General features: G+C 32.7%; 5 protein-coding genes across 7 annotated transcripts in view; 1 reads left to right on the plus strand and 4 right to left on the minus strand.

Moving 5' to 3' along the window:
- Positions 1-200: 200 nt before the first annotated feature.
- Positions 201-48,429, minus strand: LOC120782731 (elongation of very long chain fatty acids protein). 2 transcript variants are annotated; one of them, XM_040115161.1, is made up of 8 exons: positions 48,065-48,429; positions 9,263-9,404; positions 5,503-5,693; positions 5,345-5,425; positions 4,252-4,414; positions 3,974-4,110; positions 3,616-3,909; positions 201-504 (listed from the first exon to the last, which is right to left on the minus strand). In XM_040115161.1, exons 2-8 carry the CDS (start codon positions 9,321-9,323, stop codon positions 325-327), a joined length of 1,107 nt encoding a protein of 368 aa, XP_039971095.1. In that variant the 5' UTR covers positions 9,324-9,404; positions 48,065-48,429; the 3' UTR covers positions 201-324. The 2 variants fall into 2 exon arrangements, with proteins under 2 accessions (XP_039971095.1, XP_039971097.1); XM_040115163.1 differs by lacking the exon at positions 48,065-48,429 and adding an exon at positions 24,859-24,950.
- A 5,790-nt stretch (positions 48,430-54,219) lies between these two features.
- On the minus strand, positions 54,220-114,128 carry LOC120782554 (elongation of very long chain fatty acids protein). 2 transcript variants are annotated; one of them, XM_040114886.1, is made up of 6 exons: positions 113,818-114,128; positions 65,141-65,281; positions 59,574-59,681; positions 59,416-59,496; positions 55,659-56,120; positions 54,220-55,569 (listed from the first exon to the last, which is right to left on the minus strand). In XM_040114886.1, exons 1-6 carry the CDS (start codon positions 113,818-113,820, stop codon positions 55,351-55,353), a joined length of 1,014 nt encoding a protein of 337 aa, XP_039970820.1. In that variant the 5' UTR covers positions 113,821-114,128; the 3' UTR covers positions 54,220-55,350. The 2 variants fall into 2 exon arrangements, with proteins under 2 accessions (XP_039970820.1, XP_039970819.1); XM_040114885.1 differs by lacking the exon at positions 113,818-114,128 and adding an exon at positions 105,818-106,397.
- Positions 114,129-135,739: 21,611 nt separating this feature from the next.
- LOC120766535 (beta-1,4-galactosyltransferase 7) lies at positions 135,740-137,118 on the plus strand. The gene is made up of 3 exons (XM_040092106.1): positions 135,740-136,010; positions 136,084-136,675; positions 136,734-137,118. Exons 1-3 carry the CDS (start codon positions 135,896-135,898, stop codon positions 136,981-136,983), a joined length of 957 nt encoding a protein of 318 aa, XP_039948040.1. The 5' UTR covers positions 135,740-135,895; the 3' UTR covers positions 136,984-137,118.
- A 378-nt stretch (positions 137,119-137,496) lies between these two features.
- LOC120781482 (ER membrane protein complex subunit 6) lies at positions 137,497-138,084 on the minus strand. Its single transcript, XM_040113705.1, has 2 exons — positions 137,876-138,084; positions 137,497-137,810 (listed from the first exon to the last, which is right to left on the minus strand). Exons 1-2 carry the CDS (start codon positions 138,000-138,002, stop codon positions 137,602-137,604), a joined length of 336 nt encoding a protein of 111 aa, XP_039969639.1. The 5' UTR covers positions 138,003-138,084; the 3' UTR covers positions 137,497-137,601.
- Positions 138,085-141,016: 2,932 nt separating this feature from the next.
- Positions 141,017-144,179, minus strand: part of LOC120774841 (microtubule-associated protein futsch) — a 119,214-nt gene continuing 116,051 nt past the window's right edge. The window contains exons 6-7 of the mRNA XM_040104661.1: positions 142,268-144,179; positions 141,017-142,155 (exon numbers count right to left, since the gene is read on the minus strand). The exon at positions 142,268-144,179 is cut by the window's right edge and continues 8,397 nt beyond it. Of these exons, the coding sequence (XP_039960595.1) occupies positions 142,053-142,155; positions 142,268-144,179 (2,015 nt within the window). The 3' untranslated portion in view covers positions 141,017-142,052. The remainder of the gene's footprint in view (positions 142,156-142,267) is intronic.

Below are 144,179 nucleotides of genomic sequence, written 5' to 3' on the forward strand. Positions count from 1 at the left end.
ATAAATGTATGTATGTATGTACAAATGTACTTGACCTTAGAACATATTCTTCTTTGTTGCTGCTATAATGTATAGTATTTATAATTATAATTAATTCTTGTGTTTCCTTTTCCAACTTTTAAATACATATATATATACAGATACATATATAAAAGCTCCATATTTACTCGATTTAAATTATTAAATATATAATTTATGTATATATAAAAAATAATCAATTTTGTTTTGTGTGTATCTGTTTTTTTTTGTTATTAATATATATATACTTAAGTTCTAACTATTCTTTGCTGGTTATTTCTGCTTGCTTTTGTTACACTTTATGCTTTATTTGACTTTTCGCTGGTGTAGACTAGAGCTACTGCTGTCCGGATTGAGTATAGCATCGTTTGTGGATAGCACACCATCGCCCTCTTTGAAGGCGTGGCCGTTAGCGTAGCCATTCTTATAGCCATTGGTAAAGTGATGATTGGGCTTGATGCTCTCGGTTTCCTCGTCCATAACGGGCTGTAGAAGTAGAAAGAAATTAGACATCAATTTAGAATTTTATAGCACATTAAAAAATTATGGTACATAATAAAAATAAGTAATAATAATAAAAATAATAATAAAAAAATAAAAATAAATAATAATAAAAAAATAAAAATAAAAATAATAATAAAAATAAAAATAAATAATAATAAAAATAAAAATAAAAAAATAAATAATTATAAATAAAAATTTAAGTCCTTGATAGCACAATTTTTACAACACTATATAGCAAAGCGCTGTCACTGATCGATCAATAGCAAGTCCTTGTATCAAAACCTTAATTATTTGGCAAAATATCTACACAAAATTTGGCATAGGTTATTGTCTAAAGCTACACTACATCCTCTGTACAGTTTATTCAAATCTGATAGTTCTAACATATGTATATGTAGCTGCCATACTGTACTACGATCAATATCAAGTCCTTGTATGGAAAACTTTTTTATTTGATAAAATATCTTTACAAATTTCGGTATGTATTATTGTCGGAAGTTGCGCTACAATCTACAAAGAATTTGTTCAAATCGGATCGATCTAGCATATAGCTGCCATACAAACTGACCGATCAAAATGAAGTCCTTCTATGGAAAACTTTTTAATTAAATAAAATATCTTATCGAAATTTGGCATAAATTATTGTCCAGAACTACGTTACAATTTCCGCAGAAATTGTTCAAATCGGATCGTTTTAACATATAGCTGCCATACAAACTGATCGATCAAAATGAAGTCCTTGCAGAGGAAACCCGTTTTTGACAAATTATCTTGACGAAATTTGGCATAGATTATTGTCCAAGGCAAAAACCCCATCTCCGAGGATATTGTTCAGATCGGACTACTATAACACATAGCTGCCATACAAGCTTTCCAACCAAAATCAATATAAATAACTTTTTGTACCTTTTACGCTCTGAGAAAAACACCCGTGAAGGGCCTTGTAGCGTCAGTGCAGCTGTAAATAACGTGTTTTTGCTTTTTTCTTGCCTGAGTAATGCTTAAAGTTCGGCTATAAACTCGTAACCGGTGAGTACGTCAATAAAGAATGCTTAAAGTTTTGAAAATTAAAGTTTCTTATACTTTCTTCAATTATAAAATAATGCTAATGTACGATGCTATATGTAAGTATGCATATAGATTACTGCAAATACGTCACTGCAACACCTCAACATGCGTCATATTAGCCTATAAAAGTGTTTATTTCCAAATAATGAAGACATTAGTGGCTCAAAAAACATATTGCCAACACCCTAGAATGTCAACCACGTGCCGCGGTCAATACATTAAACACTTACACTTTAGACATTGAATTATATAATTGCACAAACATTTACTTGAATTAAAGTTTAAAACTTCTACACTGGAGAAGTACTGGACAGCAGTAGCTCCACATGCAAAACAATAACAATAACAACAACGGCAACGTAAATGATAATAACTCAACAAATTGGCACCTGTGCGTTAGTTTACTGCTCGATGTTTAGTTCTGTAATTAGGCGCGTTTGCCTAAGCACTTGGCTCAAATTTATTTGAAGCGCTTTTAGAAAATGCTGAAAGCACATTCATACATGGTAATTGACTTAGGGTAGGCCATTATTATAAATTTGTTTTGATTACTAATTGACATAAGCATATGCAGTGGCTTAAGTGTATATTAAATAGAACTTAGAAAAGAAACACTTGTGTGTAAACGTTTCTTCATAAATGAAAATGGACAACAAAGTACAATCTATGGCGTGTGCTGAGGATGTATGCGTATGTGCTACGCGAAGGCATTGACATTATTCACGATTTTTGCTTTGCTTTTATTATGCAAACTATTTTTGTTGAAAGTTCATATGATTTATAAACGAGTTTGAACTGCACTGGAGGTTAAGGTCTTATTTGAGAAGACAATTTTCTTGAAGATAGTAGATAATGCATAAAATGTGGCCTTGGAGCCGCATTCTCTTGACATTAAGGGACCGCATGAGAAATTTGCTCGTACAAGCTCGCTCAACCTAACCTAAAATTTTTCAAAGCTAGCTTTTAGTTCTAAAATTGTAACATGTGTTTGTTTGTATTACAAAAGATTGCATAATAAAAGGCAATTGATTCCCACTATAACCGGTTCTACGCCACCAGAACTGACTCGTATTTTATGAAGGTGCAATTTCTGCGATCCAACCTTGTCTGGATACGTAAGTAGTGTCAGTCAGCAAAATTTCATATTAAATCTGGAATATGAGTTTACGAATTCCCGTCAGTTAAGAGGAAAATGCTATATTTTTTTTTATGTTGAACTGACAACAACCCTTTCCAGTCAGTTAAACCCTACATACTTAAAAAGAGGTTTATGATCAAGTATATACCGCTGAGAGCTAACGCAACTTAAGCATAAGCTTATGATCAAGTATACAGCACTGAGAGCTAACGCAACCTAAGCATAAGCTTATGGAAACCGACCGACAATTAATCACCAGATTTGAACTCTTTAGTAGATTATCTCACTTATCTACTATTTTTAGCAAATTTTCGCCATACGAAAATGACACTTGTTAATCTCATCTTAGATTTCAAGCTAACCGACTAGAAAAATTTCAGTATGATTCTGATTTAAAGTCATCTGTTTGTCTATAAGAAAATGTATTATTATCACAGCTGATTTAGACACTACAAAGCGAAATATGTAAACAAACAATGACTTAAAAGCAATGCTGAGTGCACTTGTCAATGAACTCCCAAGGCCAAAAAATTCGTAAATTATTTCCATTAAATGGAAAATATTTAAAACAAAACGTCTTTTATAAGAAAATACTTGTAGGACAATCAAATATTGTTTTTCGATAAATATTACACGATGTGAAATTTTTAATGTCAAAAAAGCTGTTTTATAAATCTCCAATGGCAATGAGAGCACTCTAGATTAGCGAATAAATTACATGTAAATTAATCACTTCAAATTTTTAGTCGGAATATGATATAACACGATTTTATATTACTACAACAACAACAACAACAACAAAAGTTTAATAAAACTTATTTCAAATCTTCTTAGTGTAAAATGCAAAAAAATAACCACAAAAAGAAATAATAAGTACAAGTACTTACCATGCAAGCACCCTTATTGTTGTTGGACGCCACCAAATGATTGGACAAATCACCATTACTGACAGGTATGCATTTGCCATTCGACGCAGGTAATTTGGTATAACCATTTGTGTTGTTGGCTTTCACCGCCGCGCTGCGAGCCCGTGCATTTGTGTACTTGGCTTTATAAAAGTCAGAGAATAGAAACAGGAACATAATGCCATGCAGACCAATCCAAACCATAAAGCCTTTAGGATAATCGCACTCTCTGAACAGCAACTGGAACTGATGGGTGAAAATGGCGACAAATTGTACCTAAAAGCAAACAATAATTAAAAATACAACAATATAGTATTTTTGTGACAACTATTGTGCTTACCATTTGGAAGGTGGTTAGGTATTTCTTCCACCAGATGAACTTCTGGTATTTGGGACCCATTGCGGCGATCATATAGTAGAAGTACATAACAATGTGTACGAAGGTGTTGAGCAGCGCGAAGAATGTGCTGTGACCGCCTAGAGTGTTGGAAGAGAGTTCAAAGTTTCAAATTAGTAATTTTTGTTGTTGTTGTTAAAATTATTAAATTTCGAAATACGTAAATAAAAGCGTTTCGTTTAAGACGCGCGCACAGCTAGCAATTAAAAGCCGATTTTTACCTGGCGTGAATTTCATGCCCATCCATACGGAGAAGGGCATGCAGCCATGATGGATGACATGCAACGTTGATACATGTTCATTTTTCTTGCGCAATATGAAGAATAGCGTATCAAAGAACTCTGTGAATTTTGAAATGTAATACCACCAACAAGTACGTGCCATCTGCGAGTGAAAATGCAAAAATTAAAAAATCAAAATAAATTCGATCAATTATATGTATGTATGTATATGTATGTTCTACATGCAGCGGTAAATATGTGAATGTATGAAGCGTATTTATGAATAGCATCAAAGTTTACAATAATAATAAAATTATATATGTACTATATAGAAAATAATGGAAATTTTATGCGAATACTTTCACCTTTATCTAACTGCCATATGTGTGAACATGTGTTTGTGTGTACGTGTTTATATACTCTAGAACATAATATTTTAAGTTTGCTACGAAGTTTGTAAAATATACATATAAAGGTTCAGCGCGACGAACTGAGTCTGCCTGTATATACGCGAACTAGTACCGCAGCTTTTGAGATCTCGATCTGAAATTTTACACACATCCTTTTCTCCCCAAGCGGCTACTCATTTGCCGAAATCACCGATAACGGACCACAATAGCATATAGCTGCCATACAAACTGAGCGATCAAAAACAAGTTTTTGTATGGAAAACTCTTTTATTTGGCAATATATCTTCACGTAATTCGACGTATATTATTATCTAAGGCAACGCTACAATCTCCAAATAAATTGTTCAGATTGGACTACTACATCATATAGCAGCCATACAAAGTGCACAATCAAAATGACGTTTTTGTATTGAAAACTTTTTAATTTGGCAAGATATCCTCACGAAATTTGACATAGAATATTGTCCGAGGGAGCGCTACATTTTTCGATAAAATTATTCAGATCGAAAGACTATAGCACATAGCTGCCATGCAAACTTGCCGATCAAACTCAAGCTCTTGTAAGGAATAATTTTTATTTGTAAAGGGTATTAGTTGCCAATTTTTTATTGTTTTTTAAGCACACATACACACACATTACTACTTAATTTGTTCATATTATGTAATCAAAGAAGCACACTTACGCGCAATGCCAATGGATTATTGGAGTAATCGACGGGCTGACATTTGAAACTGTAATTACCCCACCAGCCGCTTCTTAAGTACTGCAAAGCAAGCATTTAAATTTTTTTTATTTGCTGATTCGAGTATGTGTTTTGGAAGAAAAGAATCGAAAACTCACCTCATAGAAAATCCACGCGCTGAATACTGTCTGAAATAGATTGTAGTAGACGAGTATTTTACGCAGATCCAATGCTTTTCGCTTCGCCATCAGGCGCGGCGCAAGCGATTTGCTGAAGTAGGCATAGAATACGCAGACTACTAAGGTGGGGAATGGCGATGACATCATGGGCCAGTCTTTGACACGTGGATCTGTAAAAACGTTAAAAATATGAAAAACCGGCATTGAGTCATTTAAATAATCATTGCTAATAAATTGTTATAAAATTTAAATGTGAAAAACATTGTAAACGACCGGATTTACTACTTATATAATACGAAACAAAAGCGATTCTGTCACGTGGCAATATGGCGAAAAAACAATGGAACTGTATTCGATTTAACAAAAAAAAAAAATAAGAAGCGTGAAGAATGGCGAAACGAACAAACAACTGGCATAAATTAAATGGACTAGCATAAATAACAAAACGTGAAATAGGGAAAGTGCTAACATATTGATACATTCAGAGAGACATTCAAAACTATTTAGAAACTAAAACTACGTAGTGATTTATATATTTTAAATTGAAATGCTAAATCAAACAAATTATTCAATATGTTTCATTGAAGTAGATTGTCTTTCTCATATGTAGAATATTCGATTTATTTTCGGATAGCTTCTAAGCTGGCCGGTTAGCCATTTAGCAATGTGATATATAATGATACGAGGGTTGCTATATATATTCTGGCCTAGGGCAACACTAAGTGTTGCCAGGTGCAATCTGACATCTCCATTGGAAAGTTTGACATTTTTTAGCATAACATCACTCAGAACGTTTTGTCATTTAATCGTGAATTGTTTTATTTACAGGGAATTAAAAAATTCATCTCAGCCAAAAAATGGAATTAACAACAACTTTCGACGTGGATTATCACGACAAGAGTGCATCGATGAACTAAAATCTCTGTATGGCTATGAAGCACCATCCTATAGCGCTGTGAAAAACTGGTACAACGAATTCAATCGTGGCCGACGCTCGCTCAAAGACGAATTCCGTGAAGGTCGTCCAAAAACAGCCGTTGTGCCAGAAAACATCGATGCCGTACTTGAACTGATAATGCAAGACCGTCATATAACATACCTTCAGATAGAGGCATGCCTATGCATATCTCCCACCAGCATACATTCGATATTGCATGAACACCTGTCCGTAAAAAAGGTTTCTTCTCGTTGGATCCCGCACAATTTGACAATCGCTCAAAAAAAGGCTCGTGTGGATTGGTGTAAAGAAATGCTGAAAAAATACGATCGTGGTGCTTCAAAAGACGTTTCTAAGATCGTCACAGGAATCATGGATCTATGCGTATGAGCCCGAAACAAAACAGCAATCGACAAAAAAAAAATAAAAAAAAAAACCAAAAAATAAAAATAAAAAATAAACAAAAAAAAATAAAAAAACATTTTCGTTGATAAATATGCCTATTTACATTATTAGGCCAGAAATATATATAGCAACCTACGTATAACCCCAACCTTAGTTTAGTTTAGGTAACCACTTGCAACACAAATCTGACTCTGTGCATCAAAGGAAAAAAGCTTGCCATAAATAATCATACATATATCATTTTCACCAAGCAAAGATACTAGGTGATATTTACGGGCGTTGCATGATAAGGAGTGTTCTGCTGGATTAGGACTCCGTTCTACAGATCAATGTCGTTATTTCGACGTTGACATGTATTGTAGACACCAAAGCATGTACATACATATTTCTTGATTGTTACGTTTTGACATATGAACACTACTTTTATTCTTAACAGTAACTCAAAATATTCTTCTTGAACAAAAAATGGAATTGAATTGCGAACATTCTCGCGCGATTATCACAGCAATTGTGCTCCGATGAACTTGATTCAATTTTTGACGATGAGGCTCCATCAAGAACTAGTGTTTTTCGATTGTATGGTAAATTCAATCGAGGTTGTAGATCATTGCAAGACGAATTTCGTGGAGGTCGTCTAAAATCAGTTGTTATTACGGAAACCTTTGATACCGTCGCAAATGGATATTGCAAGATGTGACATACATATCTTAAGATTGAGACAACTATAAACATTAGAGGGACCAGCATGCATTCAATATTGCATGATCACTTGATTGAAAAAAAAAAGTTCACGTTGGTTTATACACAATTTCGCAATCGCTCAAAAACTCGTGTCGATTGGTCGAGAGAAATGTTAAAAAATATGATAGATGTGCTTCGAAACATGTCTATGACATCGTTACTGGTAGTAAATATTGAATAAACTAACCGCGAATTTTGCAAATCGATAACATATTGAGACGTTGAAAACTAGTAGATTTAGGCGAATGAGCCCGAAATCAAACAGCAGTCGACGGTGTTGCTTCCAAATGAGCTGAATTCAACAAAGGTTGTTCGCACACGAAGTACTTCCAATCAAATGGTTGCCTGTTTTTTGGAAAAACTGGACATGTAGCAATCAAGCCACTAGTACAATGCAGAACAGTAAATTCTTATTTGCCAGTTGTCTTGCAAGAAATCTGGAGCATCACCGAAGACGGATCACTCTTCACCATGATAATACGAGCTCTCACAAATTGTCGGAAACAAGTGCATTTTTGTGTACTTAAAACATGAATTTGATGAGTCATTCACCATTTAGTCCTGACTTAGCACCGAATGGCTTCTTTTTATTTCTTCTTCCGATATCGAATCACTGTAACATATACATTGTGACAAAAAGTACCCGGAAATTTTATATAAAATGAAACATTTTTTTATTATTCATCAATATTTTGTCCCCTTCAAAGTAATCCCCACCAGATGTAATACACTAACAGCAAAGAGTTTTCCAGTCCTCGAAACACTTTCCATAAGCACTTTTTGGGATGGGACTTTGGCGCGTTTTTTTTTAGTTTTGGCTCGTTTTTCTTTCCATTCCGATAATTGTTGACTTATTTGCATGTCAAACTAATAAACCCATGTCTCATCGGTAGTTATAATACTCTCCTTGAATGTGGGATCGGAATTCGCACGATCAAACATGTCCAAAGAGACCTGTTTACGGCATTCTTTTTGAAAAAAAAAAAAACATTTTTATTGGGATGAGTCAAGCAAGAACGCGTTTCATACTAAAAGTATTCACTAAAATCATTCGAACGGACTTGCGAGAGATGTCGGGTTCTCTTGCCTTCATTTTTTTAATATTTTCATCAGTTAAAGAGGTCTGAGGTCGTTCAGAACGATCTCTTGGAAGCCTTTAAAAGCTTTTTACCACTCGTAGGCTTTTGTTTTTGATAAAACTGAACCGACTTAAGCAGTTGGTGTAGAAAAACTGGTTGACAGATCGCCCTCATATTTGGCATAGTAATTAAGGACAGTCCTACCTACTTAGCAGAATGCATCTTTTTTTAATATAATTTACCCGGGGAATACAATTTCCGGTTGGTTTTTTGTCACAATGTACATCCTGCAATGTTTTGAGTTAGAGAAAAGGGTCATAAAATTTGGAATTCTTGATTTTCCGAAATTATTTAAACTACTTATTAATTAACACGACTTGAAGTGATGGAAATAAAAACTTAATAACACTGATTGATTGATATATATGAAATAATTTAATGGATTCTTAAAATTTGATCAGAAAATTGCAATTTTTAAATGTTTATAGTTTTTTCTTTGGGTTAAAGAAATAACAAAAAATAATAATAATTAATATTCTGATAAGTAGAACTAGGTTTAATTGCAATTACCACTCACCACTTCGATTGTCCATGAGGTCTCTGTACCAGTCGTAAACTTCATGTAGTATAACAGCCATTTTGATGTGCGCTTTGTTTTTGTTTTTTTGTTTTTATGTGTTTATTTTGATAGCTTTTAGTATTTATTGCTCAGTTGCCAACTGCAAAGAAATAAAAAATAAGCTTGTTTTTATTAAAATGCATATTTATTCTTAGCGGCTGAGTGCCGATAATCAAAAAGATGTAAAAATACGATTTGGAAGGGATGAGTGAGGAAGTAAAAATAGTAAACCCTGCGCGGCAACAATCTTTTTTAATGGCACATTTAGGAAAATCCCCAGTGCAGCAAAGTGCAACGCCGTCAACGATAAGGACGAGAACAAACAAGCGTGTGCAAAAACCCCGCACAACAACAACAAGGCAAGTAGTTGGGGCACAAGATTCTTCAATGCCAACGACGTGAGGATTTTAAAAAATATTCCACGGCAGTGTTGCAGTGACGTTTCCTTATCGGCCGCCGCTGATGCACACACTCACGCACACACACACACATACACATGGAGAAAAGATTACAGTTAATTGTGCACGGTTATTGCCATTGTTGCCGCTGTTAGGGCTAAGCGGCGATAAATTTAAACTGGTTTAATCGCATTATGCAGCGGAGGCTCACTGATTGACTGCTTAAGCGTACGTGAATGCACAATATTTTCCTGCGCCCATTTCCATCGTTGTTGTATTTGTTGTTGTTGTTGTTGTTGCATTGTTTTAGTGTTTTTTGATTTGCAATCACCTCGATGGAAATTTCTGCCTAAGCACACATTACTGGCAGCTCATTGCGGAATATTACAGCCGCAGAGCAAAAACAAAAACAACAAAAGCAGCAGCAACAAAAACAACAAACAAGCTTGTATTAATTTGTTAATTGAAAGGCGGGTACGAAGCACCGTAGCATCACTAATCAGCGCGATAATAACGGGAGCAGGAAAAAATGTGTTTTTGTTGTTGTTGTTGGCTGGGTGTATGTTTTTGTTTTGATATAAAATTAGTGTCATTAATTACAAGTTACTTTGTAGTGCATTAATTTCGCGTTACGCTCGGTTATTACAATTCAAAGCACACGTACGATGCACACATACATATGTACATACAAACATATATAGATACATCAAAGTATGTGTATGAGCATATACATAAATATGTATGTTAGTGCATTTATTCATATAAACATACAATAACTGGCAGGTAATCAAAACGTTACGCTAGCAATTACAACAACGATTTGGCAATTAATTTGACATTGAGTCAGCTGAGACGTCAACAGTTGTAATGGCGTACAGACTGACACACAGCCAGACGGGTAGACACATCTACATACATACATACATACATATGTACATATAATGACGGGCGCGCTAAGTAACTGACATTCTCGAGCTTTCAAAAGTGAATGTGCGTAAAATGTAAATATGTTTAGGCAAAGTGCGTGAAACAGGATGTCGACAATGCAAAAATTTCCATTAAATTCTGAACTTTTTTTTATTCACGCAACATATTTATTAAACCTTGGTGAAGGTAGTTGTGTAGGAACGCAAATAAATTCAAAAAAAATAACCAGAAATTAAGTTTTAAATACTCATGAAGCTAGACACATGTTGCTGAAACATTTTTTTGCAACACCAGCTTATAGATGTTTACGAGTGGAAAAAAATGTACGAAAGTAACATTTTTTATATTCATGAAGCTAGACACATGTTGCTGATACATTGTTTAGCAACATCAATAAGCTTTAATGTTTACGAATTCAAAAAAATCAAAGAAGTAACTAATAATTAAGTTTTATATATTCAAGAAGATAGACACATGTTGCTGAAACATTCTTTTGCAACATCGATGAGCTATACTGTTTACAAGTGTAAAACAATGAAGAAAAGAAAAAGAAAGTAACTATTAATAAATTTTTTTGTATTAATGCAGTTAAATACATGTTGCTGAAACATTGTTTAGCAACATCACTAAGCTGCAATTTTTACGAATGCAAATAAATTTCAAAAAGCAAACAAATTATTATTTTTTATATTTATGCAGCTAGACACATGTTGCTGAAATATAGTTCAGCAACATTAATAAGTTTGAAGTTTACGAACGCAAATAAATTCAAAAAAGCAATTAGCTATAAATTAAGTTTTATATATTCAGAAAGCTAAACAAATGTTGCTGAAACATAGTTTAGTGATATTAATAAGCTGCAAGGACAATGCAACTATTTCATCTATACTAATTTTTAATTTTCAGCACTCCTGTTTTAATAATATTTCACAAACATCTTAAAGAAAATTATTTTTAATTAATTAAAATATAAAAAATTATTTTAAAAATTTAATTAATTTAATTTTTTCTTTTGTAATTTAATTAATTTATTTTTTGGGTGTTTATTAATTAATTAATTTTTTTTTTTACTAAATTAGTTGCGTTTACTTCATTATTATGTAATAAAAAAGTAATAAGTAAATGTGATAGAAAGTATTTTCTTTCATAGTCAGCCTAAATGTAGGCAACAAATTTATGATTAAAATCATTTATTGGCAAAATAAAATTCTACTTGAAATCGCGGATAATGAGATCTGAATGCATTGAGGTAGTTACATACATATATGAATGGTGACAAGCTTTATGGCGCCGAATAAGCAGCGTATTTGCAAATATTGCTAACACAGTTAATAGTAAACAAAAATATCTTGAATTTTCAATCTCTAACGTATAAGTTGCCAGATAAACTGTGCAAAGACTGCAATTTAAAAGGTATACGGTGCGATGAAGCAGGGTTTTGAGGTTAGAATATCAAATTTCTACAGCACGAATGTGGATTGGAAGTAAAACAAAAAAACCCAACCGGCTTGATAAATTAAAAAAAAAATTAAAATCTAGTAAGAGCAATCAATTACTCCTTATCCACTTTATTATATACAGTTAACTATTATTTTCTCATTTATAAATATACATATACATATGTATATACATATATTTTCTTAATTTTTAGAATTTTCATTCGGAAGAACGACTGGCGCGCTTGTAACCGCGTAATAGCTGTCTACGCCAATAAAGAAGATGAAGATACTATTTTTAATTTTCAGAGCCTTGCGTTATGGGTTAAGGCGTCGTTCACAAAGGGCAAAATGCCTATATAGTACACATCGGAGTGGCGTTCGTTGACACTGGCATTTTTGCATCCACTCCTACTCATAAATATATAAATCGAGCAGTGAATGAGTGATTGATAGTTTTTCCATTGGTATTTTGCATTTCAATACGAATAGACACACAAGTGCACGTGATTTGTTTTAGTCATTTTGTTTTTCTTTAGGCAAAATATATTTACATACTACAATGTTTAGGTAGCTGCAGTCGGTAGCAATTGGCGTGTAAATGACATACATGTGAATATTTATTTTAAATATATGCATATGTTGCAATTGCCTGAGGTTTTTCTGTGTAATACAAGTATTATGGGGTGTTTTACCCATTTGCATAAACAGTAGCATAAATCCATTTTGTCTATTTCACACAAATTATGCAAACTATTGGCGTTTTGCAAGTTTAATCGAAAAAAGCCATATTAAATACTTCAGAGGAAAAACACGATTTAATTCATTCATGAAGTCGGGTTTAAGGTTTCTTTGCTTGTGAAGAACTGATGTTTGTGACAATTTGTTGGACACAAGTCAGTTTTCATGTTTCAGATGTATGGTGAACTGTCAAAATAATCGATTTTCCAATATTTTGCTGCGACAAAGCTACAATAACCAAATTCGCCCAGCACAAATATTATAAGAACTCCTACCGACAGTGTGAAAATTGATAAAATTGGATGATGACTCAATAGCCAGATAAGCCAGTTATAATTTATCTCCGAGATGGTATGGGTGTGAAAATTGGACAATGGGCATGGCACCGGCCATTTTCCCTTGTAATCCCATATCTCGTAACCCGACCGACCGATCTCGACAATATTTATTCTTATCATATTCCTATGTCACTGTACGAAAATGGACGAGATCGAACTGCAACCACGCCTACTTCTATATAACACAATTTTAAATTTCATTTCATCCTTTTACGTTGTGGTATAAAAATCAAGAAGAGAATAATATAACAGGATAAACCTTTGCCGAATAATGCCTTTAAGATATGACACCTCATGAGCAAAAATATTCAAATCAAACAAAAACCGTTCCAAGCCCCTAAGTACGGAATATTTGGACCCCCATATCTATAGTTGACTTTTCATTCAAAATATGGGTCATTGTGTAAGATATACAATTGAAATTCAGCGATAAACCTTCTCTGAAAATGTTGTGTCTGTATGTCAAAAATGGATTAAATCGGGAAAATACTTCCCTTAGCCCAACTTTCGGGTGACTTTGTACCGCATATATCGGTCAATATGAGAGTTATCTCAATGAAAATGAGATAATTTCGCACGTGAACTTAGCCCCTTCTTACTTTTGTATTATCGACCTTGAACTAATAGTGATCCCAAAGAAACTTTTCCGTTGAACTACACAACTCCAACTTTACTACTGGATTGTTTTAGTTTGTAGTGAACGTTATAGTTGAAGTATGCACGTTTTGAATATTGAACATGAACTGATAAGACTTTATTTATTAAAAAATTATGGAGACTTATTGGACAAGTCAATATTTGTGCAACTCTACAATTAGTCATGCTGACTATGTGAAAACCAAGCTATTCCTATTAAAAATAAATATTAACGACACAATTTTCAGTGAAATGCTTAAAATAAATTTGAACAATGAGCTAAATATACAATTTTGCGGTTTGACTAAAACCCCACGACTAGGATTGGTAAGCTAAAGAAACAGTTTGCTGGAAATTTTATGTATCCATCCGAAAGCATTTGAAGCAGTGCAACATAGTACGAAGATGTTTGCTTTACCGGAGACGACAGCACTTGTGAAGCGTAAAGTAATTTAATTATTACCGATAATTATTTATATGTAAACAAAGACTGAAGTACAAAATAAATACTTATAATTGTTTATTAGGAGAATAGGTTAAGTGGGAGCCAGCTTTAGAGGCTTCAAAAAATCGATTTTTGGAGGATTTTTTTGGGAGGGAAAGAAGTAATTGATTAAAGCGAAATTTTTAGGGGTTATAGTTATATATTTAAACATCATTCGAAAATTTTTTGGATACGAAATTTTTGATATTCTGTCTTTGGGAAGCAATTGCCCGATGCATCTCGCATGTGCATTTGTCGGACGGAGAGCAGTATGCAGGTCGCAATTTGTATCGGAAAGAAAAAAAATCAAAGATATTCATATTTGTTAATAACTTATCTTCTAGTTAAACTAAGAAAATTACAAAAAAAAAGGTGTAAAATTCTACAATTTTTTTTTAATTATTAAAAAATGTGGTTTTTGACCAAAAAATTGTTACTTTAAATTTGTTTTGTTTAAAAATATGTTCATGTTGACTTTTCTTATTTTTTTTTTTAGTTTAAATAGAAGATAATTTAATGCCAAAGATAATAAACGTAGTCACAATTCCATACGCCCGCCAATTAAGAAAAATCGTAAGAATGAAAAACCGAGAAATCGCGCGTCAAAGTTTTCACTTTCTGCCAAGCGCTCATATATCTGCTAGACGCTTGGTCAACTTCGACGCTCCCTTCTAGCTTCGACAATATTCCGAAATCCCATCTATAACTTTGTGGACATAGTCTTAGATAATTTTTAAAGAGATTTAAGCAAAAAAAATAGATTTTTTGAAGCTTCTAAAGCAGGCTGCCCCCTTAAATTGTGTGAAATTCACATTTGTGTATACTGTGGGCAAAAAATAATAAGACTTTATAATTTAAATTTCTTGCTAAAATCCATACGCAGAAATGATTTTGTTTTCTAGGTTGGTATGACTATCAGTGACATCTGTGCCAAATGTGACAACAAAACAATAATTAGTGTTTAGTATACGCTTGTCTTTCTGAAGTGCGATGGAGATTTTTGCGATGGATGAAGTTATCCAACAAAGAAGTTCCATTAAATTTTTAAAATTTCTGATGTCGAAATGTTCAGAATGTTGGAAAAGGCTACGGTGATAAATGTTTGTCTCGAGCAAGTGTTTTTGATTGGTAAAAATTATTCAAAGAGGGTTGAGAACGCGTTGACGACGATCCACGTCCCAAACGGTCATCGGCAGCAATTGATGATCAACACGTCAATAAAATAAAAAAAAGAAAGAATTGGTGTTTGAGAATCGATGACTAATATTCAGAGATCTTACTGGCATCGTTGGAACATCGGAGCGATCACTGAAAGCCATTTTCAAAGATCAATTGGGCCTAAGAAAAGTGAAAGCACGATTGGTTCCAAAATCACAAATTTTTTTTCGATTGTTTTCGTCTGTGAAACAATGCTATCCGACTAACAGGATGTCATGTCTATGCTAACGACTCGGAAACAGATCAACCTGCCGAATATCGTGGCAAAGGTGAGCCGAAGTCGAAAAAACACGTCAAAGCAGGTCAAAATTCAAAGTTACGTTGACAGTTTTCAACGATTATCTCAAGGTACCCCTTCCGCAAAACACTTTTGAGTCGATTGAAGACATTACACGTGAGTCCCTACGCGCATTGAAGGATTAGAAAAAACGTTTGAACAAGTGTATTGGGGTCAAGAAAGATCACTTTGAGGGATACGACTTAGATTTTGAAGAACAAATTTCAAAATTATGAATAAAGTCTTACTACTTTTTGCCCATAGTAAGTAATAAAGAAATGCTTCGAAGCACATCATCTAATTAAACTGTTTCATAATAAAGTCGTGCAAAGAAATAATATATTAAAAATATATTAAAAAAAGCATTCCATTGAATATATTATAAATGAAAATAGCAAAATATAATTGTTGTTGTAATGCATGTCGTGGAATGATAAGTGTTTCGGTTTTCGCATTTATTTACATTGATTGCCTTTTTCGCGAAAATACAAATAAGTGAAAGAGTAAAAATTCCATTCATGGAAAAAAATGCGATTAAAACGGTAAATGCGAGTGTAAAAAAATACGAACATTTCTATACATATTTATAGAGCTGTTGTTGTGTTGCTTTGTGGCGCTCCAAATAGAACACTGCATTGATTTGACATGCCATCATATGCAAACAACCGCACACACTCGCACACACACACACCTTGAAAATTGCGCAAACATTAATTTTCATTTAAACGAATTAAATATGTATTTAATTTGAATTTCGTGGTTTCGCTTTGTGCTATTTTCCGCCTGTGCTTGTTTGTTATTTGCTGTTTTTGTTTTTCATGCACTGACTTTTGTGACACTTGCCGCTGTTCTAATTACTAACAACCGTGAAATTTGTCACTGCTTATTGGCGTCAAAGTTGTCTTAATCCATATTCATAGTTTTTTTTTTGCATGTATTTTGTTTTTGTTTTTGGAATGTTTTTTTTTTTTCGTTTTTTGCATTTTTTGTATTTTTTGTTTTTTGTATTTTTTGTTTTTTCGCATTCAACGACGCAGTTGCATTGAGTTTTGCGCGCAACATTAAGCGCGTGTGCAAAGTTCGAAGCGAACAGAAGCATTAATTTGGCGGCAATCAAAGGGGCGTTTGAATTTCAAGTGATTTGACGCTTCATAGATTTTTTATAGCTAAACAATGCAAGGGATCACGCTTAAGTTGTTTTCACTTTCGCAAATGATGGAATTTTTTCAACTGTTGCTTGGTAGGAATATTTCCAGTGATTTGAAATTTTTATATATTTTCCCTTTTTACGGGTTTAAAAAACAACTTAGAGAACTTTAAAGAGGCTTGTAGTAAAATTCTAATGCTTTGATGTCGAGAATATCTCTCTAAATGGTAAATGCATGGAAATGATTGGAAGTTTACGACTATTTTATAAAGTCGTTTCTCATTTGTGAAAAATTTAGAATTCAGAATGGGTTAAAGAATCGAAATTATTGCACAAATATATTTATGAAGGTCATGTGAATTTCAAGCCGGTTCGGAGAAATTTTACTTACAGACTCTCAAAACAGCGTTTCGAAAAAATGCGTTTAAGGTTTTGCAAGCCGATCACACCCAGTTAAAAAAATGTTACAATTATGTTCATATCTACGAAACAATTTGCTGGATCAACCTCAAATTTTCGGAGAATTTTTGCAAATATACAAATCTAGATACGATATACATACATACATAATTTGATTTTTTGAAAATTCACAAGTTGGCATAATACTTTAAGTGCAAATAAGGTTTGTGACTTAGCTAAAATAAAGCTATTTTGGATAAACCTCGAGTTTTTGGAGAATATGTACAAATATACAAATCTAGATACGATATACATATGTACATATATCGAAATTCGATTTTTTGAGATTCACAAGTTGATATAACCCTTTTGGTTTGCGACTTAGCTAAAATAGTAATAATGCGCCTACATGTATGCAACACTCTTTAATGCACTAGTGTGTTTACTCCTTGAATGCACTACTTTTTTATTATTTTTAATGTAAGAGTTTAAGTTAAAAATTGTAATAATTTAAAAAATATGTGTTTACTAAATAACGGAATAAACGAGCAGCACTTTTATGCATCAATGCTGGCCAAAGTAAGAATATTGATTCGTACTATATTTTTGTAAAACTCAGCACTCAGCTCAGGAAAGTTTTTCGACAGCCGAATAGTTATCTCTCGTTAAAAAATCGTTTGATAGATTTCATCAGCATTTGGAAATATTTAACATCTTATAAGATCACCGTTCTAAAGATAAACAGCAAAACGCATATCACAAATGGCAAAAGAAGCCAAGACAAACACCTAAAATAAGTCCACCCTGTATAAATTTATCACTTATTTAAGTGTTAATAGAAGAAAATATTTCAAAATTAGAATAGAATCTGACGAATTTCCATTGAATTAGCAAAAGCTGCAATTAACTTGAACAAATCGTTTAATAACTGTACACATACATACATATGTACATACATATACATTTATGTGTCTGAGCAGCTAAACAGATACGGAAGATCATAAATACGACAAATGTGGTCACAAACAAACAGCAGCAACTAGCAGTCTAATAAAAATGTTGTCAAACAGCAGCAACAGCGAATTAATTACACGAAGTGCAATTATCGTTGGCTGCAATTTACAACCTTCAACAAGTTATGCAGTGCACCGTTATATAAACGAGTCAATGCGCACAACAGCAATAACAGCTTGGCAAATGCAGAATTTAATGGCAAGTTGAAATAAAACAAAAAAAAACAGTTATAAAAGCAACAACAAAAATAAAATAAACAATACAACAACAACAAAATCAAAAAATAAAACAACAACAAAATCAAAAAAAAACAACAACAAAACTAAAAACAACAAAAAAATATTTAAAAACAACAACAATAAAAGCAACAAAAACAACAACAACAGCAAAACTAAAACCAACAAAAAATATTTAAACAAAAAAACCACAATAAAATCAACAAAAATGGCTAAAAACAACAACAAAAATAAAATTTAAAAAATATTTAAAACAAGAACAAATAAATTCCAAAAATTTAAAAACAACAATAAAATCAGCACCAAAATAAAATTTAAAAATATATTTAAAAAAAAATAAAATAAAACCAACAAAAATATTAAAAAACAACAAAAATAAAATTCAAAATATATATCTTTAAAATGAATTAAAATAAGCAAAAAAGAAACAAAATAAAATCAACAAAACTATTTAAAAAACAACAACCAAAAACATATAAAAAATATTTTTAAAAAAATATTAAGAAAAAAAATAAAACAAAATCAACAAAAACAAAAACAACAAATAAAATATTAAAGAAGCAAGCAAATAAAAACAGCAAAAAATACAAAATGTTGCAAAAAAACTATAAACAATGCCTGCTGTGTAGCAAGTTCCAATAAGCTAGTGTTTGCATACATATACATATGTATGTGTGTTAGTGTGCAACAAGACCATATGTACATTTGCACGCATAACTGTAAAAACTCCGACATGCATTCCGCACGTTGCACTACGGAAGGTCACGGTTTCCTCTAAACTGCCGCAGATTTGGACTTCAACTCATTGTTGTTGCTGTAGTTGTACGTTGCAATTACAACTGACACAGCAAGTTTTGCCGTCGTCGCTATGTGCGCACCTTTGAATTTTTTGAATGTCATGAACGAAACAAAATTAAACAAAAAATAAATAAATAAAAAATGACTAACTCTGTCTTTTGTTGTTGTTGTTAGCAAGCAACTGCTGCAAATTCTTGCAGCGCGATTTACAAACTTTCAGCTATTGCAACGTCTAGCGGGCTATTAGCAGGTCAGTAGCACTGGTCGTTGGCCTCGCCATTGCAATTAGACACCAGTGTACAACAACAACAAATTGAGTGGGAAGCTTATGAATGGGCTTAAGCGGCATAAAAGAAGCAGCGAACGAACTCAAAAATATTGATCACATGAGTTCATCAGCAGTTAGGAGAGGAGGTAGCCAAAGGGGAAAAATAATAATAATAAAAAAAACATAAAGATAAAATAGAAATAGCATAAAGCAAAAATAAAAAAAACATAAAAAACAAAATTAAAATAAAAAAAATAGAAATAAAAAAAACACAAAAATAAATAAATTCAAAAATACAAAGAAATCACAAAACGGAAAGTGAATAACGAAAAACAAACCGATGATAATTGAGTTAGCCTCCGCAGTGTGGGTGTTTAGCGTTATTTCTTCACTTGTTGGCGCAAATCAATTTGGCCTACACTCGTTGTGACTCGCTGACGCCGGTTAAAGTTCATCAAAACACGCCAAAAAGCGGCAGCAAAACGAAAGAAAAAAGCATAAATGCGCAAGTAAATAGCATAAGGCAAAGGCGAATGCGCCAACAAAAGCGCTTTGTCAAGGTAAACAAGCAGCAGGCGCTCATCCGCCAACTGTCGGTCGGCCTGTGCCACGCGGCGGATGCGCACAAGCGCGCATGACAGCGCAGCAGGGCAGGCGGTCGCTTACATAATGACAGTAAGAGCATGACAGACGGACGGACGGTCGGCCGTTTGTGCAAATATTATTTCGCCGTTGCTGCAACTGCTGCTGCACCCTTTTTCACGTACTGCCAGGCGCTGTGTGCGTTTGACAGCGTCGCTGGCAGTCAGTTGCAGTGCTTTGTTGTTCAAGCTGCAGTGACAGCGCGCGCCGATGACAGTCGCAGCCAACTAACTGCAGTGCTTCCGTCTTTTTGTATGTGCTGTGGGCTGTGCGCAGCGTATGAAAGTACTTGGGAAATGTAAATAATTGCAACTATGAGGTGGCATTTGCTGCATTCGATTCAAACGATATATTAGACTCAGGCGGAAAAAGACGAGGAAATTAAAATTCATGCTCGGGCATTGCAGGCATTATTCGACAAATTATTAGTTAATAATTTTATTTTCCGTTTTTTGAGTTAAAATTACGTAATGCACTCATACACCGTAAAAAAAGTAAAACAACTAAATTCAATTTTATGAAAATCTTTAACTAGATTTTGAGTGTTCAACTAAATGCCTGATCTGTAGAATATCTGTCGAGTTTGTAACATTGTCATGCTCAAATCCATACCGAATTTCTTGTAGATATATTGGCAATTAAAAAATAATGACACATAATTTGTTATCAATACGGAATTTTGCTAATTTTGACCCCATAATCGTTGGTAATTCACACTACATTTGATCTGCATAGATAAGATTGTGCGTTTAACAATGTCATAAACATTTGTAATCAAAAAAATTTTCGTTTGCGAAAAAGCACATCATTCGATGACGCATCTAAATGTACACCTGTTAGAAAAGCAGTCAAGAACTAAGCGCCGTTTGGCTAGATAATAAATTATTTGATAAACAATAAAAAAGCAGTCGAACCCAAAGTGTGCAAACAATTTATATTTGTAGAACACATATATCTACATATTTGTGATTTTCTTTTGGAAACTTTAAGAGGTTTTAGCATTTTTTGACATTATAATAATAATTAATTTTTATTTAATTTTATTTTATTTATTTTTAAATTTATTTTTTTTTTAATTCAATTTTTTTCTTATTTTTTATTTTTTAATTTTTTCTATTTATTGATTTATTTTTTATTTATTAATTTTGTTTCGTATTTATTTATTTTTTATTGTATTTATTTCTTTTTGTTTTTTGTTATATCTATCAAGAAATTAGTCTATACATTGCGCTAATTTTTTCATGCATTTTCTATATTTTCTTTAGGCAGCGTCTTTGCAGCCTACTACTACTGTAGTAACCAGTTATTGTATTATTTTTGGTTATTGCCTTTTATATGAATAAATTGGTATTTTTTTCAATTTTTTTATTTTAATATTATATCTTATTTATTATTTTTTAGCAGTTTTTTGTATTTAATAACTTGTTAATCAGCAGTTAGAAGAGCAAATCTTCGCTGGATATATTTAATATATTAAATTTATACAAATATACACATATACATATGTATAATATAATAGGTTGTCAAAAAAGTCTTGCGGTATTTTCGCTAGTAGGCGCTGAAAGCGCGTAGTTCTAGTTTTATTCGTCGCATCGGGTCATGCTATACCTTTCTGGAAAGCTCATTTCACGCGCTAACACGTGTTTGATTGATTGTCGTTCGTGAGTTATAGCGTCGCAAACATGGAGCAAAATAAAGAGAAAATACGGCATATTTTACAGTACTACTACGATAAAGGCAAAAATGCATCTCAAGCCGCCAATAAAATTTGTGCAGTTTATGGACCCGATACAGTTTCCATTTCCACCGCACAACGATGGTTTCAACGTTTTCGTTCTGGTGTAGAGGTGGTCGAAGATGCGCCACGCTCCGGAAGGTCTGCCGTCGAAAATTGCGATAAAATCGCTGAATTGGTCGAAAGAGACCGGTATAGTAGCAGCCGTAGCATCGGTCAGGAGCTGGGCATGAGTCATCAAAAATTCATTTCAATTTCAATAAAAAAAATAAAAAAAACCATAAAAATACCGCAAGACTTTTTTGACAACCCATTATAATAAGTCGGCGTCGGGAAGGAAGGCGGCCAAGTTGTCATTCAAACCATTTATTAACATATGTATATAGTAACAGTTTGACAGTTTGACAATAATAATAGCTATCCATAGAAACTTGTATGATCAGAACAAAAAAATAAAAATAAACAGTTATTTATAATTTTCTTTTTTACTTTTTGCTATTTAAGCTTTTCCAAAATGCAAAAAAAAAATGTTTGATGAAAATTAAATGAATAACGATAATGAAAAAAAATAATACAATAAAAAATAATTTTATTTAATATAAAAAAAAAATAAAATAAAAAATAATTTTATTTTTCATTATCGTTATACATTTAATTTTTTTATTATTATTATTTTTATTAAATAAAAAAATTATATAACCGATAATAAAGTGTATTAAAAAACTTAATAAACAGTTATTTATTATTTTTTTTACCTCTTACGATTTAAACTTTTCCAAAACACAAAAAAATTTATCTTGAAAACTAAAACACCAAATATTTTTTATTTTATATATATATTTATTTATTTTATTATTTTTTCATTAACTGTTATTCATTTAAGTTTTTATAATAATACTTTATATTTTAAAAATATACAACTGTTAAAAACTGGAAAAATATAAATAATTTGCTGTTTTTTTGTTAATTTTTTCACACACACAATTGCTAAACTCAACACTAAAAATGTTTATTGTAAATTTGTATTTTTGTTCAATATAATTATTTATATATATTTTTTATTTGTATTTGAATATTAATTTAAATGAACTCATAAATATATCTTTTATTTTTTTATTAATATATATTTTAATTAAGTGATAGAAACCAAAAACGTTAATAATTTGCCGCAATTATTATTTTTTAATTATTTCACACACACCAATTGATTCCCCAATTAATTGATAGACACCAAGAAAATTATTTATTATAATTATTTAAATTTTTTCAATATAATTATTTATTTATTACATATATATTTTTTTTATTTGTTTTAATTTGTTTTAATTTTTTGTTTATATACATATATTTTTTATTTAATTTTTTTTTTATTTATATTCCCAAATAACTGATAAAAACAATAAAACATAATTAGTTGCAATAAACTTTTTCAGTTTTTTCACACAAAAAAAACTTTTTCCAATTGATGAGAACTGAAAAATATGTATTATCTTTTTTATATTTTCTCAGTAACATTATTTCTTCATATATTATTTAAATTTTTTATTATTTAAAAAATTTATATTTTCTAATTAAGTGATAAATACATACACACTTTTTTCACACAAAACTACTTTCCTTACAAAATATTTTAATAATATATGTATGTATATATAACATTTTTTTTTTAATTTTTGTATATTTATTTTATTTATTTATATGTATATGCACATATATTTAAAATTTTAATTATTTATTGTTTATCTAAAAAATGTATATTTTCCAATTAACTGATAAAAACTAAAAAAACATAATTTGTTGCAATACATTTTTTATATTTTTCCAATGTCAATATTTTAACTTTTATATATGTATATTGTTTTAATTTTAATTATTTATTGTTTATTTAAAAATTTATATTTCCCAATTAATTGATAAAAAGGAAAAAAAAACGGTCAACGTGTCGTATGAGTAACTTCGGATCAATACAGGACAATGCATACCAAAGAGAGAAGAATGCTCAAAGTAAATATACATATGTATATGCATATATGTATATGTATTTATAATGCAATTCCCCGAAATAAGTGAAGTTACATGCACTTTGAACTTGTGTTGACCTCAGTTTTAACCTCAAAAATTTTCAAAGTCAAACATTACTGTAGTTTTTAGTACTAATATGCGTCTCAGGCAACTATTTTTTTCCTTTTAGTAAATATTTTTCTTTTAGTAAAAGCGAAATCACAACTCTAGTGCAATGAACACACAGCTTCACAAAAAACACAATTATGTCACATATTTTCAGAATCACCTCCAAGTAAATAAACAAACTACTCGACAACCATATATAAATATTTAGTGAACACAATACAGGAGACTTCAGCAAGAAATTCCAGATATTTTCTTATTTATTTAATACCGCATCTACACATATACACTACACAGCGAATCTGCAGTAAGTCACCGGGTAAAGCAACACGCACACACACACACATTGTACAGCGCGCATGTGAGTAAGGAAAACACGTTACGCGCGTTGTAACGTAACCAACTTCTGCACTCGTAAATATTTGTCTGCTGCTTATGATTTCAAGCGTGTCAGGTGTTTAGTGGCAGCGCCGTCGCCGCCGCCGCCGCCGCTACACTGTTGCACAATAATTACGCGAGCCACGCAACGCGCTGCTATGCCACACACAACAACACCGCACAGACACTCACGTCCCACTCCAGCAAGTCAGTTGGCACAAAATTAAACTAAACCAAATCAAACCAAACTAAATGTTGGCCGGTGACTAAACTGAGCGATGAAAATGCGGAGTGCGTAGCGCGCGGGTAGAGCAATAGTAACAACAACAAACAAAAAACCGATGACGACACTTACGACAGCAAAGATAACAAACGCGCCACTTTTCTTCGAGGTAAAGTTGGGATTTCAGCGTTATTTGTAGTAAGCGAAGACGAGGCGCGCGTCCAAAGCACAAGACGGTAACTTGCAGACTGAATTTTGAATAGACCGCGAAGCACAATAAAAGAGTAGCATGCGAAAGCGTAGTCGAAACGGTGAGTTCGATAGAGTTAGTCAAATGGCGCCGACGCTGATGCGGTGAACAACGCTGCACACGTCGTCGTTGGCGCAGTATGGCTTTGTGGAACGTGAGCTAGTGAACCAGTTAAGCGCTAAGCGGGTGTGTGGGAGCATGCGTGCGTGTGTGGCGTACGCTCTCCGCCGCTGGTCGCTCTATTAGTCAGTCAGTCACTTGTCAGATGATATGATTTAATGGGCCATATAAGGCGAAATGGAAATGGATGCTAGTGTTTGCTCTTGATCATCAGGTTGTTGCTGATACAAAAGAATGTGTCTGTAGTTGAGAGAACGCTTGCTTGTGTGTGTTTGTGTGTGAAAACTTTGCATATCGCAGACGATAAAAATGTTGTTATCTAATATGTGGCGGCGTTCCCAATTCCAAAGGTCATTGTTTTGATAAACGGAGAGCACAAAAGGAGAGTAGTTGTTTGAGGTTATATTTTATGCATAAGGTCAAGGTTGAAATTGCAAAAAGATATGAAAATGTACTAAAAATAAGTAGAAAGCAATTATTTAACAATAAAAAATATAACAAAAAATATATAAAAAATAGTTATTAAAAAAATAATAAAAGAAATAAAAAACTAAATATTTAAAAAACATAAAACAAAAAATTTATTAACAAAACTTAAAACACTCAAAAATACAACATAAAAAAGCATTAAACAACAAAAAATATTACAAAAATTAAATAAAAAGTAGTTATAAAAAACTTAAAAATCCTAATTATAAAAAAAAATATTAAAACAAAACAATAATAAACAAAAAAAGAAAACCAAAATAATGATGAAAAAAAGTAGTTTCCAAAAAAATTAACAAAAATTAGTGATAAATGTTAAAATCAAAAAATATTGAAAAATATATATAAAAGTATAGTACATAAAAATTGATTATTAAAAATATTAATAAAGAAGTAATAATTAAAGAAAACAATAAGAAGTAATTATTACAAAAATATTAAAACAAAAAATTAATTAACAAAAGCCAAAAATAAAAAAAAAAAGCACAATATTTAAAAAAATTTAAAAAAATTATTAAAACATGTTAAAAATTTTAAAAATATGTATATATATTTTCACAAACTATAAAAAACAATAAAAGTATTATCGTTTGCTGTTATTTATTACACTTACTTCTGTATTTTTAATTATTGGTCATTTTAAAAATTTTTATAACATGTACACACATATTTCGGTCTTGCGTCCTTTTAACAAAACCTAATGAAAAACCGCATATTAAAAAAAAAATTTAATTAACAAAAATAGGTAAAAAATACTAGCAATAAAAAATGTTACAAAAAAAAATATATATTAAATAAATTGCTATTAAAAAATAATACAGAAGTAATTTTTAAAAACGAAATATTTCAAAAATGTAAAAAAAATAAAAACAAAATAAAAAAAAATAAAAACAAAATTTTAAAAATATTTGTAAGAAATAAAAAAAAAATATATTAAAAAATTAATTAAAAAGATTAGTGCATTCCCTAAAATTGATTCTGATTAATTACATATACAATTAAAATATATTAACAATAAAAAATGTTACAAAAAAAATATATATTAAATAAATTGCTATTAAAAAATAATACAGAAGTAATTTTTAAAAACGAAATATTTCAAAAATGTAAAAAAAATAAAAACAAAATTTAAAAAGATATTTGTAAGAAATAAAAAAAAAATATATTAAAAAATGAATTAAAAAAATTAGTGCAATCCCTAAAATTGATTCTGATTAATTACATATACTTGAGCTTTTGTTCTTAAAATTGTATATTCATCATAATTACGATTATTTTCTCCAATTATGCAATTTTTCCCCAATTTTTCAATTAAGCAAAACACAGCTGTGCACAAAATAATATAATTTATACAAATCCAAGAAGTGATGAATTACTTGTAAGCTTTTTTAAAACTGTATAGCGAACAATAATGGCACTCCAAAAATGTCGCGATTACAGCGAGTGATAAACATAAAGCGGAACAACAAAAAAAGGAAACAAAACTGACTGATAAGAAGCGATAAAATTGGCGAAAATGGCAATAACCGCAATGCCGACCGAATTATTGATAATATGAGTCATACAAATGCATAAGTATGAACACACAAACACATTTTCGCCCACAAATCGCTGCATTGCATATTAGCGATGATTGCATTGTCACTCGCTATTAACACAGTAAAGCACAAGAAATATAAAATTATATGTACATACATATGTATGTCGGTATGTACATATATTTACAGCAAGTCACTGATAAGTAATGACAATCCACGACGATTGTGCGAATGCCGAAGTGAGTAATGCCAAAGTGCTGTGTATGCATGTCGGTGCATGTAAATGCAAGCAATTTTACCGAGATGAATGCCAGTGAAGGCGGCAGCAACAACAATTTATGCGTAATAACAACAACTATGCACGCATAGAAAAACAGCAACAAACGCTTAACAAATACAACAAAAAACCGCGTAATAAAAACAACAATAAACCCGTAACAAATACAACAACTAGAAACACGTAACAAATATAACAACAAATACAAAAATAAATGCGTAATAACAACAACAACAACAATAGTTGATATAAATGCAATTGCCCCAAATACCAGAAATACTTGAGAAGGCGTACTGCAGCGCGTGTGCTTTGCGAAGGAATGCACCGAATGGCGACGAAATGCGATGACGAGGTCCGCGCCCGAAAGCGATTGCAAAGAGACTGCGGCGCCGAGTGATGGCCACAATGTAAACAAAAGTCAGTTGAGATTTCATTTTGCGAATTTATGTAAGTATGTATGTATGTATCTGTACGTATGGGCGAGTGTAAATGACAGCGAAAGCGAATCGAGAAACGAGAAAGAAATGACAAAACACACACAAACAACAAAAATGCTGATAACAATCAAAAAGAATACAGATGACGCCTACTATGGTGGCACAATGGCTGGTGGCGCGAGCAATAGACGATGACGATGGTCTGCCTAGCTGGGGGCCAGCTAACGGTCCACACACATACGAACACACATCGGTGATGAATGCTAAGAATCGCTGCTGACTAATAAGTAACATTCGGGCGAGTCTTTCAAGACGTATAGTATGCTTGTAGGCACAACAGGTGTGACGGTGCGACATAGCCGCGGCGTCTTGCGACGGACAGAAAGCCACTGCAAAACTGGAGTTAATGGCAACGCTGATGTAACATTTGAGCCGTGGCCATTGCGCTGAAAGTGGAGCTGGTCCAGAGCGAGCTTGACGAGCGCGAAGTAAATATACAAACAAAGAAGTAATAAAAAACAGTCAGGAATTTGGAGAGCAAGAGTTGGTTTAATGAGCTAGAGGCGAGCGCAAAGCTGTTTACTCGCTATCAGTGCAGCTTTATCAGGTACTACATAAGACAAGCGCGCTGACCCGCTTTCGCTTTCTTTGGTGCGTGCTGGTGTTGTTGCTGTCATTATTAGCAACAGCGTTCAGCAGCAACAACCCCGAATTGAAATATTAATAAATGATATACATAAAGAAATCAAAACGACTCGAACCTTCTCAACAACCTGTTCGCTTTGGTATGCGGAGAATGAAAGACGATCAGCCGAGCTATAGCTGTGTGATTGACTGTGTTGGTGGCGCGCAGTAGCGGCAAGCCACGAAAAGTATTGCGCGAGCAAAATTTTTCATTGCGTAGCTTTATGGCGCGAGACCAAACGACCGATCGACCGACCTGGCTCCCTTTATTTGGCTGGCTGACTGACTGAGCTTGGCTACGTGCATTGTCGGTCACTGGATATTACGAAAAGCTGCGTTACCGTTATAAGCGCTGACAGACTGAGCTTCTATATGAATTACAATAAAGCAATGTATGCAAATGAATTGCGCATGCGCGTCGCCCAACGCCGCGCTGAGGAGCACCAAACTGTCAACTGCTGAAGCCAAGCGTCTGCAAAGGCGGAAATAGGAAGCAAAGCAAATTTGCATTTCATCGGCATTACACACGCTACATATGTAGTGGTAAACAGTATATCTGTGTGTGTGTGTGTGTGTATGGCGGAGTTGGCTGCACTTTCTAGTCTTCTGCTGCCTATATTTACTTATATATACATATGTATTCGTGTTTGTGTGTGCTGGCGCGCGTAAGTCAATCACCAACTCAGCGAAACGCAAAATGGTAAGTAACACCACGCGCAGAGCGAATAAAAGTGGCACAAAAATGCCGACAATACAAACGCGCAGCCAACGAACTAACGCAGCTCGCCGCAGCGCGTCAATGAGTAGACACTTCAAAGCTACAAACGGCGAGCTAATAGAGAGCAAATAGCCAAAGAAATGCCAAGAAATCAAGCAATCAAAGTAACAATTGAAACTAAGCTCACCCAACGGCCGGCTTTGCGCTGCGAACTCACGAGCCGCAATGCCTCAGCGTCGGCTAGAGAAATGTTATGCCGCAACCACAGTAGCAACAGGGGCAAACGGCCGTAAGAGTGACAGCGTAAAATTGCAAGCATTACAATAAATACAATAAAAGCAATTGTGGTGGCAAAAATAGTTCCACTGGACTTTGTACTTTGCGAATATAACTGTATACTATATAAATATGTATGTATGCATTACATTAGTGGCTGCTCAATCGAACACGCTCTACTGAATTTGCGTACCATTGCTAAAAGATCACTGCGAATTTGTTTTTGTACGAAATTAGACGTCAGCTTCCAATGCGGCAGGTTTTCTGCATGAAAGTGGTTTGTGAACTGGCGGTTGTCGGTTCCTGTTTAAATGTTATGAATGCGAGCTTTTTGGATCATAAAACTAGACAAAAAAAGTTTTGTTTTAAAACCAAAGTGTTCGCCTTAAGTTGTATTGAATGGAGAGGGAAGAGCAATTTGACTTCGCATGCCTGATTTGATTTCGATAACTCTAGAAATATTGGAGAAACATAACAAAAACAAAAACCAGAGTTTTTGCGTCGATATGTGATAATGGATGAAAAATGACTGCATCATTTCAACCCGAAGACCAATCGACAGTCATGCGAGTGGACTGCAGCACACGATGAGCACGCTCCAAAGCGTGGAAAAGAGTTAAGGTCGGCTGGAAGGTTAGGTTAGATGGCTGATCTAGAGAGATCGCACGTGGACTGCTATTGCAGTCCTTTGTGAAGCCATAGAAAAGAAGAACTCCTGTGTTCGAACGAAGCAAAACGCTTAATACCAAATAAAAATTTGCACAGGTGTTTAATTTCCATTCCCGCCAGTTCGGTGGGATGTCTGGAGTTATGCGCTTCCAAGTGTTTAAGTCATGACATCCCAAACGCGGAACAATCAAGAAGGGAGTGTTGAGTTATTTCCACCTCATCTTCTTCCATACAGCTTCTGCAGATAACGTCTGGTAAGATTACCAGCCTTACAACATGGACGCCAATAGGACAATAGTCTGTTCAAAGCCCCACATCTAGGGGCAGTCTAGCTTTACTGAGGGCAAAGAGATCACTGGTACTCTTGTGATCGATCTTGAGACAAATGCAAGGTTATGGCACCTGTATTTTTGGATGAGCATGGAATAATTATTGACTACCTTGAAGAAAGAAGGACCACCAACAGCAACTATTGCTCCGACAGTGAAAACGATTATAAAAATCCATAAATTTGGCTTCCAATTTCCTCCGCATATATGGTGGTCTCCAGATTTGGACCCCCTCTATTACCGGTTCTCAGATCTCAAAAATTTTCGTCGACTGAAGAGGTAATCGCCGAAATTGTGGCCTATTTTGAGCCAAAGAATAAGTTGTACTACCAAAATGGTTTCGAAAAGTTAGAGGGTTACTATAATCAGTGTATCAACCTTGAAGGGAACTATTTTGAATAAAAACAAATAAAACGTATTCTGCCCAAAAAAGCTATACATATTTCTCCTAACGAGAAAATGATGTTCTTCAATCCAATTCAAATGTACATATGTCGCTCTTTAAATGATTCTAATTTGAACGTTTACCGTTTCCTCTAGCTTCTCTTTTTCATACCCATTCGTTTCTGACCAATAACCCTTAGGAGTTGAACAAACTAATTATTATCGCACTTTAGGGCCACAAAGATACATACATAAATAAGCTGTAGTATCCTGATGTTTAGCATTTCATTCAGCTTCATCATATGCCTTTAATTCTCAGCAGATTTATAATAATCATAAGTGGTTTTGAAACACCCACATAAAAAGAAAAGGGGATTCAAAAGTTGAACATGGCTTGTATAGTATGTTAGACTATGGCCAGCACTGATTCCCACATGCATATGTACATATATACAATATATATATTTGTGTAAACACCTTGTTGAAATTTAGAGCATATTCTTAGAAAGCAAATATGTAGAAATTTGACACCTCTTTGTTACCAGCCTCAATGGCTTTAAGTAAACAAAATCAAACGAAGACATCAAATTTCCAAAAAATATATTTTTCTTTTAACTAGAAAGAAAGGTGAATCATTAGACAACAGCAAACAATTTTTACCATTTTTATATTAATCAACATAACATATCGTTAAAATAGTATAACTTTCTGAATAACTATAGTTATTTAAATAATACATAGTTGGACTTCGCTAACTGAAACCAAAAAAACTTCCGAGTTATGGAAGGAAACTTATATGAAATTTGACTTTTATTGCCAATTCAAGAGATTCGAATTATAGAGCACATCGAGTTATGGAAGTTCAGATCTAAGTATTTTTGAATTTAATCGATGGTTTGGTCAGATTTATATAATTTTTATAAATAGTTGCAACGCTTTTGCATCTGTGCCGAATTATCATTAAAAAACCCAGAACTCGAGATGAAGAGTATTACGAAAATCGGCATATACAGAACACAACTCATAGAATGCAAAATTTTGATCAATTAGCCAAATATTGCAGAGAGAGTAAGAAAGGAATCGGTTGACTGTTGAAAAGCTATAGGGAAAAGGTGGGGACTCTTATCAAAGGTGATCTTTTGGCTCTACGAAACCGTCGTCAAGGAAAATATATTCTCGGGGTATTCGTCTGGTGGAGGACGCTCGAAAAGGCTACACTTGCTAAGAAGCTTGAACGTCTCCAAGGCTCTCAATGGCACCTTCGATGCACTGCGGACTACACCAACAATTGCAATTAATATCATTTTAAATGTATCACCCGTGTACATTGCCGGTAGGTGTATTGTTGCGAAGTGTGATCTAAAGCTCAGGGAACACCGAAATTCTCTCCTTCCTCAATTTCATTCCGAAACTCTTGAATCATTGTATCGCAGAGGCCACTGGTGCCGGCTTTTACTCTGCCCATAACCTGACGATAGATATCTATATGGGAAGAAATTAGTTTTTTTAAAAGGAGCTCTCCCTGAATCTTAGCTTTATTCTGCCGGACAACTACAGTGTTTTTCAGGCATAAGTGGCTGCTTTTAACGTGCCGAAACAGTACTATTATTACAAAGTGCAAGAGATTTGTGCATTCTCTCCGACAGTAGCGTGCTCTCAAAGCAAGTCAAGGAATGTCTATCCTCACCATGACTCGTTTGGGAGCCTGGACATAGTTTTTTGGCTGGCAACTGCTGTGATACACTGCAAAGCCGGCTAGTCCCGATCAATTCGAAATGGGTCCAAGTTGCATCTTCACGTGAGCGTGGCTCTGGTCGACGCCTAGTCCTGTGCAACTGCGAGGTCTTTTTGGTCTACAGTACAACGCATGAGATTTACTGTACTTATACTGATCCTAGCAAAGTTTATCTTGCCGCAATAGGAGTGGTTCTTACTGAACAGAATAAGCATTCATGCGGTAAGGCTAAACATTTTTTAGAAGGCTATTTAGTGTTTAATATGTATGAAGGAGAGTGAGGTAAAAACATCCAGGCAGTTTATTCTTCCGACTAAGACCAAAACTTCTTAGTAGTCTTACTTTCGGCAAGCCAGAAGAAGACAAGGCCTAAACTGACATGAGCCGTCCACAAATTTGGGATAGACTCAGAGGGTTTTTCAAACTGTAAGGGTCTTATGATCTATTAAGTGAGAATCCTGTTAAGATCGACCTCTTTACCTAACCTAACCTGTTGTTGTAGCGACAGGGATCTGCCGATTTGACAGTGCTTGGTCGGATAAAACTCCGGGTCCGTTCCGGGCACATAGACCCGACTGTCGTGGGAACGACCTAATCTAATACTAATTGCTATAAAAATTTCCGCTGTGACCGCAGTATATTTTTATTATAAGAGTAAGCATGGTATTTATAATACATAGACATATTGATGGAAAGCAGAAGTTAGATTATTTCGTAAAGATCACTGTAAAAATTTGTATATGCTAACAAAACAGATCTTTATCACGAAAATACGTATGTAAAAGAGATAATGTACATTTTTTTTTATTTAAAAATAAATTATAATTTAAACCATTTTTTATAGGTAAATAAAAATTATTTCCAATTTTTAATTGACATTGCAGTTAGAATTTTAATTTGGAATATATTTTCGAAAAAATACTTATATTATTGCTTGTTATGCATTGACGTGTGTTGTAATTGATGATGTCTTATTTGCAACAGACGAAAATAATGATCCTAAATTATGTTCGAAACACAAAAAGCGGTCAAAGTCACCGCCAAATTTCACGTACAAATTTCAATGCAAAAATTTATGTATTGAAATTAAGTTTTTATGAACGCTGTGGCAGAAATTGGGCAATCAACAACATTGCAAGAAACAATAAAATACACAGAGAAGCAGAGAAAAAAAAAAATAAAATAAAAATAGTAAATAAACAAATGATGCGCATAAAATAGAAACACGTTCGTTTTGGTAAAATTATATTTCACGGTCAAGATGCCAGATGAATTATAGGCGAAGCGGCAGAGAAAAGCACATACACACACAAGCAAACACACAACCGCAGCCACTCGAAGATGTCCAAAAAAGGCTGGCGGGCGTGAAGACAACAATTGTTGTTCAACAAAAAGGGTCAAAGCGTCAATGTAATTACAAGTGTTTAAGTGGATAAGTCGAGATTGAAAGCGAGATTCATGAAATACACACACACATACATACATTCCTACATTACGATGCTTGTGAATGAAAAAAGAAAGCAAAAAAGCCACAAGCACGATTGCGAAGCAAAATTTTGATGCTTATGAGTGTGTGTGTGTTTGTAGAATTTGCGCAGCTTTTTCAGAGGGTGGTTTTAAACAACAACAACAATATATATTGAGAACAGATTTGAATGTGTGAACACTTTTGAATGAATGGCTTTTTAATAGATTATACATATATGTATAAGCTGACTGGCAAAAAAAGTTAAAACAACAACAACCACAGTAATAACAACAACAACAGGAACAATAATAACATAAACTTAAAGGAATACAAAAACTTGATAAACAAACAAAGGAGCGCTGAAAAAAAAATTAATGGGCAACAGCAACAACAAACGAACCTTGTAAACCCGCCACAAACAATGTGCAAAAGCATGTGTGCTGGTGCGCATGCTTGATTGTGTGTTTTTATAATTAACATAGCTGAGCGATTTCTAGCGCAAACATCGTTGCCGCCAATGAAACATCAATGCGACACACCAACACAACAACAACAGCAACAATCACAATAACACCGGTGAGCTTGAACTAAACTAATACTTGCATATGTTTGTATGTACATATGTAGCAGAAATGTTGGCTGCGCTGCCAATTGCTGATAGTCAAACGAGACATCTCCAACAACAACAACCTAATGAACAGATTAGCGGTGTAGAGGTGTACGTATTTCTTATACAATTTAGTTTTTGGTTTCACACACACACGCACAGAGTCATATATATGTACATATGTATATTTACGAAAAAACCAATAAATTTAACTAGCCAACCTATTCGGTGTCGGAAATTTGGCCTTTTAGTGGGATTTCATAATTTTATGTGATTCGTAAGTGTGGAAATCGCAAAAGTCTAGATTTTTCGAATTCGGTTTTTTCGCTTCTTCTTCTTTTTCTTTCCTTTGTCAGAGTAGTGTTGCGCAAATCCATAATTGTGCAGCAAGTATGCAGATGTTTGTGTGTGTGTGTGTCGGTGTCGGTGTGACATGGATAATATCGACGAATTATGGATGCTTTCTTGCTGTGTGTGATATGAGAGATTTCAAAACAATGCCGGTGCAGAAGCTTCGAGTTATGTTGTTTGGCAATGTTTTTTGTTGTGTGGGATAAACAAAAAATTGTACATAAAGTAAATAAGAGGAAAGACAAAGCGTTATTTTTAGTTTATGAAAATTAGAGTTTTGAAATAGTAAAGATGCGTAAGGTATTGAAATTATTATGCAGCATTTTCGAATGAGTTCCAATTATGATAATAAACAAAAAATATAAATAAAAAAAAATCATATTGAGTTAATTCATAATTCATCAATACATATGTATGTGTGTGTATACAATTAGAAACATTAAGTTTAAAATTAATATTATTTGAATTGAAAAAAATATAAACCATATAAAACAAAAGTATTATTTATTGAATAAAAATTATGGTTGCAAAAAATTAATATACATTATAATTAATTAAAATTTAAATTAAATAAAAATTTTAACAATATTTTATTAATAACTATTTAAAAAATATAATGAGTGTAAAAAAAATAATGAATTAAAAATTATATTTACTTAATTAATTAATTTATGTATATTGCATAACAATCAGTAAAATTTTCAAAATATATACATATTTTAGATTAAAAAAGGATTAATTTAATAACAATTAATTAGTAAAATTTTATACAATGTACAATAAGTTTGTTGCTAAATAATATGTTGAATTTGCAACAACAAATATAATGTATTGAGCCTAATAAATTTAAAAATTTTTAATTAAACTAAAAAATATTAATTAATTTTAAAGTAGAATTAGAAATTTAAAGATTTTTATTTTATTTATTTTCACTTCAATTATTTTTTTTATAAAATAAAAAAGTAGAATTTAATTAAAACTAATTAACAAAATTACCGAAAAATATAAAAACTTTGTTCTGTAATATAATATATATTTTAAGACACATATACATATATACATATGTATGCACATATGTACTATATGTATATGCAAATATACACGATTGTGTGTGTACAAAAATTTTAAAAATACTGAATTATTAAAATTAATAAAAAAATTAGAAAAATTTACTACAATTTTGGGAAAAATAATGTCTTTATGAATTTATACAAAATTAAAAAAAAAAATAATTAATTATTGACAGTACTGCAAACCATTTTTTTGTAAACTCGAAAATCTTAATTAAAAATAATTTTCAAATGTCTAATCCCAATATCTTGAAGTAACTTGGTACACATGTTCCACAATTTCAAATTCCATTTGATTCTTTCACAGATCAAGAATTAATTAATGTAATGGGATAAAATTTTGCACTATTAATTCCTTTAAAGTATTCCACTTTATGCCCAAAAATTGCTCAGTTGCTGTTCAAGCCTCCAAATAACGGGGATGTAGACTCCAGTATCTATTGTTGACTTTTGACCGAAAATATCGGTCAATGTAGTATGGGATATACAATTGATATTCGAGAGAATCCTTTCCTGGCAACAGTATCTCTGTGTATCAGTAATGAGTTGAATCGGGACAATACTTCCCTGAACCCTCATATGTATACCTAATCTAAAGATTTTCGAACTTCCAGGTGACTTTATACTGCATATATCGGCAAATATTTGAGTTATCTCAATAAAAATAACAGAGCGTGTTTTACTCATAACAATGTGTCTTTGTGCCTAAACTAGTCAAAATTGCAGGAAAACTTGATATAGCCCCAATATAACTAATAACTAATAGCAGAATTTTCGAACATCTGCCTGACTTTACTCCATGTGATTGGTCATTGTATGTAAGGTACCTTAATAAAACCCAAACCCAAGGAACATTTTTTTAGTATGTTGCATGATAATAGTTAATAGATAAAATCGGGTCGATACCACCCCAACTCCCATATACTACCCTAAATTCTGTTCCTTTGGTTGACGTTTTACACCGAAATTAGCCCTTCCTTACTTTTTATTTCTGATTTTAGGACTAAAAATTTAAATTCCAGTTTTAGTGCCTGCCAATTTTTGGTTGAAGAATTTATTTATCACTTAACAATCCAAAAAAATGTTACAATTTTAATAAAAATTTTTAATTAAAAAATTACAAGCCTGATTGGTTTCAATTTTTTTTATAATATACATATGTATGTATATAACATATCAGTACAATATTTTGAAAGTTGCTCTTGTATTGGTATTTATAATTACTTGCTACGTCATTTATAATACTTTAGTCACTTTTCTGATAAGAAAAACCAATTCATAAGTAAATATAATAACAAATAAAATTCAAATTATTTGAATGAATGAATAGTCATGCCTTGCAATCACAACTGATAAGGGATTATAAAAAAAAATCTTATCAAAATACTATAATAATATACAAATGTCAGCAACTCATTGAACTTATGACAAAATAATTAATTGCCTCATAAATCAAATTTCCATCAATCACTATACTGAGTAATACGACTGGATGTGGTTTGAAATATGCTAATTGTTCAATGAGTTTGCTGACTTTTGTCAAAACTTATAATTTTTTCATAATACTTACATATATAATTCCTTAGACAGAAAAAAGTATACAATTTTTTTAAATGTCTATACATTTCTTGCTTAGGTATTAGAAAGTTTTTTTTTTTTATTCTTAATATAAGATTTTCACTTCATTTCGACAGTATTGTTATTGGGTACAAAATTTTTGTTAAAAATGCTTCAAAAGTCGACGATTAAAGGAAACAGTAGTATTTTTTTGGATTTTACTGAGCTTGAAAAAGCATAATCATTATCATATACTATCAATGAAGTAGTTCCCCTCTTATAAGTGAAGATATATATTATTCTAAATATTCCCCACAAAATATTATGAGTCATGGCAAGAAAAAAAGGAAAAGAATATATGACGAATATAAGCCCTTACAAAAATAGCAGAAAAGTTTATTAATAACCATTTAAATAATTAATACTGTATGTGTGTATGAACATTAAATATGTGTAAGTGATAATTGAACTATGGTAAACGCATTGGTTGTGAAAGGGTTCATAGAACTATAATACCTTATAAAAAATTTTTAACATACAAAAATTAGAAATAATAAAAATCAATTTAAAAAATATGAATAAAAAGTATAAAAAATAAAAATAAACTACAATATAACGGAGTATAATTAAAAAAAGGAAACAATTTAAAGATTAACATAAAGAAATTATAAATAATAAAAGTATACTTAATAAAAATATATGTATGTATGTACATATGTATATGTATATGAATAACAGAAAAAATTATAAAACAGAATATTATTAAAAGGTAAAATATAAAAAAACTAATATACAAAATTTGTGAATAAAAAATTATAAAGAAAAGTAAAAAAAAAACAACAAAATAAAAATATTAGAAATACTAAAAAAAATATTTTTTATTTTATTTATTTATTTACAAGAGTAATAATTATAAATAATTATTCCACTTAACAACTAAAGCACTGGCTGCCAAGGCCTTCGGCTTGGAAAAAAAAAATTAAAATAAAAATTAATTAAAAGACAATAAAAACAAAAAGTATAGTACAGAGTATAATTGAAAAAGTAAGAAATTCAAAAATTAGCATAAAAAAATTATAAATAATAAAAATAAATATATGTAAAAAAACAAAGCATGTATAGAATAAATTAACATAGAAAATTTATAAATAAAATTAAAAAAAAATAAAATAAAAAAAAAAATAAAAATATTAAAAATATTACAAATAATACAAACTAAAATAAAAACAAGAAATTATGAATGATTAAAATAAATTTAAAAAATTAAAAAAAAAAATTATTAAAAAAAACAAAATTTAAAAATATAAATTAAAAATTTTGAAAAAGTATAGAGAATAACTAGTGCAAAGAGGAAGTAAACGCCAATAAAAAACACAACAACAACAACACAATATCGACATAACTTTGCTTTCAAAGAGTGGACGCTTAAAATGTTCGCGTGTGTAAACCAACAAAACAAAAAGAAATTATCGAAATTCCATACCATTGATTTTTGGGTAAATAGTGACAATGGGCTGAGCGACTTGGTCAGCCGGTTGATTGGGCGCGCAGGCGGTCAACACTTTGGCTTTCGGTTAGTTTGGTTGCATGTCGCTGTTGTAGAGCTTTGAGGTGAGCACAGCGTGAAAAAAAAGCAACGAACGACGACGACACAGCGACCAACAAACATTTTCTTAACTGTAAATATTTGCTGCGTTATATAGCACACAAACATACATACACGCACATGAATAAAGGTAAGTGAACGAAATATCGGCTGATCGTGAAATTGACTATGCGTTGGCGGCAAGGGGGCGGGTGCGGTGTGCTATATACATACATACATACATATGTACATGCTATACATATATTTATAGTTATGCAGTTGTGAATGAATGTTTGCTGCGCGTTGGCAACAATAAATGAACGCAATCAAAGTGTAGCAAGAAATTCATTTCGATTTAACTACAATTATGGAATTATTATTGATTTTTTGGGCATACAAAGGCGAATTTTAGCAGGTTTTCAACACACGCACGCACAGCTAATAACTGTCTCATACATACATATGTATATATGTACATATGTATGTATGTATGTATGTGCACATATATTTTTTGTTAGTTTATTGAAGAAAATAATTTATATTTTAGGTGGAGTGAGGTTTGCCGTAAAAATAAGTATACAAATATGCGGCGAAGCAGACGTGAAGCATTTGTTGACCCAAGCACACGCATTTGAACACACACACATGCACATAAACGCCAAGGAAGTGCCTGCTATTTGGTCGACACACACGCTCGACCATTTCGGGCCAATTACTGACGATCCAAAACACGCACTCGCCTGCCAATTGATCGCAGCGAGAGTGAATTTGGTGAGAGTAACGGCTGAGGAGGCGCTTTCTGGTGTCGAACGAGCAAAAGAAAGGGCTTGAATATGGCTAACAAGTTATTGCAAATATCAGATACATACAGATATACACATGAATATAAATAAGTACAAATATGTACATATGTATGTAAGTATGTAGCAATGAAGTTCAAACATTCAAGCGACAGCTAGTGGGCCGACAGCCGGTGAGTGAGCGAGTAGGTGAGTGAACGTGTGAGTCCCAAAGGGTATGCGGAATTAATTAGGCGCTTCGACGCGCGGCAGTCACACCAAAAAATCACAAAAGGGCTATATACAAAGTTTTGTTGTTGTTGTTGTTGTTGGCACACACGTGCGATTTTTGTTCAGATTTCTCTTTTTTTATTCTGTTTATTGTCGCCTGATATTGTAAAGCTGCTGCTGCCGAAGAAAGTGAGCGCTACATAAGACGCGCACACGCGCACACGCACACAAACAATGTTAAGTAATAACCACAAAAAAACATGCGGCCTTTCAATGTGCCACTTGTTGCCTGAAGCCAACTTGGTTTTCTTCACAATTTTCTTCGCTTTAATTGATGCTCGTCAAGCAGGTGTGTGTGTATATATGTACATATGTACATATATGTATATTGTAGTTCGGAATTCGGCCTGCGCTGGGATGTCAAGGCGACAAGTGGGAATTACCAAGCCGCAGCAGCATTGGTTGAGAGAATGTTGTCGCTGTTGTTTATGGTCTTGTTGTTGGTGGCGTCGAGGGCTTTGCAAGCGTTGCAATCCTGTTTTTTTATCTTACATTACGCATGCGTTGCTGCTTTTAACGGTTACTTTTGTGATTAGTCATTGTCAGCGTCAACGTCAAGCTCACGTAAATAATGAAGATAACAACGAATGTTGTTGGTGATAATTCGGCTGGTGCTAATAGTATGGGCGCGCATAGTAGGGGTTGGACCTTGAACCCGATCGCCAGTTTATCGATGACAAAACATAAACACAAACACAATATATACACATGTGAAACAGTTAATGTCTTGGACAAATAGTCACGCACTGCGAAGGTAAACGGTTTGTCCACACAAGCTCGAGACGAGATACAGTTAAGGCGAATAGAATTTAAGCTGACAGCAAAGATCGTAGAAGATGTCGCAGGTGCGTGTTTCCATGGAAAGCATACACATAAAATCAATATTAAATAAAAATCGAGCGATATTAATTTAAGTGAAACCAGTTCTTTTTTTAACCATATTCATATATTATAAATTATAATTAATTGTTTATACATATAAAAAGTTACAAGTCATGCCGAAGATGCTCAGCAACTTTTGTAAGAAATTTATACTCAAGATATGAGAGAGAGAGATTAAAAATATTTAAATTATGGCAATAATCTACATAATTCAGCTCTAAAAGGCAAATGGTTTCGAATAATTGTTAATACATGGGTACTTTTTTCAACAAGCATTTCCTGACAGATCACGCGGGAGTCATGTCAAGCTGTCATGTTCAGCGATGAGGCTGTAAACTAGCAAATTGTCGCATTTGGGACGAAGAGCAACCTGTAAAAAGAAAAAAAACCGGTGGAATTATTGGTCCATATTTCTTCAAAACTGATGCCGGTGAAAACGCAACCGTGAATAGCGACCGTTATCACACCATGATATTCATCTATTTGATGATTAAAATCGAAGCTCGTGACCTCGGCGACATTTGGTTTCAACACGGCGCCACTTTGAGAGAACACTTTGGTAAACAGATAATGTCATGTCAAATAAAAAGCTTTTCCATACAAGAACTTGATTTCGATCCAAACTGTCGATGTACTATATTAGGGAGGTTTCTAGATAACAGTTCACATTTTTTTATTATCAGATAAAAAAAAATCATATCTCGCTTCCAGCTAATAGAAAAACATCTCGTTTCATAAGTTTTGAAAGAAATTGAATGCTCCACAAAATGGTCTCTTACGATTTTTTCGCAAGATGTACGGATCAATGAGATGAATGTAATGTTCAAGAATAATTTGTGGAATTTCAGTTTCATTTATTTATCGCACCGCACGTTCACAGTCGTCCAATGACTTCAGTTCTTGAGTGAGAACAGTTTTATACGGATGCAAGCCCAAATCATTTCTCAAGATCCGTCAAGCTGCACTTATTTCTGTTTATCTTTCTTTTTTAAACAATTCAACTTTTACTTGTTGTAAAATATTGCACTCGTATGCAAAACATAAAGGCAATTTGCACGTGCAAAAACAACAAGAGATTTGCATTCCAATGCATAATATACATATACATATGTATGTATGTATATGTAGTACATACATATGTACTTAAAAAAATATACATACATACATACATATGTATATAAATTTTTAATCTTTCAGCACACTTGAATCTTCAAGTATACATACATATGTACATAGATATGAATAAAATGTCTACATTAAACGACCGTTAAGACTAAAAACCGTAAAATTTCGATTGCAACGGTGATAAAAGAAGAAAATGAGCAAACTCTGATGAAAGAATTTCTTCGTGTGATATTGACTCTCCCAGCAGCAGATTTTAATTGCACGTACGTGATTTAAATAAAAAGAACAATTTGTAATTGTGCGCTAAAATTGCCATAATTAAACCAAAATCATTGCGGTTGCAACAACAATTTTAATTTTATGATAAAGAATAAAATAATGTTTGCTTAATATTAATTTATAACTTTTTTGCAATTTTGAAACAAAGAAATATTAATTTGTCATTGTGAATGTTTAAATTACAAACAAAAAATATTAATTTGCCATTGTGAATGCTAAAATTACATCATAAAGACAAGAAAACACGTTAACTTTGGTTGCAAATAAAAAAGTTTGCCATAAAAGAGCTTGATTTTGCCCGATGACAGTTATATGCTATAGTGACTCAATCTGAACAATTTGTTTGGAGCTTGTAGCGTTGCTTTAGACAATAACTCGTGGCAAATTCCATGGAGATAATTTGTCAAATAAAAACTTTTCCATACAATAACTACGTAGACTTTGATTGTTCAGTTTGCATAGCAGCTATGTATATGATATTGCGCTATAGCGATCCATCAGAATCACGCTCTTAGTTCATTACGGGTAACTGAGCGGCTAATGCGCTTAATAAAAATGATGGCAGAACATGATTATAATTACCAAATAAGCAGTAGACGAATTATATAACTGGTACTTGCAGGAAATTATTTGCTGAAAAATTGAAACGGGTAATAAAACATGAACTTGAATAAAATTGGCGAAATATGGTACAAAAACCATAGAACTATAATTACTGAAGACAAAAAAAAAGAAATAAAATTTCTTTTCCTGTTTACAAATAAAATTAGTAAACCGAAAAAAAAACCAAAAAAAAAAAATTAAAATACCTGAATAACACACCTAACCTATAAATACATTTGTATCCTATATTCGTATGACTAACCGCCAATCTTGCACTATACTAGTATAAAATGTGTCATTGCAACAAAAATGTATCTCATTGATTATTCAACAACAACAACTAATGCAACTATTAATGAGCGACAACTAAAAATAGAATTAAGCGCAGTACAATGACCTTTGCTCTACAGCAGTTGGTCAACTTTACTGGCAGCTCAGTGCAATCTTCCAAACTCAGTCAGTAAGCACAAATATTTCTTCACTAATAATAATAGAATACCACTAAAAAGAGAAAATAACAAACAAAATTACAATTCACTTAAAGCAGGGAGCAGGGCAAATCAATTTATTGAAGGAAATGGAGCCAGTGCGAAGAATCCAGTTTGAGGAGATTGAGGAACAAAAAAAAAACAGAAAAAGAAACAAAAAAAATAAAAAAAAAAACAAGTGTAAGCATTCAACTAGTTGGTGACAAAGTGCGTTACTTGATGGGCTACACTAATTTACATATGTACATATGTACATACAAATGTATATACGCCGATTAAAATCGAGATTCTCCGCACGTACCAAATGGTCAATATGTAAAAACCCAAAATGTTTGAAATATCTTTTGCTCGCGATTCGCGTACTATGATATTATATTATTCTAAAATATTGGACGAACATGCGCACTGGAACAGTAAATGTGTACGGTTGTGATGGACTTTGTGCGATCGCGTGGGAATTTCGAGGCGTTGGCCATGTGTTCATATTTTTGGCATGCAATATATGTACATAAGTTTTGTAGACACATGCATGTATTAATATAATAATAAAAAATATATTAACTGACGGGTTTTTAGTATTTCTGTTTATTCGCTGTGCTTTAAGGTGGTAAATAATAAATGTTACTTGCCACTTAGAAGCCAGACTAAAAACGTGGCACTGACTTGTAACTTTCTAAGTATTTATGTATGTATGAATCTACAAAATATGTAAGTATGTAAATATGTATTATGATGAATTAGCGCGTATAATTTGTGCGCTGACCAAATTTACGCCAGCCAGTAGACGTGCCTTCTCCTCACGCACACAAATTTAATTAGCCAATTGCAAAAACCACTGGAGTGGCGCTCAGTTCTTATCTGCGTCAATAAAAGCTTATCTGTGCGTGTGTACTCATCATATTGCATATAATATATGTATAAACAAATATATATACATATATATATGTATATGTATGTATGTAAACAGAACACGCTACAAATGATTTAATGTTGAGTAAAGCAGCGGACCTTAAAGATGATTTAATTATCTCTCGATGTGTGGAAGATAAAGATTTTATGCAAATTACTAAATAGTATGTATTTTTATACCCTGAACACGGTATATTAAGTTTCCCACGAAATTTTTAACAACTAGAAGGAAACGTCGGGTTGATGAATTGATTTTGAGCTGTGTCATACAAATTAAAAGAAAGAAATTGTTTGGAGAACTTTTTTCTATTGTAAAACAAAACATCTTCACGAAATTAGGCATTAATTATTATTAATAGCAATTCTACAATATCAGACGAAAGTTTTCAGATCAAACAACTATAGCATATATGTAGCTGCCGTACAAAAATGGTCCAAATCAAGTTCTTGTATAGGAAACTTGTATACTTTTGAAGGGTATTCTAGCTGCGGTGCAACCGAAGTTAACATTTTTACTTGTGAGGCATGTATTCCAACTATTAAGCACACAAGCACATACATTTATAAACTTTAGTGGAACGTTTAATTGCCCGAGTGCGCTGTGTGACATCAACTTATTTGCCGTAGCCAAGGATATACATACATATGTATGTATGTATGTACTGTTAGGTTTATGCGAAAATGAAAACCTCTAAGGTGTGCCAGTTTGTAGCAGGAAATCTTTTATTTAAACTAGCGGCGGTGCTATAAAGCAAAATATCAGCCTGCAAACTCCTAAGTTATTGTTTTGTAATGCAGCTGTTTAAACACTAATACGTACTTATATACATATATTTATTTATTATACGCATATGTTTACCTTATTTAGAATTATAAATAAATATGTTAAAATAAACTTGAATGTTTCATTAGTTTAGTGCTAGTCATTAAGTCTAGGACTCTTTAATTGGGTAATTAACAATAAGATGCTTATTTTTTCAACAAACTGCAACTTGATGCCACTCCCTTTAATAATAGTAAATATTTTTGACTATTTGTTTATTTTGAAGCAAAACAAAACAGCATTTGCCGGATATAATTTACTATCCGTTCAAAACACTTAAACTTGCATGTTTATTATTGATGTTTATTTAACAAGTGAAAAAAATGAAGGACCATTCAAGAATGCGTATGTACATATGTATGTATTTACATCAATAGCAAGACTTTCTGAGTTGTGCAAAAATACTTTACGTTGAGAAAGTACAAAAGTTACCGTTACACAACTTCCACGTTTGTAGATTTGCGTAAGCATTCGTAAATTGGATGGCAAAACAAAATTGTTTTGCTCCTTTTACTTATTTTTCAAAAGTCGGTAAATAATTGCAGAAAATAAAAAGGAATGTGAATTAACTTAATTTATTTATAGATATAATACTAAATATAATAAGCAAATATTATTTGTGATGTTTTCAGTAAATTTATTAACAAATACGGGCTTATAAAGCCATGTCTCCAAAGTCTCTTCTAGCGTAGTAGTTCTAGCGACAAAGCCATAGTTTTTGAAGTACCTTTGCAGGTTATTAAAAAATTTCACTGAATCTTTTATTTTATGACAAACTGTATTCAGTGAATTAAGAATTTTATTCTTATAATTTACAAAACAAGCACTAAAATGCAGAACATTTGAAGGGGATTAAGGTTTTAAATTTTTTCTTTGTTATACTTTTTTTGTCTTAAATGAAAGCATTACTTCTGAAGAATGTTGTTGCTAAGCGCTGTTTTCTAAATGTCTGGTTAGCAGACAATTGCCTGTTAAGTTCCGATTAACTTGACCAAGACTACATCTTTCGGTGAAGAATTTTTTCAACTAGAACATAACAAGAAGTTAACAAGTTCACAGTAATTGCTGTCATTGCCGCATTTTTTAACATTTCTACATGTCATACCCTAAAAAACAATTGACTTTAAAAACAATTTTAATTATGTACATATGTATTTCTTAAAAAAAAAAACAATAAGTAAATATATTTTTAAAGTTATATACAAAATGCATTATAATTTGCGCATATCATAGATAACACATGCACTTACAAAAATAAATGACCTACTTCTACCTATAGATAATCTTCTCTCATCACGTCAAAGGACGAAGTGAAAAATATGATTGCCAACCTTACACCAATATTTTTCAAACAATAAAATACATTTCAAAAGCAAAATAAAACAATTATATAAAGAGCTATTTTATTTTCAATTGTAAAATTTTGTACAATACAATTAATATTTAATATTTTCATATATGTACATATGTATATTTATAGGCAACATTTAATAAAATGCAAGTAAACAACATGTATAAAATGCTATCAATAGCTTACCAATTGTTTATTGAACAATTAGCATATGTTAAGTAGCCAACGCATGTACCTAATTTGTGCATTTATATTTTATTTCAAATGTACTGTTAGAATGCCATTCCATGGTCGAACAAATCCGATGATTATGCAAATTTATAGACAAAATAATTGAAAACAAATACTTATCTCTGGTATAAATTTCTTGATAGGGTAAAGTATTTACACGTTTATTTTACTACATGAGCATGCAATCAACATTGAGTCACAAAAATAAAAATTTATATTTATATTTTTTGATTTCTTTCCAATGTACTTAATAAAGATCAATATCAGTAATGAATAAAGATTCTTTTTGTAAAATTCTCAATGCACTTAATAAAGATAGTTATGGAATGAACATGGTATTTTCCCTACACTTGAAAGCACAATTGCATTGGCAACACTGAGTGGAGATAACATTACAAGAATAAACAAAAATGCCGGTACATTGACATTCAGCTGAAAATCATGTCACGCGGCAATTGATATCAGGGTCATATTTTCCAAGTTAGTTTAAGCATGTTTCTACCTAACAGCAAGTATATTTTAACTTTCACACCATTTTCTAAGCTAAATAAATCACACAGCATTACAAATTAGCTAACAAAACACGATTAAATGCCAATTAAATCACCTCGTCTCGCTGGTATCTTACCCGCTATCTATAAATATCGCCCACAGCAGAATCAAAGATAAATGTCAGAATAGCGACGTTGCGCCACTTTCGCATGTGACGCTTTCGTTTCCTTTTCAATTACTTTTTCTCTCAAATTCTAGCTCTCTCCTTCTTTTATTTTATTTTTAATATTTTTTTGATTTGCCTCTCTCTTTCACCTCTATGTTCTTCATTGAATTTCTTGCACAAACACTAAAAATGGATAACAAAAAATGGGTGGAATTCCAATTTCACATTTTTCACAACTCAATCTAGCTTGCCGCAAGGGCACAAGGGTGCGGCAGCAAGTGGTTATTGGGGAAAAAATTGCCATTTCCACATTCCTTTACCGTATCAGATGACTAATCACTTGAAGGATATTTTAATGAAATATATATTGTAACTTACACTTTAAGTAATCAACACACAACGGATATAAAGCTGATAATTGCTCCGATTGAATTAATGGGATGCACACAAATTATTGTTGGCGTTTGTTGTTGCGGGCGGGGCGATGGTAGTTGTTAACTGACAACGGTCGTTACTTTTTGCCTTTTTGGGTACACTAGAAACGCACACGAAAAGTGAATGAAAACTGTCAATGACCGAAATTAAACCGCAGAAATTGAAAAAATAACGCGCGCACTAAGTGCTATTCAGTGTTGGACCGATCTTCACAGTGGCTAAAATTCAACTCGAACCAAATTGGCCGCAACTAGCTTATTTTAAATTGATGTTAAATGCAAGCAGCGCACCAAATACTCCGCTCACTTTACACGCACACGCGCACGCACACCAACTTATTGACAGCTGTCAATAAAGGCAGCAGAGGTTGCCATAAAGAGCACACACACAACAAAAATAACTTAATACGGATGACAAAAGTAACTAAAACGCAATGTGTATTCATTTACAGATAATTTTAAAAAATCAGAAAGATTTGCGTGAAGAATTTTATTATGAAATCGAACAAATGCTTTAAATTTATTCGCATTGAAAAAACAAAATTTTTTACATAATATGGAAATTATTGATGACTTTTACACAATTTTCTTATTTCAAAGGTTTGAAAATGATTTTGGCCGAATGCAACTCTGCAGTTTGCATTCAATCACGCACAATTATGTGGTTTGTGTCGTGGCTAAATGATTGCGAGAACGTATATCAGAGAACGTAAGTTTTAAACAGAGAACGTTTATAATTTTTGTTTTATGATAAACGTTCTCTGGTTCTCTGTCTATTATAAACGTTCTCTGTATAAAACATACGTTCTCTGTTTATGTTCTCTGTCAATTCCTATTTAATCCATGAGCTTCAAAATGCTAGAATTTATTGGTTATAAAGCCGAAAATAATAGTAAAAGCGATATTTATCAAAAATGGCCTTAAACTATTTATTTATACGTATGTGCATAAAAATTATAATGCAGTTGGTTTTAAAGTCAAAAATTTCTCACAAAATTGCTACGGAAGCCGAAGAAAACAATTGAAATTGCTACGAAAACTGTAGATTCAAATCATCGTCTTCGCGTTGGTCGCTAGTTAAATACGAATTTGTGGACGTTGCTCATTTTTTGTTGTCTGTCATATTTATTATATGAAAAAATCATTATTTACATTATATAAGTGCTTATAAAATGACTTGAAGATTAATGCTTCTTTATTGAATGTAAATAGTGCAATAAACACTATTTATTACACACCGGCAACCCTGTACTTCTTAACTCTACAGCTCAGTTTCCGCCGCCATTTCAAGCGTCGCGTTCTAATTTCCGATTCGCGTGTGTAAAATTAGTGAAAAATGTGAATTTAAAATTACAAAACAATAAAACTAACGCGTTCAATTAAAAATTCGGAAGTACCGGGTGCTATTAGTTGAAAATTGGTGTTGTATTCGTATTCTCAAGTTTTAAAATAGCGCTTTTAATTTTATATGTGAACGTGTGTTGCGAGTAATTTAACAAATATTTGTGTTAGGGGATTAATGTGGTATAGTGCATTGGTGTAACATAGAAACGGTAAATCAATAGACTTTGATGTATCAAATTATAGTATAAATAAGATTGAATAATTGAATGGCGAGTGGTTAATATTGTTGATTGGCTTTTGAAGTAAGTAAACTTTATGAGAGCTAACAGCTGACAGGTTTGCTTTAAATTTGCTAGTGCTCACAGCTGCACATGAAATTACGTTAACAGAGCAAACATTCATTCTCCATATTTTTTGTCGTTTTCGATCTACTTTCTATGTATGTTCGCGTGTTTTGTTCTAAGAAAAACATGCAAAATAGTATTATTCAAAGTATTTCCCATAAAGCTATAACATTTTTTCCCTAATTTCTGGCAATTTTGAGGATGCCACCTCAAAAGTTCAGCGCCGACTTAGCAACCAAGAAAGAGCAATTTATGATATCCTGCTTTGATATAACCTCCTCCAGGAATAAAGGGTTGTTAAACTTATTCCAGTGTGAGAGCGCCCCAAAATTAGCGTTTTTTATAACATTTTCCATTATGGCCAGATTGAAAAAAATAATTATTTGTGGGCATTTAAATTGAAACACCCAACATTTAATACGAATAAAAACTACTATATAGTTGTTGTTTATTATATGTAGAAACTATTTAAATCTTTTTAAAGAATATTATAACAACTGACTTTCGTCCTTTCTATACCCAATAATAGGATTTAAGCTTGTTAGCTCTCAATCATTAAATGTTTTTAATCATTTTCCATTGAAAATATACTATGATGCATCAAATTACAAAACCTTTCATCAAATACCTTTAAATTTCACAAATTCATTTAATTTTCATTTTTATAAGTGGTCTTGAACGATGCAACTAATCCCTCCGTTTACATATTTTTTTGGTAAGATTTCAATCTGGCCATCGCTCGTTTCCAATTGCTAAACGTCAAAACCCAAGAATGATAGAAACAAGATTGCGCAATGAGGTGTTCAAATTTTGTTCGTTCTGCGCATCTACGTCACGGTTGACCAACGTACAATCAGCTGATTTTCTGTTGCTTGTTTTTCTTTGCAATAAGAATCAATTTTGTATTGCAGGCATACAAAATCATGAATATCATCAAATTTAACATCAATATAAGTGAATATTAATAAAAGATATCAATATAAGTGAATATTTAACAGTGAACATTTACCTACATATTCATTTAATTGTGTTTTCATTGTATTATTTAAGTTTGTCTCTTTGCTGTGTTTGTTTCAACCATATATGTACATTTATGCAAATAAAAAGATTGAATATTTTGTGACCGAGTATCAATTTATTGTCTTATTTAATTTTCTTTTTTTGCTATACATGTGTTCGATAAAGTTTTTATTTAAGGAACGAATCCTAAAATACATTCTTGCTCTGAAAAACAATTATTTTTTTACTTTCGAGCTACAATTTACAAAATTACTTAAATCTAAGTGTTTCTGGTGGTAATTTGTACATATATGCAAATCAGTACCATTTACATCGTCAAATACTGCTTGCAAGGCTCTCATATGCTCCATTAACATATCTGTTGGTTTTGAGAGTCCTCCTTCAGAAAGGTGATCCACCCAGGTATAAGACGAACAATTTTCTGAATTGGCACAAATTTCGGGGTTGTCTTTACTAAGTTTGTGGCAGATGTACCCTGCCAAATTTTCAAGCCCGTCGTTGTTGAGAATCTTCAAGTCATCATTTTTTTCAATTGGGTCAGTGGAATTTAGATCAACTGACACACGTTGAAAAATATTGCCTGCAAAAATATAATAAACATACATACATGCTTATAAATAAAGGGAATAAATTTGTTAGTTAAGATTATTATTACAATTAGGATAAGAAACAGTGGTTTAAACGAGACTCCATCCTTTTCTGCCGTTTATTAGTCTCTGCAGGAGTTAATCTGGTTAACGTGAGAAAAGCGCTAGGTAGCAACTTTGTTAGGCTCCGCGAACTTAAACCTGTAAGAGTGTTTGGTTATAAAAGTAAAATTATTGTAATTTCTGAATTTGCGCGCGCGAATAATAAGTCAACCGTGACGTCACCAAGAACAGCTGACTGAAAGCAAACATGCGCATTGCGCAATCTTATTTCTATCATTCTTGGTCAAAACCTACTGAACTCGATTAGCTGTCAAAGTTCAGTAGGTTTTGACGTTTAGCAATTGCTCTCTCACTTCCAGAAAAAAAATAAATGTTGTTAATAATGGAAAATTATTGGCTCTCATATACATATGTACATACGTATGTAAGTATGTAAGCGAAAATGACGGGAATTTATGATCATTTATGGCTCGCCTCAATGGTTATATTTGAAGTCGGTTGGCAAGATTTCTGGAAAGTCGAAGGATTTTTTTCGATTACAACTAATTGAAAAAAAATGTCGCGAAATTTTCATTTCTTTTTTTTTTGTAAAAATGTGTGCGAAAATTCAATTTTTTATTTTTTCCTTCGTACAAGTTAAGATTTTAAATAAAACACGTATTTTTCACTTTAAATAATCCTGTAAGGAGTCATCCATACAGCGGGCGCATCTTTTTTCGGAGGGGTCACCGATACAATGGCCGAGTTTAAAATATGCTTTTACAAAAGTTTCAGAATTTCTTTGCTAAAAGTGTATGTTTGTAGCAATAAAAATTCTAATAATATATTTAATTTTTTGTATAAGATAAAAGGCTGTTTTTTATCCGAGGAAACCTATCTAACCCCTTAATGTACATATATTTAAGAATACACACAGAAAACTTCATATCGTTCCGGTGAATATTTTCGAAGTTAACTGCAAATTTGAAAAACCGTTTCAGAGCGCTTGTAAGTACAAATCCAAACTTTAAACGCGTTTTTTTCAAAATGGTGTTTTCAAAGTCGGCGACCAACATTACTCGAAAACGGTTAAACCGATAAGTCTCAAATTGTAACACGAGCTTCTTAAATATTTTGTTTAGTAATTAAACGAAGATTTTTCCTCATCGATAAATACATATTTTTTATAAACAATCTTAGGCCGAAATTTTGTTCAAAAACCGATTTTTTCTAGAAACCGCCATTTTGTCAAAAAATGAATTTTGCTTATTCCATCGATTAATTTATAGATTTAACATTGCTTTAACGAAATCTATTTGGTTTTTTAATTTCAGAGGATCCAGTTCAGAGATATAGTGATCACCGCAATACGCCTTATTTGAGGGGAGTTCCCGGAGATCAGCTGTAGCTCCTTTCCAAATAAATAGTTTTACTAATACTAAGTCTTAATTATAGGTGAAAGATACCATAATATGTGTACAAATTTTTGGATCTATAAGTTTAAAAATTTTTTTAGAAAAAATTCTGGAGAATTCGCATTTTTTTTGCCTTTAGACTGTATATGACCTGGTGATATCACCAACTACTGACACTGGGCGTAATGATCCCAGGGGATGGATATTCGGCTTTGCCGTTGTTTTGACTGCTTGTCCAGATTTCACATATGATTTGCTTGGGTTTAGGGTAGTCGTAATGGACTTTCATCCCGAGTCAAAATCCGATGCAAAAGTTAATTATTTTTCGTAGCAGCAGCTCACTCAATTTTGTCTATATTTTTATACTATCGCAACAAAGTTGCTAAGGAGAGTATTATAGTTTTGTATACAGGGTATGTATATAGGGTTATATATACCAAAGTGATCAGGATGAGGAGTAAAAATTGAGATATCATGATGAAACATGATACACGTATTTCTTGGCTCCATAAGAAGGTTAAGTTTGAAGATGGGCAAAATCGGCCCACTGCCACGCCCACAAAATGGCGAAATCCGAAAACCTATAAAGTGTCATAACTAAGCCATAAATAAAGATATCAAAGTGAAATTTAGCAAAGAGGATCGCATTAGGGAGGGGCATATTTGGACGTAATTTTTTTGGAAAAGTGGGCGTGGCCTCGCCCCGTACTAAGTTTTTTGTACCTATCTCGAAAACTGCTATAGCTATGTCAACCAAACTCTATAGAGTCGTTTCCCTCAGGCATTTCCGTATACAGTTCAAAAATGGAAAAAATCTGATAATAACCACGCCCACCTCCCATACAAAGGTTATGTTGAAAATCACTAAAAGTGCGTTAACCGACTAACAAAATACGTCAGGAACACTAAATTTTACGGAAGAAGTGGCAGAAGGAAGCTGCACCCAGTCTTTTTTTTTTAATTGAAAATGGGCTTGGCGTCGCCCACTTATGGACCAAAAACCATATCTCAGGAACTGCTAGACCGATTTCAATGAAATTCGGTATATGATATTTTCTTAACACCCTGATGACGTGTACGATTGGGTGAAATCGGTTAACAACCACGCCTTCTTCTAATATAACGCTATTTTGAATTCCATCTCATGCCTACTCTTTACTAAACTTTACAAAAATACGGTATTTGAAAAAAATGTGAAAGACGGATAATGAAATCTCGATTATCATTTTATCATGCGAGAGTATAAAATGTTCGGTGACACCCGAACTTAGCCCTTCCTTACTTGTTTCCATTAGAAATCCAATTATCGCTTAGAATTAAATGAAACCCATGCGTTTGCATGTAATCTTCTCATCATAAAAAATATAAAATACGTTTTATTCACTTGTAAATTTTTGTATACATACATACATATATTTTACAATGTTACATATCTTCTGCTGTTAGATTGTCATTTCTTTTAATTGCATTTACATATAAGTTTGCCTATGCAACTACTTTTATACGAAACTAATAGCTTAAAAGCTATTCTATTATAAAGTAAACTAAAACAAAAACAAAAATCAATGAACCGCATAAAATACAAGTACACCAACATTAGAAAAACACCAGCAAAGCTTAACAGCACAACAACAAAACACAGAATACAATGCAACTAGTTGTGTGCGCTTAAATAAAATAAAGTTTGGCTTTAAGTACAAAAGAATCACAAAAATATATTGCAATAAAGCAAAAACAAAAAGCAAATGAAAACAATAACAAAGGGGAGGCAATGTGTTAACAGTTATAGAGTGACTAAAAATATGCCAGCAAACAAAGAAATAATTGCAGTTATAGAATTTCGGCAACAATTAGCTTGTGCTCGACGAAAAATGTTAGATAATAAAAAATATTTTTCGAAAATAAATTAAGAAGCATTTTTCACAATAAATTTGCATTTTTTACAATAAGGTTGCATTTTTCAGAGTAAATTGGAAGCATTTGTCAAAAAGTCAATTGGAGTGCGGAGAGCTAGATAGTTATGGAAAATATCATAAATGCGTATTTAATTACTTAAATACATAGAAAATGACATTCGTTTAAACGCTAGTTACTTACAAACATAGATTTAAAAATATGCACGCGTGTATTTTTCAACTTTTATACACAACTAAATAACATCAACTTTAAAATACTTTAATGCATTTGACGCAAGCGCACAGCTTAAGCCGCTACTTGTCTGCACAACTATTGTAACTGTATGTTTGTATATGTGTACACAATTTTGAATATTTTCTACATGCATTTCACTTAACTTTTTCTAACACATGTCTTTGTTTTCGTGCTTTTAATAATATAATTATTAAAATACATACATACAAATAACTACAAAAGCCTTAAGAACGAATAACTTAAAGCTACATTTCTATTACTTTTAGGTTTGCATTAATATTTTTGCTCTCTTGCTTTTAAATTATTAGGTAAAATTACGGTTATAAATTAATTATGCGCTGTGGCGTAGACCCGCTGTCTCGTTGTTGTTGTTGTTGTGTCACTGGGCAGTTGCGACGCCAACGTGGACTTGTAGTAGCCGTCGAATTTGTTATTGTCCTCCACTTTCAGATTGCCATTGATCTCTTTGGGCAGCTCACCGTTTGACTTGACGGCGCCATTTGCATAGCCGTTGCTCAGCTTGCCATTGGCGGCGATTTTCTCCTTCTGCAAAGCGAAAGTATGTTAAAAAATTAAAACTTATATTTGTTCTATATTTTCTTTATTTGCTTTGCTTGTTTGCAGCCAGCACTCACCTTCTGCTCGCGCTTGAGATAGGCCTGTTTGTAGAAGTCCGAGAAGAGGAAATAGAACATGGCCGCATGTGCGCCAATGAAGTATGCAAAACCGATGGGATAATTGCAATCGTTGCGGAAGAACAATTGGAATGAGTGCACCATAACCAAAACGAATTGTATCATCTGCAAGACAGTCAGATATTTCTTCCACCACAAGTACTTTTGCACTTTGGGTCCCATCGCCGCCAACATGTAATACGTGTACATAATGATGTGCACGAAGGTGTTGAGAAAACCGAAGAACGACGAGTGACCGCCGGGTGTGAACTTGACGCCCCACCAAACCGAGCAGGGCATAATGCCGTGATGGATGACGTGCAGCGTCGACACTTGATCGTAGCGTTTGCGCATCACAAAGAAGAATGTGTCGAAGAATTCGGTGAATTTGGAGATGTAATACCACCAGCAGCCTCGTGCGACCTGCGTTGAGCAAAAAGGTGTGTAATAATGTTATTAGTATTATTTTTAAAATATTTTTATTAAAATAAAATTTAAAATTTTTGTTATAAGGTGTTGTGGAAATAATTTTGGACTTTGGTAAAAGAAAAAAAATTAAAATTTCAGTCAAAAAGTGAGCTGGAAATAATTTTAGACGCCGGTAAGTGGCAAAAAAACAATTTTAATTCATTTTAAAATTAATTGTAATTATTTTCAAGTTTTAATAAACATTTAAAATTTAGTTTTTAGATTGTAATGCTTGTTTAACACTTGTCTTACGTAAAATAAGCAAGTCAACAGCCAAATTTGACTGAGGAGTCATCAGAACCCTCGTGTAATGCTGTGTGACTCGTTATCCATAAATATTTAATTTAAATTCTTGCCTAGAAAGTCAAGTGCTTGTCCAGCTTACACTAAATTATACTTCTATCTCAGTCTGTCTGACTCAAATTTTAGTTTGCTTTATGCTAATAAGTTCCTCGAATTCTTGTCTTACTGTTTACCCAATATTAATTATAATGTTTGCTAGAATCATTCGACTGTCAATTCGAAAATTAATTTATGCGCATTGATTATACTGAAGTGGCTTTGAAATACGTGTCTTCGAATAACTTTCGCAATTTTTGTCCATTTTTTCTCCATGTTCTATGTTTTACTTCTATTTTTCCGAATTTCTTTTTTTTTTTCAAACCATCAGTCACCGCCATTATTCGTAAACGCACGCACTTTTTAAGTGGTCAGTTCTGTAAATCAAAGTCGCACACACCTCATAATTCTGCAAATAATTCACATCTATTTGACTCTACTGTTTTAAAACCAAATGCCAATTTATTTTTGTATTTACTATGCGCCTTTACAGACAGCTTGTCGCTGGCGCGCTGTCATCAGGCTCTAAAAGCATTTGAGAAAGTTGGTTAGAATTGTTGTTCACAAAGAGTTGGCAAGCAAGTTTCTGGTTGCTGGCCGAAAATTTAAATTTAGCTCCTTTACGCTAGCGTTTAGCTGCTAGAGCAGCATAAATTTGTTACTATTTACTATTTTCGCGTATATTTAGTTAGGTTTTTGTTATATATTTTACACCATAAAAGAATTTAAGGGAAATTGAAGAAGTTTTACATTTCACTTCTTTTCCACAGCAATAGACTTTTTAATTCTCTAAAGTGGCATTCTTTTAAATAACTTCACATTTTTCTAATTTTGGCATAGTTTCGAAGACACAGGGAGCCACATCTGGCGAATACAGTGATTGAGGAATGACTCTCTTTTTCTTTTTCTTCTTCCCCACAACCGTTGGTCGGTCTGGGTCGAGGCCAACGAAACTTCGCCAGATGCCTCCATCCTTTCCGAGGTCACATCTGTTGTACATTCCTCGTGCAGACAGGTTGCGGAGTCCTTCCGTTAGGCGTGAGCGCCCTTGCTTGCTTTTCGCTGGAGCATCATCTTCCATGCGAACGACATGGCCTAGCCAGCTCATTCATTGATTTTTATGCGCCTTATTTTATCCATGTTGCTGTATAGCTCATGTCGTGACTCCATTTTCTTCGATACTAATCGCTCACGCAGACAGCTCCAATGATCTGGGGAGTGAGGTGCGGTAGCCAACCTGTGTGGATCTCAGGGTCACTGCTAAGAAAGAGGGAGCTTTAATGGGCCACTTCGAGGTAATCGGTTTACCTAAGTGCTCAACAAGGTCCCAGCGCGTGTCCACGAGATGCGGCTGCAAGCGAGAGTCTGTTTTGCAGCTCGCTACATAAACGTGATCAAGGAAACCTTCTCCCAAGCTGGGTTTGTGCCGCTAGGGTTTGAGACCCGCCACGTAAAAATGTAATTCCAATGAAAGGATCATGAAAGCCTCGTACTTTCGATTTATGTTTGACCAAAAAATCAGTCACAATCACCTTATAATGAGACCGCTCATTATCGTGGTGGAAAATCTGTCAACAAATTCAGCCTTTTAAGCTGGGTCATGTCGTCCGTATGAAAGAAAACACTCCGCGTAAGCGGTGTCTACGCCATTAAAGTAGAAGAAGAAGGCAAATTGCTGCATGTAGATACTTCCAAACGGAGATATAGTCCTTATTGGCCGCTTTACCCTGTAGAACGAATCAATGATGAACCACCACATGGCAATCAAAGAAAACTAAGAACATCAGCTTATTTGTTTACTGACTTTAGCTTGGCTATTTTCAGTCTCCGCTCGTATTTGATGCGGAATTCGCTGCATTTTTGGACGTTTCATCGTTCTTTATAAAAATACGTCTCGTGATTACTTTGATACTGGACGTAATACCTCGTTTTTGCCAAGGAATTAGGTCTTTTCGTACCACTCTAGCATTAACTCGCTTCATACCCAAAACATTAACTAAAAATTGTTGAAATTGTAAGAATTGTTCAGATCCCCTGCTTTCTCTCTGATGTTCAGAGACGGTTTGTAACAAAAACTAAAAACCCGATTTGGTTTGTGCGCGTGGTTTATATAGACCAGTCCGAGTGAAAACATTTCACATTTCTAAAACTAACCTTATCAAGACATCAAGTTTACACCGTATTTACAGAATGTTTTTTGCTTCGTTTCTCTAATTCTTTTGGTATATGAAGGGAGGGTGGAGTGGAGATGAGGGACAATATCTACCGAGTCCGGAGTTATTTGGGAATTCTGCTTCTTTGAAACAATATTTTGCGTATTTTTTTGCTGGAACAGTTCTCTAAACCAACCCGTGGCCCGATTTTCTCTCTACGGCCCTAGCTACATTCAATAACTACAAACTAATGGCTACATAATTTGATTAATTTTTGTTAAATGCAAGGAAATAAGTGGAATGGTGGGCAACTGAATTATTTTGATATATGTATATACGTATGTAGTATAACTCTAAGTCTAACTCACTCAGTTATGGGTGTTAAAAGCAATAAGCATATGCACAAAGCTATTACATTCTGTGCAAAATTAGTTTTGAGTATGAAAATGTTCAAGCATTTTATTGTCCCACAATTACAAAATTTCGAAAATAAACTAAAATTTACAACAAACACAAAAAACAAAATTAAATTTTTGTTTATTTTTTTTTAAATATTTTGCAATCACCACACCTTTTGCAATTAACAGTCATTATTTAATTAAAATTCTTATAAATATTTTTTGCAACCTCAAATAATGAGCAAAAATATTAAATAAAAAATTCTTTAAAGAGCGCTTGCAACATGTCCGAATATTTTCTTGCTTGCCGAAAATTATTTCCACTAAAAAATTTAATTACTATTTTTATCTTCGACATACCCTTAACGCGCGTGGCGAATTCGAATAGTCCACAGGCTCGCATCTGATATTATAGCCATTTAGCCAGCCGCCAATGCAGGACTATGGAGTGAAAATGTGAAAAGCATTAAAAAAAATCATCAAAATTTATGTGTATATTGTATTTATTGTATATTTACCTCGTAGAATAGCCAAGCGCTGAACAGCACTTGCGCGAAATTGTAAACGATTAAGACTTTGCGCAACTCAAAAGGTTTTCTGTTTTCCATCAATTTGGGGCCCAGCACCTGTCGAGCGATAAAAAAGCCAAAGAAACAGACATTCAATGATATGACAAATAAGTTAAAAGTAATAAATAAAAGTAAAATAAATAAAAGTGAATAAAAATAAACAAAAAACTGAGCATAGCAAACATAGAAAATCAAAGGCAGCAAAATTACAATAAAAGCTTATGAATATGAGCATATAAAAAGCGCTTGATTTAACGCTTATTGCAAAATTATCATTAAGAGCATGTGTATGTATGCATTCATAAGCATGTGTGTGTGTGCATGGCGACATGCATAAATTTCAAGCTTCAGCCATTCCTTTCTGCACAAATTGAGCACAGAGGCTGTCGTTAAATGTGTCAATGCATTAGTCACAAAAAAAATATCAAAAATAAAGAACAACAACAAACATATAGGAGAGACAACAATAGTTGTAGTGGCGCGTGAAAAAGTTAAAATTTGGACAAACGCAACACAAAGCACACAAACACATGCATACACGCACATGTATGTATGTTTCAAAGCTAAAGAGTAGATGATAGCAATCACTGCCCAGCTTTGATTTCGTGATTGCACACACACACACGCATAACGATTTCTTGTATGATGCTAGGGTGCTCAGCATCATAAAAGAAATATGCAAAAGTCGTTTTTTTCCACAAATCATTTGCAGCAACAACATAACAATGGCTGTTATAATGAAGTTAACATTAATGTCAGTCAACAGAGGTGGCAATCATGTGAACAAACATTTCAGTTTTTTGTAATGAACTCAAATTGGACCTATGGTTTGCTGCTAAAACGAAGCCTAGAAAATGGCGAATTACAAAAGAAAAACAAAAAAGGTGAAAATGATGTATGTGCAAATAGACTTTAATATATAATTTGCACACCAAGCAATTAACAAAATCAACTTTGCCAATTTACACGGGTGTGAATTCGTTTTGACGCATGGCGGGACAATGTGAGCCACAGTGGGGCGGAGTTAATGAAAATTTAAAGAAAATTATATATACATACATACTGCATGCACTGATAAAAAATTTTAATATGTAAATATTTTTGAAAAAAAATGAAATTTCGGAAAATGTTTTGAAAAAAAGTTTGAAAAAAATTTGAAAAAAAGTTTTGAAAAAATCTTAAATAAAGTAACAGCATATTCTGGTGGGATCAGTGCATAGAATAACACAAAATTGTGGAATTTCGAAAAATGTTTTGAGAAAAAGAAAATGAAATATGAATATAACCTTAATAACTGTTGCTAAATAATAAATTTTAAATATTTTTGAAAAAATTGTAGAATTTTGAAAAATGTTTAGAAAAAAGTTTAATGAAATAGCAATAAATTTTGTTGGGATCAGTGAATAAAACTTCAAAAAATGCGGCTTATGCTTCGAAAAAAATATATTTACATATCTCAATTAATTAATAAAAAAAAAACAAATAAAAACGTTTAAAAGATGCTTAAAATTCAATGAAGTTGTAAAAATAGTATTTTTCTCTCAATTGTCAATAGTCAAGAGGTGGCGACGTAAAAAAAACGAAACTAACTTTTTAAAGAAATTTTTTAAAACGTTGCTCACTGTAATTTCAATAAAAAAAATTAACTTTTTAATAAAATTTTAAAAAATTTCAAGTCAAAAAATATACCAGGTAATTATTTTTTCAAACTTTTTATATCAAAAAAAAAAAATTCAAATCAAAAAATTTGTCTACCACTATTTTCAAGATCTCCATACACTGTGCATTTCATTAAAAAAAGTTTAACTTTTTAATAAGATTTCAAAAACGTTTAAGTCAAAAAACTTTTAGAAAATTATTAATTCAATTTTTAATTTCAATTTTAAAAAACTTCAGTTCAAGAATAAAAATTAATAATTTATTAATTGATAATTAATTAATAATTTATTAATTTTTAAATAATTAATTAAATAATAATGAATAATTTTTATTAATTTTTAATTGCAATTTAAAAAAAATTTAGTTTAGATATACACATTTTTAATAAAATGTAAACAAAAATTTAAGTCAAAAAAACTTCTAGAATTATATTTTTTCAATTTTTAATTTCAATTTAAAAGAAATTGAAATAAAACATTTTTTTGACTAACATTTTTGTCAACTCCACACACTGTGCACTTCATTTTATAGCGCATTGCACACACACGTAACTCATCGGAAGCACACAACACAGCTGTTGACAGTTGACATGCAGTTGGGTGTGTTGTTTGGTCAATAAATTAGTTGCATGCGCATTTCTCCATCAAAGTCAATGTTAAATTCAACTGTTGAAATAGGTGTTGATTAATTTAATTAAACAAATACGGTTAATTTGATAGCAACGCCTGATTGACTGACATTTCTTGAAGAGTTTTATGAGATCTTCTCATTGAAATGCACATTGAAGAGAGGTGTGTGCTTTATTAAATTGCAAATAAAAGCAAAGAGAAGAATTATATAACAGGTGATTTGTAAAGAAATTATTGAAGTCAGAGTAAATATTATTTATGAGAAAATTTATAAAATGTACGGAATAATTATTTTTCTTTTCAGTTTTGTACTAAAACTTATATTGAAAAGCGTCGAAAATGTGTTAAATACCAGCTTACTTAGACGAAAATAATAATAATGATATTCAAAAAGGGCTTACTAATAGTTTTCTGGTACATACTTTTATTATATATAAAAAAAGTTAACATCTAATTTGGCTGTTAAATTCAAATAAATTCAAAATACTTCTCATAATTAATTCAAAATTTTGAAATATGTTTTCTTATAGCAAGTGGACAATCATAAAAGTAAACAAATTCATACCTAAAACTTCTTTGAATACCCCACTTATTAGAATTCAGCTTTCGAGTTCCTTCCCAAAGTCTTTTGTAGCACTGCGACTGCCTTATTATTAAAAATTCAATATTGAACTAAAATCATAAGCATAAATGCATATTTTGTATAGCATTTTTCGCACTGTTATTCTTAAAATATGTAGCAAGCGCTCAAAAATTGCATTATTATCGCACAAATCAATTGTGTTTTATCACTTCCTCAAAAAGTTCGTCGCTTAAGTCTTTTATCTCGACCAAAGCAGCAGCGAAGCAGGAAGTATACGAAACCGCAGCATGCCACTTTAAAATCTATATAATCGAAACTATCAATACGACGACCTTTATTACATTTTTATGCAGAAGTCGGGTATTTTCATAACACACACATACACAACACCAGCACAAACAACATATGTATGGATGTGTGTATGGCTTAATTAATGCAGACCTAAGTGAGACTACGAGTGCAATCAATGACCCTGAACTCTTTTCAAGCTATTATAATCGAAACTTGCAGTCGAAACCCAAAACTAAAACAAAAAAATGGATAAATAATAACAAAAACAAAAGCCATATGCACATGCTTTTTCGGCTGATACGCCATCGCTTCGAGGGTGAAGGGACAATTAGCACAGTTGATTATTTTTCGATAAAAACAGGCAAGCAAAATGCGAGGGGAAAACACGTTGTTGGACCAGTTCGTTGCGGTTAATTTGATATTTATGCTTTTATCAGCTATTTTAATGGCTTGCAGGTATATGCAAGTCTTTTTGGATTGGTGGGAAAGTGCGCGTACGCAAGTGGTCGGGTTAGTTCACAGATTTATCATATGATTTATTAACATTTATAGTATAATTTATGAAAACGTAAAATTTGTTAAGAAAACGAAATAAAATAATTTTTAGTTTAAAAAAGTTTTTAGAAATATTTTTGAAATTGCCAATATGAAGAGTTTCCAACTTAGTTTTGGTTTTTTATGTAAATTTACGTTTACTAATTGCGACGACGACTATTTCTCCTTGACAGGAACACTTCAAGGTTGTCTGCTAGGCAGCTACCGCATATCGCTGCTCATAGAAAAGGTTGTAGACATCTCCGTCTGCTGGGCGGAGCGCCACCGACTAACTGTTAATTTGGAGAAAACAAAAATCTGTGTTTTTATAGGAAGAACGAAAACTTTTCAATTCAATCTCCCCTCATTAAGGCGCAGAACCATTTCACTCTCGAGCTCGGTCAAATATCTCGATGTTATTCTAGATAAAAAACTAAGCTGGAGAGAATACATTGAGAGAGAGCACTTCGAATATGGCACAGAATAGCCATTGCCTCAAAGTGGTTTTACGGCCTCAGATGGTCTACAGGCTCTATACAAGCGTTATCTGCTCCATACTATCATATGTTGTTGGATGTTACTATCAAAAAAGTAACATATTAAACCACCGAAACAAGTACAACGACCTTACTTGCTGAGGATTACGGACCCATTGAAAAATACTTTAACAAAGGCTCGGGATATTATTCTTGACATCCGATATTATTCTTGACATTCAAGTGAGGTTTGAGGCATTGCCTAGGTCATCCGGCTTATGATTGTAGGCCACTTATTTTCATTCCCCAGTAGAAAAAATTGAGCGAATGATTATGTGATCGACAGCTATAACTGCGAAATCTACATATTTACTGACGGATCAAGGGCTGAAAAAGGAACAAAGCGGGCTTTTTCTGTAGTCCAAGCACGGAAAGCAGCTTCAAACTACATGAAGAACTATACAATTGGTCTTTCAGGCCGAAATTGTGGGCATAACAGAGGTCTGCTCTAAGCAGCAAGTGAATAAACATTCTAGTGGATAGCCAAGCGGCACTTAAGGCCTTCAATCAATAGACTTTTAGCAGTAAACAGTTAATACCAACTGGGTATAAGTATAATATAGAAATAGAAGGACACATAAAGGAAGACGAACTGGCCCGCTCACGGTCAGCTGGAGACACAATCAACCCAAGCTGCCCAGGCCATTCAGCTCCTTCAAGGGTTGTTTGAAAAAGTGCACCCTAGAAGGACATCCCAGGTCTTGGAACACTTTTAATAAAATTACTATAATTTGAAATTAAGTTTTTTAACTGTTATGAAAAAGAGTAGAACATAGTAGCTCTAACATTTTTATTCGAAAATTAATTTGATACTTAATACTTAACGAAACTTTTTGAAAAATCTCAATTTAATGACTTAGAAGATATTTTTAAAAATATATATCTAAGTGTTATTCACCAACAACAAAAGGACGCTCCAACTTGGTTAAACCTGCGGTTCTAAATTAGTAGTCTTGCTGCCACCTCAGACTGGTTTTTATGGGACATAATAATGCTGTCTTGTTTATGGTTAATGTTTGAGCTGCACATCAGCGTCTATTATATATTATTTCCTTCTCTTTCAACGACTTGGTATATACGCATCCACTTCTCTGCATGCTAAGAAAATTGATGCTTTTCATTTCACTCCAATGTGAATCTTCACTTGTTGATAGCGCAAGTCAGTGCTTGCTGCCAGCATACAACTTCTTTTTCTTCTCAATTGACGTAGATAGCTTACAACTAGTTTTAGTAATTGTTTCTTGTTTCTGATTTTCACTTTGTCCTTTCTGTGCGTGCACTCACCTTTACGAAGTATGCGTAGGACAAACTGATCGCTATGGTGGGGAAGGGCGAATCCATCAATGGCCAATCTCGTGTGCGCGGATCAGATTTGTTGTCCATGAGATCACGCCAGCCAGCGTAAATTGTGTTGATGTAGTAGTCCTGCAAGGAGAAAAAGAAGAGAAAAGAGAGAATAGTTAAAAATTATGAAGATAATAGTAAAATCTCATTAATATTCTAGGTGAGGGTAATGTTTAATAAATGTTAAAGTATGTAACAAGTGTGATTCAAATTTCGTTGCAGTTAGAGAAAAACTAAATAAGCTTATAAAAATTCCGGGATCCCGAACATTATTTATTTTCGGGATTGCCATTTCGGGATTCATATTTTTATTTTGATGATTGCTTACTAATGATAATAACCACAAACTTATTTATAAAATTTTATAAAATATTTAATTATTATGAATGCAAACCTTTAAATAACATTTAAAAACAAAATATTGCCAGACCCGTTGGTCTCGATGAGGGTTAAAAATTGTTTGCGAATTCACCTCGCAAATTTTGAAGCTACCAAAACTATGTTTATTACATGTTAAAAATATTCGACAAGTGTGAGTTGAATTTCGGGATCCCGAACGGTATTTTTCAAAACTAATATTTTTTACTGTTATCTAGAATTCTAGAATATAAGGCTTTTCTGAGAAATAATATTAAAAATTTATTGATGTTGAAATGCAGTTATTATTCGCAGCTTTTGAATTATACACCACAGTTAACGGCTTATTTTTCAGCATTTTCTAAAAGCAATTAACAAAAATTCATAATGAAAATTTAATGAAAAAAACATTCAAAATATATTCTTTAAATATTATTATTAAAATGTTTATTTGACGTACTTAAAAAAGTATCGAAAATCACAAAACCAGTATTTCTAAAATTTAATTAATAAGCATTATTTGGAAAGAAATTTATTGCATAACATAAATGGACGCAACCATTTGGCGGCTTAGAACTAAGCTCCCACGCTGAATGCCTGAATTTAAATTCACAAATTCCAGTTTTAATTATTTGTAAACAAATTTTATATGGAAATTATCGGTATTAAGTAGATTTGTTTACAAAAATGTTGTGCTTAAGTCAAAGTACATACATACATACAAGCTAACAGTAAACCACTTCAACCCCAATTAAGCTTAAGCACTTAACAATTTGCTTATGAGCAGTGGGCAATGCTTGACCATAAGTGAGTGCTTGATCTTTGGAAAGCGATTTAAAGGCTTTTTGTAACGGTCACGTTACCATTTTGAGGTTAAAACAATAAAAAGTAAGCAAAACAAAGTTTAAAGTTTTACTAAGCTATACAAAAATGTAAAAATGGCGCAGTGAGTTGGTGATGTGTGGGGTATTGTGTGAATAGAAAAATTGTGATTGGGGAGATTTTGACAAGTTCTAATAATTTAAGAAACATATATAAAAAATGATAATTGAAGATCTTTATAAATAAATAGTAAATTATAAATTATATTCTCCTAAACAACAACTATATATGCTCAGTGCGCTCATGCTTTTGATAGTATTCATTTTCATTTCCAATTTTACTTTTCATGCTCATGTTCGCCTTCCTTTCATTACGTGTATGCTCCTGTAACCACGAACAGCATGTACAGCATGCCGCCGTGCAATTTCGCTTTCAATTTTGATTCTTTACTTGTCCAGCACCATGTTCACCTGCTTTGTAATCTTGTTCGAAACCAGAGCGGATAAGAGAATTACAAAAGACTGCGCGCGCCGCCTGTCAAAGCAAGGCGTTTAACGTGGCAAAGTAGACAGACAGTCATTTAGTGCTGCCAGTTGCTTTCTTGACGGACATACATAAGCACCTATGTTTGCATGTATGTAGGTATTCTGTTGGAATTATGTTGTATACATATTGATACAAAGCGCCCATTTAAGATTAGTTGAACGAGATATGCAACAAAAATTCGTTATGAAGGAATTCCAGCAACAACATTTTGTAAACATTTTGGATTAAAGCGGCGTTCTGTTGCTGCAGCTTAAGGCTGTGCTGCTAGTACAAAGTGACCTCAATTTTTAAGAACGTGCCAAAATTTATAATCCATAATTATTTCGGCATATGCTGGCATATTTGTTAGTTTATTTCGAAATTAATTCAAATATGGTTGATAAATGGTTATAACACGGTGCATATTAATTAAATAATCACAGGCTATCTTGTATTTCAGCAGGAGTAGTGTAACCTCCCCAAATTTTTGAAATTGGTCTAAGTTATAGCATTTTTTAAGCGATTTATGTTTATTTAATTAAATAATGAGAGTTAACAAAATTTGAAGAGCTGTTACAAATAATTTCCAACTAGATTTGCTTATACGGATTTCGGATTCTCTTTGTGATCATCATTATAACATTCTATAAAGTTTTTACTAATATACAATTTTTTTCGAAGTTATTAAAAAATTTAAAATAATGTCGGGATCCCGTATTACAAAATTAAGTTTTCGGAATTTTTAAAAATATTTTTTACTTATAGAAAAAGTTAATATGAACTAAAATATTTAAAGCAATCAAGAGTTCTAAATCAAATAAATTTTCGGGATCCCGATTTTATTTCGGGTTTTGATAGTATTATACATACATACATACATATGTATGTGTCTTGCTGAAAACAAACTGTCTAAACTTTTGTAAAATTCCCAGTGGATAGAGCTACTAAATAAAGATTGGGAATTATTGATTAGTTTAAGTTAAGGAAATCAATTTTATTGTAAGCGTATTTTTAAATTGTAGCATTTTTTATCACAAAAAAAATCGGGATCCCGAAATTATAATCCCGAAAAAACGTATTTAATATTAATGCGAAAAAAATGTTTATCAATAAATAAATGTTGTAAACAATTCAAAAAATTCGGGATCCCGCTGTAAAAGCTGTACTTTATAATACCGAAATAATGCATTTTATTTTTTTTTTCAACAAATATTTATTACAAAAAGTTTTTAATTAATTTTTTTTATTTAAAATGTTTTAAAAAATCAAAAACAATTTCGGGATCCCGAAAGTACAGCTTTACGATCCCGAAATAATATAATTGAAATCTGTTTCAACAAACATTTATTCGGAAAAGTTTTTAAATAAATAGTTATATTTCAATGCTTTAAAAAATTCAAAAACAATTTCGAGATCCCGAAAGCACAGCTGTACAATCCCTAAATAATATATTTAAATTTTTTTCAAAAAATATTTATTGCAAAATAAACCGTATTGAACACAACACAACTTCGAAGTTTTTTAATGTGCCTACTTTGCAGTTTTTCTCATTTATTATCGAAACTTCTACAAAGTCAGTTAACTTTTGATAGTTTATACTCAAATACTTGTATGTACTTATACATGCTCAAGTGATTAATTTCACTTTTATAAACATTCTTCATAAACAGCGTCACACCTAAACAGATAGTAGCTGCGTTGTAATTTTATTTTTCATGAATATTTTACTATAACTGTTAGTTTGTACTGCTATTGCAAGTAGAAACGTGCAGACAATAAACAGTCTTTTGGGTTTGAGTGCTCTTACGCGCCCGTTAAAAGGAGTAGATTACTTCGCATACTTATAAGGAAACAATTTACTTGCCAAACAAACACTAAATAAATGTTAGTTTTGAGAACAAATTCCGAACATGTCAATTTACCGTCAGCCAATGTTGATTATGTTAAGTACAGTTTGACAGTCAACTGTTAAATGCATACTGCAAAGTATATACAAATATGCGGATTAGAGTTGAACGCTTAACATGGGAACAATGTAAGCAGTTATTTTTGTTGGGATTTAAGTGTTTACATAAATTATATTTTATTTTATTTTTCTATTAACAGTATCAGTTTATCGATGCTATTATAAGAAAAAATTTTACATTGCCACTGTTAATAACTCATATGTTAAATGAGTCTGTAAAGCATATGTGCATGGATTTTTTAACTCAACATATGTTAGCAGTCAAAATTACTGTTAATAGTAATGCAAACATTACAGCAACTGCAGAGCCACTTTCTGTTGTCTTGCTGCATGACACTGCAAAGCTATTAAACTAACTCGCATCTCACTAAATTGAACATAATAAATTAGATATGCAATCATATAGTTTTATAACTGCACACCTCTAATGCATATACACACTTACAGTGTTTAGTAAATAAATTCTAACGTAAGCACTTAAGTGTTGCTGCAAGTATAAACATTTCCTAGCAATTTCTATGACAATATTTGCACTTGGCTGATGAGAAGAAAATATGAAAACAACAACAAAAGCAATTTACATTCTTACATATATAAGTTATATATGTTTACTAGATAATCGCACGTCTTTCTATATTGAAAAATTATATTATAAATGAACTGTAAGAGCATGCAATCACTGACGTGATTGAGCTTCTAGTTAAGTGCACGTGTGTGTTGTTGTACTGCTTTTAGGTAGTCTGTTACACGAAATAACACCCTTTTAATTGGTTTTACTAAGCGTTCACTTAGCGTGTAGACAATTCCGTTGGCGCGTTGGAAAATACTGTTATGATTAATAAGTGGTTTTTATTGTAAAAAAAATAATAATTTACGTTACTTTTATGCGCGGGGTAACAGGTAGTTGAATTAAAAATTTCCAACTGATTTTTAATGATTATGCGGAATACTAAAAATATTTAGTAGGGTTTTAAAGCATTTTTACAAAGCTTACATTTTATTCTTTTTGATTTTCAGTTTCGGGCAATATAATTACATTTTCTTTAAAATTCCAACTAGCCTATATTTCAACAATGCGCATTTTGGCTTGAACGGCTGAAAAACTCAGAGTTTTTGAATTTTTTTTCAGACTAGATCTACAATTTTTTAACAACCGATTTCAAACCACATCAAACATGCGAGCTTGTTGATTTCGCACACGCTATTTTCTTTCCAAGAAGCTGCTCATTTATCAGATGATCGGATGACTATAGCATATAGCTGCCATACAAACTGAACAATTGAAGTCGTGTGCTTGTATGCACAACTTTTTTATTTGACAAGGTATCGTCAGGAAATTCGGCATAGATTATTACTCAAGGCAACACAATAATCTCCGAAAATATTGTTCAGATCAGACCACTCTAACATATGGCTGCCATATAAACTGACCGACCAAAATCGTGTTAAAAATCTTTTTATATCATTTTATGCTATAAGAAATGCACCTGTGAAGGTTATTATAGCCGAATTTAGCGTTTTATTTTGTTTTATGTTAATTTGCTTTGCGCTGAAATGTATACAACATATTTTAAGCTGCTTTTTAGCGTAATCAATTAATTGCTGAAATATTTCTACAACTACTACACGAGCTTCTTAAATATGATTTTTAGTAATCTTCAATTTTTTCTCACCGATAAATATTTTTTATGACCAATTTAAAGCTGAAATTTTGGCCAAAAAACTATTTTTTTAGAAATCAAAAAATTATTATAAATTACTAGATTTAACATTACTTTAACGAAATCTGTTTGATTTTTTAATTTCAGAGGATCCAGTTCAAAGATATAGTGTTCACGGGAAAACGTTCTTTTTGAGAGTAGCTCAGGGGGTTCAGCTGTAGTTCCTTTCCATATAAATATATTTAATAATATTAAGTCTTTATCCCAGTTAAAAGATTCAATAATATGTGTACATACTTTTGGACCAATAAATTTAAAAGTTTTCTCAGAAATTTTTTTTGGAAAATTCGCGTTTAGTGAGCCTTCTAACTGGATATAACTCCTTAAGCCTTAAATAAAAAAAATCTTCAATTTTAGCATTTAAAATGTATTGTCGGACTGTTTCAACACTTTTCAAGTTCATATAATAACAAATGTGTATATTTTTATACACCTTCAAGCGGATCTACAAAAATCCCATGAGCATTTCTTAACTCTAAGTCCATTCAGCTACCGCAAGCCTCTCAAAAAGCTTGCTCTCTATAAACCGGCTAACATTATAAAGTGCTAAGATGACAGTTGTAAAATTATTTATGTAAATTACGAAGTGCTTAACTGAAAAAAATTACTACAAAGTCCACACAAGTTTGTATATAAATAAGTGCACACCCAAACACACTTTATTCTGTAAATAGGAACATGATTCTATTGTGCATTTGTCGCGCCGCTGTAATCAAGCAGCATTCCTTGCATGCTACGCCTTACTTCAGTAACAAATAGCTGCAAGTGTATGTGTGCACCAGCATAAACTGAATTGAAGCTTGCAATTTGCGCCTGCGCGTCAGCGAAAAATCAAAGCAGCGTTTAATTGCTGCTGCAAAAAAGAGGGAGGTTGTTGTTTTCATTGTAACTTTATTATTTTGCACGCTACCGGCTTTTTACTAGTGTGCTTTTGTATCATTTAGTTGCGTCACTTATTCTGACGTTTCTAGAATGTTACAAAAAGGAAACGGAAAAAAAACATAGACAGAAGAAAGCGGCGGGTTTCACCAGCTACAGTAACTAAAAGCATGCTACAAGCAAGTTCAATGCACGCATACACTGACAACCGTGCATGAAGGGGGACACCTAACACATACATGCATACATATGTATATATACAAACAAACATATGTACTATATAGAATGTAGTATGTCTGAAGAATTTAGTGGCGTCACTATCGATCACAGACCGGCTCTGGCCGGTTAGGCGCGCGGAAAATTTCCAATATTTCGTTTGTGCGCATACAAAGTTAGAGCAGTTCCTCGTTTAAGGCTGCTTTATGCTAACAATTTGGACTACAGCTAGTTTGTTTGTATGTATTTATTCCGCACGCGTCGGAATGAAATACGTCGGAATTAAAAGGCAGAAAACGTGATTGCAAATGTGTTTGCAAAAAAGCGGCAAATGGAAAAAACCGAAAGCAGGCAAAGGCAGGAAAATTTTTCGAGCAAAATAAAATATGAAAATAAGTTTTGAATTCCTAAAATATTGGCGTAATATTAAAATAAAGTTGCGAATTGATAAAAGCATAGCTTTGAACAATGATCTAGGGCAAGTTTCGTGAAGATACATATCTAGTGAAATAAAAAGATTTCCATGCTTGATTTCGATTGGTCAGTTTGTATGACAGCTATATGATATAGTGCTTCGATCTAAATAGTTTGTTCAGAGATAGTAGCGCTATTTTGGTCAGCAGTCTGTACCAAATTTCATGAAGATTTCTTGTCAAATAAAAAATGTTTCCATACAAAAACATAACTTTGATATGCCGGTTTCTATGGCAGCTATATCCTCTAGTTGTCCGATATTGGCGATTCTAACTAATTATCAGTTTCTTGAAAAGAAATGGACGTATGCAAAATTTCAGAACGATATCTCAAAAACTGAGAGACTACTTCATTAAACAAACAGACGTCCAACTTGTCAGTTTGTATGGCAGCTATATCCTATAACGGTCTGATTTCGGCGATACTAACAAATAAAAAGCCTCTTGAGAAGAAATGGACTTGTGCAAAATTTCAGAACGATATCTCGAAAACTGAGAGCTTATTGCGTTATACAAACAGACGGCACTTGTTTGTTTAGGGCATAATAAGTCAAGAACTCAAATAAATATTAATAAATTATTTAAATGTTAACAACTTTACAAAAATAAACAGCCGCTACGTTACTTTCCACATTATATTACAAAAAACAACAAACACAAAAAGAAAGAAAATTTTCATTAAAATTACCAGCAAAACAAATAATGCCGCACAAATAAAGCAAACAAAAAAAAACGCTAAAAAGCAAAGTCCACGTCAAAGACAGCAACAACAACCACAACAACAGCAGCAGCAAAACACTTGAATTAAGCAATCATTAGTTAATCGAAAATATTGCACAGCCAAACGTTTTATTTATAAATGCAGCATGTTGTGCGCGGTTGCCCGCTCGCCGGTTCTTAAGCCGCATACCGGTTGCACACGCATGCCACATTACGCTGCACTACCGCATGGCTGCTCATGGCCAGTATAGCCATCGAGCCGGGCGCACACATGTCCACATACATACTTACATATGTGCAGATGTGCTTACTACCGCCAGAAGCGACCAGCTGTAGCAGCAAGAGAATTGCAAACCCCGCAAGTCGATCAGGTTGGTTGGCATTTTTTGTGCGACGCTGAAGCCACGGACATTAATGTGCTGAGATTGCTTCTGTGTGGCTTCCACTGCCAGGAAAATAAAAGCGACAGTGGAAACCGGCGCATGCGCGCACTGCTGTTTGCTCTAATTTATAATTTATTCGGTTATGCGCGTGTTTATTATTTTTATTTCTTAGACTTTATTCTACTTGCACTTTGCTGCCACTCAGCCGCCTTCCATTGACTGCAATCGATTGCGTTGCATGTAATGACTTTAAAAGCGCACATTTGTTGCATGCAACATGTATTCTATTATGCTCAACTCACTGCTTATTGTTTAATTGCAGTCGAGCTGTAAGATATGGAGAAGTCTGCTTGTAAATATTGTTTCGTTTGCGTTTCATTGACTCGCTTAATGATTCGTGGGCACTTCGTAGACATTTAAATTTGAGATTGGCGAATTGTGGTGCGGCACAGCAACAGTAGTTGGTTAATAAAATAAGATCTTTGCACATTTTAAGCTTTTTAATGATTTTTAAGTAAAAAATAAAATTGAGATTAAATGGATGAATAATTGATTAATTCGCTTATAATACTGTGATCAAATTGAAAGGTGAATTTTGTCCATTTAATCTCCCACTGCAATACACTTAAGCCAACGGATTTTTCAGTCATTATAGCACTTGGAAAACTGCTCCGTCATGATGGCCATTAGAGCCTTCTTCGATTCAGCTTTTATATCCTCAATTGAGTCAAAACGGTGTCCTCGGAGTGGTCATATGAATTTGCTATATATCCAGAAGTTACACGAATGTAAATCAGGCGAATGCGGTGGTTGCGGCTCGATATTAGTTGAAAATGTTGCGAAATGATCACGTATAACCAATGCAGTATGAGATGGTGCACTTCTTTGATTAATAAATTCAGACATAGTAAAAATCGAAGAATTCACTTTTAGAGCCTCATAAAACGACGCGTATCTCAAATACTAATGAATAGTTTGACGTGAAATTTAGCATAGATGTCACTAACAGTACTACTAACTTACAGAAAAAAAATATACCGATTCGACCTGTTCTATAAAAAGTGATTCTTTCGGAAACGTCAAAAATTTGTTTTATTCTTTTTTGTAATTTTAATGTTAAATTGATCTTAATTTTAATTTAAATTTTGTTTAAATTTTTATTTTAATTTTATTTTTTTATTTATTTTAATTTTTAGTTATAATTTTAAATTAATTTTTAACAATTTTTATTTTTTTTTTTAATTTTAACTTTAATTATAATTTTAGTTTTAATTTTAAATTTTCTATTAATTTCAATTTAATTTTAATTTTAACTTTAATTGTAATTTTGAGTTTAATTTTTGTTTTATTCGTATTTAATTATGACTTTAATTTTAGTTTTACTTTCAATTTTAAATTTAATTTTGATTTTAATTTTAAATTTAATTATTATTTTAGCTTTAATCATAAGTTTTTGTTAATTTTAATTTTAATTGTCATTTTAGTTTTAATTTTTGGTTTATTCTAGTTTACTTATGATTTTTATTTTTGATTTTCATTTTAATTTATATTTTTTATTTTACGATTTTTTTTAATTTCGATTTTTATTTTGACCTTAATTCAAATTGTAATCGTAAGTTTAATTTTAATTTAAAGTTTAATATTAATTTTAATTTCAATATAACTTTAATTTTGACTTTAATTTAAAGTTTGTTGTTAATTTGGGTTTAATTTTAGTTTTAAATTTTGTTTTGATTGTAATTAAAATTTTAATTTGAAGTTTGATGTTAATTTTAGTTTTAATTTAAATTTAAATTTAAACTTAATTTTGATTTTAATTTTAGCTGTAATTACAATTTTAGATTTAATTTTAAGTTTTATTTTAATTTTTAATTTAATAGTAATTTTTATTCTTATTTTTTTTAATTTTAATTGTAATTGTAAGTTTATTTTTTAATTTGAAATTTATTATTAATTTTAATTTTAATAAACTTATTTAAAATTATTTAACTTTAACGATGTACTTTGTACTTTGAAGTTTGACGATAATTTTGATTTTGTTTTAATTTTAGAAATCATTAAAATTATAATAATTAAAATTTAATAATTTATTTTACTTTAACCTTGGTTTTAATTATCATTACAATTATACCCTGAACAGGGTATATTAAGTTTGTCACGAAGTTTGTAACGCCCAGAAGGAAGCGTCGCAGACACCATAAAGTGTATATATAAATGATCAGTAGTTTGAGCTGAGTCGATTCAGCCATATCCGTCTGTCTGTCTGTCCGTCTGTCTGTATATATACAAACTAGTCCCTCAATTTTTAAGATATCGTTTTGAAATTTCGCAGACATCATTTTCTCTTCAAGAAGCTGCTTATTTATCGAAACTGCCGATATCGGACCATAATAACATATAGCTGCCATACAAACTGAATGATCGGAATAAAATGCTTGCATGGGAAACTCCCTCATTTGAAGATATATCTTCACGAAATTTGGTATGAGTTAATTTTTATAGAAATAAGATAATATCAGAAGAAATGGTTCAGATCGGCTTACTATAGCATATAGCTGCTATACAAACCGAATGATCGGAATCAAGGGCTTGTATGGAAAACTTTCGCATTTGACGTGGTATCTTCACGAAATTTTAAATGGATTACTGCTTAAGATAATAACATAATCTCCGAAAAAATTGTCGGATTACTTTAGCATACAGCTTCCATACAAACTGGACACATAGTTACTAAAAGAAATGAACCTGTGAAGGGTATTTTAGCTTCGGTGCAGCCGAAGTTAACGTTTGTTTTTTTTTTTTGTTTTAACTTTAATTATAATTTTAGTTTTAATTTTAAGTTTTTTATTAATTTTAATTTTAATTTGTAACTGTGTTTTTAGTTTGTTTTAATTTTATTTTTTGCTTTATTCTAATTTAATCATGATTTTAATTTTAGTTTCACTTATACTTTACTTTTATGTAATTGTGTAAATTTCTTTCTTTTGTTTTTGTTTTTTCTGTTCGTTTTTCTTTATATTAATTTATGATTTTATTACTTTCACTACATTTTTGGCTTTGTCTACTGAGAACATTTGATGTCGGCAAAGACTATTATTCAGTTTTTTTAATAAATGACAATCGCGGCCAGCTACTTATAACAGCAATAATATAGTTGTACAAAAATCTTATAAATTTAATTTTTAATAGATAGAGAACAGCAATACAAAAAGAATGTATCACTAATTTGCCAGAAGTGACCACAATCTTCATACAACTCTAATAGAATTTAACATTGAAGCTTAAATAATAATAATTGAATCAGTTGTTTGCATGACAAAACATCTTCAAAGGCCACCGGAAGGAACGCTGGAGAGCAAAACAGCAATTCTATGGATGTACAAAAATGAGAAAAATTATGCTTCATAACCACAAAGCTGATATAAATGTATTCTGAAACAATATTGTTTGCTTTGTTTGCTTTAATGCCCGATTATTTATTGCACAATAAAGTCGTAATGGCAAATTAATTTGTTAATATTGTTACTGTTAATTTGAAAAGTATGCCAAAAACAATAAAAATGTCCAAGATAATAGCAATAATCGCGTGATCTTGTGTTGTTGTTGTGGTAGTGGAGTTCTTGGTTGGAGTACGAAGTGTCTGTGTGTGTGTGTGTGAGCAAATTTATATATTATTCTAGCGTTTAAAAGTAGCCTAATTGAAATTAAATATAAATTTGGCTTAATCAGCGTCAGTCTGAAAGTAGGTCAGGTATTAAATAAATACTTTTGTGGTGGCGAAAATATATACTAAATATATCAGTACTTATTTTTTATAGTAATTATTTTAATTTTTATTATTTTATAACTTATTATTTTATTACACAGTATAATTTGCATATATTTTATTTTATAAATATTATTGTGTCTTTTTATATTTTTTATGTTTTCAAATTATTTTTTTTTTTTATATATTTACTACTTTTTGTTGTACTACTTGTTTCTATTTTTTTTTATTACAAAATGTTCTATAGTCCCCATAGTTCATCGTTCGCAATAACAACTTTGAACTCTCTGCATTATCCAAATCAAATTAGCTCCATTCCGTTTGCACTGAATGAATTTTACTATGCAACTAAACACTTAATAAGTAATTAATTTATACGCCAATAAAAAGTTATTACCTCACCTTGCAGGGTGTTACGGCAGTTGTAGTATTATTTAGTAAACAATATGATATTAAAGTAATATATATTAATAATAAATACCTGACACTTGAATATTAAATTAGAACTTGCTGAGTTAAGAGCGCAAAAATCAATTAGTTTTTAATTTGTGGTTATTATCTTTATATAATAATTTATATGATAAAGATATAATATTTTTCTATTATATAATTAATTTATGAATATATTAGAATATTAAAAGGTATCACTTGTTAAGTGCATTTTATGGAATTACTAATTTCACACTTTGTTTCGCTTTGCAATTTATGGGGCAAACCTGCAAATGCTTATAAAAAAATGCTTTAAAAAAAAATTATCAGTTATGGCAATTTTCGATTTACGTTTTATTTATAAAATTTATAAAGCCCAACACGTGGTGATTACCTATTAACCATCGCAACTTACTTAAAATATGATAGTAAATTTATGAAGTTAATAATAGTTCAATAAGTGAGAGTAATTAAGTAACACCTTATAATTTTTACACGTGTATTTTTTATCAATAACTTATAATTTTGCCATTATTATTCATAATTATTGATTTTCAAACGTGCCGAAATATAGTATAACTAAACATATGTGTACATACTTGTACTAGGTGATTTACTACACAAAGTCGGTATTAACTTGATTAATTCAATTAATGAGTACATCGTGGTAATTTGATAAATCTGAAATGCTTTAGCGGAAATTGCAATGAAACAGAGAAGAGAATGCATCAAAATTGAATTTACGAAAACTTTTGCTTGTAGATACAAAGCTAAGTAAATTAAAATACTTAATTACAATTACTGTGGCGATGATCGTGATTACTTTGCTTATAATCCCACAAACTTATATGGTTTAATCATTGAAATTCCTGTGATCAATAATTTTTGTTACTTACAATTACGAAGTAGTAAGAAAAGCTTTCACGAAGGCTTATAGATACTAAAATATGTAATTTATATTACGTAATTACAAATACACTTGCAGTGAACACGATTACTTTGCTATTAATTCCAGAAAATTAAATAATCGTAATTTTTCTTCTTATAATAAATCACTTTTTCAATTATAATTACAACAGTAGTAATCAAAAGCTTTTTCAAAAGCTTATAGATACTAAAACATGTGTATTAAGTTACGTAATTACAATTACGGGGGCTGTTATAATTATTATTTTACTGATAATTCCAGAAACTTATGTAATTGTAATTGTACTTCTTATTATCAATAATTTATTTTAATTACAACTACAAAAGTAGTAATCAAATATTGTTGGTATCAATTACAGAAGTTGTAGTCTTTCAATTTTAATAATTATTATTGTGTTTGTAATGAATTACTGTAGTGGTGATTACAATTATTAATTATGATTACTGTAATTGTAATGAGTTATTGAAATGGTGATTACAATTATTGATTACGATTACTTTAATTGTAATGAATTATTGTAGTGGTGATTACAATTATTGATTACGATTACCGTAATTGTAATGAGTTATTGTAATGGTGATTACAATTATTGATTACGATTACTGTAATTGTAATGACTTATTGTAATGGTGATTACGATTATTAATTGCGACTACTGTAATTGTAATGAATTACTGTAATGGTGATTACAAGATGTATGTTTTTCTTATATACTTGTAATGGTAATTTATATTATCAATAATTTTTTTAAATTACAATTACAAAAGTGATAATTACAATTTTTAATTACAATTCTTAAAGTTGTAATCATTACATTTTATTAGTCATTACTGTAATCGTAATTAATTTTTGTAATGATTGATTCGTTGTAGTAATCATTATTTACTTATAATACCTTCACCAATGCGTTGCTTGGCAAAAAAATGTAGTTGTAATGCTACAATTATTCGAATTCCTAGTGGAACATGTTAATGTGAACATTTTCTTATATGAAAGATAACCTCAAGCTATACACACATTACTGCCGAAGAAAAATATTGTGCACGTTGTTTGCAAAGCAAAACTCTCAATCAAATACTAGTTGTTTTATTTTTACCAAAATGAAAGCATGCGCGAAGTGTCAAAGTCCAAAGCTCCATAAAGAGCGCCTGTTCTAACTATAGTCACTAACCTTAAGCAAAATGCCTAAAAAAATATTGTTGACATAGTGAATTGTGAAAGCCAATGAACGGTTTGAAAATATACCATGCATTTATATATTTTATGAGCATTTTATTAGTCTACGCTTAAATAACTAATTTGCTATTCAAATAAGTAGAAATAAAAGCTTTAAGCAAATTTCGATGGAATTTTACCAAACTCATCACCATTTTTATACAAATATACCCCTATTCGATGGCGTGAGGAAGAAATTGAAACTGTTCTGCTACACATTATTGGACTGTCAATGAATAAACATAAAAAATTAGCTCAGTTTGGCTCTCTGCATTCCGATCAGCTGTTCTGACAAATTCTTAAACCTATTCGAGCGGCTTTCAGACACTTGTGTGAAAGTATTTGCGTACAAACATAAAAGGTAAAAACATGTTTTTATTTTGTTAATTTGGGAAATAAACGAGTTGTAGTATATTCTTTTATCGCAGCAACTATAAGTTGGAGAGAGAAAATTGTAAGTGTGTATGCATGTATGTGTGAGTATGTCTATGATGTACTAAATTCAGGGGCCTTGCCCGAATTTCATTGGAAGCACTTTTTCGTAAACCTCTTTCCCTTTCTAGTTTTCTTTTCTTCTCTCTCTCTCTCTCCTCAATTTATTGCACCTCCTTAAGTTTTTCAGTAACCGTACTTTTTATGTCTTTAGCATACAAATAATTTTATAATAATATTTAGCGGTGCCGACTTATCCTTTTCTCCCCAAGAAGCTGCATAGGCGTGAGATATCTGATATCAGACCGTCAAAATTAAGCCTTTGTATGGAAATTTTTTTTTATCGAGATATCTTCACGAAATTTGACACACTTTTTTTATCCAAGGCAACAGTATAATGTCTGAAGTAATTGTTCAGATCGGATATCTATGGCTAATAGCTGCCATACAAACTGGCCAATCATAATCAAGACCTTCTATGAAAATTTTTTTTAGCTGATAAGATATCTTCACGAAATTTGATATATATTATTAGCCATGGCAACGGTATAGTCTCCGAAGAATTTGTTCAGATCGGATCAATATAGCATATAGCTGCCATACAAACTAAACGAACAAATTTGAAATAAAGAAACTATTATACTCGTTTAAGTAATGAACTATTTTTCCCATGCTTGCAAATTTTAAATATTTAAAAATGTTGCATTTACCCCTTACTCCCTCAATCCCTCCACTTACATCGCTTTCTTTGTAATAACTGTTTCATTAAATTTGTGATTTCTCAAAGCTGACTTTTTTATACAAATGTGATGCGCCTGCTGTCATTCCCTACTAACTCATGTGTATGTGTGTGTGTGTATGTGAAAAAAATTTAATTGTCGACTATTTACAACATCTCGGAGGTGATGACATTTTACATAACAAACATTAAATGCAAAAATAATATTTGAACACGCACATCTAAGCGTACACATATACACACACAAGCGTATACCATATACTCACATATACACACAATAGCTGGCAATCTCAACAATGAAATCACCAAAAATGTACTAAGATCACACCGCTAAATGTCAGGTATTTATTGCATTAAAGTTTGTTTTGGTGATCTACAGCCTCGCTAATGTTTTTGTGTAAATTTTTTACTGTTTGTTTTATAATGACTTCACATATACAATTGTACCACTTTCTGTTACGGAAATAGCGTGAAACTATTTGTGCACACGAATCCCTAAATTAGAGTGCTAGGGTCGCGTAGAGGATTTTTGTTTACTCACATATGTATATATTTATATATACATATATGTATGTATATATTACTACATATTTATGTTGGCTTGCATGCGTCTAATTGTAATATCAATGTTTTCGCTAATTAACAAAGAGTTTGTGAAAATTACTTTTTTGTTAGTGTAGTTGGTAGTTGTCAAATTTCTAATTTTTTGTTTACTCTGTTATAAATTTGCGATGGAAGTTTTTAAAATGACACTTTCTCACAAGGTTTTATAAATTAAAAAATATTAAGAAAAGAGAGATATGTGTATAGTAATTTATAAGCGATCCGAAAAAATATGCCTAAGTTTTGAACAAGCGTCTCTAACAGTGCAAGTGGTATTATTCGTGGTCTCACGACTATCAATTAACCTATTTACCTAACCTAACATAACCTTTGGTAACTTTTCTCCTTAGAAAAAGCAAAACGAACCGCACTAAATGCTTCCAACCTTCATTTTTTATTTGATCCATATTATTTAATTGTTGAAGAGTTGCCAACTGTTTGAAAAAATTAAAAGTTCAAATCCAGCACACAAACATATCGTCTTGAAAAAGTTAAACAGGATTTGATATTTTAACTATTTTTACAGTGCTTTCTAAAGTAAACAGGACTTTTTGAAACTAGCGCCCTCTGGTGGTGCCATCTATATGTCGACTGGTGAATTAGAATCTGCTATCTTTATCAGTGAGAATCATGTCATGACATTTCATCGACTGGAAGTGTAGTTATTGCGTTTTAAGTGTCAGTATGGCTGTGTTATCGGTGCGGGAATGAGCTTCGAACAAAGGGCCAACATTAAATTTTGTTTTAAAATTGGTAAAACTTTTACGGAAACGTTTCAATTGATGAAACAAGTTTATGGCGATGACTGCCTATCCCGTAACAGAATGCACGACTGGTTTCAGCGTTTTCAAAGTGGTCGTGAGCGCATAAATGACGATCAACTGATCGTGAATTCATCACAAATCAGCCAAAACCATCATTGAAATTCATTGAAAGGGAATTAAACATCTCCAAAACATCAATTTATCGCATTTTAACCGAACATTTGGGCTTACGAAAGGTGTGTGCACGGTTTGTTCCGCACAAATTGACTGACGACCAAAAATTGCTCTCTTCGATCGACGCTTGTGACCGATTAATTGACCAAAAATCACATTTAAACCATTAACCACTCCCCGTTTTCACCTGATATGGCAGCGTGCGACTTCTTCCTTTTCGGAAAAATGCATTTGCCCATGAAAGGTAAACGTTATGCAGACGTAGAGGCCATTCAAAAGGCTTGCACCGGCATACCGGTGGCCATACCGGCCAACGAGCTAAAACACTCGTTCGACATGCTTTTGGGCCGTGCAAAAAGCTGTATTGAAGCAGAAGGAGACTGTTTTGAATAAAATAAATTGATTTTGCCGACAAAACCATTTGTTCTGTTTTTTTTTAAAGTCCGGTTTACTTTGAAAAGCACCGTGTAAGTGGGTTACCAGGCTAAAAAAAAATATAATTTAATTTAGATCAATGAAGTATACCAATGTAGATAAAAAATTAGAAATAATAATGATAATCTGATAAACATAGTTAGTTATAAAATTCATAATATTGGTAACATGGTTTTAAAACTTCACATCCGGATATAGCATATAGCAATAAAGCTGCAGCAAAACACGCCCATCTAATGCTATGCAAAAAATATACATCAGAGAAGTAACAACAAATTCATACACTTTGGTACTTTTAATTTTATTTTTTTATTAAAATAATGCAGTTGAAGATGACTGAGCAAAAACAATGCATTGAAGTCATTTGACATAGTACCGGTTAAGATTTCAGTTATTTAACAGTTGCTTAGAAATTAATTTTAGATAACAATTTTTTTATTTCTTACTTATATTACTAATAACACTTTTTTAAAAACTTGTTCGCTAAATTGCATAATACTTCAATAATTCAATTCAATAATTTTTTCATACCGATATGCTTGTGCTAACAAAAAGTGGATAATAATAATAAATAAAGAATTAAAATGAAATAAAAAACTTGTTATTAAAGATATATTTAGAATATAAACTGTCATAATATTTGCAATGCTCTTAATTGCAATAATTTATAACACAATTTGAATGCTATTGAATATTAAAGAATTTATATAGTAGATTTTCTATACGCCTTTTGTTTGTGTTTATTCGAGTGGGTCAAAAACATAAACATTTTTCTTAATATTATTACAAAACAGTTATTAAATATATAGACCGTTGTGGGCAGTTTTGAAAGAAAATCGTGGTTTGTTGCAACACATCGGAAACGAAAGATAAAATGACAAACATGAAATAAAAATAATTTGCATGCGATCTGAGACCGAGAAAGGGAAGAAGAGAGAAATACTTGAATTTTTAACGATTAAAAGCGGTTTATCTCGATTTCTGGTAAAACTACGACACCTATAGAAAAAAGTCATGTGTCAATGTTGCAGGTAACGAAAAGATCTATAACTCTTGTGTACAGATTTTTTGTTTACATAACCTCAAAATTTATGTGAAAAATGCAAATAACCAAGTTTTTAATTTTTTTCGTCGAAATTTTACATTTTTTTTAAGTAAATAGGTGGGCCTTATGTTCATAGAAGTCTCTACTTTCTTAACGTATTCAAAATATATACATGACTATAGTAAGTCTGCTCAGAAAACGCCAAAAAAAACCCCACTTTCTTTCGTTTTATTTTATTTTCAAAGGTTTTTGCACTAGTCTAATAAATATTTTAAGAACTCCTTTTGGAAAGTATGCATGAAGTCGCAGATATACACAATTAATATTAAAATATATTAAAATATGCAAGTTTAAAAATAAAAAAATAAAAATATTAAATATAAATTAACAAAATAGTATTTTAGAAGAGTTATCGGCTTATTACTAGTAGCTTAAAGCTATCTAACTGAAGGCGATTGTTGTTAATTTTTTTTTTGGCGTACTTTTTGCCTCAAAAGACAATTCTGCCCCAATGTATAACCAATTTTTGTTTTGTCATACAATAAAGCCACAAGCCTAGATTTTGTACAAAACGCCATTCTATTTTGCTCAATGAAAATTTTCCACAACTTCAAATCGAATATTGGTATGCATCGCACTCACCTCGGATGACTGACCAAATTGCAGAAAATAATAGACTTAAAAACTTCATGTATAATTCACAAAGTTTAATGAGCCGTTTTATGTTCCAAAGAATAAGATTGAAGAATAGACGCAATCAGAACAAAATTTGCTGTGCTTTTTCAGCAATTTACAACTGCCATGATGATGCTGAGAATTTTGATAGTTTTTGTTAGTATGTGTTGAATTTGTAATGCTTGATCAGCGTGACGAAATATTAGTGTTTTACATCAAAAGTCTTTGGAAAAAAAATGAAAAAAATATTTAAGAAAAATTAAAACCAATAAAAAACAAATTCAAAAAAAGTTTTAAAAAAAATTTTAAAAACGCTAAGTGTTTGTTTGTATTTTGCTAATTTACCAATTTAATACGCAATCAGCTTGTCAATATTTTAATGATGCCATAAAAAGCCTTAAGCTTTACGCAATTGAGGGGTGCTTTGCAGTTACCTACTTGTGTATATATGTATGTATGTATGTATGAATATATATGTGAAATTGTATAAGCAGCTGTGTTTGTATATTTACAAAATTTGAACAACAATGATGTTGCTAAAAATATAAATAGTTTTTGCAAAATTATATAAACAACTAGAATTCTGCGCTTACAATTTTGCAAAATAAAAACGAAGCGGTCAAACAAGATCCGCTTATAGATCTTATATTGAGTTTATATGTATTTTTTAGTTTTCTTATTTCTTATTTGTTGTTTTTTTATGCTTGCGTATCATAAATAATGGGGGTTCAAATAAATTCCCCTGCAGCCAAAGATATTCAATCTCTTGTGGCTCCACTCTCCTATCCATAGACCGCTAGCCATGGGTGTGCCTTACATTTAACAAATTGCGCAATTATGTTGCCAAAAAATCTGTTTATCAAAAATTCGCAAAACAATAAAGAATAAAAACAATTGAAGAACAACAAAGCAGCATCAAATTGTCGAGCGATGTGCTGCGTAGAGAAAAAAGCACAAAAGACTTAAGCGACAAACTTGCGGCGCAGCTGCAGTTGTTAATGGCGCTGCTAATGATAACAGCGCTGTTAAAGTTAACATAGCAGTTTTTTCACACATTAGCAGGTTTGTTGAACTTTTCTAAGCGCTTGTGGCGGCGGTGCGGCTGACGGCGCGTGGCTTTAAATTCACTGGCAGCGACAACTTGCGCTTCTAGCGAATAAGATTAATAATCTTCAAAGCCACAAATCGCCGGGTGCGCTGTTCTATGCTAAACTTTTACGCTTTTAATTGTTATTGTTATTGAAGCTGCTATTGTGTTTTTCTGCCGTTTCACGCTTTAACTGTTTTGCATAATTTCTAAGACATTTCATGATTTGACGGGTTTTTAGGTGATATCTTCTTTTACGCTATCTAATTTCGCTTATTTCTGTTTTAATTAAATTGATAGCATCAATAGCACGCACAATTTGGTAAATGTCTAAAGTGGTTTAGATGCTGGGTTTGGCGTAGTATAAAAGTATTTTAAGACTTTGTTGTTTCTGTTGCCATATGAAGCAGCGATATGTGTTTCCGCATTCACTGAATTGAATGCTGAATTGTAAAATGCTGGCCATGCGCTTGGCTTGAAGGCTGATTGTATGCTAAAGCTTTTTGGTTTAATAAATTTTAAATAAAATGAAAGTTTTTGGGAAAAAGTGAAACTTTTTTATTTTGATGAGAGTATAAGGGATGGAATATGTTTATATTTATACAGAAAAAACAACAACATTTTTCGTTTGGAATATTTGCAAAGAAAAAAACTACTTTTTAAGCAAATATTTAGAAAAATTGTGAACAAATAATTTTATAAAATTGGTTTAAATTCGCAAATTTTGTTATGTCGATTTATAAGTTTGAGAATTTTCCAGTTTATATAAAAATTCATAGCAAAGTAACTAAAAAATTCATAAAACTTTGTCTTTATTACAACTTTTGGCTATTCGAAGCTTCAATGCAAAAAATTATTCACTTTTTGTTTTTTTTTCGTAATTTTGACGAGAATAAGTATTTTCCCTTAAAAACATTCCATTGAAAAATATTTTTCTCAAAACGTTTTCACTAAAAAATGTTTGCCTTAAAAAATTGTAAATAAAAAAATATTTAAAAAATTATTACAAATATTTTTTCTTAAACAAAATTTTTCCTTAATAAAACTAAAAACTATTTTAGTTAAAAACCTTTGCAAAACTTCATAACTCTCTTATAAGAATTTTTCAATAAGAAATATTTTTCATTACAAAATATTTTTCAATAGTCAACTTGAACTTTGAACTGCGTTAAATTAGTTTCAGCGCAATTTCCAATACAGCTGGAATTTGCGGATTTCAACAGAATTGATTTCAGTGCCGCTTAGTCATAAGCCTCTTGAAGTGTTTCTTATTTGTGATTAGTTAGCATGTATGTGTGTGATCGAAAGTATATACAAATATATATCTAGTAGATATATATAGAAGTAAATCTGCATATCATTCTGTAGCTTGTTTACATGAATATTTTCCATTAAAAAATGTTTTTTCCAAAAAAAAAAATAAAACTTTTTTTCTTAAAAAAATATAAAAAATACTTTTTCAAAAATTTTAAAAATTGTAAACTTAATTAAAAACTAAAAAAAAAATCATTAAAAAATAAATTTGAAAAAAATTTGCATTTAAAAAATTTGTCTGCTCGAAATCAACTTGACCTCCATAACGCTAATTAGAAACATACCAAAGAACCCACGGTTTACAGCGTCAGCACAAAGAAATCGCAACAATCAAAATCGATAGGTTGTTTTTCTAAATTTGGTCAACTAATTATCATATATGCAGCGTCATGCTGACCGATTGCGTGAGTTTTGTTTATTTCTGATCAACAGTTAGCTGTGAAAAGCACATGGCCCCGTCTGTGTCTCCGAGTTCGCATGTAAATGTAAAGAATACTAATAAATGGCTAATTTATGTGCGAGTGTGTATAAAAGAGGTGCAAATCTGCAAACCAGCGACGTTCTAATGCCTATGCAAATTTGCTCGAGTGGCAGAAATATTAATTAGTTTAGGCTAGTCAACTTGAACTTTGAACTGCGTTAAATTAGTTTCAGCGCGATTTCCAATACAGGTGGAATTTGCGGATTTCAACAGAATTGAAGCGGCGCTGATTTAGTCATAAGCCTCTTGAAGGCGTTTGTGATTAGTTCGAATGTATGTGTGTGTGTGTGTGATTAAAACATGTATACATATATATATATATAACTAGTAGATATATACGGTAGTAAATTTGCATATCATTCTGTAGTTAAAAAAATTTGTCAAGTCATTCTAGAAGCATTAGCAAAATTGCCTGCCAGCAGTTTCAATAATTATTCAACCATTTAGGTTCAAAAAATCCCCGTTTTTAATGCTAACATTTGCTGTTAGTTTCTGTTTTTTATAGGTTTAAATTCGTGTAAAAAGAAATCTTTTGCGCAGATATTACGAAAAGAAAGTCGTAAATATTCGCAGAACTTACTTTCTTTTACTTGTTTGTCACTTAGCATGCTCTTATTTTAGAAATTTCAAGTAAAAAAGTATGTATAAAATATTTTTCGATGAAAAAGGAGTAAGTGATAAAAATGAGTAAAGAACATTTCAGCAGTTTCAATAAAAAAATAGAAACAAAAATTTTTAACAAAAGCGTTTTGAAGTTTTACTCTCTTATTTATTTAAATATAACAGAAAAAAATTTTATCTCTTTATATTTGTTTTACAAAAATTAAATGAAAATATTATTAATAAATATCTCTCATTTATTTCAATATAACAGAAATTTTAGACTTTTTTATTTTTGATTAAAAAAAAAATAAAAAGTTAATTAATTAATTAACTTAAGTTCATTAAGTCTCTAAGGTACATATCTAAAAGTATGTATTTAAAAAATTAACAAAATTAAAATAAATTGACTTTTTTTAAATTATATATGTACATATCTATTTTTTATTTGGTGTAAGTAATTGGTAAGTTTAATTATTAAAAAATTATTTTGTATTTAAATAATTAATTACAAAAATTAAATTTATTTAATTAAAATTATTTTCTTTTATCCATTATTTTTAATTTAATTTATTTTTAATTACAATTAATTTAATTAATCAAAAATTATTTTTTCGAAAATTTAAAAAAATTAAAAATTTATTTTGAATTTAATTAATTAATTACAAAAATTAAATTTAATTAATTAAAATTTATTTTTTATCTATTATTTTTAATTTAATTAATTACAAAAATAAATTTAATTTAACAATCTATTATTTTTAATTTAATTTATTTTTATTACAATTATATTTTTATTACAATTAATCAAAAATTATTTTTTTCGAAAATAATTTATTTCATTTGTCAAAAGTTGTATATAATTCAAAAAAAGAGTTAAATTTTTTTTTTTAAATTTTTTTAAAAGAAAATTTTGTTAGCTGGCCCAAATTTTTTTATTACATAACATTTCAAAAAAGTATGTTAATTTAATTTTTACTTAATTTTTAAAATTGAATCAATTAAGCTTTCTCATTAATACTTTAAAATCAATAATATGTCTGATTAAATTTGCCCCAGACTGGTCCATGCTAACGATGTTAACTATTGCGATAAAAACTTTTTTTCTAGATGGCTAGCGAGTTGACAGTTTTTGATCTGGGCTAGTTACGGTTACATAGACCCAACTGGCTTGGGAACGGACCCATAAGTGATCATTTAGAAAGCCGTTTTTTTTGTTTACTTTAAAAGTATATGCTAAAGATATCACCAATTATAAAGGTTGATTGAGTTTTTTCCAATATTGGTTCAACCTTCTTTTATGTTCTTTATCATTATTCAAATCAAAACCATCATTCTCCCACAAAACTGCCCCTTTAAGCAACCTAATTCACTACATTGGCTATACAAATTATCTAACCTAACTTTATCTCACACAGATTGCATAAAATATGCCTTTCACTTAACACCATGCAACTACTCATACATTTGTGTATATACATATGTACATACACACATACGTAAAACACTACTAATTGCCAAATAAAGCGACAACATTTGGTAGCGCCTAACGCTAATGAAGTTCGGGTGGCCGCACTGACAGCAAGTATTTAGTAGTCTAGCAACGACAGACAATAAATAAGCATTCAAAGCGAGAAAAGTGATTTTCCGCGTTGCAGAGAATTTCATTAACAACAAAAAAAAAACTAAATAAAAGCGCCAAGAAAAGTGTGTAAAGGTCAGTTGAGAAAACTGTGAGCGCATAAAATTACAAAGCAAATAGGCTACAAGCGTGTGTGAGAAAAAAATGCCGTTAAATAAGTATAACTAAACCGTGTTGAAATGAAAGTTACAACAGCCGCGGTAGGCGGCTGCACAGCATCCCATTGAGAAGAGCTCAAGCGGCAACAACATTTTCACTTTCAACGGTCAACATGCTTAGGTGTACTACTATAAAAGAGTTGAAGTATATATATATGTATATATATATGTGTGTATGTATATATATTGTACATATGTATTTACAAAAATGCTTTTTTTTTTAATTTTTGCTTTTGTTGTACACCAATACGTTCGCGTAACACCTAATGCCATCGTGACCCTTTTCTTCGTCAGCCCGCTACGCTAACGGCATTTAATTAACGTTCATTTAAGTATTGTATTGCGCTGTATTTATGATCAGTACTGCAATGTAATGTGCACAGAGATGCGTGTGCTCATTTCGCATCTGCGTATATACATATTTACACATACAAAAATATATATGCAAGTGTTGTGTTGTACATACTTATATAACATATACTATTTACCACACATAAGTAAAATATATTAAATTTAATACAATGCAAGGTACTATAAATAAAATGTGAAAATTTTTGCAATTTCTTTAATATTTTTATTTACGAAATCGCGAAGAATCAATTTTTCAGAATTTATTATAAAGTTGTTCTATTAAACATATACCCTTTACCGGGTGTCTTAAGTTTGGCGAGGAATCGTCGGAAACCCTATGAAGTGATGATGATAATTTGAGTCGATTTTGCCAAGTGCGCCCTAGTTCTCAGTTTTTGAGATATCGATCTGAAATTTTGCACACACGCTTTTTTTTCTAATAAGCTTTTCATTTGTCGGAATCGCCAATATCGGACGTTATGGCACATAGCGGCCGTACAAACTTACCGATCTCAATTGCATTGCTACAATTTCCAAATATATTGTTCAGATCAAAACACCATAACATATGGCTGTCTTACGAATTGACCGACCAAAATCAAGTCAAACATTCTTTTTATACCTTGTTAAGGTATAAAAATACACCAGTGAAGGGTGTATCATATCTTCGACGCCGCCAAAATTAGCGTTTTTCTTGTTTTTTAATGGTTGAAAACTGAAAAGGAAACTGTTTGAGTGGTTCTCTGGCCTTCATCTACAAGTTTTTGGTCATAAAAGAAATTTATATTTATTTAAGCTTAGTAAGCTGCAGAATAATCTAAGAGAAATTTTATCGAACTGTAGATATTATTTTCGTATATATGTAGATTTTAATTTATTTCAACATAGCTTTTAAGTTTATTTTTAAATATAGCTTTTAATTTATTCAAAAGTGACTTAAAGTCTATTTTTAACACGAAAATGTATTTTAAATAAAAGTTCAAAAGTAACAATGTAAACAAGTAATTTTAACGCTCGATCCGTCGCGCTCGCCGTCTCGTCTATTACTCGTCGTCCAATCAGTGAGATGATGCAACAGCTCGCTGAGTCAGCTCGCTCAGGATAGAGTTGTCATCCCACATATATATGCATTTTCTGTTACAAACCTCAAAAATAATTGAGAAAATTAGTTCAGAGACTTAAAACTGCATTCTTTTTAAGACCCATTACTATTGCTGTCCCTTGCTTAAATCGACTTAGAGGGCCATTACAACCCAAGACAAGTATAATACAAAACATTTAGTAAAAATAATTTGGAAGTCTTGATGTGGGTGCTTTCATTTTAAAGTTTTTTTTTGTACTTCAAAAATATTTCTGCTTTCCAAAATCTAATGACGGCAAAATAAATTATAAAATTTGATGTTGATATTTATGTTGTTATTGCATTGGCGCTAAAAAAAATATGCCACAAATAGTTTTGAGGAATACTGGTGAGTTGATTCTTTTTGCTCGGATAAAAATCTGGAGTAGTTACGGTTACGCAGACCAAACTGAACTGAAAACGGATTCATCTGTGCTCATTTATAATGACGTTCAAACACCAATCTAAAATCACAAAGGTTAATTGAGGTTAAGTCTAGGCTGCTAAATTAGTAAGACTTTATTCATAATTTTAAAATTCTTAATTTATTCTTAAAAATCTATGTCGTCCAAGCGTATACTAAACACTAATGATTAGTTTGATGTGATGTTTGGCACAGATGTCGCTGACAGTCATACCAACCTTAAAAAAAAAATATTTCGACAAATGGGTTTTCGTGCGAAATCTAAATTAAATAGTCTTACTATTTTTTGCCCACACTATCATATTGGCTACTCGAGTATTCTTTAGTTCACAAAGCGCTGTTCTCAACGATAAGTTATAATCGTTTAGGTTTGATGAACGATCCAGAGTTCTCACTTGGAGTACTATATGCTGTCATTTGTGCAGCCATAAAATAGAACTTATGTAATTCGAACTAATAAGATAAGCGAATTGCCTTGTGGCCAATAAAAATTTGTAATTGACAAAGTTGTCAACTGCATCACGCTTATCGATCTGGTTTTTATTGGGACCTATAATATAATCGAAACTATACTAATAATCTACATGTTGAAAGAAGACATATTGAATTTAATTTTTTTAATTTTTTTTTTTTGTTGTATTCATTCCGTAATCAACCGAAGTTCACTTATCCACGCATTGGAAGTGAATTAAATAATACCATTTAAAATTAAGTTTCGGTTTTCCTTTGCATTTAGTCTAATTTGCTTTCTTTTTTTCCTAAAGATCACATGTGTAAGTCGTTTATTTGCTGTCATTAACGGTTGTTTATATATCCTATGCTTACATACGTTCAGCTAAGTGCGGCGAATTGTTTCCGGCGCAACAGCAACACAATGTTTGTACACGCGCATGCGCTTTTACATACGCAAACGTATGTATTCACAGGCGCGTGTGTGTGTGTATGCACGTTTGCATTACATACACGCTTTGCACTTCACTTTCGGCATTAATTTCAAGCACAACATCATTTTGTGGATTTCCTTTCAACGATAATTACAACTTCACTTTTGGTGACGCTGGCCGGACAGACAGATTTTGGTGACTCGGCACCGACCATCTGCAATTGTCAAATTTGAGTGTTTCATGTCGGCGATTTAATTTCATTTTGATGTGTTGACCGCATTTTTGCCGTGTGGCAAAAGAAACACAGAGCGAACGCGGCTTGGATGCTGAGAAGATGTTGCTGATGATGCTGCTATTGTTGGCGTTGTTGTTAAAAAAAACAAAATAAAAAGGCAGGGAGTTTTGTTGACATACATAAGTATGTGAATTTACTATTTTTTATACATACATATGTATATATCCACATGGGTATACATATACATATATATATATTTATTTGCAATGAAATCATTGCTTATGTACTTATATGTAAGTAGTAAATATGTTTTATTTAATGCAGGACTTGATTACACACACATAAAGTACATAATAATATACATATATACTAAATATATATATACTATACATATATATATTCGTACATCTCGAGTTTTAGGGTGTATCCGCTTGGCATTTTGAAATCGCTCGCGTTGCTGCAATTTTGTGCCACAGAAATGGTTTGTATGCATGAAAAAATAAATAAATTTATATAACTGTCAAATTGTCATTCATACAACGGTTAGATGATGATTATTATTTATTGCGTTTTTATTAGTGAAATGGTAATAACGTCGCACTTTCCGCTGAGTCATGTTATTTTGCAAATAATTTTTTGTTTTAACTTTTTAATTAGTAAACATACAGTTACATATGTGCATATGTGTATAATATACATTGTATGTATTTATGTGCTTATTGGCTATAAAAGCACATTTTCATAGTATTTTAACTAGAAGTATACTAGATACTGCAGCAGAATGACTGACTTCAAACAGTAAAGATCTCATTACTGCTGTTACTTAGCAATCATTACAGTCGTAAATGTGTTTGAAACGAACTAATTTATTTGCATAGATGATTACGATATTTTTAGTTTGAAAAATGAAAGGTAGATTTATATAAGAAAGCTATTGACACACGGAAAATTGGCGTATAAAAAAGTAGTTTAAAAAAGAAAAAGTTTAGAAAAAGACCAATGCAATATACAAAGAAGTATACAATCATTATAGCCGTTTGATTTAGAGCGAGCCAAAAAAACGAAAAAATGTTCTACGTATCATTCTAAACAAGTTTGTCTAAGAGACTAAGCGTCTAAAACCGCCTTCGAGCGAGCAATTTTTATACCCAATCAAAAAGAAACACCGCACCATCTGCATCATAAGCCTCCTCGACATCGCATATAAGGTTCTATCGAGCGCACTGTGTGAAAGACTGTTACTGTCCACTTCATGTCAATAAACTGATTGGACCTTACCAGTGTGGCTTTACACCTGGAAAATCGACCAGATTTTCACCATGCGCTAAATTTGGGAAGAGAACTGTGGAGGGAAGATCGACACGCACAATCTCTTCATCGTTTTTAAAGCCTTCGACAGCAAGAAAAGGAACTGCCTCTATGCCGCAATGTCTGAACTTTATATAACCGCAAAGCTAAAAAGGCTGTGCAAGCTGACGTTGAGCAATACCAAAAGCTTGAGAAGGACCTCTGCGAGCCGTTCGATATCAAGCCAAGTTTCACACAAGGAAAATCACTATCGTGCTACTTCTTCAATCCAGTCCTGATGAAAATAATTCGAGCTGCAGAGCGGAATAGAGAAGGTACTATCTTCTACAAGAGTGTACAACTGTCAACGTACGCCGATGACATCGATCTAATTAGTCTCAACAACCGCGCCGTTAGTTCTGCTTTCGCCATGTTAGATAAGGAAGCGAAGCAATTGAAACTGGTAGTGAAGGAGGGCAAGACGTAATGTCTCCTATCTTCAAACAAACAGCCGTCGCACTGACGACTTGGCTTCCACGTCACTGATGACAGTCATAACCTCAAAATCGTAGATAATTTAGTCTATCTTGGAACCAGCATTAGGTCCTTGCTGAGAACAAATTATAAATATACATTCCTTTTAATAAATCTTTAAATAAAATGCCCTTTCAAAAATATCATAAAAAAATCTTCGTGATAGCCAAAAGCCACATGCCATAAAAATAATTTATGTTTCGCAAATGTTCATTATGATGGTATATAATTCTTCTGGTGGAATCACAGTTACACCACTTTTTTATATTTTCTAGGGTTCTGAGCCATTTGGAAAAGCACTTTACAAGTCCACATATTTCTGCTCTTGACTTAAGTTAATACCTTTCCTTTTAGAATTATTCTTCCTCTTTCCTATGAAATTCCTAACCTTTACCCTATTTTATTTATATATTTTACTTTATTGTTTTATTTTTGTTTATTTATTTTACTTTATTGTTTTATTTTTGTTTATTTGATTTTTTTATTTTTTTTGTTTTGAACACAACGCACAATTAACTTCATTCACCTTTCTCCTCCAATTGACACCCCTTTCGGAATGTTTTCTTGCTTTTTAGCAAGCAAATAACAGATGCGTGTGAAAAAAGTGTCGAAGGCGCTAAAATATATAATATTTGACTTGACAGTCGCTTTGGTCGCAGATGAGAGTCGATTACCTTATCAGTACCCACATAACTTGCTCATTACATATGTACATTAACACCTTTCCATTATGTCAGCAATTATGGTTTTACGACAATTATAACTGTACAACAAAAACTTCAACCGCTAAAAAATCGAAAATCCATGCAACGCTTGTCGCATTGACAGCCACGTTTGATGGATGTGTGTGTGTAGAAAATGTACACTGCAACCATTGTTTGAACATTTTTGACAAAACGCTGATAGTTGCTGCCGTTACTGGTGATTTACAGCTGCCGATTGCTGCTGTCGATAGTGTGTGTAGATGAAGTTGCTGTTTTTGGACTTTTTTCGTTACAGAGAGTTTTGATTGTTAGTCGTGATTATTGTGTTTTTTTGTTATTTCTATTTCTATTGTTGTTTTTTGTTGTTGTTGTTGTTCTTAATTCTTCTTTTGCTATTTTCATTGTTTTCTTTTTTGGTATTTCGATTGTTGCTACTTTTGTTATTCTTATTGTTGTTGTTTTTGTTATTTGACTTGTTGTACACTTGTAGTTATTTTGTTATTTCGCTCCAGTTAGTGTTGTTGCTTCAGTTTCTGTTTTTTTTTGTTGTTTTTGTTGCAGTTTTTGCTTTCATTCCTCACACACACCGTTACTTGCTTGGCTTTTTTCACTGTTGCCTTTGTATAACTGTGTTTTGTCTACCTCAAAACGGTTGTCTCTTCATTTTTCACATTTGTTGGCCACAAAAAATAACAACAACAACAAAAACGAATACCACAATAAGTGAATGCCGCCACTTCCAATGCTTCAATGACTGCTGTTGTTATTTTACATTTTTTAACAATGAAAATCTCCACTGCCATTCCATATGCGTAGAGTATTGAAAAGCAAAAACAACAACAACAAAAAAACAGTAAGCATATAAGCGAAGAAAAGCCCATCGTCAGCCAAAAGGAAGCGTGTGGCTACGAATGTAAAACAAAACAGCATTGCAAGGCCGTTGTTCAACTACAAACATAACAACAACCACATATGATAGCTGCAACGACAGCACCAGCACTTGCAATATGCAACAACAACAAGCGCATATGATACACAACTGGTTTATTTTGACAACGTTTTGTCAGCGCGTTTTGTTGCCAGAGTTTTTTTGTTATTGTTGGACATAAGCTTCTTCATTGTTGTTGCAATACACCTGTACTGTTGCAGCGGAATTTCGTATGTATCTTTATGCTTTTGTGGCTTGATGTATGAGGGCTTATAATTAAGCCCAAATCGCGGCGAAAATATATATTATGATTTTTTATATTATTACCGTTAATTTGTGTTCATGCGTATGAAAGGGCAAAGTCGAGTTGTAATTTATTTTTGTAATTAAGTAATTCGTTTTGCTGACGTCTCATGCAAGCGATTTCTGTTTAACTAATATGCTTATATACTTATAGCTATATATGTATTATATTTATGTATGTATATATATTATATATATACAGTTACAAACGTCAAAAAGTTTGTAAGTAACGGCTGTTATTAAATGCTAATTGGCATTGTCAATATATACTATAGGTATATAATGTAAGCATTGTTTATAAAGCGTGGTATGACAGGGCGTATGCGTAATTAGGTATAAGAAGGCACAGTAGAACGATTGTTGATCGAGCCGAGTGACGAGTGAAGTTTACGCGACCGCAACTTTTATGATTTTTGTACCAATCTGTATCCCTTGAGTTGGAATAAATTTCATTAAGGAATTGTGTTCAAGTCATAAGCGAATGCTATGGGAGAATAAGTATTATGAGTACTATACTCAACATGAGTATTATACTCAGCACTGATTAATTAAACTTGATTTTTATATTTTTTTAGTACAATTTCTATGTTTTTTTACACAGTTTCCAAAGGAAACAAAAAAACATGATCTTCTGCTGCACCAAATCTATATTACCCTTCACAAAAACAAAATATTCCTTACAAGAACTTTGATCCAGCCTGTTTGTATGATAGCTATATGCTATAGTGACTCGATCGGAACAATTTCTTCCGAGATTGCACAATTGTCTTGGGCAATCACCCGGGTAAAATTTTGTAGAGGTACCTCGTCAAATGGAAAAGTTTTCCATACAAGCACTTGATTCCGATCGTTTTGTTTGTATGATCGCTATATGCTATAGTGACTCGATCGGAACAATTTCTTCTGAGATTGCACAAATGTCTTGGACAATAATGTGTGCCAAATTTGGTGAAGATATTTCGTTAAATGAATAAGTTCTTCATACAAGCACTTGATACTGATCATTCATTTCGTATAGCAGCTATATGCTATTATGAGTTGATCAGAACAATTTATTCAAAGATTGCTTTGTTGACTTATTCAATAATCTGTGACGAATTTGGTGAGGATATCTTTCTAAATAAAAAAGTTTTCCTTACAAGGACTTGACTCCCATTATTAAGTTTGTATGGCAGCTACATGAAATAGTGGTCCGTTAACGGCCGTTCAAACATAAAAGCCGCTTCTTGGGTAAAAAAGAATGTTTGCAAAACTTCAGAGCGATATCGCAGAAACTGAGGGACTAGTTCGCAAGAATAACAGTAATAGTAAGAATAGTAAATAACAATTTATTTTAACTTTTTTAATAAAGCAGCATTATTTCATTCAATAAAATTGAGACCTTTAAAAACACATTGATAAAAAATCATATCACCACTTGCTTGCTTTCAGCCAAACATTTCATAATTTCATAAAAAATAAAGCATTACATTAATAAATAATAAATGAATAATCATCGTAGATCCATTGAATAGGTAAATATACTTTCCATTTCATTCATTTTCACTCCACAAATTCGTTTTGGTGCTCAAAAAGCGGGTTTGCGCGCCTCTAATTGTGGCAATGTGCCGCAACGAAGTTTATAGGCGAACGAAAATCGATCAATGTGTGAGTGTATATATCAAGTATGTGTGTGCAGACATGTAGTCACTACAACAATAGGACTGCATGTATGTAAATGCTTATGTAAAAAGTAAACACGTTTTGGCCACAGCGGCTCGAATGGCTCGTTTGGCGACCAAAGACGCGGCTTTCGGCTGGAGGCTGCACTGAGGGCAGCATTGGAACTGTGTTTTCGAACTTGAATGGCGTATGCATATAATATGTTTTTGGGTGATATGGTTACATAGCTTGGTGTGGTGTGCGCATGTGTGTGTATGTGTGTGCTTGTTGCATCAGGTGATCTCCTGCCTGATTTATAGGTCAAGTTGAATTGAATGGCCATTGCAGCACTTGGCACTCTTTTCTGCCGCTTCTTCTGCTTTTTATTTTTTCTTCTTCTTTTTCTCCTCTTAAGTTTTTCTTCTTCTTTCTCCAAACCGCTCCTCCGTTTCTTCAAAAACGAGTTACTGCTTGAATTAAATTCCATTCAAAATACATACAGACACCAACACTGCGCCTGAGTGACTCCAAACACTCGCTGTTGTTGTTGCTGTCGCGATATTTGCTTATTCGAATATTGTAGGACGCAACGAAATTAACCAAATTTCCAAAACAAAAAAAAAAAAAACATAGCAAAAATGAACTTGAGTTGCGCTGCGCATTAATGTAATCAACGCTGGCGTCGGTGCTGCTGGGCTGCCACTAAATGTTGCTGAAGCGAGGCTGCTGAGGCCGCTGGGATTTTGGTACATATTTATGTATATATTGGCGCTTGTTGTCTCAGTGCGTGTGTTTACATTTGTTATGGAGCATTTGCCACTTGCTGGCGCTTGAAGACTGCCACTGAACTGACCCTACCTATCAGACAATGAGCACTGAGGCACTTTTTAATTAATTTTTTTTTTTGGATTTTAGTTATTTTGTTTATATTTTTAAACAGATTCTAAATATGTATACTGACATTTACAAAAAAATTTAAAAATTTTTTCAAAAATATTTTTTTTAATATTTTTTTTTTAAATATATATTTTCTTTAAATTTATTGTTGTTCTAAATATATTGAAATTTACAAAAAAAATTTATCAAAAAATGTTTAAAAAACTTTTTTCAACTATTTTTTTTTAATATTATTTTTTTTTCTTAAGATTTATTGTGACTTTGAATATCACCGCTCATTATGTAATATGGTACAAAATTTATACGCTCAGTTGAAAATCGATATGCATTCGAAAAGCAAATATTATGCTATTATAGTAATAATGAAGCTTTGCATTTTATTTGCTTTTGTATTTATTTATTTTTTTCTTTTTTTTTAGTTGCACGTACAGACGCTTAAATTTTTCGTTTATTAATTACTTGATTTTTTTTCTCCTGTATTTCATTTTTGATTTGCCTGTTTGCTCTGCTTCGCGCTCTCTTCATTTATGCCGAAATCTTTGCAATGCAGTTGTTGTTGTGTTTAATGCTGCGGAACGAAATGTGAACGCCAGCAAATCAATGTGAACTATCAACAGCCGGTTTTACTGGTGAATACAGACATGCATACTTACATATGTACATGTACATATATTCCCATACATTTATGACAGCAAAAGGTGCACAGGAGCGCTGACAAGAGCAAAGCAGGCAGGAGAGTGATTTTGCGTAATTTAAACAATAGGCACATGCACATATACTTACATCTATACATACCTACATACTTACAGACATAATCGTAGCTGAATAGCAGTGATGCATGATCGCGCATAAAAGCGCTCATACACATACATACGTCATTATTTGCTCATATGCGTGCTTGTCTGTATGTATTCACAGAAATTATTCACTAATCTAAACGACCTGTTTTAATTATTGTTGTTGTATTTTATTACTTATTGCCGTTGTTTGCTTTTCTTCACACCAGAATTTGTTTTTATGCGATTTTCACTGCTTTGTATTGAAGTTGGTGGGTCAAGTTGAAATGCAGCGAGCGCCAATTTTGTGTGGCATCTGCAAATGATTGTGTTAAACTTGCAGCTTTCAAATGGAGATTGTTATAAGAGATGTGTTGTATGAAGAGTAATTTCAATCCAATTTCATGGTAAAAATGCAATAAAAAATGGTTTATTTCCAGCCAATGAGCGAATAACAGCAGCAAACTGAACTTTTCTATATACATGCAGGTGGAATCACACCTTGTCTTGTATGAAAAAAAAACTTCTTTATTTGACAAGATATATTGCTGACATTTGATTTTGATTCTCCAAGACAATGGTATAATTTATGAAGGGAATTTTCAGATCAGACCACTTTGGCATATATTTGCCATACAAACATGTCGCTCAAATCAAGCTCTTGTATGGAAAACTTTTTTGTTTAACAATATTTCTTCACAAAAGTTGGCGCAGATTATTGTCTAAGGCAATGCTGTTGTCTCGGAGTATTTTATTCAGATCGAGGCAGTAGAGCTTATAGCTTCATAAAAACTGACCGTTCAAACATAAGTCCTTGTATGGAGACTTTTTTATTAGACAAATAATCTTAACCAAATTTGGCCTAGATAATTATTGGGGACAGTGCTACAATCTCTGAAGAAATTAATCAGTTAGGACTACTATAGCATATAGCTGCCATACAAACTGTGCGATAAAATATAAGTCCCTGTATGGAAAACTTCTTTATTTTACTAGATCTCTTCAACAAATTTCGCACAGATTAACCTCCAAGGCAACACTACTATACCTGAAGAAAATATTGACATCGAATAACTATAACATATAGCTGTCATACAAACTGGTATATCAAAATCAAGATAAGGACATACCATTTTGTAGCATTTATGCTACAAGAAATGCATCTGTGAATAGGTTTACAGCTTCGGTACAGTTGAGGTTGACATTTTTATTTTGTTGTAAATTATTTTTTGTTCTTTTTATCTAAATTAAGTAAATGAATATGTCTCAGGAAGATCAAATAATAAGACTTTCAGTATTTAAAAACATTTTTCTACGAATGGTTGCTTACCGTTTGCACCATTTTCAATAGAATTGCTTAAAAAAATCGTAAAAAGTATAAAAAGTATCAAAAATATCTGAACCATATAAGAATTATGAATTTTTTTAAGAAGAAAAGTTAATCAATTTTATATTTTATCCCAGAACATTGATCTCAAGATAGCTCAGAGTTTAGTAGCCTATAAACTTCACCTATTAATGAATATAATGTGTGTCACATACAATTCCTATACAATACTCCCTGTGTTATTCATTATTAAAAGGAAAAATGTTACTCATACGCACTGCTGATTCAGCATTACTACATATCTGGTTCAGTTTTCAAGTTGATAAAGTGCTAGGTTTGCGCATAAGAGTTCAAATTTCTTTTACACTTTATATAATACAAACTTAACTGACTTCATATATGTATAAAGTATAATATATGTATATATGTAATTATATACATATTTTCGTACCAATTTTCATACATTTCATATAACTGCCTTACACTTCCACTCAAAAACCATAAACCGGGAATGTGAATGGCTTACATAGTGTGTGCATTGTAACGTGCAACACATTGTCCTTCTGAGTGTCAGCATTGCATAGACAACAACAACAACAACTCAACTGCAGCATGCATGGAAGCACGCATGCGCGCAGTGGCAACATGTTACGTTTTGTAATTGGGTCAAATGCACATTTTGGTTGTAATATGAACGCAAGAGCGCAAAAACAACAGCAGCAACAATAAAAACAGAAAAAGTAAACAAAGCCAAAAGACAGCAAATCATCCGCTCGTGGTAAGCAAGAGAACGTTGGCCACAAATTAATGTGCACACACGTATGTATGTTTAGTGGTGATGTGTGGCAAGCACATGCCAACGAAGGCGGCGCATTACAGCATGGCTACATACGACGGCGTTAAAATATGGAAAAAACTACCGAAAGTAATTAGTGCAAATGTGCGCATGCGCGCCGCCTGTCCATATGATTTGTGTGCTTGCGGCGCTGCTGCTTGGCTTTGTCACTGCCACTCACCCAATGGTCAATCGTCGCTCAGCAGCACGAAAAGCCACCGCGCGCTGAGCGGTGAAATATGTGATTGCGCTTGCCGCTTGCTACTTGCCACCACTGCCACACTTAATGGCTGCTTGCGGTTGCAATAGGCGCCTTGGCGCATTTAATTGTAAGGCGGGTAATTATTGTCAGCACGTTGTTTTTGTGTTTGCGGTTTAGTGGCGTATTTTTCACGCTTTGAATTGTTACACACAGGCGCAGCGAGTCGGAGAAGCTTCAAAACTTTTCATACTTTATGGGCGCATAATTCACTACAAATGGTTTGTGGTACACCACATGGATGTATTATGCTAATTTATGAGCTGTTAAATGATGGAATGATAAAATTTGAAAAGAGGAAAAATAATATTTTTTTAAGAAAATGGAAAAAATAATATTTTTTTTATGAAAATGATGGCAAATAAGTTTATTTTGAATAAGAAAATAATATAAGCAAATATTAAATGATTTTTTTTTTTTGCTAAATGGTCACATAACTTTTTATAACCCGAATGGTATATGTTAAGTTTGCCACAAAATGTGGAACTTCCAGATGGAAACCTCCGAGACCTTCTAAAGTATGAATCAATTTAGCCATGTTAGCCTGTCGGTCTCTATATACCTGAAATAATCTCTCAGTTTTTGAGATATTGATCTGCAATTTTGCACACATTCTTTTTTGCCCAAGAAGCTGCTCATTTATTTGAATCGCCGTTAACGGACTTCTTTAACGTATAGCTGTCATACAAACTGAACGATCGGAATAAAGTGCTTATATAGAAAACCTTTTTAGTTAACGAGATATTTTCATGAAATTTGGCATGAATCATTATCTAAAGCAATAATGTAATTTCTGAAGTAATTGTTTAGATCGGATCACTACAACATATAGCTGCCATACAAACTGAACTATAAGGATGAAGTGCTTGTATGGAAAACTTTTACATTTAACGAGATATTTTCATGAAATTTGGCGGATATCATTATCTAAGACAATAATGCAATATAAAAAGGAATTGTGCAGATCGGATCATTATAGCATATAGCTGTCATACAATCTGACCGTTCGCAATGAAGTCCTTATAAGATTTTTTTTGTAAAGGGTATAGCTTTGGTCCAACCGAAATTAAGGATTTTTCTTTTTTTATTTTTTTTTTTAATTTTTTTTATTCTCTGTCATTAAAGCATTGTCAGCTCAGCACTTAAACAAATTATTCAAACAAATTCTCATTGCTAGTTTGTCGATTCATTGAAGTTGCATTAACTCAATTCTTCACATAATTCCATTACACACATGTGACTAATATCGACAAAATGCAACCACAAGTTTTTAATTTAACAACAAGCAATTTGTTTAAGCTGTGTGTGGGCCCTGAACTGCAGACGCTTGACTTATGTAGTGTGTTTTTTTGTAGAATTCGCCAAGTCATCTAATTCAATGCTTTCTTTTGTTAAAATAATTATGTTTTTTCCACAATTACTTATCTACGCATCTGCAGTATACAAGCATGTGTATAGAAACATTTGTAAAAATTCCAATAAAATCAATGACATGCAGTTTTGCAGTAAATGATGTCTACTAATCATATGAATGTAGCTGGAACTTAGCTGGTGAATTTACAAAAACAAAAACCAAAACAAAAACAAAAAAATTTAAATTGTGCTTATATTTATTTATTTATTTTTCAAAAATCCATAATGACATGTTAGAACACATATACACAAGCAGCACATCAACCCACAATCAACTAATACTATTTTCAGCAGCAATAAAGCAAAAAAATAAAGCACACTATAAATGCACAGTGTTGTTGTTTTTGTGCTGTTATTATAGGTTTTTGACATTTTTTATTGGTTTATGTGACCAACATCGGATTGACCTTCTCATCAAGTGCCAAGTGTCGATGTGTTGATTGGGCACTTCAACGAAAATATGAACAAAGTCATTCACATTTGTGGCATAAAAGTGCGATTAAAAGTCAATGCTGATAGTTTGTTCGTATTTGGTGCTACCAATTGGCCATGGCGGGGGGTTGTTGTGGTGATATTTAATACATATATGTATACACTCATAAAATCATATGTCTATAACTCTTCAACACCTACACCAATATAATGACACATGTGTGCATAATTAAGAAGGTTTTTGGCATTTTCTAGTAAAACCACTACAACGGGCAAGCGCCTTTTTATCTATAACGGTTTTTGTAGCACAAACAAGTAGTTAAGTTTGCGGAAATGATTGGCACAAAAGTCGCATCACTCGCGTGAACCACGACCAATTTTGTAAAATTGAAGGAGAAATGTCTTAAAATACGCAGCTTCATAATGTTTACTACTTGTTAGGTTATGTCACACTTTTAGAGGTTATGTTGGATATTTTTTTTTTGTATTTTCATTTCGTTCTAAGCCTAAAGAATCACATTCGAGGTTATGTTGAGCGATACTAATGAGCATTCAGTCAATTTGACAATATCGGGGTTTTTGCTGACGTCACATTAACAAATGTTCGAAACTGTTAGTTTAAGAAATTATGAATTCTACATACATATATAAAAAACTTAGATAAATGGCAAAAATATTGCAAATATTTCATTCAAATACCTCAGTAATTTGGCTACATATACCTTGTTATCGATAAAAAAAATATCGAAAATTATGGTGAATCTAAAACCTATAAAACGAAGCTATATAGTAAATACCAGCGAAATATATTTTGAGAGAAGATAATTTAATGTAGAAATCATCGTAATTATCGATAATTATCGATATTTTTAACAAAATTTATCGGTTATTTTGTTGAGCCAGCGCCTGAAAGATAAATAAAAAATATAAATTTCTCGAAAATTATCGTAAGAGTCGATAAGTTTCGATACTTTAACAAAAGTTATTGGTGATTTCGTCCAGCTATCTCCAAAAAGATAAATACAAAGTGCTCTTGAACAGAAATCTAAACCAGAAAGGCCGCTAACTTGGCATTATATTGTATTAAAAAAAATATAACAAAACTTTTTGCCAGGACAGAATACTGTCAAATGTCGATAATAACGAAATATCGATAAATATCGAAATTTCTCATTTACTATATAAATTTATGTGGCTTTTTGTATAACGTAATATAAATACTATAAAACTAAATTAAATGCCAAATACTAGAAAAAAGGTTATCGAAAGAACAATGTTTTTAATTATCGATAAGTTTAACTGAAGTTATTGTAATTATCGATAATTTAAACAACTGTTATTGGACACTTCGTCTAGCTAACTACCGAAAGACAAATAAAAATTTCTTGTGAACAGAGAATTCTCAAAATATCGATAATAAATAATTGATCTGAACTAAAAATGTCGATAATTTGACAAAATAATAAGAAAAAATAGCAATTTTTTTTCCGGGACAGAAAATTAAAACGAAATTTTAAATGGCGATAATATTTCGGTAATATCGATAAGTATGGAAATTTATCAAAGGCTATATAAAGGGAAACCTTAGTGAAGTTTTGTAAAAATATATAAAAATATCACAAAAATATGCCCGAAAGCATTTGACTTTCAAATAACGCTGAAAAAATAAATATTTCAGTCTTCAAATACATAAACTTTAACTCAATTTTTTTACTCACTTTAAATAGCTCCCATTGAATTGGATATAAGGCACTCATTTTGTCAGTGATAAGCCTGTATATTGTTTGGGTTTTTTTTTGATGTTTTGTGTATATTGTGTATGTAAGTCTCAACGAACATACATGAACATCAGATAAGACAAAAGTTCTGCTGATAAGCAAGTTAACTAGAGAGCGGATGCCGCAAGGTAGCGAACTTTTTTTACAAACTTTCTGCCACTTTTGCACGAATTTCTTCCGAAATAAATTTGCACTAAACACTTGCAACAATGCTTCACCAGCGTCTTTCCTACACTTTCATTGTCAACACCAGCTGTTGCTTCACCAGCGACTTTCAATTTTGCAAGCAAAGATTTGCATTGTCAATATATTTTTTTGTTGCTGTTGTTTGCTTTGCACTTGCACAGCACTTTGCTATATATTTATATATGTACATATAAGGTAGTTTTAACGAGCGTATTGCATTGCTTGCAAGGTCATATTGACGATTCGCCGCAACGTACACAATGCCGCGTCAGTTTGCGCACCAAATAACCACCGACCAAACTGAGCACCCGGTGACCAATTGACTGAGCAATCGTCTGACGGATGCATTTACCATGGATTTCATGGACTAACAGGCAATTAGTATATGTAAATATATATGTGTTTATAATATATTTTGTTATTGGTATTGTTCATGTATTTTTTTATTAGTAAATAACGGGTTTTGTGGTTAGGCCGTATTTTTGCCGTCGCGTCCTCAACGCACTCGACACGAAATTATCGCCTTCACATCACATGTGTTACTGTCGCACATTTTTGTCTCTAATAACGCACCTACAGTTCACTCACATAGTTATCGCAATTTATCATAAAACAATTAAGTCGATTATATCAAAACCCCCTCTACCAACTCAGCACAACAAACCGTCCACTGTCAGCGTTCGGCCGCGTAGCCTTATCGCTTGTTCAAGCCTTTTTTTCTATTTTTTCTAACTCGCTAACTATTTTTTAAGTAGAGCACAGCTGGAGTGTGTTGCGCGCTCGCTGAAGAGAGTGAAAACGGTAAATACTGGCTACATATTGCCTCTGAAGCGGAAAAAAATATGCAACTAGTAGCCTATATAGTAGAGTTGCCAATATTTTTTTTATTTTATTTTTTTGTTTTTTTTTTTTGCAAGTAATACATATAATCATCTAAATTACACATACACATATAAATATATAATATAATAGTTGGCGCAAATTCTTGATTTCCATTGCATTTCGACTTCTCTGTAAAACAAACAAATGAAAACAACAAAAGCGCTAACAGTTTCTGTGCTGTACGCTGCACTCAAATTGTCTGATTAAAAGTTTTATTACATAATTGCTGCCATTGCATTCTAGCGACAGCGCTCGCCAACTGGGCGGCTAATTAGCGCGCGTTTGAATGCCGTCTGTGGGCTGTCGCTGATGCGGCTTGTTGACGGCGCGCGCGTCGCACGCAGCGAATGCGTCTTGGTCATATTCTATTTACACTGTTATTTTATTGTTATTATTTTGTAATAATAATATTTTTTCTACACGCAATAGCTGTATTGGCATTTTTTTCTCGGAAACATTTGATGCACGCAACGTAATAGATCTTTTTGCGATATGATAACAAGGAAGTAGTCATTGTAGGCGAGATTCTTGAACAATTCCAAAAGATATTTTTTCATAAAAAATGTTTATTGCTAAGCAATATTTAACATTTTCGCTATAAATTTGCATTTTTGATTGAAAGTAACTTGAGAAAAGCTGCAACAAAAATTTATAAAATGTGGGAAACATGTCGTTTGGGATTATTACTGATGATAAAAGTGTTATTTGAAGTAGTTGCTATGCAATGCTATACTATACTAAGGGTTTGAACATTACTATAAGTTCTTATGCCATTAGGAAGTAGAGATTTCAACAAGCATGAAGACGGCTAACTTTAAAAAAATATGATATTCTGGCGTAAGAAGTTTTGATTTAAAATTCGGTTTTATTTTCTTTACAACCGTTTTTAAGCCATACAAATTCAAGCACGCCCTTCCCTTCCCCTTCCCGACCTCAAATCGCTGACAAACTATTTCTCCTCTATTTTTGACATTTTTTCTTTCATATCCAATGAGTTTCATTCAACTTTTTCTTTTAAAACATTATCTACAGTGGCCTAGTAAACCATATTTTCTATATAATCTCACATATTTTACTATGCCCTTAAACTCGTTGTTGAGTTTCTGTTGCAACACAAATTATTTTCGACTGTAAAATACAATTTTTATACGCAGTAAGCATAAACTTGATTGTGTTATAAAAAAATGAAAATTATATTCAGCCAATTTGGGGCAAAACTTAAAAAATGCTAATTCGAACAGCGCATATTTACATGGAATCTTCAGTCATCAAAAAAAAGCAGAGAAAGGTCAAGGTGGCTGGTTTGTAGAAAGAGGTCATGGTCAATGCATATTCGATGTATTTAAGACACATGCAATATATTTGACAAAAGATGATTATAGATAATATATAAATATGTAATATTAATAGAGATATTAATATTAATAATAATGTATATTTGCAAGTAATAGTGGAAGTTGAGAAGGCGATGCAAAGGAAAACATTTAATTTTGATTTTGAGGAATAACTGTTATTAAAATAAAAATAAAATAATAGAAATTTAAATGAAGAAAGTTACTATTGAAAATCCAAAAAAAATTAAAAGAAAAATATTTTTAATTATTTATTAAAAATACATAAAAAAAATTAAAAAAAATTAATTATGTATAGAATTTGTAAATACAACAAAAATTAATAAAATGTATATTTTAATTTAGTTATTAAAAATACACAAAAAATTTAAATTATGTACTTATTTATAAATTGTAAATACAAAACCAATATACAAAAAATAAAAGAAAGATATTTTTAATGATTCATTCTATTTTCATTTAATAATTAAAAAAATTAAAAAAAAGTATTTTAATATTGCTTATTTATATAAAAATGAAAATACAAAAAAAAATAATAATATTTCATGATTTTTTTTTTGCAATTATTTGCACTCCACTTCGCACTACTAACACTATTTTATACATAACTATTAAAAACTCTATTTTCTATATTTATTGTTTACATCAAACTTTTATAGGAATATTAAAAATATGGGTCAACCCATACATGTGTGAATAAAATAATAAAAGCAGGTCTAAATATGAAAATTTTACAATAAAAAACTCAAAATCACCTATATACATATGCAACAATTTAGTTTTTAGGGCAGCAATAAATCGAAAGAAATATAATTTGCACCTAAAATTGAAACATTATGATTTGCTAGTACATATTGACAAAATATATGAGCATAGAGTATATATATTTATATACAAACGCTCATAAAGCAGCTGGCAATATATTTGTATACAAGTATAATTGTGCCGTGTCTACAGCTATCTCGTTAATGACTAAATTTGACACCTCGACATGCATTTTGTGTGTGTGACTAATGGATTTCGAATATAATTTGTAATAAAATGTGGAAAAAGTCCTAATAAAAAGAATAAAATTATGAAAACTGAAATTTAGACGCCATAAAATATTACCAAATGGATTTTTTGATAGAGAAACATACATACTGACAAAACAAAAGCTTGTTGAACAGTTGTTGAACAAGATAATTTAAAAAGCATGAAAAATAAAAAAAAATAAAAAGTAAATGACTAGTTGCCTTGAATGTACATCAAAAAAATTTTTTTTTATTTTTTTGTATTTTTAATTGTACATATTTTAAGTTTAATTTTTTATATTTAAATTTTTTTTTTAATTTCAATAATTTCTTTTATTAAATTAACTTTTTGTATAAAATTTTTTTTAACAACTTTCTGTATAATTCGTTTTCTACTTTTTTCGTAATTAGTTTAATTTTATTTCTTAATTTTTTAAAATCATATTTTTTTTTTAATTTAACTTTTTTTTAATTGTAATAATTGTTATTGTTAATAAAAACAAATATTATAACCGTTAGTTTTGTGTATAAATTTATTTTAAAAAAAATATTTCCTAATTAAATTTATAATTTCTTATATTTTTCTTGTAGTAAATTAAATTTTTTTTTTTAATTCTTTTAAATATTTTTTATTTATTTATTTTTGTAATAATAAATTTAAATTATCTTATTTTTTTAGTTTTTACTTCTTTTAATTTATTAAATATTATTATTTTTAATTTTTTACAATGTTTTTAAATAATTTTTTTTTAATAAAATATCTCTTATTTATATTTTTTTACCTACAAATAGTATTGATATTAAACAAAAACTATTTTAACCGTTATTTTAATACTTAAAGAATTATTTTTTAGTTTAGCTTTTTTATTTTATTTTTTTTTTTTGATATTTGGTTTTTTATATCTTTATTGTAATAAAATTAATTTTATTTCTTAATTTTTTAATTCTATTTATTTTTTTTTTAATTTTTATAAGGTTATTATTTTTTTTTTTTGAATAAAACATCACATAAAGTAGTTTTTAGCCTAAAAAGCACAATATATATTTTTAAAAATTTTAATGCATTATATTTTATTTTATACAAATTTTATATTTATATTTTTATATTTTTTATTTTTATTTTTTATTTTTATTTTAATATTTATTATACATTTTTTATGATTTTAATAATTTTTATATTATAGTAATTAAATTTTTGGTAATAAAGATTATTTTGTACTTTATTTAATTTTTTTTTTGTATAATGGTTTTGTAGTAGTGTTATTGTTAAAAAAAATACTCTCTCTAAAACCCGTTATTTTTGTGCCTATACATCATTTAACATTTCCCAAAAGCTATTTGAAGAAGCATTGCAGCTGGCGAAATTTTTATATTTTCTATTAAATTGAAATAATTATTCGTCTACTCATAGTATTAATTTATGTTTATGAATTGTTTTTGTGTTGCCTAGCAATACCTCCAATACAGATCTGCACTGCAAGCATCAGCCGATCGCTCAGTTCATTTCATTTTCAGTCTCAACATTTTGCAATATGTAGTTTTTAATATAAAATCCATGAAGAAGCCACAAACGAAACTTGTAAAGCAAGAAACGCACATACATACACATATACAAAAACAAAAAAGGCACAAATTGAATGGAAAAGAGCGGGCAATAATATTGATGATGAAAAGGTTGTAAATGCAAAACAATGGTGAGCAGAGATGAAGCCGCCAGCCAGCCAGCCAGCCAGCCAGCCAGCCATCCAGCAAATGAGTCCAAAGTCATCAATGCAGCAACAACAGCAACAGCAACTGACCAATAATCAGCGCACAACTACAACACGGTTGCTAAGTTATCGAATGAGCAGGTCGAACGCGTAGCAATACCATCCACTGCAGTTGATTTTAATGTAGTTGTTGTTGTTGTTGTTGCTGACTGCTTCCTTTTCTTGTTATTTCGATTTTGTAATTTGACCATGAATTTTTATTTCATGTTTTTCCCAATTTCGATTTTTTTCTTCTTTTTGTTTTACACTTTTTTTTATCAACTTTAGTGTTGTTTTTGTGATTTTTTATTTAAGCAGCCGCTTAGTATGCGTTTTGTAGAGGAAATTGCAATGCACACACCACGCCCCAATTCTACGGGCGCCCATCAGAGAATACATAAATTTATAGATGCAGATGGATGTGTGTGTCTATGTGTGTGTTTGCAGAATTAATTATATGCAATTAAAATCAACGCAGTGAAAACATGAAGTTCAACGGAAAAAATCAAAAATAATAACAATGCTAATATTATATTATGTACATATGAATATATGTAAGTATGCATGTATGTATGTATGTAAGTATGTGTGTGTGTATGTATGCATGTTATTATTTATAAATATATATTCATGCATCATAAGACAAAATTCGCTTTCAGTCTAAATCATCTTCTGACCCAAATTCATAGCCGCCGCGAGACCTCCACGTGTAATACTCAACACTCATGCCCTACATGTGAGGGACGGACGCTTGGTCAGTTGTTTTCTTTTTTGTTGTTTTATGTGTTTTTTGTCTGGCGACTCGCGAAAAGGGTGTGAAGCGGCAGTGAAGAAGCAGTGGGAAAAGTGCTGGTTTTGCAAAATTTTGCAGACAACTTTTATTTCATTTTATATTATTAAACTGCGCTCACATTTGTTGTTTTTGTTTAGCGTTGTTGTAGTTTGCAATAAGTCATAATAAAAATACATAAAACATATTTTATGTTTTCATGGTTGTTTGGACAATGGATTTTGTTGATTTTCTCACATCGGAAAAGTTGTAAAAAATATATTTTGTTTAAATTAAATTAATTACATAACAAATTATGACAAAATGTATAATTTTTTCCAGATAGGCAGAAGTAGTTTGATTGAGGTTATTTTAGAGCCTTTTTGTTGTGCTTATTTTAATATTTTTTTTATTATTTTTATTGGTTTGTAAGCAGGTAGAAGAGAATGAGATAAAAATAAATAGTTCTTTAAATTTAAAATAAATGGAAAATTAATTAACTAAAAATTGTTAATCATACAAAAAAATTAATTAACACAAAAAAAAAAATAAAAACTAAGAAATATATATAATTTAACAAACGAAATTAAAGAAGTAGAAGCATTCATGGATGCGTTCGAAACTTATAAGTCCTAAACAAAAAAAAAAGAAAAAAAATTAAGTATAGTGTTAACGAAAGCTAAAAAATAATAATTTAACAAAAAAAATTATAATTTAAAAACTTATGACGCCTCTAAACACAAAAACAACAAAAAATAGCAAAAAATTAAGTATTTACAAAAGCTAAAAATTAATAATTTCACAAAAACAAAATATAAAAAAATAATTTAAAGTGTAGCAATTTTAAAACTTACGACAGCTATCCAAAAAACAGCAACAAAATAATTCAGAAATGCGAAAAAAATTAATTTAACAAAAAAATTAAAAAAAAATTAGAGATAATGAATAATTTAAAAAGTTATCAGTGCTATCCAAACTTGTCTTGGATCACAGACACTTTTTAACAATTCATAACGTAGAGGACGTAATAAATATATTCATACAATTTTTTTTTTTTAATTTTGTTTTAATATTTATTAAGTACAATTTTTTATTTCAAATAATTTTGCGAATAAAGTGAAAATTTATATTTATTTTAAACTTATAAAATTGCATTTCTTCACTAATTTCCTTCAAATTTATCCTTTTCAAAGATGTAATATTTTTTTGTTTACTACTTTTAATTATTATTTGTTAAATTTTATTTTAGTTTTGTTTTCAATAAAGTTTGATAAAACTTTTATTTTTATGTTTTTTCATTTTTTGCAAAAATTCTTTTATTTCACTTATACAATTTATTATTTCAAATTTTTTTGATATTTTGTTATTTTAAAAGAAATTTTGATTCAATTAATTTTGTTAATTTTTTAATTTAATTATCTTAAAAGTTTTTTTCTTAACATTTCCTTATTTATTATATTTTTACTTTGTTACAATTTTTTCACTTATTTATAGTTTATTTATACAAAAAATATTTTCTGTGAATTATTTTATATATAAAATTTTTTTTACTTAAAAAAATAATAATTTTTAAATAATATTTAATTTGTTTATATTAATTTTTATTTATAATTTTTTTTTGTTATTTATTTTTTATTTAATTTGTTTTATTTAAAAATTTTAAAATTTGTACATAATGTTTAATACGTTTATATAATTTTTTTATTATTTAAGTTTTAATATTTTTAATGTTTTTAAATTAAAAAATTTGTTAATGATATTTAGTGTATTTATATTAATTTTTTGTTATATAATTTTTAATTTTTTTTTGATTATAAAATATTTAAATTATTCGTTAATTATACATTTTAAATTGTTGACGTTATTCCTTTTTGTTTCTTTAATGTATTTTTATTTTTTAATTTAACATTTTTTTTCACTTTTTCATTAAAAAAAATTTAAAATAATTTATTTAATTAATTTTAGTAATAAAACACCACACTAAACTTACCATATTTTATGTTTTTTTGTTTTGAAAAGTTGATTTATGCAAATTTTCGCGCAAACAGATTCAAGGCGAAATTGAAATTATTGCCAAATACACGATGACCAACAACTAATATCCAATGAAAATTGATGCTGCAGTTGAAACGTTGAAGAATGCTCGCTGAAATCCGTAATCCAGCACTTGGAGATTTTCTTTGCTTAAGTTTTAGTAAAAAATTTCCCAGAAGGTCACCGCAGTACTCGAAATAGTTTTTTATTTTAATTTTGGTTTGTTTAGTTTACTTTTATTATATTTTTAGACACACTGTTAATTTCTTTAAGTATATTTTTATTATTTATTATCCTTTTTGCAATTTTAAACTTATTTTAATATATATTTTTTTATATATTTCAAATTTGATTATTTTGCTTTTTTTTTAAATTACTTGTTCAAATAGATATTATTAAACTGGTTAAAATAGCATTTAAACACACTGCGTAGTCTAATCCTTGCTGGCAACACTTTTCTGCTTATTTCACAAACAAAATCCAAATATTTTTGAAGGATATTTTACGGTAATTTTAACTTTTGCAAAATTCTTTAGCAAATACTTAGTTATGCTTGTATGTATTGTTAGCGCACCACCGGAAATGTTTACGTTTCCTTTTTGTTCGCCTTCAAAATTCGTTTCTAACACTTTTCAATGCCCGTGTTTGTTCCCATATATAATACCAAGTACAATTTGTGACCATTTACATATGTATGAGTGTGTGTGTGTGACTTTATCCATGCGTACGTATGTGTGTGTGCGTGTATTACCGTTGGCTACTGTCGAGCCATTCAACGTTTCAACGTTCCTACCAAAATCACTGAAATAAGTTCCAAATCGCGTCGTCACTTTACTTTTATATGGCGCGCGCACACACAAAGCCTCCGCTTGAGCTTAGCGACGTATCATCATCGTGTCTCTTTGCTCGTACACTTCCAATATTCTGAGTGAAACGATCGACGACGAGTTTTGAGCGCACTTCTCATACTCACCGCGTCAATGCTCAACGCTTATTGTATGTGTACCGTTGAGTATGTGTGCACTTCCCGTCTATTTCCAGTCGGCGTTGGTCGGTGCTGCGCTCTGTAGAGCGCACAAACACACATGTATACCCAAGCTTGCTTTACAATTTCAATCTTCAGCTTCCGCTAGTGTAAGCTGTGTTTGGCGCTCAATTCGCTAACCTGTCGATCAGTTGGTGGTTATACTGATTTTCGTTTAGATTCTTCAGGAGAGCGTAGTTTGGGTTGAGAGCGTGGCGTTTAAAGATGCCGTAGTGGATATTTAAAGCTGATCGATACGCAGATCATTCTCCACTGATCTTATTGCACTCAAGAGCGCCTGTAATTTAAGCAGATGATGTGCTTATGAAAGATAGTTGTAGGGAATCCCTTCGGCTGCAAGTGTTTTGAAGATTAAACAGTTTTCATTTGGTTTTAAATATTTATTTATATGAGTGGCTATGAAAAATATATATTTGCGCATTTAATATCACTATAATTTTGCATTACTTTCAATTCTGCTACCAATTTATTTCTACTCCCTGAAATGTGCTGAACTTTGTACTTTCACAATTCTCTTTTTACTTTTATGTAACTGTTAAAAACAACTTTAAAAACAATATTCAATTTTTTTTATATAAAAATTTCAAATTCCCAAAGGTATTTTTTTTGTAATTTTAATTAGACGGTACAAAAAATAGCTTAAAATGCTTGAGAGAGTACCTGAAAGGGCTTTCACTTGTTGTTGAACAGTGCACCCATGGAATATAATCCCGATTTTGTTTACTTAGCTATACGAAAAGTGAATCAAAATAAAAAATAAAAATTCAAATGTGAAATATTCAACTCTAAACGAAAGTAATTAAAAAGTTTGTTGTTTGCTAAATTCGCTAAAGATCAGTTAGGTCAAGTCTATTAAGCCTACTAAGTTGAAATTGTCACCTTTGCTCGTACGGGATATATGTAGGCTTGTAAAAATACATAAAAAAAATTAAGAGGACTAAAAAAACGAAAGTAAAACAAAATTTATTTTAAAAAAATTTTACTCACTACAAAACCTGAAAAAAGATTTTATTTACCGTTATATTAGGTACATAGTAAATCTCAAATATTTCTTTGCTTTAATTGCTATTAAAAATGACGCAAGATTATTTAAATATACACCGCTGTCTGGTATTTTGACTTGCTTTTTGGTATTCTAGCGGTTATCTACAACCATATTTGAAAGAAATGTAAGTCCGATGTCTTCGAATTCACATAGCAAAAGATGCAAGAAACAAGCTGTCTCGATGAGGTTGAATCATGGAGAATTTGATCATAGTGGAACAAGCTTCTCATTCAAGTAAGTAGTTTGTTTTATGAGGGGAATATTTACATTAATATGTATATTTATTCAAGCTTCAATCATATTAGGAACATAATGTTCCAAGCTTTGACTGAGTTAGTGTCTGCAAGCAGCGTTCTCAACTCTTTTACGCTCCTCTTGGAAGACAACTTCTCCTCATCCTCCTCAATGAACTAATAATTACAGCGTATCGGCCCCCTCTTCAATTTCATTATATCATCTATGAATGAATACCTTCAGAAGCAAAACAAAGAAAAATGTTAACATCAACTGCACCGTTGCTATAATACTTCTTACGAATGTTTTTCTTTCCGGTAAAGGATATAGACAGATCTTTATCTTGATCTGAATTAGTCAGTTTGTATTTTTCGTGTATATATGGACAGACAGGGAGCCAAACACATATACGTAAATCGTGACAAACATAATAATAATGGCGTAAATGTTTTAAAATTATGACTTTGAAATACAAGTTCTGTCGCAAAAGAAAGTGAACTTTTTAAATATAACTGTTTCTGGCGGCGCCACCTATTGGTGGGTATATGAAATAAAAAGTTTGATCTCTTGTTGACATTTTAAGACAATTGCATAACTACAATCGATGTTATCGATCAAAAAGTGACAGCAGCTTTTGGTCATCGGTCGTAAAATGCAAAGAGCAAATATTAAATTTTGTTTTAAACTTGGGAAAATGTTTACTGAAACATTTCAAATGATGAAAAAAGTTTATGGTGATCAGTGCCTGTGATTTTTACCTATTTGGAAAACTTCATTTGCTCATGAAAGCACACTGGTTTCAGGACATTTCAGCTATCCAAAAGGCGACGACCGATATTCTCAAGAGCATACCGAAAAATGACCTTAAACACTCATTTGAAATGCTAATTGACCGGGCTAAACGTTGTATCGAAGCACAAGGAAACTACCTTGAATAAAAAAAATATAACTTTTGAAAAATATTAATTTTTTGTTGTTTTTTTTTTAACAGTCCTGTTTCTTTTGCGACAGACCTTGTATAGTATACGATTTTGGCTTTTCGACAAAAATTTCATTAGCGCGTTTCTTCGTAGATTGCCTTTATATTTCGGAATTCGGCAACCCTTTTGAAAACTCACAACTTTATCGTAAATGTTGGCATTTTTGTTCTTCTAAATACTCAGCATGTTTTTACATATGACCGCTATTTGTGTTATTTACAGTAATTGAAAAAATTCTTTTCAACTAAAAAATTAAATTAAATTGCCGTCTTTTTCGCAAGATTATTTTTTACAAATTTCGACGTAGATTAACTCATCAGGAGCGCACAGATGAACTTAATGCAATTTTTTTAGCAGCAATTAGCAGTGTTTATCGATGGAGAATTCAATCGAGGTTGTAGAAGCTCTAAAATGAATTTCTTGAAGATCTTTCAAAATCAGTTGTTGTTGTGGAAACTATTGAGGCGGTGCGCAAAATTATAATGCGAGGTCGTCATGTGACCAATCTTGAGAGTGAGAAGACTATTGTAATGAGTATAATGGGACCATCTTCGTTTCAATATGGAATGAACATTTCCTTGCTAAAAAAAATTGCTAACATTTCACACAATTTGTTAATCACTGAACAAAAGGGACGTGTGATTGGTAAAGCGAAATGTTAAAAAATACGAATTCGGTGCTTCGAAACGCGTCTATGACATTGTGACAAGTGATGAATCATGGATTTATTCGTATGAGTTCGAAAGTAAACAGTAGTCGACTGTATGGGGGTTTCAAGATGAGTCGAACAAAAGTTAAATTTAAAAGAAGAAGCACTTCCAAGCACTTCCAAGAACAACGACGAACAGTAAATTCCGAATGGTACATAACCATTTGTTTGTCACTTGTCTTTCAAGAAATCAGGAGAACCAAAGGGCAAAGACGGATCTTTATTGAACACGACAATTCGAGCTCTTACACATCGACCGAAACAACTGAATTTTTGTGCACTCAAAATATCGATTTGTTGATTCACCCTATAGACCTCACTTGGCACCGAATGAATTATTTTTATTCGCGTGCGTAAAAAATAAACTAGCAGGTCAACGTGTTTTGACACCTGAAGAGGCGGTTGATGCCTTCAAAACTCATGTTTTTGAGATACCTTAATCGCAGTGGCAAAAGTTCTTTAACAATTGATTCAAACGCATGAAAAAACGTATAGACCTTAATGGAAAATATTTTGAGTCCTCTAAACCCGAAATATAAAAGGCAACCCTCGTATTTTAATCATCACATTTTTTCGAGTTGTAATTTTTGACTTTCTGTGTAGTTTTCTGACCATACTTTGACTCCGAGAGTTTACTCGAATAAGTCATCAACCGCGTTCTATTACAATAGTTTATAACTTCCACAAGATCGAGACACAGCATTCATTATTGGGTAATATTCGACCGAATAGACCGCGTCCAGCAAGCAGTGAATAAAATATAACATACATACGGAGGCTGCTATATATATTTCGGGCCTAGGCAACACTAAGTGTTGCCAGGTGCAATGTGACTTTTCCATTGAAAAGTTTGACATTTTTTAGCATAACATCACTCAGAACGTTTTGTCATTTAATTTTCACAACTTTCGACGTGGATTATCGCGACAAGAGTGCATCGATGGACTAAAATCTTTGTATGGCTATGAAGCACCATCCTATAGCACTGTGAAAAACTGGTACAACGAATTCAATCGTGGCCGACGCTCGCTCAAAGACGAATTCCGTGAAGGTCGTCCAAAAACAGCCGTTGTGCCAGAAAACATCGATGCCGTACGTGAACTGATAATGCAAGACCGTCATGTAACATACCTTCAGATAGAGGCATGCCTATGCATTTCTCCCACCAGCATACATTCGATATTGCATGCACACCTGGCCGTAAAAAAGGTTTGTTCTCGTTGGATCCCGCACAATTTGACAATCGCTCAAAAAAAGGCTCGTGTGGATTGCTGTAAAGAAATGCTGAAATAATACGATCGCGGTGCTTCAAAAGACGTTTATAAGATCGTCACAGGTGACGAATCATGGATATATGCGTATGAGCCCGAAACAAAATAGCAATCGACCGGGTGGGTCTTCCAAGACGAGCCAATTCCAACGAAAGTTCTTCGTGGAAGAAGCACTTCGAAGCAAATGGTCGCCTGTTTCTTCGGCAACGTAGGACGGTCAATTCTGAGTGATACACCACCATTTGTTTGCCTGAAGTCTTCGGAGAAATTCGAAAAACGAACAAGAGAAGACGAATCATTGTGTACCATGACAATGCGAGCTCTCACACATCGGCTCAAACCAGCGCCTTTTTGACCGGCGAAAACGTCGAATTGATGGGTTATCCGCCGTACAGCCCTGACTTGGCACACAATGACTTCTTTTTATTCCCACACATCAAGAAAATAATGCGTGGTCAACGTTTTTCGTCGCCAGAAGATGCTGTTGAAGCGTGCAAAATCCATGTTTTGGAGGTGTCTCAATCGGAGTGGAAAAAGTGCTTCGAAAATTGGTTTGAGCGCATGCAAAAGTGTATAAATCTTGATGAAGAATATTTTGAAAAACAATAAAACCATTTTCGTTGATAAATATTCCTATTTTCATTATTAGGCCAGAAATATATATAGCAGCCCTCGTATAATACGAAAACCGTGAAGAGTCGATTCGGCACCGTTCGCAGCAACTCGGATTGACGTATGGAACTAAAGCCGCTCGACGACAATTGATCGAATTACTCCAACGAGTAATCGAAAATTGACTAAACGGTTGGATCATCTGAGACTTAGAGGCGGCTAACATTTGAAAGAGATAATCTTCAAAATATAAATGCCACAGAATGTTCTTTCGAAAAATAATAAAAAGTTTCTGTAGTTTTTATTTTAAAAAGTAGGAACCTCGAAATGGATAAACCTTTATATCTATGCCGCATACTCCTTCACAATATTTACAGAAATATACATTTCTAAGATCTTGCACAATTTTGCCGTAACCACTGTTCATTATGTAATACATATATAAATATATATGATATTGAATATTTTTTCAATTATTTTTTAAAGCACAGTAAATTTGGGAATAATTAATGGCGTTAAATTTCAAAATACCGTTTGTAAAGAACACTTCAATCGAAAAATGTTTGTGTCTTTTACATATAAGGTTGAAAAATAACGGTTCAAGTATAAAATATATTAACCCACCATATTTCGGAAAACCAGTTTCACCTTTTGGTACAAATGTAATTTTGATTATTCCAAAATTTTCCATAGTCACGCCGTTCAAAGTGACCAAAGCGAAACAGGTGGTTTTCGCAAATGCGCCATAACAACGCAGCCGACATTCTGACAAACAAATCATCATAGAAATCATCATCTTCAGCCACTTACTATGGACTTAAATAATTTATATTCATAATTCGAACAATCAATTATACAAAGCGCCGAGCGCGCATTACAAATTACAGACCTACTCATTCGCTAATAGATCTATCGCGTATGTACATATGTATATGTGCATGGGTGTATGTATGTGTGCAGGGAATCTTAACCTAGTTAGGTGTCCAATATGGCAAACAGAGGTGAGAAAACTGAAAACTAATTTATGAATATTTAATACACACATACATACATACACATGCAGAGCTAATCGTGTCACTAAAATGAAGCACATCAGTTTATGAATGGTGATCTGTGATTTACAAGTATACCTAAATATGTGTGTGGGCTTGTGTGTACGCAGCGAAGGATGCCATTGGCGATCTATGAATTCGCGAAATGCCGACATTTTGCAAATTTTCCTGCTATTTTCATGCAAATCTGCGCATAATGAATATGTTAACAATGCTTTTGGCATCAGGTGGGAGGCAGCTGCGGTCCATCTTTGCTTTTGTAAATGATTGTTGTGTAGAAGCTGGCACTTTGCTGGCTTTTGTTTGCAAAACACACACACACACACATACATCACTCGATTGCATATTTGGCTATTTTTTTAAGCACATTAATTTGCCGATCATACGAAAAACATGCTTATTTATGTGTCTACATGGTAGCAAGTGTTCATATGTACAGGGTGGTTCGAGTGAGAAAAAATTCGTGGTCTAATACGAATATGTGGGACACATATTACTTTTAATCAAATTTGTAGAAAAAGTAATTCGAAATAAAAATGCACTCGAATTCATACAGTTATTAATGGTGGGGAATTTAGACTTTGCAGATATACGAAAATGAAGGAAATAAAATTGCAATTTCACCTGATCAAATTTGTCATAAAAAAATACATTTTCACGGATTTTAAAATAAAGCATTAGAATCGCTTTCAAAATAAGCTCCTAAGTCAATACAAGCACACCACGCTTAATCCAATATTCCACACACTCGCCATAAACCTGGCTGCGCTGGCTTTCATTGCCGTCGACGAGTTTTGCTTCGTCAGTTTCGGTTCATTTTTCGAACGTTATTCACTAGACTGTTGAACAGTTTCGACGTCATATTCATCAGCCCATATCTCGTCACCAGTAATTTTGCGTTTGATTAATGTTGGGTTCTCAGCTTCGTAGTCTAGCATCTGTTTTGCGAACTCTACTCGAACCCCGTCAAAAGATTCAGGTCTTTTGGTAATATTGTGGTATTTACATGCTACGTATTCAAAATATTAAGCAAAATTGTTTAGTCGAACCATAAGAGATTTTGAGATCCTCTGTTATCTCTCTGATGTACACACAGTGATTTTCAAGCACTGTTTCTTTAACTTTTCGTCACTAACAAATGTGGATGGGCGACTCGAATGGGAAAAGTCTTCGATGACTTCACAACCTTCACTGGATGTTTTGTGCCACTCAAATACTTGTACTCGTGATTAAATAAGCTCGCTAAAAAACATCTGAAATATTTTCAACATTTCCGTAGCGGTGATTCTATTGGAAGCAAGCTTGTGCATAATTTTTTTTTCCATTGCAAAACACGCCATAAGTTTTTCGCAATAATTGACATATGGAGACCAAACTTCACGCGAATATAAAAAGGTTGTACTAATTCAAAAGTAATTTTATTTATTTTTTGTTGTCAAAAGTAGTATCACCCACTTTACTCTACTTACATCGAATACCAGTGCAATAGAGGTTATTACAATCGCTAAGAAGGCGGATATGATAATGAATTGCTGGAATAAAAATTCAATAAAGTCCATTATTTTGATTTCTGGTCATTAAAATTTGTTTTTTTTTTTTGTGGAAAAAACTTAACTTCCTGAAGATAAATAGTCAAATAAAAATGTTGTCCATACAAGGACATAATTTTAATCAGTCAGATTGTATGGCAGCTATATGCTATAGTAGTGCGATAGCGGTGTTTCCGCAGCTTTTTAGGGAGAAACGGCGTGTGCAAAATTGCAGATCGATATCTCAAAAATTGAGGCACTAGATCACAAGTATAAAGACGGATAAGTTGTTTTTTTTTTAATCAAATAATTATTTTTTACATAATTTGAGCCTAATGGCAAGTTTCAGAAGCCTAATAACTAATGAATTACTGCTTTGGTCCAATAATTGTAATGGACGATAGATAGAACGTTGCTGACCAAAACATTGGCAGATCCTTTCTCTGAACACGTGCTTGTATAACTGATCAGGATAAGATTTTCGCTAAAAGATTAGTATGATTTTGTAGTTTTGACAGGTAGCCTTGTCAGAGATCTGTCTCTTCTGTGTTGACAATTGGTATTTCAAGATACCTATGTAGATTTCTCGTGCATGTACCATGCTGCACCTGTTAGGTCTCGTAACGCTTTTGATTCGATTCATTGTATTTTATGGATAATAATTGTGCAGGCAGAGCTCCTTAATTGTACATCATACAATCATATTGCTTTTGCTGAATACTGATTTGTATAGAAGGCAACCATAATTGGATACTCCTCTGAGATAAATTCCCTAACTTTAACTGTAAATCTTCTTTTTTATTAATTATCTACTTACCAAAAAAAAAAAAAAATAAAATCGGAAATAATGGTTTTGTTTTGACAGATAATATTTCGTCTGAGGAGGGTGAGAGTTTCAAGAAAATTATTTCCAGTTTAGCATGCTTTTCGCAGCAAGCACAGGCATTCTAAAGGATGACTGGTCGTCAAGGAAGACGTAACGTAACTCTAACTGTTAACAAAGGAACAAAACTGGTCTATGCGTGGCTCATTAGCCTACCGGACCAACCTCATCTAATCTTAGCATTATTTTCATTTTGCCTTAGAACAGAAAGCACATACTAACGATCTTAGAAAAGGCAAGTACATTTTCTTATAATCAAAATCGTCAGCTGATGAGGGGTTTGTTGTTGTTGTTGTTGTAACGGATACCTAATCTTCATTGGGATGGTAAGGATGAGATAAGTTGACGTCATGCAACGTTAGGCCCAGGAAACGTGCTGTTTCGACGGTGTCGGACCAAAGGAAGAAGGATGTCAGATGAATAGGGTTACAAGCATATGCAAAGAGGTGGCTAGTGTCATGCGGGGACTCATTGATATGGATAGATAGGAGTTTAACCTGCTACAGCATCCTTAACGAAGCTGCGCAAGGGTCACTCTCGCGGCAACTAGAGCTCTTCGTCTGCAATGGGTGGTAGTACGCTATTCACTGAGAGGGAGTCGGCGAAGGTGTTAATGGCTTCATTGTGAATGGCTGTCAATGCTTGTCAGAAGTTAGTTGCGTCCGGCGTCGTCTTGTCGGCATATTTTTTAAAGTCGTCGACATAGTTGAAAAATTACCTCTAGAAAGGTGGTTCCGCTTCAAGCAAGCGAATGCAGGGATGGTTTCTACGAAAACACCACAGCAGAAAATGCTTGGAGAGAAGTTCATTATGCTCCTTAACTGGCAGCCTCACTGTGTAAATGTTCGACTGGAGACATCAAGATCCATCGCGTCGTAGTCCGGAATGCAGCGTTATGACATATTTGAAGCTGCCTCGTCTGCGTTTCACTGCATCCAGGCGACCATATTGGTGCGGCCGATTGCCTTGTATGTTGCCAACAACGTTTCTTTATTTTTTCCCTTTGTGCTGCCGGCTAGCGACTTGAGAATTTTGTTGTGACTCTGTTCTTTATCGATAATCACGGTTGTATGAGGAGGGAAGTAGCACAGACTGTCGACGGTCGCACCTAAAATTTTAGAGTTAGTGACAGTGGGAGTCTGCAAGATTAAGCTCAGGTCTTTATTTCTTCATCCAGTATGTTAATATGGCCGTTGTTCAAGTGCAGTGCAGCAAGGAAGCGTAAGGACGAGTAAGGTCAGAGAGATAGCCATTTACGTAGAGGATTTAGTCGCTGAGTTGGACTAAGGCTGCGTCGAAAATTCTCATTTTTCGACTGAGCACGTTTGAAAATAGATTTAGCGATACGATACTGAATATTCCCTCAAAATTTTTAGCGCCGTGCCTAAGGATAATCTAATCTAATTGACCCCTCCGAAGTATCTCGTTTCTGGACTACCCTTTATATGTAATATATGCATGTGGCTATTGCCTAAATTTGAAGTGGTATCGAATTCGCTTATTTTATTCATTCCATTTAATTTCATTTTACATTCAGTTGGTCTTTGTCTTGCTTACCTATATATACACGGTACACATATACTAAAGCATATGTATATACATATGTACGTATACACGTGCATAAATTTTGCTAGGTGCCGGCAAAGTTCAAGGTTAAGCAAAATTAGGTTGTTTAACTACGGCGCGTCGACGAATTAAGACACTATGCCAAATATGCGAAACCCGTGTATTAATGAGCATCCGATTAACGCACACACACGCACACTCACAATCCAATGTATGAATAGGTAGGTATGTATGTATGTAAGTTGCAAAAGTGCCTTATATGAAAAAGTGAATTATAAATTTTCCGAAATCTGCAAAAAAGTGTCGAGTAAAAAATAAAATAAAAACGACATTGCAACAAGTGCAACAATGATTAGGAATTTTTGCCATAACCCAAATATTTCGCAATGAAATCTTAAGAAAAACCTAAGCCAACAAGCTACACAGCAGCCAACATGCACATACATACACACAAAATATACATGCATATATGCATATGTAAGGCTGTATATATTTACATGTGTACTAATGACGCGGCAGCTTAAATTGTGCAACAACAATGCAACAAAGTGCACACCACTCGAAATCTTGATGGGCCGATCGAGCAAACTCCTAGATAGAGTGGGCTTGAAAATGGCTGGAATCCGTTGACTAGCGCACATGTGTGTGTGTGTGCTTAGTTGCTGACTGAAAAAAAAATCTATGAAATATGAAAATGATTGATAGATAGTGACGGCAATGTGGCACACGCGAAAAAAAACCTTTACCAAGCATTGGTTTTTGTTATTGTTCTTGATTTTCTATGAACACACACTCGGCGGTTTGGCAAATTCATGGCAGCCGACAGACGGAGCTGTGCGCTTTTGAGGCACAAATTAAAATGTAATCATATTTTACTAGTCATCGAAGTAAATAACTAACACGACACAAAGATATATAATTCCACTGACTATACAAAGCGATTAAGGGTTAGCACTGCGGTGCCCCCACGTACATTCTAGCTACTAAATCACACTTAAATCGATGGCATGGGTTTTTTTTTTTTAGCGAACCAGTGGTTTTATACTGTTTTGAGAATGGGAAATGTGAGATTTTGTGTTGATTGTGTGCATCGGTAGGCTGTTAGATGAGTTTGGAGTATATATTGAGAGCTTCAGACAATAGTAGACAACAAGATTCTAATAAAATTTTTGTGGTGGGAAAATTAGTCAGTTTAAGGGCGTATTCTGGACTTCTACTTCTTTATGGGCAAATACACCGCTTACGTGGTTATAGACTAGTTTATAACAGCGCACCAGTCGATCTATCTTTTCGCTGTTTGGCGCCAATCGGAGATTTCAAGTGTGGTCAGATCCTTTTTCACCTGGTCTGTCCAACGAAGTGGAGGTCTTCCTCTGCTTCCCCCGGCGGGTACTGCGTCGAATACTTTCAGAGCTGGAGTGTTTTCGTCCATCCGGACAACATGACCTAGCCAGCGTAGCCATTGTCTCCTACTTCGCTGCACTATGTCAATGTCGTCGTGTATCTCGTACAGCTCATTGTTCCGTCGAATGCGATATTCGCCGTTGCCAATGCGCAAAGGACCATACATCTTCCGCAGAACTTTTCTCTCGAAAACCCGTAACGTCGACTCATCAGTTGTTGTTATCGTCCATGTCTTTGTATCATATAGCAGGAGTGAGTGGCTTGTAGAGTTTGGTCTTTATTCGTCGAGAGAGGACTGCACTTTTCAATTGTCTACTCAGTCCGGAGTAGCATCTGTTTACAAGAGTTATTCTGCGTTGGATTTCGAAGCTGACGTTGTTGTTGGTGTAGATATTATAATTATCTACGACGTTGAAGTTATGACTGTCAACAGTAACATGCGAGCACAACTGTTTATTTGATGACAGGAGATATTTGGTGTTGCCTTCGTTCACTACCAGCCCCTTTTGCTTCGTTTCTTTGTCCAACTTAAAGAAAGCAGAAAGAACGCCGCGGTTGTGACGGCCAATGATGTCGATGCCATCGGCGTACGCCAGCAGTTTTACACTTTGTACAAGATTCTGACTACTCTATTCAGCTCTGCAGCTCGTATTATTTCCTCCAGCACAAGTTGTAGAAGTCGTCCCATAGGGAGTCCCTTTGTCTGAAACCTGGTTTGGTATGGAAAGTCTCGGAGAGGTACGTATTAGCCTTGTGGGGATACCAAATTAACAAATAAAAAAATGCATTTTTTTATTTTCAAGGTTTAACTATTCAGTAATATGTCAAGAGGATTTTTTTAAACCGAAATTATTTTCAGAGATTTAAGTATTTTTCTGGCCCAGCATCCAAACCGGTTGAAAATAAATAACTTAAGCTTTTAAAATGACCCCGGGCGTATAAAGGATCTCGAGCAAGGGCCTCATACTCAGTGTACACTATGGTAGCTTTTATTGAGGATCAAAGAGATTGTAAACCGACAATAGAAACACCGACAAACAATTTTGTTTGTCCAAAATTTAGCCAATCACAACATAAGCGTACACGGAGCTCAAGATAAGCCCAACTGTCTAGTTCAACCGCCGTAGCTACGGCCTAGAGTGCTTTAGCATAGTTAAAATGATCCAATTTAGGTCAAAATGGTGCACTTTGTTCGATAACCTGTTTTGCCATTGCGTTGATAATTTTAAAATGCTTCATGCAAATGTAAAAACCCTCGTCCTTATTGGCGAAAATACAATCGATTTTTAAAAGCCTCTTAAGGCGACTTTTTCAAAATCATTTTCCAGGAACAATTAGCAATCAATTGATGCCAGATTGGACAAAGAAGAAACAACTCAACCAAGCTTCAGGACTTTCTGGCGAGTAGCAAACGATGTGTGTAGCCTGGCGTTGTCTTAATGCTCTACTATTGTTGAAAGCTAGAGGTTTCTGCGTGATTGCGTCCTTCAGACGGTCCAATTGTTGACAGAGTCCGTTGTGGTTTTACGTGAATTGCTGCTGTCGACAGCCTAACTCCACGTCGCTTTCTATTGCTAGAAGCACGTAGATCAATACAATGCGTTGATCAGCGCCCCAAAGCATAAGTGCATTCCTAAAGCACTAATACCTTGGAGAACCAAAGCACGACGCATGCGAGTAGTGCATGCATCTGCACCTACACTTTGGTTCCAATTGGTAGGGTGGGATTCCCTAGCCGCCTTGGTCGGGTTCGAGGCCGACCTAAAACCTCTGCCGTACTCTGGGTCCGGCACCCGGCCGCAATGCGACTCCACATTGGACAAATGCACTACCTGCATTTAGGTTTAAACCACAGCCACCACGAATCTCCACAAAGGGCCAAACCCAATGAGCAGATTGAAGTTACCTCCAAGGGCTAACTGCTCCCCGTGGTACTAGGTTAAACTCTTTTGTGTGACCTTATAACATTTGGTACTTCCAGTTTGAGCATTTCACAGTCCCAACTCAATGATCGGTGACATTTTTCGCTTGAACAACAAACGCCTTTATATTAGGAATTAATATAAAGTCTATAATATCATTTCAAGCTGAGTATTATAGCACTTGCTCTGACTTAGACCATGATGACATTCAAACCAAGACCTGTAAATGTCATACACAGTGCATGTGGATTATAGTCGCCTCTTACGGGTATATTCGGTTTCCCCCCCGAACCGAAAGGGGTTCCCAGTACCCGCAGGTGGAGGTCCAATTGTTGACAATCCGATGTCTGATTTAGGAGTTTACTCGAAGGAGAGTAGCTCATAGTAGATGAGCCAATGCCATGAAATACACAGCAAGCCAAGGCTTAACTGAGGGTGTAGTTCACCATTCGGCGCGGCTCATCACAATTCGAACAGGACCGTATTTTGCTTGACCTTATCATAAGATATCCATTTTTCAACAGGAGCTGAGCTATCTATTTGAGAAAATATTTTTACTAGACCTGATCGGTACTGAATTGATTAGTTTAGACCTACTTAAATACCATATACGTTGTTTAAATATTATATAATATACAAAAAACATAAAGCATTTTATGCCACTGGCTACTTCGGAAGTCAATTAATTGGAAGTTTTTTTTATTAACAAAAATCTCAAGGTCACGTTGTTGTTGTACAGTGTTCGCTAATTATTTAATTTCAGGTATGCGAAAGCAACATAACATACGCACTAAGTAATCACGAAGGTGCACATAGCACCCGAACATGGAACCAGTTTTTATTGTTCAATCTGTACGAAACATATTTAAAGTTTATGTACAAACATGATTGCATCTCTAGCATAACACATGATTACATACAATATTTATTATGCTAATATAGATCTGCCTTAATTCACCAAAAAACAGTAATGATGATTACATTATTTGAAAGCAAACAACATACTATGTATATGTGTAAAAAGTAAGTGCTGTTCTAAATCACATTAAGACTTGAGTACTTTAAAACATGATTATCTGCATATAAACATATGTTTTCGCATGTGGCTAATAATAGTTGAGACTTCTTTTACTATAGGCTACGTAATCGTCAATAGTTCGGTTGCACCGAAACTATGATACCCTTCATAAATACAAAACATTCCTCACAAGAACTAGATTTTGACCCACCAGTTAGTATAACTAACACGGCTGTGAAAACTGACGTTGAGCAATACCAGCAGCTCCGTCAAGATCGGGAAGGACCTCTCCGAGCAGGGGCGGATTCAAGGATTTGGGAACTGTGGGAGAGCGCATTTCTGCGGATGCGCGTTCTCAAGAGAAAAGATACTGGTAGATGTTTTTCCAAGGTTCAAGACCGAAATATAACCCTGTTTTAGCTCAATTCTTGGGCAAAAACATTGTGCAGCTTTGAGAGACAAGGTGGGTACAAAGGCATGATGCCGTTCTTTAAATCGCAGAGATCGTTCAAGCGAATCGTAGAATGGAACGATTAGAGTAAAAGCATCGAATCTGATCACTGAAGCAGCCACTTAGTGTGGTTCTGCAGAACGATTCAACCTTTCGAAAGCATCAACCGTTATAAAAACATTAGTTGCAACACTGAGCATACGAAGAAAGCATGATTATGATCATCACTTTGAAGAATTTTTTTCAAATTCTACATTGGCTGAAAATTAGATATTGAAATGAAAAAACCCAGGTCGTCAGAGTCATCGAAACAATCACTCATCTTAAAGCTGTGAAGACTTCTACCATAACTGTACTCATTGAACGCCTCGTTAGACGTTTTGGGCAAATCTCGCCAGGAAACAAAGAACTGTAAAAATCGAAGCTCACGGCAGAAGTAAGCTTTGGCAACAACAATGAAAGATACAAAAGACTAGAGGAACGCGGAAGGCTTGGCTCAGAACAAGGATGCTCCAGCAATGATTGAAAAGCTTAGCTCTTCTCAATATAAACAATGACATGCTGCGGAACCAGAAGCAGTAATAGAATGATTTAGTAAAATGAGCAAACAACGTACTGATTTTATGTTGTAAAGTAAATGTTGAAATATGTATCAAAAATAAAATTATAGTCTACAGTTACACATTTCTCAAATCAAGTACAAAGTTATATATCTAGTTCCACCCTAAACTTGTACTCTGGATCCCCTGTAACTGCTGACATACACCGATGACATCGATATCATTGGCCGAAACAGTCGCGTCGTTAGTTCCGCATTCTCCAGGTTGGGCAGAGAAGCGAAGCAAATGTGTCTGGTAGTGAACGAGGACAAGACGAAATATCTCCTGTCATCAAACAAACAGTCGTCGCATTCGCGACTTGGCTCCCACGTCATTGTTGACAGTCGTAACTTCGAAGACGTAGATAAGTTTGTCTATCTTGACCAGCATTTATCCCAACAACAACGTCAGCCTCGAAATCCAACGAGCATTGGCAACGACGAATACCGCACTCGATGAAACGATGAGCTGTACGACAAAATTAAGTAAACGATTTCTTCGGTGATTGCACCGTTGCCTTTGACAACAACCCATTTAAGATGTGTTGAAGATATCTCGTCAAATTAAAGCTTTTTCTATAGAAGATTTTAATAACGATCGTTCACTAGTTCGCATATTTAAAGATGGGCATGCCTAATTGCAGTTCAAGCAAGACGAAAATCATGTGATGTTTACGGAGAAGATGTTGGAGAATTCTTTGGATTGGAGAAGAATTTCTTTCCGGTAATTTCAATATTGAGTATGCACCACGTCCTGAAAGGACTCTTAAAGCCGATGTGGATAAAATAAAATCGTTGGTCGAAAAACAACTCGAAGGATTGCGGAAAGACTAAATGTGTCTGGCGCGGCCGTACACAAGCTAATGAAAATTATGGAAATAAAAAGTTGAAAGTTGTTTAGAGAAGGTTAGAAAGCACATCGTCATAATGGCATTTTCAAGCAAATATTTACCATTATAATGTAAAGTATGCTTTGGCTATAGGACAGTCGTATGATTATCACAAATTGGAAGTGCCAAGAATATCTAAGCCAAGATCACAAGAAGAAGAATCCTTTTTATTGCATCTTATTTGCTGCTGGAGAAAAATATTGCATAATGTTTTGCCCCAAGCCCTGAATCGAAGTGGGATTGTCCGCATAGACTTTAGACTTTACATATCCCAACAGGAAAATGTATAACGATGTGATATGACACGATCTTGGTGGTTAATCTACCGGCACAAAACGGGAAATTATCTGCTCACCGAAGTGTTCTCTCAATAAAACCTTTGATTGATGAGATGTGTGCAAAGTCGCGCCGCCTTGTTGAAACCAAATGTCGCCGAGATCACGAGCTTCAATTTCAGGCATCAAATAACTGGTATACGTAGGTTGCTATATATATTTCTGGCCTAATAATGTAAATAGGCATATTTATCAACGAAAATGTTTTTTTATTTTCTTTGTTTTTTGTTTTTTTTGTTTTTTGTTTTTTGTTTTGTCGATTCCTGTTTTGTATCGGTCTCATACGCATAGATCCATGATTCGTCACCTGTGACGATCTTATAAACGTCTTTTGAAGCACCGCGATCGTATTTTTTCAGCATTTCTTTACACTAATCCACACGAGCCTTTTTTTGAGCGATTGTCAAATTGTGCGGGATCCAACGAGAGCAAACCTTTTTTACGACCAGGTGTGCATGCAATATCGAATGTATGCTGGTGGGAGAAATGCATAGGCATGCCTCTATCTGAAGGTATGTTACATGACGGTCTTGCATTATCAGTTCACGTACGGCATCGATGTTTTCTGGCACAACGGCTGTTTTTGGACGACCTTCACGGAATTCGTCTTTGAGCGAGCGTCGGCCACGATTGAATTCGTTGTACCAGTTTTTCACAGTGCTATAGGATGGTGCTTCATAGCCATACAAAGATTTTAGTTCATCGATGCACTCTTGTCGTGATAATCCACGTCGAAAGTTGTGAAAAGTGATCGCACGAAAATGTTCACGAGTTAGTTCCATCTTTTGGCCGAGATGAATTTTTTAATTCCCTGTAAATAAAACAATTCACGATTAAATGACAAAACGTTCTGAGTAATGTTATGCTACAAAATGTCAAACTTTCCAATGAAGATGTCAGATTGCACCTGGCAACACTTAGTGTTGCCCTAGGCCAGAATATATATAGCAGCCCTCGTATAACGGTCACCAATTGCGGTTGCCTTCTCACAGGCAGCATTTTTGAAGAAATATGGACCGATGAGTCCACCGGCCCACAAACCACACCGAATTGTTGTTTTTTCTAGATAAAATGATAGCTCTTGAATCTCTTCAGGTTTTTGAGAAGTTATTTCAGAACAAAGTTGATATGTCTACATATTTGGAGATTGCACATGATCTGTCCAGACGACCTCAAAGAAAAATTTACTTTATAATTTTTAGACTTCGGTTCGGACGTGACTTCATTGCAACTTTGAATGCAAAAATTCTGTAATTATTTTCAAATAATAAGGCGGCTTATAGTTATGGTGCTAAGCTTAATCCAGAATAAAAAATAAAAAACATTAATTGAATAAGGATCTCTAGTCATTTTCTAGCTGTTTAATTTCCCACTCGTAAATGTACAAATGCCTAGTTAGTAATTAGTATTTCCGCGAAAGCACGCTCTATTCTATCTTTATAGATCTATTAGTAATTTGAGGTGCAATCTTTCCGCATAACGTCTAATAAAGTTATGTAATATGTGGATAAAGTAAATTATAACCTAAACGGTCATTACATACATAGTTTACATGAGCCGTTAATTCACTAGTATGGTGTTAATCAATTTTCCAAATACCTGTTTTATTACAAATACAGTAAACACTGCTATAAAAGCACTTTGAGTGTTTAATCGTTAATCGTGTGTAATTTAGCCTCAGAAGTTTAGATATTTGTTCGACATTGATGCGAAGAGGAACTGATGGTCTTGGGATGAACTCAATTGACTATTTTGAATAGGGTTCGTACCCAATTATAATGTCAATGGATAGATAAGCTTTGTAGAGATACTATATTCATGCTCAAACTTGCGCCTGAACAATTTACAAATCGTTGAACTTTATTAAGAAAATTCACGTTCTGTAAAGAATGTGTTTACGGTCAACATAATCGACCTACTGAGTTTTGAGACCCAACAGTCATTATTGGATAATATTCGACCGATAGAGCACGACCAGCTCGCAGTGAAGAAAATATAGCAGCCTTTGCTCAGTGTGTACACGAAGACCGTAGAGAGTCGATTTGGCGCCGTTCGCAGCAACTCGGACTGACGTATGGAACGACTTTACATCGAGATCTTAAATTGAAAGCATACAAAATAAAGCTTGTGCTTCCTTCTATGGGCTCTTCAAAAGTACCAGAAAAATCCGAAGTCTACATTTTGTACAGCGATGAGGCCCATATCTGGCTCAATAAAAGAAGAGAGAAGCGTTGAAGAGATTCGAGAGCTGCCATTTCACCCCGAAAAAACAACGGTTCGGGGTGGTTTGGGGGCCGGTGGAGTCATCGGTCCATATTTCTTCAAAAATAATGCCAGTTAGAATGTAACCGTCAATGGCGACCGTTATCGTGGCATGATAACAGAATATTTGATGATCTCGGCGACATTCTCGTCACCCTCTTTCTACACATCGTATCAATCAATGGATTTATTGAGAGAACACTTCGGTGAGCAAATAATTTCACGTTTTGCTCTGATCGATTGGCCACCAAGATCGTGTGATATCACAGGGATAGACTTTTCCTGTGGCGATATGTAAAGTCTAAAGTTTATGCGTACAATCCCGCTTCGATTCAAGCCTTAGAATAAAACAACACGCGTGTCATTCGTCAGTTACCAGTCGAAATGCTCAAACGAGTCATCACAAACTGGATTCAACAGATGGACCATCTGCGACTTAGCCTCACTTCTGGGAGCGATAATCTCCAAAAAAATATGTGCCAAAAAATGTTCTTTCGAGTGATAATAGACATTCTCCATTAAATTTGAAATGTCTGTGTTATTTCTTTAAAAAGGTAGGGAATCACGAAATGGATCACCACTTATTTATTCCATTTTTGAATATTGTGAAGTCGATTTCGCAATTTACTGCATCTCCCACTGTATCATATGGTCTATGTTTAATGCTATAGAATTCGTCTCAACGTTACATAAATTTTGTATCTCCAAATCAGTTGTGCAGGCTGTCGGAGCTTCGAGATTTCTTGATACACGGTTACCAATCAAGACGTTTTTATCCATGTTGAAATTAAATTTTATTCGTGGTGATAGGTATCCCACAATAGTTATAAGCACAAAGCTGGATTTAGTAGAAACTATCGTCCTTTGATGATAAAGGTGATCGATACCATTAGCAAACTGAGTCCTCCTCCGTTGCCGCGGCATCGACATGAGTCTGCCAACTAATATGGGAGTTGGTTCTGCATTAAAGCATAAATTCTTTGATAAATGACTATTGTTGAGTGGCGTCAAAACACTCGCCGTGTAGCGATTGGGATCATATGCATACAGAATTTATAAAAAATTCGCAACCTGTGACCTGTCCGGTTTCCTACAGCTCGGCAACCACAGGTTATTCAACATCCGCAACCATAAAACTTGCCATTTCTCAAAACTTTCGGACCCCATAGCACACATTTCGACAACTTTCCTTCTTACTCCTAGTTTTCTGTTCCTCCCTACAAAGGTTTGTTATAGATATGACTGCACCGGAATTTATAATAGTCATATAGAAAGTACCTTCTGAGGCGACATTTCATATCTAGTTATTCTATTTCTTTTTTCTTTTTTTTTTTTGTTTGGTTCCCTGAATTAAAACCTTTTTTGCTTTGAACGAAAAATTGATTCCTGCATAAGTCGAGCCATTGAATCGGAGAGAAAGTGTGGAGTAGAGAAGCATCGAGGGGCAACGAGGATTAACCTCAGAAGTATAGTCGTGTGATCTAAAAAATCGACTGAAAGATATATTAAAAATAATCTCTATTTAGAATGCTATCTCCCTGTAAATAAAATTCAATAACCAAGACTCTAATCTACCACAAATGAAATATCCATGGCACGCCTACTTTGCATCTAACATAAACTTCGCAAGACCAATAAGTCTTTTGTTTTTTACGCCATCCCTTTTTTTGCTTAAAGTTTCTATAAATGAGAATGGCTACTGCAAGACAACTATCGATAACAGCACCGGTAAATAACCGAAAAGCGCTACTAGAAATTCGCTCTGTTAAACCTTTAAAATTGGGAAAACTAACCGAAACACTTGTGTTCATGTGGCGTTTCATCCCTTTCTTACGCATAGAGCAATTGAGTAGCCGCTGTGTTAGTATTCAAGCTAATTTTTTCAATGCCCTGAAGATCCGGTAGTTGTGATTTGCTGGGTCGCATCCAACTTCATTCCTATACTCCCATATTTTCAAAACGCCCTACATAATCCAAATAATTTTGTAATCTTTAAAAACAATTCAATTCAAATACTATGGCAACGCTTTATTCTCAATCAGCTGATACAAAATATTTAATTTTAACCTCTATTCTCAATTTGTTATTAATAAACTTTAGCTGTTAGAAATACAAGTGGCATACAATATTTCATGCTGGAGACATTTTAAAAAACAATACAACCTTTGGTTATCACTGAGAATGATAGTGAATAAGGCCAAGGTGTGTTTCAAACAATTACAAGTGGTATGAAAAAGAAAGATACAATGCTATCAATAGGAACTATCAACTGGCTATTTGTGTGCGGACTGGCATTTTGTTTAGGAGGAGTAGTTGTGTTGAGTTTCATGCCTTTGGGTTCAGGTAATGCTACTTCATTAAAAAAATACAGGTGTATATGTGCTTAAAATCAACGAAATTGCTTTTATTTTCATAGATTGCATATGTCCACTTAGCCGCGGTCAAAAGAAGACAAGCTCCGCATTGTACAATGTGCATTCTGAGTTAGATGGCACCGAGCTGAAAGCGGAGCACAAGTTAGCTGTGTTAGTGCCATTTCGTGATCGATTCGAAGAATTGCTACAATTTGTGCCACACATGACAAAGTTCCTTAAACGTCAAGGAATAGTTCACAAAATATTTCTGCTGAATCAAGTAGACCGGTATCGCTTTAACCGTGCTTCACTTATAAATGTTGGTTTTCGTTTCACAAGTGAAGTGTATGACTATATTGCAATGCACGATGTGGACTTATTGCCGATCAACGACGCCTTGTTTTATAAATATCCCAGCGCAGCTGGTCCACATCATATAGCAGCACCTGAATTACATCCCAAGTATCACTACGAAACATTTGTTGGTGGTATTTTGTTGGTGCGTTGTGAACACTTTAAACAAGTAAATGGGATGTCGAATAAATACTGGGGTTGGGGTTTGGAAGATGACGAATTCTATGTGCGTATTAGAGACGCTGGTCTAAGAGTTACGCGACCAGAGAATATCAATACTGGAGTCAACGATACATTCAGGTATTTAAAAACTAAATATTTATTACAAAAACCCACTAATATACTTACTTTGTTACAGTCATATACATAATCGTTATCACCGCAAACGCGATACACAAAAGTGTTTTAATCAAAAAGAAGTTACACGTAAACGTGATCGACAAACAGGTCTGAATACATTAAACTACAAAATACTGAAAGTCCATGATATGTCTATAGATGGTATCTCGATAACTGTTTTGAATATTCTGCTCGAATGTGACATTAAAGAAACGCCGTGGTGTGATTGTTCCGGTAATGCCGCAGCCGCTTCCGCGGTGTCCACATGATTGTTTTTGAGTCAATCAACTGTGCTATAAACTCGCAATATAGTTGTCATCTATCATTTTGTATGAATTTAGTTAAAATTAAAATTTAATTTATAGTTCCTTAGTTCAATAAAAGTGACTTAAATCATTGACAGAGGTGAAGTAATTTTAGCTTGTAGCAGCCAGAGGGAAACGTCGATGAATCTTTAGAAGAGATGAGATGAAGGATTTATCATTGTTCGTCTGTCCTTATACACCCGAACTAGGCCCTCAGCTTTCGAGATATCTTTATTTGTGAAGAATGTTATAGCTTCGGTATAACTGAAATAAACGTTTTTGTTTGCATACACTGCCTGAGTGAGTTCAAAGTTAAAAAAAATGGCTCCAGCAATTTGCAAAAAGCATTTTTGAATCACTATGCCTTGAAGCTATCGTTTCAGTTATTTTTTATGCATATAATTTTGTAGTTTATAAATAAATATAATTAAATTTTATATAAATGAGTGCAAACGACTTTAAAATCAAACATTTTCATACCTTGGTATACACACACATAGTTGTATTTTTGAATATTAAATGTCCTATATAGTTTCTTAGTTCAATATAAAAGTTATATGCATCTACACCATTAAACCTATTTTAATAAACATGAACCATGCCGTAGAGGAATGTCCAAAAAAGCACGTATGTACATAAGCCGCCCATGAAGTTGTTGGTGAGCAAACTTTGGCGATTGATGAAAAATTTGCGCCACTGTGTGCCAGATTTTGCCAAAACCAACAGCCACAAAACGAATACTGATAAGAAGTAAAACAAAAATCCAAGCAGTCCATTCAGTCCCAAAATACCTGCAAAATAGATTTTTGTTATTAATGCCCGGTTATAGACATAATTCTTAAAAATATATGCTTACCTGCAGCACAACCGGATAGTGCAGCCATGGAAGTACGGCAATATTCTACAGCAGAAATATTACCGCGGATGGCAGCCTCACTATAAGCGACAATCTCGCCAGTTTTTGTTGCTAATCTGCCACTCATATTTGCAATATTAATTTAATTTGTAGAATGCAAAATATTTCGTTTAGAGTAATGCCGTGTTAATTTGTTAATTGAGGTAAGCGAATGTCAATAAACAGCTGTTTGCATTTAAATCGATATAGAAGTTATCGATAAAAGTAAAATTTATGTGCGGGAGAGACTGAAAGTTTTTAAAGTTTGGAAATTTTTTAACAATATATTGTTGTTGTCAATTTTTAGACTTTCATATTATTGATTTCAACTATTATTTTTTTAGTTCTTTAATAGAACGTCGTAAAAGCATTGATATAGCATTTATGCTCACGAAACACAGCTAGGCCAGCTAGCCTGGCTAGGCTATCCACAGCTGATAACGTTGGTTTCTTGTGTAATCGAGTTTGGAATGACATTGGAATAATTTTTACATATATACACATATACTTATATAAATAAAATTAAATTCAAATTCAAACTCAAGTTTTTTATATAATGTTTGAAAAGTCCTGTTAATTAAGTATTTAAAAGTAAATTGAAGGTTTGAAAATTAATAAGAGATTTTGTGATACTAAAATTTTCTAACATGTAGCTACAGAGTATAATAGTTTTGTTCAATCAACTGTTATATATGCATATGTATGTACATATATGTATTTAGGATCAGGATGACGAGACGAGTCAAAATCCGGGTGACTGTTTGCCTGACTGTTCATGCAAGACGTAACTTAAGTGAAAGTTAAAATATCGTGGTACAATTGTTCCTTTATGATGAACAGAATAGGCATTAATCGAAACGTAAGCCGTACCATTTACCATTATGATGGAAACTTACTGGTATTGGGCAAACATTGTCTTCATTATTGCATATGTATAATTATGAAATACATTCATTTTTGTTGAAATGCCATTTTGCCTTTGCCAGCAAAGGCCATGTAAAACATTTATCTGAATAATGCTTATTCCTTCCCGCGACGGTCCGTTGGGAATCTAAATCTGATGCAAGAACAATAGCTTATAAAAATGTTTTTTTTTTTGAGACATAAAAATTAAACCCAAATTTACAGCGTGTGCATGCTGAGTGCTTACTCATGCTTAGTCCTCCTTTTCCATCAAACGAAAACACATACTTTTACATTTCATACAATAATTTATTATCGTCTTTTATTTCGAACAAAATATAAAAAATTATTATAATAATATTTACTTATATATAATATCGTATTAAGTTATAGCTAAAACTGAGTTATAAAAAAAAAATAAAAAATTGATAATAGAAATAATTGTTCAGTTTAATATCTACAATTGCGATTACACGCGCGAATATATTCATTATTTCATTATAGTTTATTTATAATATTAATATTGATTTAAGCCCAATTCTTGTCTGACAAGTGCGAATTGTACAGATTATGCTACATTTACATATTGGTAAATAAAAAACGGAAGAAAAGTCAAAACGCTGTAAAGGATCATTTTTAAAGTATAATTAGCTTGAGAAATCCAAGAGCTGTGCGCACACAATTTCTTATGCCTATGTATGTGTGTGTGTGCGTGTTATTGCATATTGAATTACTTATACTTTAGTTTTACTTTTTATATAAAATCTAAGTGTTTGTTTTTTTATTAATATTTGTGTACTGTTGTTGTGTTGCAATTATTATATTATGTTCGCAAGTGTTGCATAATATGTCTGTTTGTGTAGTAAGTTCAGTTATTGGTATATTACTTTCCGTTAATCTGCATATACTACGGTTTATGCGTTTAATTGTAGATATAACTAAGCAGTTTTATTTCTATGAACTATTCGCTGTGTTTTTGTTTTTATTTTTACTTTAATTGCATAATTCGTATTTTTTATTTATTTTTTTTTTATAAATATACTATATATATTTTTAATACATTTTTTTGCTGTTTTAACCTAGGTGAATAAAAAAGTGAATATCTCGGGTGTTCTACGTACGTGTCGCCCGTGGAAATTTCACTGCTAAAGCTCAAGTGACTGAAAATTGCATTAAAAAGTTACTATTTTCGCTAATGCTAAGTGCGTACGCGCTTTAATCGTTAATTATTAATTATTTATAGTTGCCGCATGCTATACATACCAATGCGTGTATGTATGTATGTGTATAGTTTTACTTATTTACTTTCATTTACGTTTCGTTGCATTTAGTGTAGAAAATTTCATTGCTATTGTGATTTGTGTTGTTGCAATTACATACAGTTACATATATAAACTTACATTCGTACGTATTTTGTTTATTATTAATTGTTTGCTATTAAAGACTATGCGTTTAACATTAAGGTTAAAAAATTTTCAATCAGTCGAGCATTAGTGATATATACGGTTTTATTATATTTTTATTTATTTTTTTATTCATAATTTTATTTTTATGATTATTTTTTATTTTTATATTTATTTTTTATTTATATATACTTGTGTTTACTAAACTATAATATATTCATATGTGTTGCTTTAACTTTATTACAAAACGTTTCTCTGCTTCGTGCACTGACAAAGTTTTACGCCTACGCGCTCAGCTCGCTCTGCCACGCCTTAAACGCTTGCTAGACGGCTAGTCTCATGCTTATTACAATATACAGTTATTATTTTTAATATGCTTAAAAGTATTTGTGCGCATGTGTTAGGGGTAGAACTAAGCTAGGAGCGCATAAAATCAAATGACTCAGCAATTTCATGCGTTAAGGAAAAAAATTATTTTGAAAAATCGTTTAGCAACGCATTAAGGAAACAGAAAGCGAGTTTTTTGAAATTTTTAAATATAATTAAAAAAAATTTCATTAATTTGAAAACAAAAAATTAATTTGAAAAAATAAAAGAATTATTTGGAAGAAAAATTTAATTAATTATTAAAATTAAAAAATAATTTTGAAAATTAATTAAATTTTTTTAAAATAATTTTAAAAATTAATTAAGAACAATTTTTAAATTATTTTGAAAAAATTTTAAAACATAATTGTAAAACCAAAAATTAAAATTTTAAAAAATAATTCGAAAAAAAATTAAAAATTGATTGCTTCGTTTTTTTCTCGTTGTTGCTCGTACAATTTAAGAAGACTAGTAGCAACATTAAAATATATATATTTTTATTAAAAAAGTTCGTTGCAAGTGTCGCATATAAAAATTAGTAAAAATCATAGTCTACAATTAGGCGCTAGCGCATGTCTAGCATAGTGGTTAAATATATGTATATATCGAATACAAATATAGTTAATGGCAAAGTTTTTACAATTCATAACGTTATTCTTTGTGGCAGCCACAATATGCGTGCCAAACGACGCATGCGGGTTGGTGTTTTCGCTTTTAACATATTTTTTTTTAGTGAGAGTCTCTTGAATTTATATTTTACATATGTCTAACGGTTATTTTCTTTTCTTGCACGTCGTGCCGCTGCAATCGTGCGCACACAAAGAACCACGTTACAAATATTACTAAAATTTATTATATATTTTTTTATAATATAAAATTACGTTAGGTTCGTTTGCTTGCTTTGCTTTTGTTGTTGTGTTTTTTTTTACAATTACAAATTACAAACGAAAATTTCGCTTAAGTAAGTGCGTCCTTAATTACAAAATTGTTAATTGCACCTATACTAGGTATACAGCACAATATCACTGGTTGTTTGCTCGTATGCTAGTTCGACAAAAACAAAAACAAAAAAAAAAATAATATTTATATATAAATATAGTATATACCTATTAAATATAATAATAATAAGGGTTTGTGTGTTCAAAGCAAAAATAACGGAGCTACATATACAACACATACGCAGATATGTATGTAGGTATGTGTGCCCAACTCATTTTTCGCCTCGAAAACGTTCGTTTTTTATTTTTGTTTCTTCTTCTTTTTTTTGTTTTGCATAGTTTCCTTCGTCTCTTCAATATTTGCTTCGACTTCTCCATAATTCCATAATGTTTCATTGTGATTTTGGCACCGGGATTGCAGATTCATTTAAGTTCACTAGTCTTGCTTTGTGTTTGTGTTTGAGTGTGTGTGTGCGTGTTCTTTATCTGCTGTGTTGTATGCGTAAGCGTTAATGCTTAGCGATTATTTCATCTCTTCCGGCCGGTCGCCACGACAGCCATCACCTGCTGCATCGTGGGCTCGGGCACGCACGCCTGAGGATCACATTTCATCTTTCCATCGCCGCCGCAACTGCAAATATTTTACAAAAACAAAAAGGAAATGACAAAAGTCATCACATCAGTTTCACGCTTTGGCAAATAGCAATAGTAAATAATGTAAATGATCAAAATGCAATACTCACGTGCAATTGATGCAGGGACCGCTCGTCGATTCGATCTTCTCGCCAACCTTGTATGATCGGCCGTTGATCAGACAGCCGTTACGTTGCACCGCACCGCCATACGAGTGGTGCAGGAAGTGTGGCGGCAGTGTTGTGCTTGTCGTTGTCGTACTGGTGGTGATATTCAGTACGGTTGCCATCGACACGGGACATTCGTATCGTGGACAACAGAAACCAGAGATCGGTTCCTCGTGACAGCCGGCAATTGGTGGCGGGCAAGATTGTTGCAAGCAGATAATGTCGCTTCGGAAGCAGAAGCAGAAATCGCAGGGATCGTCGCGTGGTATTTGCTGTGCGGACACGTAAAGTTTGCCGCCATAGCGACAGGTGCCGGGACCGAAGACCTCAGATTCGTCTTCGTCGGGATATTCATCGTTGTAGGATGGATATTGGCCGTAGACGGGTGCCGGTGGTGGATAGTGTGTGATTGTGGGTTGTGTTGTAACGAGCACATCACTGGCGATGAGATTTGTGGGTGTGGTGGTTTCCGTAAGAATTTCGGATTGCGCAGTTGTATTGGCGACGACATCAACTCTGCTGTCGATAGCTGGCGTTGGCAGTGTGGTAACAATATGTGGGAATAGCGGATGTACAGTTGTGATGCCTTGTTTCTCTTCTGAACTGACTTCAGCTTCTTCTTCAGATGTTTCTGTCTTCTCAGTAGAGCTGGCGGGCACTGCTTCTTCAGGAGTGTGTTGCTTATCGCCTTCTGTTTCGGCCACAGGTTGCACAGTTGCTGTTTGTTGTTCTTCGCCAACATCGGTTTCTGGTTTGGTTGCTGTTGGCTGCTTCTCCGTTTCCGATTCAGCTTCAGTCGTAGGTGGTACTGATGCAGTTTCTTTATCCTCATCGACTTCACCTTCCGGTTTGCTCGTGGCTGATTCTTTTTCGAGTTCGGATTCAGGAGCGGCTGTTGCAGTAATCTTTTCTTCATCAGATTCGACCTGAGGTTTAGCTGTCGCTGATTGTACTTCCTCTTCGGACTCAATTTCAGGTTTAGCTGTTGCAGGTTGTTTCTGTTCTTCCGATTCGATTTCAGGAGCACCTGTTGCAGGTTGTTTTTGTTCTTCGGATTCGATTCCAGGAGCGGCTGTTGCTGGGATCTTTTCTTCATCAGATTCGACCTGAGGTTTGGCTGTCGCTGGTTGTTCCTCCTCTTCGGACTCAATTTCAGGTATAGCTGTAGCAGGTTGTTTTTCTTCGTCGAAACCGACTTCAGGAGTGGCTGACGCTGGGTACCCAGGCTTAGCTGTCGCTGGTTGTTCCTTCTCTTCGGAGTCGATATCAGGTTTAGCAGTTGCAGGTTGCTTTTCTTCTTCAGATTCGATTTCAGGAGCACCGGTTGCTGTGATCTTTTCTTCATCAGATTCGACCTGAGGCTTGGCAGTCGCTGATTCTACATCTTCGGATTCAATTTCAGGTTTAGCTGTTGCAGGTTGTTTTTCTTCGTCGAAACCGACTTCAGGAGTGGCTGATGCTGGGTACGCAGGCTTAGCTGTCGCTGGTTGTTCCTCCTCTTCGGATTCCATTTCAGGAGCGGCTGTTGCATGAATCTTTTCTTCATCAGATTCGACCTCAGGTTTGGCTGTCGCTGGTTGTTCCTTCTCTTCGAATTCGATCTCAGGTTTACCAGCTGCCGGCTGTTTTTCTCCTTCTGATTCGGCTTCAGGAGTAGCTGTTACTGTGATCTTTTCATCATCAGATTCAACCTGAGGCTTAGCTGTTGCTGGTTGTTCCTCCTCTTCGGACTCGATTTCGGGTTTAGCAGTTGCAGGTTGTTTTTCTTCTTCTGATTCAACTTTAGGAGCGGCTGTTGCTGGCTGTTCTTCTTCAACTTCGGCCTCAGGCTTAGCTGTTGCAGATGGTTTGTCAG

The sequence above is a fragment of the Bactrocera tryoni genome, chromosome 1, assembly GCF_016617805.1.
Source record: "Bactrocera tryoni isolate S06 chromosome 1, CSIRO_BtryS06_freeze2, whole genome shotgun sequence".
Classification (NCBI taxonomy): Eukaryota; Metazoa; Arthropoda; class Insecta; order Diptera; family Tephritidae; genus Bactrocera; species Bactrocera tryoni.

What these genes read in the sequence shown, in the direction of transcription:
- LOC120782731 (XM_040115161.1), bottom strand. Translation starts at nt 9,323, where the DNA reads ATGGCTGTTATACTACATGAAGTTTACGACTGGTACAGAGACCTCATG. An exon ending in CCTCATGGACAATCGAAGTG is followed by an intron (nt 5,694 to 9,262) that starts GTGAGTGGTAAT and finishes ACGTTTTTACAG; the next exon opens with ATCCACGTGTCAAAGACTGG. An exon ending in ATAATCCATTGGCATTGCGC is followed by an intron (nt 4,415 to 5,344) that starts GTAAGTGTGCTT and finishes TTTCACTCGCAG; the next exon opens with ATGGCACGTACTTGTTGGTG.
- LOC120782554 (XM_040114885.1), bottom strand. Translation starts at nt 105,856, where the DNA reads ATGAGTGCCTTATATCCAATTCAATGGGAGCTATTTAAA. An exon ending in ATTCGCCACGCGCGTTAAGG is followed by an intron (nt 56,121 to 59,415) that starts GTATGTCGAAGA and finishes TGCTCAACGCAG; the next exon opens with GTCGCACGAGGCTGCTGGTG. An exon ending in ATCTCAAGCGCGAGCAGAAG is followed by an intron (nt 55,570 to 55,658) that starts GTGAGTGCTGGC and finishes TTCGCTTTGCAG; the next exon opens with AAGGAGAAAATCGCCGCCAA.
- LOC120766535 (XM_040092106.1), top strand. Translation starts at nt 135,896, where the DNA reads ATGAAAAAGAAAGATACAATGCTATCAATAGGAACTATCAACTGGCTA. An exon ending in TTTCATGCCTTTGGGTTCAG is followed by an intron (nt 136,011 to 136,083) that starts GTAATGCTACTT and finishes TTATTTTCATAG; the next exon opens with ATTGCATATGTCCACTTAGC. An exon ending in GGAGTCAACGATACATTCAG is followed by an intron (nt 136,676 to 136,733) that starts GTATTTAAAAAC and finishes ACTTTGTTACAG; the next exon opens with TCATATACATAATCGTTATC.
- LOC120781482 (XM_040113705.1), bottom strand. Translation starts at nt 138,002, where the DNA reads ATGAGTGGCAGATTAGCAACAAAAACTGGCGAGATTGTCGCTTATAGT. An exon ending in ACTATCCGGTTGTGCTGCAG is followed by an intron (nt 137,811 to 137,875) that starts GTAAGCATATAT and finishes TCTATTTTGCAG; the next exon opens with GTATTTTGGGACTGAATGGA.